Source organism: Acanthochromis polyacanthus, chromosome 13, assembly GCF_021347895.1.
Source record: "Acanthochromis polyacanthus isolate Apoly-LR-REF ecotype Palm Island chromosome 13, KAUST_Apoly_ChrSc, whole genome shotgun sequence".
In the NCBI taxonomy this organism is placed as follows: domain Eukaryota; kingdom Metazoa; phylum Chordata; class Actinopteri; family Pomacentridae; genus Acanthochromis; species Acanthochromis polyacanthus.
Genome location: NC_067125.1, coordinates 16,104,271 through 16,248,449, shown reverse-complemented (window position 1 = coordinate 16,248,449; position 144,179 = coordinate 16,104,271). Strand labels below are relative to the sequence as shown.

At 40.0% G+C, this 144,179-nt stretch overlaps 2 long non-coding RNA genes across 2 annotated transcripts; one reads left to right on the top strand and one right to left on the bottom strand.

The window, feature by feature from the left end:
• Positions 1-46,829: 46,829 nt before the first annotated feature.
• Positions 46,830-121,946, bottom strand: LOC110955996 (uncharacterized). The gene is made up of 3 exons (XR_007945834.1): positions 121,848-121,946; positions 82,192-82,333; positions 46,830-48,161 (listed from the first exon to the last, which is right to left on the bottom strand). It is a non-coding gene; the product is annotated as an uncharacterized LOC110955996 (long non-coding RNA).
• On the top strand, positions 110,418-122,258 carry LOC127536715 (uncharacterized). Its single transcript, XR_007945833.1, has 2 exons — positions 110,418-110,633; positions 121,959-122,258. It is a non-coding gene; the product is annotated as an uncharacterized LOC127536715 (long non-coding RNA).
• Positions 122,259-144,179: the final 21,921 nt, after the last annotated feature.

Below are 144,179 nucleotides of genomic sequence, written 5' to 3'. Positions count from 1 at the left end.
CTCCTTCCAAAGATGTTCTAATGGGCTATGAGATCACAGCAGCCACTACCAAATTTCCTATGCTGATTTCAGTTGTGTATTTTGGGTCCTATTGGAGGAGCCATAGTCTCACATAGCTGTGCACCTAATTGTCAACAAAAAACATTTGAGCTCATTTGTATTTCTTTAAATAATCATAACTGCAGTTGGTGGTGCTAAGCCAAGAATGAAGTGATGCTGTCCCCTTTTTTGTTCAGAAAACTGGCATACAGTGAGTTCAGCATTAAAGTGGCTCTTTTCCCAAAAGAACTAAGCAGATTTGTCTAAATGCTCTACAAAACTTTAAATTTTCAGTGTGGTAGGTTGCTGCCTAGAGGCTATTTTTGTCGTTTCCCACAGTGCAGGGGATTTTGAAAATGGCAATACATAGATTGTGGAAGAGGATGAGGAAGCCATATAAAAGGTGCATCCAGTGGTTATACCCACAGTCTACATCCAGTGAGTCAGACGAGAGAAGCCATGACCTGTGAGACGGAGAAAGAGGATCTGAGACTGAGCTGATACTGGGCAGGATGTTTTGCTCCAGAATGCCTTGAAAATTTTCTGCTTCTGAGTCAGACATTTCTGTTTTCTTTGTCTAAAAGTGGGGCCATCCTGGGTTTTCTTTCATAGTGCCCATTTTCAGTCATATACTGTTGCACATTGATCTTTAAAGTCAGCTTGTTTTGTTTTGAAGTTACCCTTGGTTCTTTTTTAAACCATTTGAACTATCCTTCTGTTCAGTCTCGAGTCAGCTTTCCTCCTGTGGTCACATTTAGGGAAGTTCACAATGGTTCCGTGGATCTTAAACCTCCTATTAATATTAAAAAATGTGGTCACAGGAATATCAAGCTGCTTTGAATCGGTCTTTACGCCTCTACCTTGACCATGCTTAACAATTATTTTCTTCCTTATCTCCACAGACAACTCTTATATTTTCTTCTTCTGGCCTGCCTGTCTGGTAAATGTGAAGCACAGTGATAACAAATGACACAATGAGGATTTTTCTCCATTAGGCTAAACTGCTGATTGTGAGCTTGTAGACAAATGTAATACTAATAAACGGTAAAACTCTACAATTACACTCCACTTCACTTATTTATTATCACTTCTAAGAGGTACCAATTGTTTTGTCTGGGCCATTTTAGTAGCAAGAATCCAGCTTTCTTTGTTTCATCTAATGACAAACCAGCAATGTAAAAGTGTGCATGACTAGAGAGTCTTTAATTCCACTTTTCAGGAACAGCAGAATATTGTCTCAAAGAGATATAAGGGTACCAACACTTGGCCACATTTGCATTTATGTTTGATATTTTGGTAATGCTGTTTAATCCTATCGGCAATTCTATAAAACCCTGGATTAGTTCCAGTGACAGAATTCCTAACATCCATTCTCTCTACAATATCTGCAATATGCCAAGTCCAGAATGGTTACAGTTAGGGGAAGATTATGGTAAACAAAGGGTATAGATTATTGTAAGTCTGTGATCAGTTGCAAACTGGTATCTGATCCCTTGGATAAAAGTTGCATGTTACACCCCCGTCTCCGACCACAACCTCTGCAATGACATTCTGCTTTGCTACAAAAGGGGAAAGACCATTTTTGCAGGCTCTGAACATTGAAAGCACCTCTGATAGCTTCAGATTTTATAACTTAAACTTTCTGTTTTCAGTCTTGCCTTATGTTTATGCTGAATGTTTTCAAATGCACATATTGCACCAGCAGACATATCACAATATACTAACATCTACTAAATGCCTATTTATTATTACCTATCTAATCTCTACATGATTAAATTTACCTACAGAAACTTGTACCTTCTACACTGTGCAAAGTTGACTCAGGCTCATATTAAATGAAGCAGATTTACCACACACCAACAAACAAACACACACAGTGACATAACCTTTTCACAGTCCAGAATAGACTGTTCGCGAATAAGTGTGCAGCAGCTGGCCAACTCACCTGGGAAAAGCAGGATACAAAGACATGGTGGAACTACATACCTGTCCTCACAGAAAGTCTTTTAAACAGCCAACACAGTGCACATCTTCAGGAAAAGCTGTAAAAGTAAAACGTGAGTACCACACCTGAGTTAAACAGTCTGTGACAGAGTGTCGATGGTAAAGGCATTGTTACAAGAAATACTTTTTCTCAGTACTGCATTTATTTGGAAAGGGATGAGGGAAAAAAAGCATAATGTCAAAAAAAAAAAGATAGGGAGACATCAAGAAAGGGAGCTGCGGGGACACAGACAGATTGATACTTTCTGTGGTTTTGCCATCATTTCCCCTAGGTCTGTTGTTCCGTTTGGCTCCACAGCTCCGCCCGTCCGCTTACCCCTTATTTCCTGGTGTCTTTATTAGAAACCAACAGTGGACTGTTGTTGAATCAATTTGCATGAATAGCAAAAAAAAAAAACGAAAAAGTGGGTTGGAAAGCTTGAGACAAACAAGCTTAATCCAGAAAAAATCCAAATGCTTGAAAAAGTTACGCATCTGTGTAACGGCAGACAACAGAGAGAAGGTGCAGAGCAGCAGAGTGGATTCTGGAGGACATCGCTTGCTGAATCCAGTACAAACATTACGTTTTACAGCATATGCAGTAGGCAAAAGAGAACAGAAAACCAGTTTGATCTGAACAGGATAACGTTGTCCAACTTACTGGTTTCATTAGAAATTTAAATACACTAATTAAAGCACTCAAGGTCTGTGTGATTAGCTCAGACCTATTTCGCTCTGCTTGATTGAAATGTGGTCTGCTGCTGTATTTACTGCTAGAACGCCCAGGCTGAATTCTAATCTCACACTCTCTGTAGCCTACTAACTTGAAAAGTGGATGGAAAGTGAAAAAAAAAAGCCTATTACGAACTGTGAGGTGAACATGTACGCCCTATCTGGAACACTTTCAGGGCCATTTTATGCTGCTCTTCTACCTAGGATTTGGTGTGAGCACTGCTGATAGAAACAGAAGCTTTTAAGTGTGCCTACTGGTGGTCAAACCACATGTTGATTTGATGCAGGTGTTTTTGTCTGTTTGCTGCACTTTATATGAAGTTACCTGAGAAATAACAATTCATGACTTTATTCTTGATAACATTCTCACTTCTCGCAGTTCTTAAAGCCTTAAAGTTTTGCACAGTCAGACTCAGTGAATATATTTTAATCTCTGTCTGACTTAAGCATATTGGTATGCATGCATTTCCGTCTGCTTAAATCGTTTAGTATTCTAGCTCAAGTATGTCTGTGTGGCCTTCTTCCTTCCCTTTCTTTTCTCCCCTCCGCTGCCGTATTTTTCTTATCTGATGATGTTATCCGATGAGCAGCCAAATCTCCAGTAGTGCAAATCTACCCCAAGGGAATCCTGACACCTTGTTATCATAGCACATGCAGAGCAGATATAGCGTCCTCTCTACATGACATCTTCTACCTAGGAGGAGACAGAAGAATACAGAGCTCGGAGACAGAGGATAGAAAGAGAAAGAGGGGAGCGGTGTTGAGTTGTGCCAATGAGAGAGAGAGGGGGAGAGTTGTTTCACACTCCCATTTACGAGGACACATTTAGCCTTCACACAGCAGCCTGGAGGGATTTCAATGCCTGGCTTTCGTCTCCCTTCCCTGTGTGTTTACGTGTCTACAGGCTTTGTTCTTTCTCTCTTCCAAATAACCTCTTCATTTCTTATTGCTCTTTACCTTTGGTGAGATCGTTTCCTTATTTTCTGGTGTCTTTGGACATTTAACCTGGCTGAGGGTCTTTATTTTCCTTCTCTTTTTTCCTCTGTTTCTTTATTTCTCATCTAAATATGGCAGATTGTCTCATTCCAAACCAGCCCACACACTTGGGTTTAAAACTGATTAAATTCTGTGAAAATGGACAGCTAACTAGCCTTTGCAAGCACATCCATCTTTTCTCCCGTTTTCTTTTTCCAAATTTGCCTCTTTCTCGTTTTAATGCATGTGGTGATTCCTGTATGCTCCAATTTGGAGACCATCTGTCTTGTTTTAAGTGGATAATTTTGGCTCTACACACTGATGACGACTGAGAGATACCAGATCAGTTTCCAGTTATCATGTAGAAGTCATAGTAACCAAGAACAGCTCTGGAAAAGAAAAGAACCTTCTGCCACTGCTGGCTAATACCCTCTCTAATTTCACCAACACATCGGTTTACATATGACTGTGTAGCTACACACACCTCATCTGTTTCTGCTTTTAATCAGTCATTCTTGTTTGATTTAACTTCACTCATCTTCAGCACGTTCTTAGAGAACTGTATGCATGCTCCTTTATTACACTAATGACTAATTCCACTACAACATATGTCTTTTAGCACAGTGATCATGGAGGGTATTTTTGCACTAAGCTTACATTCAACCCTCCTACGTTGCCCATCAACCAAACAACCTCCTTACTAGTGTTTTAAGGCCAATTAAACACTCTTAATATGAAAGAAGCGCCGTTGGTGGACCCAACTTTGAAAACAAAGCCCTGATTAAAGTCATACAACAGGGAAAGCTTTCAGCAAACGAAGAGAAGAAAAAAAAGGGGAAAGACAAAGGGGAAAAAGACAAGAGAAAAACAAGAATAAAATGGGAGGATTACTGCGGCACCCCCGTCAGCGAAATGTTTGATTTAGTTTGGTTCTGGCCACTTAAGCCCCGTGTAAGGCCTATTGTTTCCCTAAACCATTGCTGTAATCCCCCCCGACTGCAGCGGAGAGAGAGGTGAAAAACAAGAGAGGCAAATCAGAGAAGAAGAGAGGCATAGACAGTAGTATGGTGACAGTCCAAAAAAAAAAAAAAAGAGGCGGGAGAAGTACAAGAGGAAAAGGGAGGGAGAGGGACAGTTAGGAGGATATGAGAGAGAGAGAATAGAGAGAAAGGGCATCCCCAATTAGTGAAGAAGCCAAATGCTACAGATACAAACTTAAGTACTGCTTCCATCCTCTGACTGTCAGCTTTTTTTCCCCTCTCAAACTCTTTTCACAGTCACTGTCATTCTGTCTTTGTTTCACCATCCTTTCATGTTTGTTCTCTTCATTTCATTTATGCCGGATGGTAGAAGTTAGCGCCTCTCCCCGTCTCCCAACTACAAAAGCTGCTAGAAACTATCTCCTCTTTCTTTTCTACACTCTTGTGCCTTCTCTGGTTTTCTGTCTCACTTTTAATGGGGTTAATCAGTAAAACTCAAAGTAATATCCCAGCTAGAAGTAATTAAGTTGTCAAAACAGAGTTCTTTAAACTTCTTTCCATGTCTGATGGTGGAACACTCGTTCTATACCTCCTGCTGGTTAATTTGCATATTTTTTATTATCCATCATTAACTCAGTGTTGACACATTGTTCGCATAAATTTATGCGTGTCCTCAGGCTTACGTGTGCCTTTGACCCATGTCATTTCCCGAATCTGCAAAGAGATACATTCAGAATCCCATAAACAGGTACAGATGCCCGAGCAACACTTGAGCGTACACTTTGTAAATGGAGAGAGGCCAAAGATGAGAGAAGAGAAGAAGGAAATGAAGAGACAGAGGGAAGAGAAAAGGAGGAGTATAGCTGGATAGCACAGGAAAATTGAGCTGTATTAAACCATAATCCGGTTAGCGACGGCTGGGTGTAATCTCACTCATTAATAACATACTCCCGGTCTAATCTACCAACCATCAAAAGAGAGAAAATTTTCCATAGAGGAGTTCAGTTGCTTTTAGCAAATTTATGAGGATTCTTGACGCCTAATTTTCACAGACGTCAAACGTCAGATGGGTTGACAGTCTGGCAGGCAGGAAAGAAAATAACATGCGCATTGGAATTACAAATAACCCTGAATCCTGATTCCCAGTAATTAGTGGGGATAAACAAACTCTAGCATGATAAATACTTGCAAATAAATCAGTGAAAAGGGACAGAGTTATGCTTGTGAAGGACCGAGAGAAAACATACACGCTATCTCACCTTCTCTTTATTGTTTATTTACTATTTTCATAGGGAACATGTATTACTAATTTAACTGTCTTCACTAATTGTAACATAACTAATTGTGATGCATTGTTGTTATCTTAAATTATTTTATCTTGTTTGAATGATATACAATTTACCTAGAATATATCTCTTATATCATCAATTTTTCTTCACTTTCTTTCCCCCTCTTTGCATTTCCCTCAAACCCTCCTCTTAATGCATGCATGCCTTTGCCTTTTTCCTTCTCGCTGTCTCCCTGCCTGTCTGACCTATATGCATAAAGTAATCCCATATATTACACCAGAGAAAGTCCCCATATGCCATCTCCTTCCTCTGACACAAATTGAACTTGTCCATGTAATACAACAGCAGGCAGTAACACTCTGGCACGGACATGCAACTGCACAGGGGCAGTCACATTCCCTCCCTCCCCTACACAGGCAGGTGTACGGGACACATATAAACACAAATTGGGCTTGTCTGTAACAAAAGCGGCCGAGATGCGAGTAGCACAATCCACTTCGTTGGCTGTAGGCATTAGGAAATCCAATATGGATGTGTTAAATGAACGCCAGCAGAGAACGGAGAGAGAAGGCGAGTGGCGGCGTGGAAGGAGAGGCGGAGGAGGGGAGGGACACAGACAGGAAGGCAGGCAGCTTGTTGATTACTCTGGTGTTTAACATTAGGAAATGCCAGAATGAAAATGGTGCTCATATCACCCTGTCAATTGCCTTGTTAGCTACAGCCAGAGAGAGTGAGAACAGGCGACTGGGCAGAAAAATCAGCTTTCTGAAGTGGTTGGTTTAAATTTCCATTTGTCTCAGCAGGGTTTTGGAGGCAGGGGGTTTGAAAGTGGTTATAATATGAAAAAAACCTTTTGGAAAGCCTTCAGTGCACACAAACTCTCTCTCTCTTTCTCCCTTACACACACACACACACACACACACACACACACACACACACACACACACACACACACACACACACACACACACACACACACACACACACACACACACACACACACACACACACACACACACACACACACACACACACACACCGCTACATACACATATGCCCACATGTACAGACCCCTATCACAGCACACTCTTGTACCCCCAACTGGGCAACACTTACACACAATGTTTCCACGTTTCCACACCCACAGTCCCTCCGTCGCTGTCTTACCGATCTCTGGACTCAGTTCCCTGCAGCTTGTTCTGATGTGACACCTGTTGGTGAGGAGAGGTGAATTGAGCATCAGAACATTCCACAATGAGAAGAGAGAAAAGAGATAACCGCCGATTGCGAGCGGAGAGGGAAACGTCTGAGCGTCTGCGGTCAGGATGAGGTCACTGAATACCTGCCAAAGCAAATCTAGCAGACTCAATGTACCACAGGTAGCAGAGCACTCCAGGTTTAATGGATGTGTAAAAATGGATTCAAGGTAACTCTGTGGTATCTCGCACTGGCAAATGTGCTGTGAATGAAAGTGCTCGAAAATGGCAAAGTGAGTTGGGGATTTCTGTGATGGAAATATTGTATGTAGGTGTGACCGTGAACACACCAAATTTACCAGTCTGAGGAGTAATTTAACTTCAGTACTCAATTAAAAAAAAAAAGTCGTAATAAATAAAATAAGGAATGTGGACAGCAGCATCACACTTGCCCACAGCACAGTGACTTCCAACCTCTCCTCAAAGGGATCTGCATGATGGTGAGTATGCTGAAAATTTAGATATATATAATAGGCTTCTACCCAATTTAAAATGTGTCAAGGAGACTTTTCAACTTTTCAGGGTGAAAAGAGGTAAAAACTGCAATAACTTAATGATTACATACAGTATTTTACATAATCATCCTCTCTCAGCTCTCTCGGAATCTTTTCTATTACCTTGCTACATTATGACCTTTCCGTACGTCAGGTATTTCATCAAAGGCCAGATATTCATAAACACCACAAGGACAATGGTCTATAATAATGATAACACGGGAGATACAATCTGCCCCAAGGACCATCTTTCTTTGACAAACCTTAGTTCCTAATTGCCCTCTAGAGATAAATTCAGAGTCTGGAGCAGCAGTAATAAATAAGTCCCTGGCATCGCTGGCTATGACTGCGAAGGGACACTAATAGCCCCTTAAGTAATAATCATGGCATCAGGATGGGACCTCCAAACCTCAAGAGGGCAGTAATCATGCTGACTCCAGGGTAATTATGATATTGTCATTACTTCTCTCTGCTAACCACAAGTGATCTTAATCATGAAGGGAATTTTTTATTCCTTACCTATATTTTTCTTTGGTGTCACATTCTATCAATTATCTTCTCACTTTCACTTCCACCTCTCCCAGCTGAATTTAAAATTTGTTCTCAGCATCAAAAATTACAAAGTGTGTGCGTTTTCCCCACCACATCTCAGTTTTTCCCGTGCTCTAAAATTAAGTGACTGATAAAGTGCAGTACTGTAAATATTTAGGACTGCAGAATGTCCTATCATGTCCCTTTGGACATCTTGCTCAGTAACTGAACTTCACAATGGATGCTTATACCACAATAGAGCTTGCTTCTTTTTTGAAAACAGAAATGTGCTATAAAATCCAGCCACACTATGTTATGGAGTCATGATGAATGCTCCTGTTGGTACAGCTTTTTTGTTCTTCTAACCTTGATTTTCTGCTAAATTCCCCCCCCCGCCTCCCTTTTCTCTATTGTTGATCTTGTTCATCTTCTTTGGGTCTGTGTCTCCAGCCGGACATGACCTGACTTGCCTTATATTCAACTACCAACCAGCCACTGCAGTATTCAAACTTCAATTTGTCAATCCTCTATATGCTAGATTCTTCTATCCAACAACATGTTAATATTGTTTGGCCAATCTCTTCTCTTGGTGACTGCTTCTGGGTGTTTTCATTGCCAGCATAAATTTGAAATTCTTTGTGACTCAGGCAGGTTTGAAGGGAACCTAATTTTGTTTCTCAAACAAACCAAATTTCTCATCAGAAGACCAGGCTTTGCCTCCCGTGAGGACAAGAGACCATCAGTCTCAGAATTAAGTTTTGTTTTCTGTTGTTTTTACTTTCAGTTTTCATTGCTTTCTGGTTAAGTTTAGGCAAATGACTATGTGGTTAGGTTTACGGAAAAAAAACCCCACTTTGTTACATTCTTAAATTAGGCTAGACATCAAAAGTACTTTGATAGGGTTAAGTGAAAACACATGGTTAGGGTATAAATATTATATACCATTTTCTGTTCTGGTCAGAACAGAAAATGTTACATGTTTTCTGTGTTACAAGAGCAAAAAGTCGCACCCTATCTAATCTATGATCGGTTGGCTGATAGGAGATGACCGGGAAGTGGTAAAACCAATGGCAAAGATATGTTGATTAGAAATAGAAATGCATAGTATGTATAACCTATTTCGCATGTACACAACAGTCTTCCAAGACTCCCACAGACTAGCAAAGCAGTGTAAACAGCAACAACGATGCATCTGTGCTTGTCTGCAGCTTTTTATATACATGTCCACAGCGTATAGTCAAGGTTTCAGATTCACAGTATCTTCCTGTTGTCAACTTGCCATGCATCTCCAACTACCTGGAGTCAGTCAGCAACTCATCTCATCAGACACCACACTCAGCTCCCTGAGTCTCCAAACAGTCAATCAGTCACCTACTATCCTACACAACACACTCTGCTCCTCTACTCTTCTGCGGTTCATTGGACAACCAATCACCTCTTCAAGATTCCCAGCTCTCCTGACTACTCCTCACAACCAGCTACTTACTGATGATGGCCTTTCTCCTTTGGATTCCCTCTCAAGGGTCCTTTCAACTGAAGACTTGTTCCAATAAAGCGTTTTAACTATTGTTAATGTCTCAGTGTTCTGCATTTGGATCTAGAAATTGCATAACCCATAACAGACTCTACCCTTAAACCACTGGACGCTGTTTGTGACAATGCCATACAGATGATTATATGAAGTGACAGCTGGAGCTCTCACCACCGGGAGTTACATCAGAAGGCTGAATAGTCATGGCATCCAGAAGGCATTAGCATGTCTTCGTTTGTAAAGCTTTACTGTCTAAGTTAGAGATATTTAACATTTTAATTGTGTCGAAAAAGTTCCTCATGCTAACTCTGGAGTGGGGAACGCTGATTTCTTGTAATATAGATCTAACTTCTGGAATGAGAAGCAACATAGCTTGACATTTGCCACTCAATCCTCAGATAGATTTGTGACTATTTTAATCAGTCTATGTGTGTTTTTCTGTGTGCAGTGGCTGTTTTGGATGAATAAATGTAGTTGATGCCATCTCGTTTATATGTCATTTGCTGTCTTGATCTCGGTGGGATTTCATAAAAAAGAATAAAATAAAGCTTAACTACATTTCACCTGCTCACTGTTTCCTTTCACAGAAACTGACACATACAGACACACATGCATGCAAAAACTGAAACAGACTTGGAGTCAGACACATGACACCCACTGCCAATGAAGTAAACACAGTCCAATAATTACGGATGTGGTTTGCTGTGGATGTGACACCTGTGTCCCGCCTCCTGTGTCTCTTTGGATTGGACAGCTGTGCTAACAGTGAGTACTGTGCCAGAGTTCTCTCACACACACACACACACACACACACACCTACACACATGCACGAGGGCACACACACACACACACACACACACGTTTGTACGTCTATCTTAGTGAGGACATCCATAAGCGTAATGCATTTCCTAGAGCCTTACCCTAACCTTAACTAGCACAACTGATTGCCTAAACTTAGTCCTTACCCTAACCCTAACCAAACCTCGATTCATACCTGTTCTCTAAAAACAAGTCTTCACCCGCAAACATGACTGTTTTAAAGTGTTGTAAAAATGTCCTCACTTTGATAGTTAAATGCAGAAAATGGTCCTCACAATGTAGCAAGTACAAGAACACACACACACACACACACACACACACACACACACACACACACACACACACACACACACACACACACACACACAAGCGCATACACACATATGCGTAGAAAAGCAAAAACCTGGAAAAAGCATGCACACATGGAGCAAATAAAAATTAAAACTGAACTGAAAATTCTCATTTCTCTGCAGCCATTATTTCTATATCAGAGAATTTGTCTGCCTGTATGGAGGGTACATGGAACAAACACAACCTGAATGAACGGAGGAGCAATTCCTTTCAGCTGAATGGTAATTTAGCCAAGCAGGGACACAAACTCACAAACATACCTACACAGTTAGTGTAGGCTGCTTCTGTAAGTTCATCAAAGATGGTTTGTTCCTGAGGTGTAGCTGCCTCTGTGTGCTTTTGCACTATTTGTATCCATGACAATGCACTATTTCATTAAAACTTTCCAAAGACTATCATTGTACTTCTGTTTGCAGGCCAGTTTCATTAGTCTTTAATGCGTCCCAGCGTGCTGACATGCATTAAACAGAAAACCGTCAACATCTGCTGCTGATTTAGATAATTCATTTGTAAGATTTGCACAAACCTCTCAACCGAACTCTTGATTAAATGTGCAGCTGCATCACCTGTCATTGAACTTGGAACTGACTATTCTTAAGTGTTTGATTATATTTGCATAATGCTGTGTATCCTTTAACTGCTGCACTTTATTTGCTATACTTACACGTCTACGTTTTTGTTATTCATTTGCTTTCACAGAATATGACAGATGTGAAAATAAAATGTCAAATAAAATGTAGCACAGAGTATATTGTTCCTTAAAATTGAAATGTTTGACATATGGTTTCCCATTGTTAGATCCCCACAAGCACAAGCCTACCAGAAAAGAATTGCTTTTTGAATTGAGTTTGTAAGTGTGTTTCACATGCCCAGTTAGGCTATAATTTATTATACCAGATGCCTTACCATTCAACAATGCAGTGTTCTCATCACATAGGAATGTTGGATCACAGTAAAAATGTCACTGGCTTTGTTGTAATTTCTATTTCTATGACTGCAGGTGTGCAGTTATGCAGAGTTATCTATATTCAGGGTCACTTAAGCAGGAGGAATGGAGGAGATATGAAACAAAAGGAAAGCTATGCACTCATTGAATCCTTACATGCTCCAGTGGTGCTATGTTCTGCAGCTAAACCTGACCTTTGATGGGGGATATTCATTATTTTTCTATAACAATGGGGAAATGAAAGCAGCTAATGCTGTATTCTATATCTGCTACTTCATACTCACTATCTTTACTTTTTGTCAGGGTCAAATAAAGGCTTAAAAACATTTCTAATTCTTCTTTTTTTTTTTTTTTAGAATTTAATTAAAAGTCTTCAAGTTGATGTACAGGGCAGTGTGAGGCTGTCCATGAAGCTGTTGTGAGACATTTAGCATCTTATTTTGAATGTTTGCATGCTTGCATTTGCTAATAAAATTTCAACACAATTGCACAGTCCAGTTAAGTTAATGGGAATGTCGACAACTGTAGTTTGAGTCATAATTAAATAAAAAGTTTTGGACTAATTGAAACAGTGGCCTATATGTGGTGCTAAATGAAAAAAAAAAAGACAGGAAGGTCTGAATATGTGTGTACAGAATTGAACAACAATTCATCCAGTATTTGTCCAGGCATTTCTCTCAAAACCACAAGTGTTGACCTCTAGTGACACCCGAGGAAAAGTCTGTACCACATTTTTTGTAACAGTCCACTTAGTAGATGTGTTTGACCAGCTGGTAGTGCTAGAGGAAAAGTTAGAAGATTACCAAAGCCAAGGCACATTGTGTGGACATCATGGACATCTCTACTGAATGCAATGACAGTCCATCAAATAATCATTCAGCCATTATAATGTGGAGAAAATAGGTGGACCAAGAGACTGGTCCACAGAACAGCTGGTTCAGAGTGAAACCCCCATCCTTAGAACCATGTCACTAGCATGGTTAGTAACTGCAGTGTATCGACTGTTTCAGTGAGAAACAGAATAGACCCAAAACAGCATGATTCAGCATTTTAACTGAAAACTACATTGCAACAAATGATTTATAGTACACTCACTAAAGTTACATGTGGTGCTTATCTGAACCCATGTACAGCTCCCATAGAGCTATTCCCTTTACAGTATTTCCAATGTGAACTGTGCAAAGTCAGTCTTCAGAGTTGAAGGGAATGAAAGATGACCATGAAAGATGAATCACATCTAAATCTTGAAAGCCCAAGTACAATTCTCTATCTGAGGGCTGTGCTTTTGATAACCAGAACTTTATTCACTATTTAGCATGAATTCTCCTTCAAAATAAGGTCAAAGTGGATTTGAAGACTACTGAGGAAATCCAGACCTAAAGAAAAATACGTTTCCCTTTGAAAAATAAACCCAAAGAAGGTGAGAAAACAAAGAAGCAGTCTCCAGAGTCAAAACACAGCAAAGGCTAGGACGTATTTATTAGAGATGGAAAACAAGCCATTTGATTATTAGAGGGATTGAAGAGAAATGGGAAGTCTTGAAGTACATAACTTTAGAATTCAGCATATACTTTAAATGTCAGGTCAAACTGAAGTTTTAATATAGTGCCTTTGGGAAAGGAGACAGAAAGGCATTTCAGACAAACATGAAATCTCTTTTCAGATTGCTTGGCAACATAAACATCACTGGTCAGACGTGCACCTGCACCTGAAGACACATTTAATCTCTCAAAAATCATAAATCCACAGCAAAAGTCAGGTAGCTTTCCCCAAAGTTTTAAAACAGCTACCATGATGAATGATTTACGAGACAAAACTTCTCTTTTAGGACTACAATAAAACCCAAGTGTCATTTCCATCAAGCAGCCTGGCTGGAGACTGACAGTCTCCCAACTCCATTTAGCTTCATAAAGTACATCACTTTAATGCAGACTTTTTCCTGACACAATCCTTCAGTCTATATCTTTATCTTTGTCTCCCCCCCAGGCCTCCTATAGCCTTTCTGTCTGCATCTGTCTCTGCTCACTTGTCATTTAAAAGGTTCTACCTTCAGGTAATAAGGTAATAAACCAATTAGCACTTTGTATAAGTTTTGCAAGTCAGCGGTCTAGAGATTGTGAAGTTTTGATGTTGACACAGCAATAATGTTTTACCTTCTGCATGAATTAACAACATACTGTGCTCTGAGCATGAAAAGCTACTACAGCAAGACAAGACGCAGAAGGAGATGATTTGAATGAATGTGGCTCTGAAAATGTTATTATGTCTTATCAGAGGTAATTATCGAGTGCACCTCGACAGTTCGATAGGGTCAGGCAAAAAGCAAGTCCTCTTCATTACGAAAGTGAATGGAAGACCTTGTCATAGTCTATGTTTACAACTCAGCAGAGCTCTGGGATAAAATTGGTCTATTTGTTTCTGCTGAAGACAGATGTGAAAGAAGACATTACCTCTTTATTTTTCCATCGAGCTGCCTTATCAGACTCTTCGATATGACATGTTCAGGGTATACAGAGAGATTTAGTGGTCACAAGTTATCAGCAGCTGAATTTCTAAGTCAAACTTTGCAGCTACATGGCAAAGGGCAATTACAAGAGGACAACCATAGAGTATCTTTCGAAAATGTATCTTAATACAGTTACTGTATGTGAAAAGTAAAGCTATTTATGCCTCAGCTTTGAGGGGCGCATGAAGCATGAAGCATGATGTTTTTCAAATGTAATGGTTAAACCTCCAAGAATCATTTGGGAACCCCACCTGGTTGGTGAGCGGAGCGGGTGAATACGTCGTTACGCTGAGTTATAGGGCGGCTTTGTTTACATTTACTGGCTGTACGCCACCTTGGATTGTGCTACGTTCACCAATTTTTTGACCTTCATTATGACTCCCAAGCATGATCAAGTAGATGAAGTTGTAAAAACAGTGCAACATATTTTGTTATCTTCTTGTAAAATGACTCATACAAGCATTAAAGTCATTGGTATTCATAATTTTTCCAAGTAACTGGTTGACATTGTGATGCACATAATGGTTTTGCTTACAATTTCGCTGGAATTCCGACTTTTGGCAAAAATCAACTTATGTTGGGCTGTAGGAATGGAACTTCGACATAAGTCAAGAACCCCCTGTATTATTATTCCTGACAAAAAGTTTTACTTGACTCTGACCCCAGTTTATAATTCCCAGCATGTTCATGAACAAGAAAATATATGATTACATCGGTCGAACAACGATATCTTCAATTTCGTCTTTTCCTGGCAGGCACCTTTAGCTGCCGTCTCATTTTGTCTCAGCGTGAAAACAAAGTTCCCTCATCCCACCCAAACACAGGAGATTTCACAGGAAAAGCAGGACATCTTCTACTGAGCTCATCAGGATTTAGTAGGGTAGCTCAAATGAATCAGATGTAGATCAAAAACAAATGAGCAGTACAGACATACACTCAACAAAATATAAATGCAACGCTTTTGTTTTTGCTCCCATTTTTTATGAGATGAACTCAAAGATCTAAAACTTTTCCACATACACAATATCACCATTTCTCTCAAATATTGTTCACAAATCTGTCTAAATCTGTGATAGCGAGCACTTCTCCTTTGCTGAGATAATCCATCCCACCTCACAGGTGTGCCATATCAAGATGCTGATTAGACACCATGATTAGTGCACAGGTGTGGCTTAGACTGTCCACAATAAAAGGCCACTCTGAAAGGTGCAGTTTTATCACACAGCACAATGCCACAGATGTGGCAAGATTTGAGGGAGCGTGTAATTGGCATGTTGCGTTTATATTTTTGTTGAGTGTATATGAATGGACCAGGTATCAGGAGGCTATGCTACACCAGTCGCGTATTTCGTATGTATTTTAACTTTCAGGTCAAAATATTGCACAGATTGTTCATCTGTCTATGCCTATGTCTGGCTGTTTCAGTGTCTGTAGAAAAAATCTGACTGAGCTGCTGCTGACTACACCTCTTTGTGGAAGACGGCTGCAGGAAGACCTCCTCTGCATCTACTCATTTGAGTGAGTGGCAGAGACAAGCTCAGAAAAGGAGGATGAGCCAGTCAGGGGTGGTGCTTATCCTTATCCTTGTTCCATTACAACATCCTGCAACCTGAATGACTCTTTCAAAGACACATTTTCTGGTCTTTGGAGAAAAGAAATATTGCCAATTTTGTACATTTTTAGCAGTTGCACTAGGAACATGTAATTATGATCAAAACCTATGAAAAACTGGAATTTGCATGATTTGGCACCTTTAAGGAAAATATCAGTGATCACTTTTTTACGAGACAAACACATTAAAGTTGTTAGTCTGTGCAAGTTCAACTGTAGGAGAGCAAATATACTGTGCTCCTAAAGCTGTAGCGTTATTGCTAGTGACTTGAATGCAACACTTTTAATAAACACTGTGAGGAAGAAAGAAGAAAAATCCCAAAATGCACAATTGCTCTAATGATATTACCCACTTACAGTCACTCTAAATCTCTTAGAACACACTCCATTTTGGTTTGTGGCTGGATTCCAGATTCTTTCCCTGACAGTGACAGCAGGGACAATGAGAGCAGTATGTGGTTTTGTCTCATTTTGGGCCATCCTCCAAAGATGGAGAGCTATTAATTAAAGTGGATCACACTCCCAGTCTGCCCTGCTTTTACGCATGAGCGTACAAATGGCCAGATGCTCTATTTGCAGTTGTTAACAGACCGGACCAGTTATTAAGCACATTTGCACTGTAAACAATTAAGGCTGTGGTACACTGGATGATTTTGTTCTTTATTTTGGCAACCAAGAAGCTGCTTCAGTATAAACACTTTTTATACAGCAGAGAAAATCTTGACAGTATTAGTACATTTTTTGATCTAATGTTGTACTTTGCTCAACAGTGCTGTGCAGGATTCTCGTCTGTCTCAACGAAAAAGAAGGAAAGAGGGCTGAAAGGAAAAGCGCTGATGAAACATGATGTGAAAAACATCTCTTACATACTGATTTGACTTTTTATGCACGATCTATATCCTGTATCTCAATCTGTTTCACCATCTCATTCCCTTTTGCTCCCCTTCTTGACTGAAGTGGGTATGATACTGTAGATGCAATCAATAAATCTACAGACACACTCCAATTTACACCAGATTTGCTCATCCTGACAGCTGGAGGAGAAATCTTGATCAAAGCCAAGGACACGACTGATTGTCAGCACAGATTATCTGGTAATGTGGGCATTTTACAAATTCCACTACTACAATCTATTTGCAACCAATATAAGCCACCTTGATAACATCACACATGTCAAGTCAAGTCAATTGCAAGTACATAGCACAATATTGCATGTCACATAATTGCCGTAAGTGGCATTGTAATCAGTACAGCATAAAGACGTTTGTAATTTAAGAATTTAAGGTTTCAAGGTTCTTTGCTGTCGAACCAGCACACAGATCCGCATGACATGGCACAAAATTGTGCACTCAGGTCCCAGTTATAAGGTTATAAGCCAAAGAGAAAATAAAAAATAATTAAAAAAAAAATTAAAAAACAAGGGGGGTGAACAAGCACTTAAATTGAATGACAAACACATTATTATGACACAGTGTGATACCTACAGATGTTTGGTCATTTGTGATGACTTATAGCAAGATTGCAAGAGTGGATTAGAAGAATGATCATTCTGCTCCAGGTTGCAGGATGATTGCTAGTCTTTTTTTTTTTTTTTTTTTAAAGTCCGCTCATGACAAGTAGTTCCCAGAACAGGTTAACAGGTTGGGAATTTGAGTGTGAAAGTTGCTTCCATACCCTAATGTAAACAAAATGTTTACTCTCCTATCATCTGGACAATACCTAGATGTTTGTGTCCATTCTCATTTCAATCCAAGCATCCATTCAGCCATCTATTTTTTTCTGCTTATCTAAGGTCAAGCGGGGGTGGTAGCAAGTCAAGCAGAGCAGTCCAGATGACCCTCTCCCAGCAATGTTTACCGACTTCCCCTGAGGGCCTCCCGAGGCATTCCTAGGCCACATGAGATATGTAAAGTCTCTAGAGAGTTCTGGGTCTACTTGTGCATCTCTTTCCAGTTGTCCTGGAAAACCTCCATCAGCAGGTGGCCAGAAAGCATTCTAATCAGACGACTGAACGACTTCAACTGGTTCGCTTGGACATGAAGGAATGCTCAGAGCTGCCTCTGGTTGTCCAAGTTCCTCAACAAATCTCCGAGGCTGAGCTCAGCCACCCGACAGAAGAAACAAATTTTGGTCACTAATATCCATAATCTCATTCTTTTGCTCACTAACTAGCTAAAGATGAAACTTATGTGAGAGTTGAAGACTGGCTGAAAAATAGAGTCTTGCCTTCCAGCTTGCCTTCATCTTTACCATGACGGTCCAGTACAGCACTTGCATTACTGCTGACACTGCTCTTATTTATCTATCTCCTGCAACTCGGAAACAAGATCCTGAGCTACTGAAATGCCTCCGCTAATGGCAACAACTCACCCCAAACCCATAGGGAACAATCGACCAGATTCTGACAGAGAGCCATAGCCTTAGACTTGGAGGTGTAGAATCTCCTCCTGGACGTTCCACATCCAGCTGTAAACCTCCTTAGTGCACCCTAGTTTATATCCTGTTTATGCCAAAAGATCCATGTCATCTGCAAAAACCATGACGCAATTGTGAAGTTTCCAAAATGGACACCCTCCTCATCGTGGATGTGTCTTGAGATCCTTTCAGGGAATATCACAAACAGAATCAGAGACAAAGGGAAACCTAATAATAATTTCGTAAAAAATTCCTGATGACTCATTATATTCTCACACAAGAACCTTTTTGACTAAACAACTAATATTACTATCCATTACTATGTGAATACTGGACACTACTATATCATGCAATTATAGAATCTGTAGAAAAAATATTTATCAAAAACCCAGATTGGAGGTTAAAGACCCCCTGTCCTTCTCTTCTATATAACCATTCTCTGTCAGAATCAGATTCTGGTTCGAACATGCAATTGCTACAATGTTACAACAAGCCCAGCAGAGTTGTAGCTGAGCTGACGCATTCTAGTTTCAGTGAGCAGGAGAGGGTGAATGAAGAAGGAAGAAAATGGAATCAGTGGCCACTATGACCCGTGTTATCTTTGAGATTCTTGGATCCTGACATCTGTGATACTTCAAAGAATTGTGAAGTAACCATACTCTTCATGTGTAATGTTTGACGGGGAGTTAGAAGTGAGAGACAGATTTTATTGACATATTCAGTAGATAGATTGCAAACATAAGTCTGCTAATTTGTACTCAAGATTACACCTGTGTTTACATGGTTCATCTGCATCAGAGAAAGAACAGATGCTGTAAATATTTGCTCACACCTTTTGTATTTCTCCACAAACACAGGCAATGTAAACTGTTTGGCAGATGGCTACATCAAAATTCAAAGCATCGACATTTTTTGTCGTTTTTCAATGACATTTCACTGCAATCAGCTTGATGCATCAAAGTAGGGTACCACAAATTTTATGATAAATTCTGTTTCAAAATGATTGAAAATGTAAAAGTGACTTTGGATTTAATGTGTACTGATTTGCTAATTGCATTGTGTTCATGATCAAATTAAAGACAGTAATAAAACTGAATTCTACTTTGCTTTAAGATTTTATTTCTTCACATCGCAGTTGGCAAAGTTTCCTTGCATACACGAGGAATATGATAAAAAAGGCAAATTGCCATTCCTCAGACTTGGAATAGATGGTTGGATATTTCTGATGCATGTCTTTACTTGTAAACCAATTTCCACAAAAGCCAAAGTGCTACCAGAGAGAACAGAAACTATTCCCCACCAAGTGGTGTTCCGTGGATTGACGAGAGGCCTGGAGCAATTTATAGCGCTGCATGACAAATGGAGAGTTGGGTATGTATAAGCACCCAGCTTTGCAGTTTTGATGGAGTCGAATGTAAAGAGTTTGGATTGTGCATATTCATTCGAGGGACGCACTGAGAGCAATGTATTTATCTGTCTGGCAGACCACTGGGTGGATATCAACTCCCCTTGTTTTATCATCTGTGGTGCATCTCGTCTCGAGGCACTCTCTCCCTCCCTCTCCCTCTCTCTTTAAAGTTCTGTCGTCGTTCCGATCCGGAATTGTCTGTGGCCGATGGAAGTGCCTCTATCTGACCCAGATCATCGGAATGAGTTTTCTCACTGCGAGCATTCTGGAGACAATTCCCTGGTCGCAGAATGGAAATAAACCATTGGCTGAAACATCAGATAAGGGAAGAACAATCAGTCATTGTATGTGTGTACACATGCATTTCAGAGTGGGTGTGTGCGCGTGTGTGCATTTGCTTGAGCGCGCTTGCTCATGCAGGCCTACATGCAAGTGCCAATATGCGTTTACTTGTCGGTGTGTGATGGAGGACCACCGATCCTATCAGGCTAATACCTCTGTTGGGCCTGTGGCTAGGCTGAGTGCATCTCCATAGTAATTCTGCCCTCAGTATGTTTGTCCTCCCAACAACTGAGAGACAGAAAAATAACAGGAAGGGAAAAGGGGATAAGAGAAAGGCAGGCAGACACACACACACACACACACACACACACACACACACACACACACACACACACACACACACACACACACACACACACACACACACTTGGGGGGAAATGAATACTGAGTGCATGTTAATGTTATCGGATGTTGTGGAGTGCAGGTGATCAAGCCCAAGAGGTTTGTGTTGCATGTGTCTTACCAGTACTGTAATGGGTCAAGCATGAGGATTACACAATCATTACATTTGTCTTCCGCTACTAAATACATACTTAGAGGAATCTGCCATCAGGCACAGGAGAACACACAGAAGCATATATTAAAGTGCAGCTACTCATTGTACTGCTGTGGAAGGAAAATACTCATATGTTTGGTAGCCATAAATCTAAGTGTAAATATCTCACACTGCCTTTCCTAACCTGCCACTCAGAGAGAGTCTTTTAGTTCCACAAATATAAAGTATAAATGTCACATAATCATGATTCCTGGATGGAAATATAATAACTGTTTTCTCTTGTTGCCTCTTGGCAAGTGAAGTTTTAAAAAGCAGTTCTACCATATCTGTCTTTATACACTCAACAAAAATATAAATGCAACACTTGTTTTTGCTCCCATTTTTTATGAGATGAACTCAAAGATGTAAAACTTTTTCCACATACACAATATCACCATTTCTCTCAAATATTGTTCACAAATCTGTCTAAATCTGTGATAGTGAGCACTTCTCCTTTGCTGAGATGATCTATCCCACCTCACAGGTGTGCCATATCAAGATGCTGATTAGATACCATGATTAGTGCACAGGTGTGCCTTAGACTGCCCACAATAAAAGGCCACTCTGAAAGGTGCAGTTTTGTTTTTTTGGGGTGGGGGTGGGGGGCACTCCTCTTCAATGGCTGTGCAAAGTTGCTGGATATTGGCGGGAACTGGTACACGCTGTGGTATACGCTGATCCAGAGCATCCCAAACATGCTCAATGGGTGACATGTCCGGTGAGTATGCTGGCCATGCAAGAACTGGGACGTTTTCAGCTCCAAGAATTTTGTACAGATCCTTGCAACATGGGGCCGTGCATTATCCTGCTGCAACATAAGGTGATGTTCTTGGATGTATGGCACAACAATGGGCCTCAGGATCTCGTCACGGTATCTCTGTGCATTCAAAATGTCATCAATAAAATGCACCTGTGTTCTTCGTCCATAACAGACGCCTGCCCATACCATAACCCCACCGCCACCATGGGCCACTCCATCCACAACATTGACATCAGAAAACCGCTCACCCACACGCCGCCACACACGCTGTCTGCCATCTGCACTGAACAGTGTAAACCGGGATTCATCTGTGAAGAGAACACCTCTCCAACGTGCCAGACGCCATCGAATGTGAGCATTTGCCCTCTGAAGTCGGTTACAATGACGAACTGGAGTCAGGTCGAGACCCCAATGAGGATGACGAGCATGCAGATGAGCTTCCCTGAGACGGTTTCTGACAGTTTGTGAAGAAATTCTTTGGTTATGCAAAACGATTCTTTCAGCAGCTGTGGCTGGTCTCAGACCATCTTGAAGGTGAACATGCTGGATGTGGAGGTCCTGGCCTGGTGTGGTTACACGTGATCTGCGGTTGTGAGGCTGTTTGGATGTACTGCCAAATTCTCTGAAACGCCTTTGGAGACGGCTTATGGTAGAGAAATGAACATTCAATACACGAGTAACAGCTCTGGTTGACATTCCTGCTGTCAGCATGCCAATTGAATGCTCCCTCAAATCTTGCCACATCTGTGGCATTGTGCTGTGTAATAAAACTGAACCTTTCAGAGTGTCCTTTTATTGTGGGCAGTCTAAGGCACACCTGTGCACTAATCATGGTGTCTAATCAGCATCTTGATATGGCACACCTTTGAGGTGGGATGGATTATCTCAGCAAAGGAGAAGTGCTCACTATCACAGATTTAGACAGATTTGTGAACAATATTTGAGAGAAATGGTGATATTGTGTATATGGAAAAAGTTTTAGATCTTTGAGTTCATCTCATAAAAATGGGAGCAAAAACACTTAGTTTTATTTTTCGACTTAAGGATTTATCTTAGTGTTTGGCTAAGTTTAGGCACTAATATTACTTGATTAGGTTTAAAAAAAAAGAGGATTTAGACGACACCAGCAGAGAGAACTTAGCTTCAGTCTTATGCTATCTATGTATGATGTTCACACAGTTTTATAGGTATATTGAACAATCTTGTACATGTAAAAATGAAGCTAAAGGGTTAAAAGGGACTAAAGAGGTGCATTCTAATGCTATGTCCAAGGATCCTGCCAAAGTGGCAGCATGTGACAAGCTGAAGCCAGGCTTTATGCAATTTACACATTACTGATAATGTTGTAAAACTGAAAAAAAGTAAATTTTGTAAATACAGTTGTTAAGGCGGGGCTGTTGATAATAAGATAAAGCTGGAAATACATGAAATGGTAAGTCCATATTCTGCATTTGCTATTTTCCATGTTGCAGTCCAGATACGTTTCATTTAATTGGCCAAGGTTTTGAGATATCCATTTTACATTGTGCAGCAGAAGGCATCGCCATTGTGTGCATATAATTCAAAGCACTCAGTAATTGGATCTAAACACCTCAGTGTTTTCCCAGAAACTTTAGAAGCAGTTCTAATAACTTCAAATGAAAAAGGAATGGATATAAAATAGGGGCACAGAAAACTGAAAGTATCTACAAAATGTATTTTGTATGTGCTACTGTGTGTTGTTGATGCACTAACCTTTTATTACTCTGCCAGGAACGCGGTGGAGATATGTGATGATTGGCGTACGTTTGTCTGTTTGTGCACAACATTACTTAAAAACGGACAAACGGATTGGAATGAAAATTTCAGGGAATGTCAGAAATGACACAAGGACCACCTGTTTAGATTTTGGCAGTGATGCGGCTTAACAGTCTTGTTAAGGATTTTCCTATCATTGCGAGATAGCAGCACACTCTCACCATAACGACCACAACAGGTGAACAGTACGCCAGTTGCCTGCTGACGATTGCATGATTGCGATCCTGCTACAAATCAACCGTCGCGGACTTTTCTGGAATTATCCATCAGAAAACATAAAAGGAATTGATTAAATTGTGGAGGTTTTTCTGAGTCCCATCAATTCCGCTACACATTTAGGTCATACGATTCGGTATCTGTACATAACGTATGCATGTATAACACACGCCTGTGCTCAACACAAGGTAATTTTTTATTAAAGACTTCATCCGTTGGAAATGATACGACGGGTGAGCAGCCTTGGTGGAGTACTGCACTCTCTACGTGCTTTTTTTGGTTGTTGCTAGAGGTACGGACCCGTACCCGTAGCCTGTGGACTACGGATACGGCACTTGCCATTTGCCAATCAGATACGCGAGATCTGGTCACGTGACTCCCGGTAGACGCTAGCGGTACGGACCCGTAGCATCGGTACTACAGGTACGGACCCTAAACCTGACCCTAACACTAACCCTAACCTTAACCTTTGCTTACCTTTCAACAGTTTGCAGTGGTTAGCAGCTTCTAGACAAAGGGAGACTCGTGTACGGGTCCGTATCTGTCTGGCAAATGGAAAGTGCTGTATCCATAGCCCACTGGCTACGGGTCCGTATCTGTAGACACTACCTTTTTTTTGTCACTGTGAGAAATGATCAGTTCAAGTTGTAAAATGTCAGTGATCTGTGCACTAGTGTGTTCCATTCCAGATTGTCAGCACATGGACGTACGTAGTTGTGCCTTTATCAAAAGGTAAAGCAGTGGGCGTCCTTCTTGGCGAGAATCATGTCACTGCGACAACCACTGTTTCAGTCCAACTGGAGGCTTTTATTGCATATCATTGCCTTCTGTTTCCATTTACCCTGTTACTCGTCCATCTATCCTCTCAACTGCTTATTCTGTTCAGGGTTATTTTTGCTAATGTACCTGATTTTTGTATCTGTAGAATTACCACAAGAGGCTTTTGGATGTGCTGTTTCTTCTCCCCGCCAGATCGTTCTAAGCTGAATGGATAATGTGTGAATGGCATTGCAAATGATGAATTTTGAATTGAAACAGTCATTGGAGCCAAGCCCTTATCATGCAGATACAAGAGCAGAGCTACTCCCGAAAAGTGACTCTTAAACAGAAGAGCTCTCAATCTACCCAAAAGCACATGCAGATATAATATAGGCACAATTTAGAGAAGCATATCACTGATGTCATTTACAAATCTTGTATCTCCCATTTACCCATTTTCGAAGTGACAGCAGATCAAGCCTGCAAAAAAAGTCACTGAAAATATCAGCCTAAGTGCTATATTTCAATTACAAATGTCGACTTCCACACATCTATTTTGTATTATATAATACAAGTTGGATTATAACTAAGAATCTTGATGTGATACAAAACATTGCAATCATTTGATCAAAGACATCTGACAGAAAAGATGCACCTCCTTTATAATCAATCCAGTTTTCAACACAAGTGACCTAGCAGTATGGGGTATTTCAGTATTTCTGTTCTTCAAGTGTGTTGTTCTGCACTGTTTGTGCATTTTAGTGTATTTCTGTACAGGACTGGGAACTATAGAGTCAACAAGGAAAGTAACATTGTGTCCTAAAAATTACTATACAAGTGAAACCACAAATACACCCCATGTCAAAAGTTTCAGGACAGGTTCTAATTTATTTGAATGAGAAAGTGTCCTAAAACTTTTGACATGGCGTGTATGTTTTGAAGGTATTTTCTACCAATATAATAATGAAATATTAGTAAATATGTAGCTGCCAAGTCCCAGTTTTAGTACATTGATATTTATCATACAATTGATAGTGCACTGACAATGTATTTTTAGCTCCATATTATAATAGCATGGTGATTTTTTTTAGTTAGCAGCAAACACAAGCACAGCTGAAGGTGAAGGGCATGCTACTGTGTCTGATTATCAATCAAAATCTTGAAAGCATCAAAATTGGAGTTGAAGATGACACTAGCTAAATAAAGGTAAGAGATGATCAAATAGAGTACAATTCTTCCTAAGGTTAACATGCAAGTCTGTGATAAACTCAGTGTGATCCCCACAAGAACTACAGATGCCACCCTTGAAGGTGCACTAGAAGAAAAGTCAGAGGATTGTGGGTATCATAGATATCGATATCAATCCATCCAGTCGTTCTTGACATTTTTCAGAAACATGCCTCTACCATCTGCTACACTATTAGTTGCATTATTAAAAGCTTTTCTTTGCAATATTGTGGAGGGGAAAAAAAGCTAAATTCCAAGTCAAATATAAGAATTTTACTTAACTCACTTCTTTCTATGCAGCCAACTGTGGCCAGCTTCTCACACAGATGTTAAGATTAACTGCAGGTTCACCAATACAGATGTGCGTGCAATACAATTCAAACATCAAACTGACAACTTGGCAGTTTGAGGTGCTCAACCAACTGTGCTGCTGTCACAGGTTCAGGCCTGGCTGCTTCGATGCACAACACGCGACTGACGGGGAAAAAGGAAAAAAGAGAAAGAAAACTGAGCGGCTACATGTGAAAACATCTGATCTGTCTCCAGATGTGTCACCCAGAAGTGCAGGTTCAATTATTGGAACGTAAGCAAGTGTGAAAGACACCTCAAGATGTTCCATGTCAAGGATTTAATTGCTTGTATGTTACACCCATTGATCTGTATGGGAGAGTGCTTGCATATGTACATTCACCAATATGACAATTCAATATGCAGAAGATGTGTCAGATTTTAATTGTTCACAATGCGACGCTCTCATCTCCAAGCTGATTTGACTCCACTTCAGCAGTGAAAGTTCTTCATTGGGAATTCTGTATGACAGTCTCATTTATTTGCTGTAATGATCCAATTTGAAGAGTTGGAATCACAACGCTTTCCTTTTTTCCCCCCCGTCTGTTTAAGAGTGTAATTGTTTTTCTGCTAAATTCAAAATGAATCATGTGTCTTGCGGGTTACAAATAAATTGTTTAAGCCAATAAACTACATGGATCCAAATGTGCATGAAAAAGGTTGTCAGAAATGTAGGAAAATACACTCTGAGTCTGTAGGTTGTTTGTATATTTCACATAGCTTATTGAAAGATGCTGTCATCTGAAGAGGCAAACTGAATTGGATGGATGGTCTTTTCGCAACCATCTTGTCCAAAGGTTGTTCCTGCCATGACAATGAATTTAAAATGACACTTAGCGGCTGATTTTCATAACAGTCACATCTATAGTTTTGTTGAATGGTTAGACTCTTGTTCTCTTCCGCATAAAACATTCATATTTAGAATTACAACGTGAGACGGCGATGAGGGTTGTGCTCCTGTGTAGGAAAAGCTCATTTTAACCTAATGCTGACTGCCACTGTGACTTCATTTAAAGCGGGGTAGGTAACATTTATTTAATGATTTATTTATTTTTGCATCATTGGGAGAGAAAAAAAAACTCCACACAAGCCTTTCAGCATATTGCTATCCAAGTGAATCTATCTGAAAGAACACTACAGTTCTGCAGCTTTGCTTTCAAGCTTTACAAAATCTAGCCCGTGACGTGAGATGTTCACAAATCATTGGGCTTTTCACTGATCAGATGAGACAGTATAAATATCAACAAAGCCTGTGGTGAGAGTAGAATGTGGTGGTGCAATGAGCTCGAGGGATGGCCCTCACTCAGGAGACTAGGGCTTGAATCCTGGTTGAAGGCACAAATGAGTGCTGACTTATAGCGAGAAGCACTCAGGAAGGACCGTTCTGGCGATTTGTTTTGCTCTTTGTTTCTGTATTGGGTTTTTTTCTGTCTACTGTAGCTTTAACATGTACTAACAGGGACGGATTGAACGTTATTTCATTCGGTCGTTTGACCGAAGGGCCGGTCCACACCTGGGCCAGTGCGCTGGTATTTATTAAATAATTTTGTTTATTTATCCATATGCGGCCGAATGGGATGAGCGTCCAACCATCCATCAGCCCTGTACAGGCACGCAGGCACGCAGGCCCACATGCGTCACACCACACGCATGCTCAGCCCCGCCCTCAGGTGACAGCTCTGGGCTTAGTAGAGTTTAGACTTGATATCGCGGTGTGTGCAGTAAGGCCCAGCCAGGCAGTTGGAGATGGAGAAGAACGTCAAAAAAAAAGTGAAAGGAGGGCCTGAAAAGCTCAGAGAAAAGAAAAGAAAAGAAAAGCTCTCGAAGCGTCGGCCGGACAGAGTAAAACAATAACAGAAATGTTTGCTGTAGCCGCTGCCAGTCCATCACAGGCACAGGGGCCACCTGTTGATGAAGAGGCTGAGCCAACAAGCGAGGATGAGGATGCAGATCGATGTGAAGAAAGCGAGGCTGGAGTGGTGAGCATGAAAGAATCCTGCATTTCACTAGATCTTCGAGGATGTCTGAATATGCTGCCTTTAGTAGAGAAATATCAAGCTGTTAGCATCGGTGGTGTAAACTCTTAGCCCAAGCCCAAGGTCTATCCACGGTAGCCTTAGAAGCTAATTGGCTAGTTAGCCAAATGTAGCTGTCTCCTGCAATACAAACGCAGCTCGTATTGGGCTCAGCAACGAAAACAAATTCATTAGGCCATGGTGTAGAATTGCATGAACTTGAAAGAAGTCACACACTCAAGCGCACCCTGGCCAGTAAGTATTGCCCTGACGACAGGACCTGAACGACACTCAAGACTTTGACTTTTCTTGTCCTCATGTGTTTTCGAGTCGTTTCCATGGACGCATCCGCTGACAAAATGTAGCTGTTCAAACTAAGTTGCCACAATATTCAAATGTGATTTATATTCTTCCATCTGCATATTAAATTTTTTTTCCCGATGGTCTTAATGTGTGTTTCACAGGTAAAATGTTTGCAAAAGGATTTTTTATGGTCTGAATTGTAATCAACTCTGTGAGCTGGTGTCTAAAGCGTGTGTGTGTGAATGGGTAAAGAAGACTACAGTGTAGTGCACAACGCGTTTCATTTGTAAAGTAGCCTACCTTACATTTCTTTGAGAAATGTCAGTGCTGTGAGATAACAGAGGGCAAGAGGGAGAGAAAGAAGACAGATGTCACAAATTAATTGAATTGATAAGACAGGTGTCTTCATGTTTTCAAGATGCATTTCAAATGTCAACACATAGTCCACCACATAGTGGGTGGAAAGAAGCATATATGTGTAATATATAAGGTGTATAGATGTGGGGGTGTGGGGGGGTGGGGGGTGTGGGGGGGTGGGTCAATTGCACAGGTGGGCTGGTCTGGTCCAAAAAGTCCCGGGTCGAATTTGACTCGAATTTGCCAAATTTGAACATACAAGGTGACATGTTGGTGACCAGTGAGTAAAACAAAGCAAATGTGATGTACTATTTACATTAATTTAAACTTTCAAATATAACTTGCATACTCACATTTCGGTTGACTTCATGTGTTTCTGTCAATACGTTATTCAAACCCAGGGGGACTTCCGGGTGTCGGTCCACAAGTACCCTTCTGTGGATGTTCGCATGCAGCCCAGAATTTATGATTGCCTGGACAATGTGCACTGCAAGGACAGCGACTCCACAGCTGCCAAGAAAACAAATGCTGCATAAAACAAATACTTGCTGTGAAGAAAGACGAGAACATTTTCTGCATCAACTGCATTATAACTTAGCAATTAAAAAAAGCTGTGATTAAAGTAGTTTCTGCCGGACTTTGGGAGAGCTTTGATTGGTGCATTTGCAAGTCTCCATAAAGTCTGTGCCATGCCTGACCAGCTGACACACTGGAAAGCCGCTTCATCCTCAATCTGTACCTAGCTCCTGTAACTTATAAAAAGTCAAAGTGGCAGCTGGAAACATCCACAGGATCCCCACATATTTTACTGTGTTTGACGAAGGGCAGCAAGACTGTTTGCAGAGCAGACTGATGTGTGCCTATTGTAGAATGAACAGAAACGTGTCCATGCCCCCTATTCACTTCCAAAGTCCTCCATAGTCTGTACTAACAGACAAAAAAGAAAGTATGAAGTGGTTTTAACAGCTATGTGTAGCACTAATCAATCTGCACTACCCACCATAAACATCACAAACAGCATAAAAGACACATTTTTATGCTTTTGTTGAGTTAGGCCCATGACCTCGAAACATCGACAGGAGCTAATGTTTTTTGCTTCCAGCTGTTTGTAGGAGTCTTTCCTTAGAGTTTATTAAATATTGCAGGATCAGCAGCAGGAAAAATATGAGCACCTCCCAAGCCAGAGAGATGCAGACCACTGCTTTAACCCCCAACCTAATCTCTATTTAGCTTTAACGAACAGAATGCAAACCTTTAATTCATGGTTCAGGAGAGAAACGCTCCAACAAATATGTACATTAATAAACACATGAAAAACATTTTTAAAAATCTGCATACAACTACATTTCAGATACAGTGGCACTACTATTTTACCACAGTTTTATTTATGCTATGCTTATTTTTTCTGAAACTACTCCCGTGTGCTCTGGCCTCTCTCAAGTCTTTTTATGCTTTTAAATGCCAGAAATCTATCACTGACAAAAAGCCTCAAACACCACAAAAAAGATTTATGGCATTCAGAAATTAATAATTGAGGTCAAAGTAGCAGTCCTTCACACCAAGCCTCTAGGTTAAATACCAGTGCAAATAAATGTTAGGTTTTATAAGTTGCTTAAAAGTCTGAAACTAGTGTAAATTCAATGCCAACCAGGTGAAGCTGGAAAGTTTCTCTCTGTGTGTCTGTTACATAATTCTACTCATCTCTCTTGGTCTTCTGTCATTTCTCTACCCAACACTTTTGAACACAAAAACACACACATGCACACATTTCTACCTTGAGGGTGTGTGATGCATGCAGTCAGACCTGATAAATGGAAGTGTCTAGGAAGAGGAATGAGTTGGTGCCTTGACCTCCCTCCTGGCATGGGCATCCTTCTCCAGACTGCCTTATCACCAGACAAATGGTCACAATGGTACACACATCACTCCGAAAAAATGTACACTTCTAAAGTAGACCACCAAGTATTCAAGTCATAAACCTAAAAAAAATGTCCCAGATCATATACGAAGGGCATGCTACTTTTCTCATCTTAAAGAGTTCTGCTGAAAAACAACCTCAGATGAAACTCTCAGTCCCAGCAATTTTCTTTTATGAGTCAGTTCAAACTGTAAGAACATCTATTTTCAATTATTTAATTCAAGTATTTGAAGTTTTTTTTCAGTTATTGAAATTTTAAGAACCTAACTCTGTTGGATTGGTTGGCTTGAGAGAGAGTTCACTCTAAGCATGTAGAGCATTTCCTACAATGTTCACAATCACTGTGAAAAAATGCAAAATATTACATCAAATAAAAAATCTCTTAAAATGTTTTTCTTTCTTTGAAAATCACAGCATTTAACTCAAAAAAGAGGAAAAGGTCCATCAAATGGATGAACTCCTTCCATTCATGATACTACAAACTGTAGATTTTTGCTACACAGTATCTGCAGAATTTGTTACATTCTTATCATCCTCTAATTTTATCATTGCACACTGTGAAACTGGAACAGAAAATGAAAACAGTCTCAATCACATTAATCACTGCTAAAACATATGATAATCACATATCCACAAGCATAGAGCCATGTGCAATGTCTGTTCTCAAACACTTCCCCGTAACTCTCCTAACTGACATAAAACTGTTGGGAACAAAACTGTGATCCTCAAAACAGAACAAGAAAAATAGAAATGAGGGGAAAAAAATGAGTACTTTATCCTTAAATGTCCTTTATGTGCAATGGAAATTAGGTGAATAACAGTCAGTGTGCGTGAGAGAGAAAAGGATGGTATGCCTGGCAGTTGGTTCACCTTTCACATTTAATAATTCATCTCTCAAATGGATCAATAAAAGGATAGTTCAGTGAAATGCAGTTGTCCTTTCAGCACTTAAACTATGAGAAGAGGGCATTTGTGAGGAAGTGTATTTCTAGTACATTGGTGTTTGCTGCATGTTATAATTAGGCTCTAATTGTAAACATTAAAGTAGTAAACTGTGGGACCCGTACATTTATATCTATATATACTATATATATGTCTGTGTGTGAGTGTCCTGAATGTGTACAGACTGTGACCTGCCGTTTGAGGACTCCTCCATCTCCAGCAGAAAGCTCACTGTGGCACATTAAAACTGTTTCCCCTGGCCAAAATTCACATTTGGAAAGGTTCCATTGCTCTTCTCTGGCCTCATCTGTAAATTGAAGGGAGCCATATGAGCCATTATTGTGTAAACATCTCTGTGTGTGTCTGCGCATGTCTACTAGACATTGAGACAAAGGAGAACATTATTTATCTCTATCAATCTATGTATCAGTCTACAAAGACAGATAAAACAAGAAACTAAGGAAGCTTGTCAAATGTCACACAATATAAAAACAGCCTCGTCTGACCTATATTCTCTTGTTATTTCCTACCACTGAGTATCTCTTTGAATATACATCTTCTCAGGTGAGTCAGCTGTTGCAGATTCATCATTTTTGATTGTATTTTTTGCATAAGACAGAGAAGGAAAAGGACAGACATCAAAGGGCAGCAACAGGCCAGTTCACTGTCAGTATCAGAGTATCACTGGAATAAAAGCCACTGTGTAATCATTGGGAATAGGAATCACACAAACCGTTTTAAACACACAAGTTATTTCCTTATGGTGTCATTCAACATGACAAGCAGTAAAAGGGATAAAAAAGACAGAGAACGGGGGCACATGATGCGCATCATGAGTCATATTTGCAGTAACATGAACTGACAAGAAATAGGCATTGTTTCATCTTCTCATCTCTACATTATGTGACAGGAGGATAGAGGACAGCCAGGGAAAACAGGAAAAGAGGACACAGACAAGTTATGACATACGTATATTGCCAGGACTAAAATAATGTTATGACTAGAGTGCATGCAGCCCTGAACATGTATTTAAATTTTCTTATCTGTCTTTTCTACCATCTAGGGAGTTTACCCTGACTGGCTGTCTGTTTCTGGCAGTTTTTTTTTTTTTAAATAGCCGGAGGTGTCTTTTTTTCAACACAGTAATATTCTGCAGAAATGAAATCTGTGTTTGTCTTTAAACCAGGGATAGAAACAATCTTACCATTGGAATAACTTTGAACAACAATTTAATTATAACTATAGTAATATGAGCAACAATCCCACTGCATGTGGGGGAAGAGGAGTGAGAGAAGGAAAGGCAACAGGAGAGAGAAAGAAACACTCAAAGTTCTGAATGATATATACAGTGAAATGCATTATATATACAATTATTCGCGCTCCTCAATGCTAATAATCTGACACTGGATTTAAACTTTCTTTCTTCAGTCACTCAGTTACAATCTGTAAATCAAAAACAGTTTAATGTTGGAGACAGTTTAAGACAAGAGAAGCATCAAAACCCTCCCCGACCGATGAACACAAAGACACAATAGTCAGCGAAGCACCAGATAATGTGTGAAGCAGTCATGAGTTTTACTATTCCCAGTAAAGTATGCTCCATAAACTAATGTTGTTAGCCATGTCCCCATAAAGCTCAGTTTTTCTCCTGCTACAGGGCTGTACATACATACATACTGTGAGACCAACACGCAAACACACACGTCGATCAATTTACTGTTATGTCACTGTGTTGGCTATCTATGTCATTCTTTTGTACGGTCATATACAGGCCCTTGTAAACAGTAAATTTCTGGCAGAAGTGCAAAAGTGTGTACACACACACACACACACACACACACACACACACACACACACACACACACACACACACACACACACACACACACACACACACACACACACACACACACACACACACCAGCCTTCATGTGACACTGTGGACTAAATAACCAATAAGTCATTTCAAGTATGAGCAGTAAATTCTTGTGGAGTTATGTAATACAATGAAAAATCTTTGCTTTTACGTGAGGTCAAAGTTCACAATAGCTCCTCTCTGAGGTGGCTGTTTATCTCTCTTTACAGGAGATCTTTAGTTTGGTGTTTGGTTTTCTGATCATTTGTTCCACCTTTAAAATAATAATAATAGTAATAATAATAATAACAACGCACATACCAAAGCAATGCTTTTAAAAACTCTACTTTGTTGTACTAACAATTGAAAACACTGATATTTAATCTATAGTGATATAAAACAGAGAAAATGGAATCAAAAATCCAGATAATGATCTCCTTGAATAACACATTTTAGTCAAATGGTCACTAATTAATTTTCTGGAAATTAAATGATCTATTAATTGATGAGTGGTTTCAGCTTTAGCGGCATACTAGCGCCTCAATCAATCTAAACCTTCCATAAATATTCATTTTTCAGACCAAAAGCTGAAACTAACTACTCAGAGGTGATTCAAACTACACATTACCTGGAATAATTTCCTAACTCAAAAAGGGTCATTTTACTTTGGCACCGTGCAGGAAATTTTGCATTAATGTCACAGTGACTCTCAGTGTCCCAGGCTGCAAATTTTTGTCAAGGCAAATGAATAAGACTACTACAGGACAACTCAGCATTAACACTTACAATATTTGAAAAAAAAATATGTTGATTTGAATCCCAGGATTTTACGTGGGTTTTGGCTGAGCAAGGAAATGAATTGTGAAAAATATTTATGGCTTATTTTGAGTATTGCATGAGTTAATTGAGCTTTGACTTAGAGTGGGTTCAAACCTTTCAGACACAAATCTGTCTGTGCATAATGCTTTAATGAAGGCATGTGCCAATTTCGTGGCACCTGGATTGAAAGTGTGGTTTCACCGTTCTCATCCATTTTTATTAACAATCAGATCTACGTGCACGGTATCCCATTTTCACTGGGAGTACTTCAGCATTAATGTCTACTGCAGAGGTTTACATAAATCATTCCGTGTGTACTTTGTGAGAATAGCAAATATCTTCTCTTTAATTCATAATATGCGAAGTTTAAGACCTATTGACTACAGTGGATGAAAGTATTTGCCCACCTCCGGGTTCCCTGACACAGAATGAATGAAAAGCAGAGGGAGGAGAGCAGGAAGAAAGGAGGAGGGAAGAAGAAATGTTTGGCTTTGGTGAATGATGTAATTCAACCTCAGCCATGCAATACCGTTATCAGTGCAGAATCTGCCACATGGCACACAGCACACATGCATGCACAGACAAAGCCTTAAGGAAGATTTGTTAAAACAACAACAACAATAATAATAATAAACAGCGAAAACCCCAAAGAGATGCAAACATGCACACGTTCCAGGAAAAAGTCGAAATAAATCCAATTTTAAAAAAATCCCCAACCTATTACTCTGACTGGAAGCTGAGAGGCCACATGGGCATTAGTGTGCACACAAGCACAGTAGTACAGATACAACACTACACACACACACACACACACACACACACACACACACACACACACACACACACACACACACACACACACACACACACACACACACACACACACACACATACATATGAATACAAACACACACAGGAGATGGCAGAGTGGCCTGGAGCCGTCATGGGAGAGTGGGCTGTCATTTGGAGAGGTGAGCTCAGGGACCAGGAGAGAGTGATGGAGCAGAAAGAAAGGAAAAGGCAAGTGGCAGTAGGGGAGGGAGCAAAAGTAAAAAATATAATAGTTGAAAAAAAAAGGTTTACTTGAACAATGGGACAAACAGAAGAAGTACTTTGGAGAAAGAGTCATGACTGGAGTTGAGGGAGATGACAAGAAGGACAGAGTTGAGAAGAGTTTGAAGAGATCAAGTTGGAAAAGAAACCACAATTGACAGTTAAAAAAAGAGATGCCTCAGCAAGACGCTTCTCCACTGATGCACTGAGAGTATTGGATATTCAGCTTGATGTATTACTGCTGTGCCACAAAAGTTATGTACTGACAGCTTGTAATGGAATCGAAAACTAATTGCAGATACAATTCCCAACTGGAAAACAATTTCAACCTGTTTTCAGGAATTTGTTCTGAAAATCAATGTCGGCAATAGCAACCTGATCCTACACCTTGATACTTGAACAACAAAGTGTTTAAAATTATACTTCCTGAACTCCTCAACCTACTCTTAAATGTATTGGTGTCAGAGAGGAGTAAAAGACGATTTCTATGTTAAAATGGAACAGCCATCTCTAAACAGAGGGGAGGGAATACCACACCAGTTGTCAAGCTTTGAGATCTCTTCCCATTAGATCTCCTTACCATTAATATATTGTCAGTTAGAACTGAAGAAGCCTCTTCGATGAGAGTTGAACATCTTCAAACAAAACACCAAAGTTGCCTTCTATTAAAGCTCTTGCTGGCATACAGCAGAATATAAGCCCTTATGTTTGCACATCCGATACAGTTTCAGCTCACTGCACATTACATTTGTTTCCAGTGAGTATCAGCTTTAGGGAAATCAATATTCCATATTTAGATAGCCTGTTATTCCCAAGTGAACCAAGCAGACTGATCACAGTGGGTGCAGTCTGTAGCACTGCAACATATGCATATATACCATAAGGTGTTGGGTGCATAGCTATGTTGTACTTATGCCGTACATTTACAGCAATAACAATCAGTAACTTGAAAGTACTTATTTGGGGTCATTGTGTATTGGTAAAGTAGCTTGCAGGTTAAATAAGTAATAAGGAAACCGAGCTTTCTTGTATCTGACTCAGACCGAAGCGCTCCTGCTTCTGTGATTCCAGGCTTTCGCAGCACCTTTCACAAGCTTGAAGAGTGCAACAGCATGGAACGTGCATCTCTTGAACTTGAAAGCGGGATACAGTTACACTTTGACAATTTTCACTGTCTTCTGTGGTAGTGAAAGCAACAGCTATCCGAGATCTAATGGGTGCCTTACCTCTAAGAAGTTGCATTTTTATCAGAGTGACAGAGCTGACACTCTGCCATGAAAGTGGACGCCAATTTTAAAGATTAGAAAGGGAAACTTCAAACTGGCAAGCACGTCTCTCTGATCTGATGCCAAGTGCGTGAATCTGTTTGTGCTGTATGTACCGGCTTGGCTGCGTGTCTGTATACAGCATTTTTTTTTCATATTTGTGCATGGGCTGGATGGAGTGTAAACCATTTAATCTATTCTACGCTTAGATCTGAAATCTAGACTGACCTTTCCATTCAGAAAGTGGGGGCCATTGTGGATTTTTGACTTCGAATGATGGTTTAGACACAAAGCCTTGAGAAACTTCCTGTCACCGTGTCCCCAGTTCACTCCATTTACCCACTGTAACTGTGTGTAAATAGCTTTTATTCTCACCCTCCTTATATGCGGGTATGGATGTGTGTGTAAGGCCCTTTAGAGACTGAACCGACAAATCTTGCTTTTCTATGCAAATTCTGTGCAAAGACCTACAACAAACACAGAAATACAAATACGTACAAATCTACCCTGGCGAAGATAAAACAACACTAAGTGTTAGATTAAAGTGAAGGAGAAAGAGGGACATCAAAAAGAGGGGATGAAAGAGAATCTGTCTGAGCGTAACTGATCCCTTTGTTTTCAATGCGGAAAATGACTGCTTACAGGTCAAATACAATATCTTCTTTTCTGACTTGTTTGCTCACACATGAAGTAATGTGCAAAACCAGGTGTATCCACCTTTGTCTGGATATAAATGAGTCAAGCATCTTCCCGTCCTCTGTTTAACACTCATGTATATATATTAGAGGAGTGTAAAAATGTCGCTATCTATATTTATAACTCCATATGTATGTGTTCAGCCGACCAAACGTATCTGTATGTGGAACATAATGCTCCCTCGAAAAGCAATCCAATCGACTTGAAAGCACTATACAGTCTGTTACCAAATGTATTACCAATTACAGTGCTGTCTCGCACATTGGGAGTAATGAGTTTCATCACTGCATGCTGATATTCTGAATGGCCCAAAAAGGTTTTATCGGGACAGAAGCAATAAAAATATTTTTGCTATTTCGCACCTTGTCATTGGGGGCCAAGCATAAAAGCTGCTAGGCACCCATTGTGCTTCTACCTTCTCCTCTGCTTCTTCTTCTTCTTCTTTCTTCTTTCTTTTTCTGCCATTGTACAAAGCTTTGAAAATTCGCAGACTGGGGACAGTTTGTTGATTCTTTTCAGTAAGTTTCACGTCTGATCAGCGTTTTTTTTTACCGACAAATTAGTAAGGGTAAGTTTTTATCTTGCTGACATGTTTCGACTGCTGTCTGCAGTCGTCTTCAGAAGCGTCATGTGACTTGTTGATGATGTGTATATATATATATATATATATATATATATATATATATATATATATATATATATCAGCCTTCTCTGGCCACCGCACTCGCGCTCCCCAGGAGAAGAGCGCCGGCACGAGCCTTCCCCACCCCCGACTGCTCCAATTGATTCAGCCGGCCCGCTCTCTGAGGAGGCCGCGGCGTCCACCTGACTGCAGATGCAGCGCTCGACCAGGTGCAGTATTGTATAATAACTGTAAAAAATAAAACTGACTACTTCATGGATTTCGCCTATCGCGGGTTCTTTCTGGAACGTAAACCCCGCGATAAATGAGGGTTCACCGTATATACACACGTGGACAAAATTGTTGGTACCCCTCAGTTAAAGAAGGAAAAACCCACAATTCTCACTGAAATCACTTGAAACTCACAAAAGTAACAATAAATAAAAATTTATTGAAAATTAAATAATCAAAATCAGCCATCACTTTTGAATTGTTGATTAACATAATTATTTAAAAAAACAAACTAATGAAATAGGGCTGGACAAAAATGATGGTACCCATAACTTAATATTTTGTTGCACAACCTTTTGAGGCAATCACTGCAATTAAACGATTTCTGTATTTGTCAATGAGCGTTCTGCAGCTGTCAACAGGTATTTTGGCCCACTCCTCATGAGCAAACAGCTCCAGTTGTCTCAGGTTTGATGGGTGTCTTCTCCAAATGGCATGTTTCAGCTCCTTCCACATATGTTCAATGGGATTCAGATCTGGGCTCATAGAAGGCCACTTTAGAATAGTCCAACGCTTTTCTCTCAGCCATTCTTGGGTGTTTTTGGCTGTGTGTTTTGGATCGTTGTCCTGTTGGAAGACCCATGACCTGCGACTGAGACCAAGCTTTCTGACACTAGGCAGCACATTTCTCTCCAGAATGCCTTGATAGTCTTCAGATTTCATCGTACCTTGCACACTTTCAAGACACCCTGTGCCAGATGCAGCAAAGCAGCCCCAAAACATTACTGAGCCTCCTCCATGTTTCACCGTAGGGACAGTGTTCTTTTCTTCGTATGCTTGGTTTTTGAGTCTATGAACATAGAGTTGATGTGCCTTACCAAAAAGCTCCAGTTTGGTCTCATCTGTCCAAAGGACATTCTCCCAGAAGCTTTGTGGCTTGTCAACATGCATTTTTGCAAATTCCAGTCTTGCTTTTTCATGAGTTTTTTTCAGCAGTGGTGTCCTCCTTGGTCGTCTCCCATGAAGTCCACTTTGGCTCAAACAACGACGAATGGTGCGATCTGACACTGATGTACCTTGGCCTTGGAGTTCACCTTTAATTTCTTTGGAGGTTGCTCTGGGCTCTTTGGATACAATTCGAACCATCCGTCTCTTCAATTTGTCATCAATTTTCCTCTTGCGGCCACGTCCAGGGAGGTTGGCTACTGTCCCGTGGGTCTTGAACTTCTGAATAATATGAGCCACTGTTGTCACAGGAACTTCAAGCTGTTTAGAGATGGTCTTATAGCCTTTACCTTTAAGATGTTTGTCTATAATTTTTTTTCGGATGTCCTGGGACAATTCTCTCCTTCGCTTTCTGTTGTCCATGTTCAGTGTGGTACACACCTTTTCACCAAACAGCAGGGTGACTACTTGTCTCCCTTTAAATAGGCAGACTGACTGATTATGAGTTTGGAAACACCTGTGATGTCAATTAAATGACACACCTGAGTTAATCATGTCACTCTGGTCAAATAGTTTTCAATCTTTTATAGAGGTACCATCATTTTTGTCCAGGCCTGTTTCATTAGTTTGTTTTTTTAAATAATTATGTTAATCAACAATTCAAAAGTAATGGCTGTTTTTGATTATTTAATTTTCAATAAATTTTTATTTATTGTTACTTTTGTGAGTTTCAAGTGATTTCAGTGAGAATTGTGGGTTTTTCCTTCTTTAACTGAGGGGTACCAACAATTTTGTCCACGTGTGTATATATAATCAGGGTTCTGACATAACAGCACTATGTAAAATCACTGCAAGGTTTTTAAAAGTAATACTAGAAATAGTAATCCAAGTTTTTTGATAAGTTGATTATTTGTAGACAACAGCAATGAAATTCAACTGCCAGTTTAAGAATCACTTGGGCAAATGAAGACTTATTTGTTTTGCTTACCTTCTTGAGGCAGCTCAAGCAGCAGCTGTATTGATGCTGTCTCACAGCAGAAATGATGCTGAGAAGAAATATAAGGAAAGGGAGGAATGAGAAGAAACTAAAATAAGGGACAGAGAGCAGAGAGAGCAAAGGATTTAAGAACTGTAACTGACTGCCTAGGAGAAAGAAAGCTTGTCTGAGTAATGTGGGGAGTGAGAGGAGGGAGGAAGGGCAGAGACAGAAGATGGACATAAGAGGTCAAAATGGGACAAAAAGCATAAAGGAGTAAGGGAAAAAGTAGAAATAGATGCCTGACAAGCAGACAGGAGTGTATCTAAATGAGTGTTCCTTCTGGCTAGTAGTTTGTAGAAATCATCGTTACCTCCTTACCCCTGGCTGTCTTTTTGTCACATTTCATCTCCTTCTATCATCCCCCCTTCCTCTCCTCTCTTGTCAGCCCTTCTTGTTTCCTTTTGCTTGATTTCTCCTCATCTGGCTGTCCTCTCATCTGCTCTGCTCTTGAAGGTTTCAAGATGACATTGGTGCTGCTTATTCATTGGTGCTATCTTTCAGTGCACTGCATATATGACCTGACAGCCACACACACACACACATGTTTGTTTATCTATACCGGTGGGGACATACCATTGACTCCCATTCATATCTAACCCCTAACCCTTACCCTAACCCTAACCTTAACTCAGACCAAAACAATGCCTAACCCTAAAGAAACGTTTTTGCACTTTTACTTTTTTCAGTAACAACGTGGCCAAGAAAACACTGTTTAAACTTGTGGGGACCCAAATGAGGTCCCCACAAGTGACATTGTTTTCGGTTTTCCTACAGTTGTGGGGACATTTGGTCCCCACAAGTATAGCCAGCACCTGAGCACACACACACACACACACACACACACGTGATTCAGATCCACATTAGCATACAAGGCCAGACAGACTCAGACATCCACACACATGTATATACACACACAGTGACAGAGGGAACAAATAACATGAATGACAAGTGACATACATTGTTAGAAGAAGAGCTCTTGTGAATATCAAAAGACCTTGTGGAGAGGGCAGAGTAACCTTCTACATCCACATTGTTTCCGTCAACAATCCGGCCAACATCTCGTCATTGATATCCAGACTCTCACAACTCATGTGTGACTCATGATCATATTGTTCTCATGTGCTTCTAATTGTGTTTATGTGCATATATAAGCGCGTCTTGCCCTGATGGTAATCAGACGAGTAAATGGCGACGCAGATGAGATGTACTTGAACCATCTCAGAGGACAGTCAAAATCATTTCTCACAGAACAACACACGCGCACACACACATTCTGACACACAGACAAACACAGTGACTTCAGTCTTCATTATTCATCAACAGTAAATCACGGGACTGATTTCATTTTGTTTTTATTTATTTATTTGTCTCAGTGCAAGGACAAATCCATCTGAAATCTAAGGTCACGATTATCCGCTCTGCTATCCACAGATTTGTTTTTAAGCAGATTTAGCATTAATAAATAATTTTTTAAATCTTTTACTAGTTTTTGGATGTCACACACGGCCTGTATAACATACATTGATTTCTTCTGGGAATCACTGGAAGTCAGTAAATCACATAGAAGGAAAACATAATATAAATGGTCTAAATGGACTGTGGCTCATCTACAGTAAATTGCAGCCAACCGTTTAACTGCTATAACAAAACTTAAATCAGATGTAGCTCCAGCGTCAATCATTCAAATATTTTCCAGTCATTTGTGGACGTTTAATGCACTAGAAGCAATTAGCAAAAAGCATTTTGATTGGCAGAGTGATTGAGCTGGCTTTACTCTTAAATACATGTAAAAATAGAACAACATGCAGCAAGAACAGACAGGAGTTGTTGCTGGAGGGAGATTACATGTTGTTTTTTGGTATCATATGTGTCAAGTCAGTATCTTAATAATAACAGATATATAGATTTATTTCAGGTTTTAAAGTCTTTGAGCTGTCTGGTTCCTGTGGCTATGCTCTCTACTTTAATCTTTTCAACCTTTTACGCCAACAGCATGGTAATGGTTTTGGTAGCATTGAAAGAAAGCAGCACTCAGCCAGACATTTAAAATCATACATCAAAACTTAACAGCGAAAGTATAATCTGTACATGAGGCCCTGACATGACTTGAAATACTGACAGCATAATTGTGAACTTGGAGAGAATAAAGTGTCCGTCTCTTATGGTATAAGTTGAAAAATATTGTAGTATTTCAGACTGTATTGTATTTTTTTAAGCCTTCCACCCATTAAATAATTTTGCCTGCTGGACATGCACATTAAATGACCAAAAGGATAAACTGACTGTATACTATCCAGGTCCATCAATCAGTTTTAGGTACAAAATGTCCGACAGTCTTCAGACAGTAACTCATAAACATGAATGCATTTTGGCATTGTGACTCTATCCCCCAGTGCAATGTATTAATAATGCACACACACAAACACACACCAACACAAGCTGGCATTCTGACTCCATCCCTGGGCACAGCACATAAATCTTTCCTAATAACAGTGGTGGCATTTCAGCAACAATAGGGATTACACACAACCTCTGTCGAATGGTCTACCAGCCAGAACACACACGGACACACGTACTCTCGCTTTCACACACACACACACACACACACACACACACACACACACACACACACACACACACACACACACACACACACACACAATATGTTGCAAGTTCCATGAGTTCCATTGGAGAAAAAGAGATAAGAAAAGAAGAGCCACAGAGGAAAAAAAAAACCTCCCTGAATTTATCTGGTCTCCACGACACAGTGCAGACTCCTATTAGATAAAGACAATATAACCTGTTGAGGTTTCATTGTATACATATACATATATATATATATATATATATATATATTTAAAAAGGACATATGTATTATTGCTAATAAGGCTTTCCTTTGCAATAAAAATGCACAAATAAATCACACCTGAACCTAGATCGAAACAGCTAAAGTCACCACTGCAGAGTCTGTGTGATAATTACACGTTTTTATCTTTAAAATTTGACAAAACTGTTGGCTTCCTTGAAATTTGTCCAATTGTTTCAACATATAATCTATTTCTAACAATGTTGCTGCTCATGAGTATGATGTCATCATGACTAATAAAATTGATGACTTTATTCTCTTAAACAACTCACAGTTTCTAGCAATTTTCCTTTTCCTAACTGCAGTCAAGAATTAGCTTCTTACTGTATGATGTAGTTATGAGCACTTCAAGATATTCCAATAAAGGGACTATGCTTCCTAAACTGGTAAAACACGTTTAATGTAAAAAAAAAATAAATAAATAAACAAACAAAAAAACTCTTACAAAATATCAGAAAATATACCAAACATCAGAAATTCAAAACGAATGCTTGTTTCAAACAGGCATCTGTTTTCAGCTACGGTAAATAAAAGGTATGAACAATTTGCAATATGTGCTACAAGCATCTAAATTAGTTTAGTAGGATAACGTGTGCTGTGAGGAGTAGCATTAGGTAAGCAGAACCTAAAGCAACCACAAAGAAAACCTGTATGTGCTTTTGAGTGTTCCTTCAGGTCCTCAAACAGCTGGGTGCTCTTGAATTAACAACCCGCGGGAACCTTTCACACACAAACAGTTCTGCTGGTGGGTAACAGCACTCCAGCGAACACAGCGCAGCAGACGGAAGTTCATCTTCAATATGAGCTGCCGGTAATTCAGCTGAAGTAGTGCTTTAACATCAATTAATATCAATAGATTGAGTGAGACGCCAGTTTCAAGTCAATTTAGAAAAGGGCAGCTCTGCTCGCACTGACAAAAATGTTACCTTCACTTTTCTCTAACACACCACACATCAATCACAGGAGCTGGACACAATTGCATGAACCGAAAGCTGCTCAGCACACATTTTATTTGAGTCCTAAAATGTCAGCCACACAGCCAGATCTCAGTTAATCTCCATGGAGTTAGTGGAGATGCCCTCCTTAAACCAACCCATCCACCTGGCAAGTTTGAACTAACTTGTTGGGGGAGAAAATAAAAGCCAAAATATCAACTTAGAAATGTGTTTTACCATGATATGCCTTTGCTGGTTCTGCCATGACGACCCACGCCAATATGCACTAACGAGGAGGGGTGAGTGAGAGTTTCTGGAGCATCACCACAAATAATGGAAATGTGTCAGACAGTTTGTAAGTCACTCTATTCGTCACTCTAATGCAATCTTAACCTCCATCTGGTGGAGTTCTGATATAAATAAAAACTGCTTAATTAGCCATTGTATAGATTTTTATGTTGCTGATGACACAGATCAGGTAATAAAGACAAAGAAGCATGATTCAGTGATGAGAAACAACTCAAATCATCACTGACATTAATGTTTTTGTGTGATTTCATACATTATTTCAAACATTTTAACAATCAACTACAGCTACTATTGGGTTTAAGCACTTTATCCAATATATTTGTAAAAAGAAGAAAACGAAAAAGTCCTATGGGCCAAATCTGTGTACTGTCAGTAAATCCAGTAGCTTGAGAGGACAGAACCACTACTCTTTTCTGAGCCCTACAGTTTAGGTCAACATTCAGATCCAACAGCAATTAGATTGCAACATGTTTATTATTTTATTATGTACAGTTTCGATTTTGCAGTAATGCTGCACACTACTGATGCTCTAGTGGATACCAGCTTCAACATACTGATGATCATAGTTTATGCTATTTTGAATGTCAGTAATTCATAGAAAATAAATAAAATCAAGTCTCTAAATCAAAACCCCACAACCTACTGCCAATAGTCTTTAAACAGTTGTTTCTACATGATATATCACTATAGGGTTTACAGTTACATGCCTCAACAACCAAACCTGTAATAGCGAGTTGTTGTACAGTGTGTGAGACTTTGTAAGAGGTGATGGACATTCACAAATGTGCCGCTGCAATCCAGAGGACTGATTTCCACAAACTACAAGTCCCTCCTGCAATTAAATCTATTGACAAGAAGCAGCAAGCACTTGCTGATAAATATTGGTATCTCTGATAGGTAATAACTGTTGGACAGACAATGCCAGAACTGCAGATTGGAAATTGTGGAACTCTCAGAAACTCTAAAAAAAAACAAAAAAAAAAAAGGGGGGGGGGGGGTGTTTATATGCTGGTTTGTTGCTAATGAAGTTTACGCTGAATTTCACTGTATGGGTGTTTGACTATAGAATGCTAGTCCACTCATACACAATGTATAACAGTAAGTCTAGATTAAATGCGATCAAGTGAACTATTTCTTTAATGTACATATTACTTTACTGGGCATTAAAAATGTATCAAATGACATTCACGAGTCTTGAAAGCACATATTAGACTTCACTGATATGAACAAATCAAGGAAAACAGCTTCAAATACAAGAAACAAATACAAACAAGACCACAGAGAAGATGGCAAAGAAATTTTTCCTGCTCAACTGGGAAACCAGTGCTAAAATGCACATTAGTTTTCAACGGAACAATATTGTGATTATTTTATTTCAGAAACAATAAATACATGGGATTACAACCTAAATCTACATGTAGCAAATACTACTTAGTTCATTAATATTAATCTCGGAATATTGCAATATTTGGGGATGTTATCAGCTTGTTTGCTGTCCTTCTAAAAGACAGATCAAAGGATTTATACATGTTTATACATGTTTCATGTATAAACATGAAACATGTTTATATGTCAAATGTGTGCTGTAGTCACCTGTAATTGATTCCAATTCTCATGCAGTGTGTCCAACATGCGCCTTAAATGAGTATCGAGAGAAGCAGCTACAGAACTACTGTTTGGTTGTACGTAGTTATTATTTCTGCTTCCTTTTATGGAAAGGATTGAGAAGAAGACAGGAGACAAAGACGTGCCAGTGACAATAGACAAAATGCAGTTATCCAGCTCATCTCAGAGGAGCACAGAAATGTGCAAGAAGGAAAATAGATTTGTTTGTTTTCAAATGGCCACCGTCAAAGCAGGCATGCGGGAGGTACAAAGCTCAGCTCTGCTGGGACAAAGAAACAGATTATTGTTTACCACAAGGATACTACTGTTGTATTTGTTTTCCTTTAATTCACTTGTTCTTACTTAGAAAATACCATTTGCTCTGAAGTGTCTGCTAAAATTACCATGGGAAAACATGTTTTTTATGCCTTTTCTACAGAAGAAGCCTTGGTGGAGATGCAGTAAGATAGGGCATACCTTTATGCAATCTAATTTGCTACTCTGCCTCTTTCTCTCTTTTTACTGTGCTACCTGTCTGTCTGTCTGTTTCTTTTCCTCTCTCTCCCTTTGCCATCTTTTAAACCTTGTCCTAAAAATACCCTTGTGTCAAAAACAGATATGCAGGCCGTGATGTGTGTAATCAAAGGGTAAAAAGAGTTTGTCTCTCTGTGTAGGGGTGTGACAGAGAGTGCAAGCGAGGAAGGGACAAAAAAAAAACATCTGGAAATTCCACAGAGTTTATTCTCCCAAGAAATCTTTTACTTATTTGCTTTATTTTCCCTGCTCACACCTATTTTTTGTTGTTGCGTGCCTTTTTCTTGCACCTTTGAGTGTCTGCTCTGCTTCCTGCTTCGATCACTGTTAGAGCTGTGAGCAAATAAATGGGGGGTTTCATTTTTTAAAATTTGCAATTAACAGAGTTTATTCCTCAAAAGTCATTGTCAAAAGCACTTGGCTTAATTTAAGACCCACAGTGTTGCATCACTGAAGTTGTCTCATATGTTTGCATGTATGGTCATGAGTGTGACTCGTGTTGCACATAAAGGTCAGAGCACACGTGTCTAGAAGGAAGACTGTCAGAGAGAAGCTCCGCTGAGAGCTCATAAGAAGATATTCACCAAATCAGAAAAACACGGAGACTGTAATTTTACTTGCAAGGGTAACACAGCACAGTGTAACAAGACACATTAGTGCGAACTACAAAGACTGCTCCCATACGAAGTTTATTTTATACACAAGCAGGAATGAAAACATAGCATAAGATAAGAAATAGCTCGAGTCACACAAAGGGGGTGTGCTAAGCTGAAAGAGTGGAAATATACTGGGATGTGGAGACTAGGGAGAGAGAGAGAGGGAGAGATGTGTGCAGATAGACGTGAGTGAGTGGTATTCTATAAAAATAGTCATGTAAAATACTATGCACATACAGTTAATGCTCTAAGGCTCGATTATGATAAATGTATTTACAAATTCAACTCTAACATTCCCTCCTGTTTATCATGATCAAAAAATGTGAAGATCAGTTAACAACATCTTGTAAAACATTTTCTGCTGTCACGTCATTAAACTACACTTCAACATCATCATTCTCATCATTAGTCATATTGTGGTTCTTCCATTTTGAGTGCAGCATACGCAACAACAGAAGTGGTTATCATTTTAGAAATTATGGATCTCAAACATGGTAAAATGCAGGTAGCAAAAATGCAAAATAGTAACAAAATACATACACTTATAATTACAAATCTTTTAATAGTCTGAAAAATACCACCAGATGTAAACCAAGAGGTAAAATCCCAGCCTGAAAGAAGACCTTTGTCTTGGTTGCTTAAAATGTCTATTTTAATCTCATCCAATTTCTGTCTGATTAGGGTGTAATTGCCTTTGTGATCAGGGATGTATGTATAACAATAGTCATTAACAACTTCACAAACTCCTCCTTGTGCTGCTAAAAGAAGGTCTAAAGCTATTCTGTTCTGGAGTGTCATTTGCTTGATAGCCTCAAGTTCAGGATCGTTTTCCAGCTGATCAGTTATGTCAATTAGTGCGTTAGTAACTTTATTCTGGCGTGCTGTAAAATTCATAGCTTTATACCAGAGGTTCTGTTCCCAAGTCGCTGCCATGGAGTGTTCATGGGTTCTTTTAGTCTTGTGAGTTCCTGTAGGGGGAAGGAAGAAGAAGGAAAGCCACAGAAGTGACAAAGTCACCCCTGCGACTAGCAGGAGTCGCCAGAGAGCCATTCTAGAGTTGGGCGCGGATCAGTTGGGTTCTTCACCGGATTGAGACGTCAGCACCCTATTGTGCTACTGACCCCTTTGTATCGGACTTCCACCGCTACCCCGTCGGTTGATCTGGCTCTGCTTCCAGTTGCATCAGCTTACAGTGCGATTGGTGGATCCACGAGGGCCGTTCAGCAATTTTTACTGCCGTGGGTGTCGTCAGCAGTATTTGATACGGCCCTTCCCACCGAGGCGACCTCCAATTCTTCCCCCTCAGGACTCTGATCAGGACCCAGTCTCCAGGCTGGAGCTTCTGTCTGGACAAAGGAGAAGAACACTCGGGCAGATTATTTGAACTCTGAACTTCTCTCATTTTCAGTGTATGTGCCATCTAATCTGCTCACGAAGATTCAGTGGACTGTTGTTTTATGGAAGTGGGAAAGGTCTCCCATGCATTATCTCAAATGGTGTTATTGCTTTGTCTCCTGTGGGCGTAATTCTCATCCACAGTTTAACCAAGGATAAACAATCTGGCCAAGGCCTTTTAGTTTCTTCCATAGTTTTGGCTAGTCTGTTTTTTATTGTGCCATTCGTTCCGTTCGTACAAGGCCAGCTCTATTAGCTAGTCCGGTTTTCCACTAGGGGTCCGATATCAGGACTAAAGGTCGTTTTAGAGTTTTCACAAAATCCTCCTAAATCTTAATGACTGTTCACACTCAGTGATTTACTTCAACTGACAACAGCCGTACGTTCACACCGATAGGTTTCAGGCTGTCCGCTGCTTCAGTCACTGACCAGTCCTTTCACACTCATAGTTTTACACATGCGCACGTTTTGTAAGTTTTGGCTTCTCTTAGCTCAGGACTTCACTTTCCTAAAGCGCTTTGTTCGGATGCCGTCAACCTGGAACCCCGCAGAACCCGGACAGGGTTTTAACCGGCCGACGTGGAATTCAACCACGGAGGGCTTTTGTCCCCAAACCTAGTTTCAGGGGGCTGTGCACAGACTTCGGTCTCCCTCGAACAGCTCCTTAGGGTCCCAGGTCTATTTCTGCGCTTCTTTTTTTTTCTTCACTCTTTATCTGAAGGATTTCAGTTTTTAGTTTAGTTTGGAGTTCTAAGATGTCTCTCTCAAATTATTTCTTTCTCCATCTTTTTTGACTTATTTTTTTCCTGATTCTTCCACATATCCTTCCATAAACTTCTCATCACCTTCTAATAAACTCTGTTTTTGTCCCATAGCTGCTTGTTGTTGAGTTCTCTGGCATGAGACAACGGGAGGACACTAACACATCCTTCTTCTGCAGATAAGCTGCAGCGGTGTCAGTTTTTATGAGTCCAGCTCGCCCTTAATCCCCTTGTCACCAGTACGTCGTCAACAACAAGGAAAATAATAAACTAGAAATTCAGCAAGGTACTCTAGACCTTCTAATGTGCTTGAATTTCCCAATCACACTTCACATTCACCCCTGTGTACACTTGTGCCCGGTTTCATTACGGCTAAACCTTAAACCTTGGTCTCTTACGGCGGACCTGCCAGTGGCACTATTTTACTCTATTTCACGGCCTTTTTTATCGTTTCATTACGGCGAAACCTAACCAAAGAATTCTTTCTCTTTCTCACCATGGTTCTGATCGGTGTCACTTCCTGGATCGGATCCTTGGATTCACACCCAGCGCCGAGGGACCGCTTTTCTTTTCACCGACCTGGCCACGAATTCACGTCCCAGGATTTTCAGATCTCGCTTGGCGACGATCGCTGTCGACAGACTTCGGTGTCGGCTCTCCTCGACGTCGGGAAGGAATCTTCGGATCCGGCTCGAAGGACCAAGTTATATGTCAGAGAGAAGCTCCGCTGAGAGCTCTCACATAACATAAGAAGATATTCACCAAATCAGAAAAACACGGAGACTGTAATTTTACTTGCAAGGGTAACACGCCACAGTGTAACAAGACACATTAGTGCGAACTACAAAGACTGCTCCCATACGAAGTTTATTTTATACACAAGCAGGAATGAAAACATAGCATAAGATAAGAAATAGCTCGAGTCACACAAAGGGGGTGTGCTAAGCTGAAAGAGTGGAAATATACTGGGATGTGGAGACTAGGGAGAGAGAGAGAGGGAGAGATATGTGCAGATAGACGTGAGTGAGTGGTATTCTATAAAAATAGTCATGTAAAATACTATGCACACACAGTTAATGCTCTAAGGCTCGATTATGATAAATGTATTTACAAATTCAACTCTAACAAAGACTGTCATTTTAAGTAAAACTTATATTATCTCTCTCTTGAAATGAGGATACTGATTGAAAGATTGAAGAGCACAGTGACAAAAAAAAAGATTATTGACAGCATGAACATGTGAAAAATCTACATAAATGCACACAAAATATTGTCTGCAACAGGAAAGAAAGATGCATAAATATAGAAGCTTGGAAATGATTTGCACTTGCACACCCCAATACTGCTACAGTCACATTTACAGACTTTCCAGTGCAACAGAACTCTTTTAAAAGCTGAGTGTATTTAAAACGCTACAGAGAAATATTGAACTCATGAACTCCTGAGTGTATATCACTAAAAAACTAAACACAAGACAAGTTTATTACACATTTCATCAAGTGAGGAAAAGACTGTATGAAAAAAAACTCCATGTCTTTCAAAAAAAAAAATTAATTTGTTAAATCTTAATATAAATGTTAAAATGTGTTTCAGCATTCACAATTGTGGAACTTAGGAATCTATGCCCAAAAGGTATGAAAATCATATTTAGAAAAGTGAATAAATTAGAATAAAAGTAGCAGCGGGAAGGACAAAATTAGGTTTAATTAGCCTCCTTGGTTTGGCAAGTCAGTAGCTGCAAATCAAGTTTCTCAGTATCAAATCTGTCTAAGTGATTTTGACTAAAGCCTTTTTCAGAACCTTTTTTTGGTATGTAAAACGCGTTGTTTTTTAATTCAGTGCCTGCTTGAGCTTCATATGAAAAAGCTGTGTGCACTTAAATTGCACACAGCTTAAAATTGCATTTGCTGTTTGAACACCGAAATATTTCCTATAGACTGCATCAGACAAGATTCACATGTGTGAGTTCAGATTTAATGTTGCATCAGTTGGTACTTTGGCCCTCTGTGGGAGTTGGAGCCATTCCTTCTCATTCCTGCCAACAGATGCAGTATTCACAAGCATGACTCATGGCTCAGGCAGGTGATGCCCAAAAGGTTTTTACTTGGCAAAGGTTTGGTGTACAAAAAAGCAGTGCAAAGCTCAAGCTGAGGTATCAAAATCACAGAGGTAAAGCAGAGTCACACCACACAACAGCTTGGTCAGTTACTACAAGGAATGCATGAGGAGAAAAGGCTGGAAGACGAGACACAAAGGTACTGAGACGACTGGCACAGAGGAGGGCTGAAAGAAGTCAGGCTCACACTACATAGATTATGGGTTGATTTACCAGTTTCACCCCTCAAAGGAGAAATCTGGTCTGAGATCTTGGTCTGAACCCATGTTCCTAGATTATTTGCTAATGTAAGGGGTTTATAGATTACTGCTTGCAGATTTATCAGAGATACCCTGATCAATACCCAGCATGTAGAGTGGACTGATAGTTGATCTGGTAGAGCATTAGCCCCATGAATCAAGGGAACAGGCTTTACTGCAGCGGCCAGTTTGAGACACCTATGTCTGTGCTTTATTTCCTGTCTCTCTGTTACTGTAATAAATGAATAAAATGGCCCAAAAGATAATCTCTAATATCAGACAGGATTGAAATATACAAATGAAAGTCTGGATAATTTGGTTGCCAAGCAATGCAAAACATCTAGCCCTTGAGGCTAACATAAGCTGCAGAATTTAAAACCGATGGTTAAAATCTCACCTCCGGTTTTCATTTAAGAATCCACAAGCTGTGTTGACCAAGTCTTCCTAACCGTATATCACACAAGAAACGCAAGGCAAGATGTAATAAACACAGTCCGCTTAAAACATCCCCCGCCTTATATATAGTGCCTCTAAGTGCAAGAAATAATAATATATACTGGACGATACACCTACAAAATGATACATCTTCACTACAATAAAAACAATCAGGTCAAGGTCATACACCAAAAAAGGCAGATCTACATTATGCACAGGTGGCGGTGGTGCAATATGCATGAAATCCTTCAGGTAGTTTCTGACATATGCTCCAGAAACAGAATCAAAAAATATTTGAAGTGCCTCACAATGACCTTGAAAATAAGGTCAAGCACCCGAAAAACCACATCTACATTACCAACAGGCTTAGTGTGCGCAATATGAGTGAAATCCCTCAACTAGTTTCTGAGATATGCTCAGGAAACCAAAAAATATTGGAAGTGCCTCACTATGACCTTGAAAATCAGGTCAAGGTCATGCACCCCAAAAGGCACATCTATACTATATAGAGATGGCCTGGGTTCAATATGAATGAAACCCCTCAAGTAGTTTCTGAGATATGCTCCGGAAACGAAATGTGGACGTACGTACGGACGGACGGACGGACATACGGATGGACGTGCCCACGTCAATATCCCCCTCCGTGCCTACGGCCGGCGGGGGATAATGATATAGGCAATGAGACAAAAGGTATTTCAAAGCAAAAATGGAAATAATGACAAATGGCTAGACAGTAAAATCATGACCTTAAACAGCACACCAGGATGTGCCAGCTTGCTGAGCATTTAACAAAAACAACTTGAGGGCTTCCGACATGTTTCCATGCAACATGCTTGTCATTTTTTTCATAACCAGCAGACAAACAAACAAATGTCATCAAAAGCACAATGGTACTGCAAAAAGTTCTCGGCCTCACCATAAAAACATCAGAGAAAAAATATCATACTTGCAATTTTTTAAATCTCCTTAAAATTCAATGCACTTAGTCTACTGATATGAAAGCTTCGCTTTCCCTTTGTGGAAGAAAGTCACAGTAGTTTGTGAGCTCAGGTGTTGTAGTTTGTTTTGTTTTTTTTCAGAAAGGGGGATGCTGACAATGCCAACAAGCAGAGGGGAGAAAGAGAGGAGAATGCAACATGAAATCTGCAGCTATTGGCTGGGGTAAACTTGTAGTGTGTCGGAATGTTTAAGAGCTATGTCTGTGTGGATACAATCAGAAACTGTACCTGCACTGTACTGTGCCTAATATTGGTTTTTGGTTGCCCAGTCACAAGAGGCTTTATCATTCTCTATTTTGTTTTCTTATATAATGCAATAATGCAAGACACAGCTGAACGCAATGCTACCTGCAAATATCGCCAACAAAAGAATTAAATGTATGTTGATCGTGTTTAGGCAGTTTAACTTACAAATGCACACATATATCCAATTTCAGCATGAATTCAATAACAAGGTCAAGGTATCAAGAACAGGAAACAATTCCTTTCTCTAAAAGCAGTCGGTAACCTCTGTTTAGAAAGCAACCAACCAAAAGACTATTACTCAGCCATGCATTCAATGCTTCTTTACCATCCATCCTTTAACAAGCATTGACTTCCAAATGGGACACGCATTGACTTCAGAGAGGACTGTCTCTGAGAAGTGTGGCCTCGGAGGAGGACAAGAATCGACTTCAAAGGACACATGCTTTGAAACACATTAGATTCAAATGGGGTACATTCAAAACAGCATTAGCTTCAAATGATTCATCCTTCATAGTTTATTGACTTCAAACAGAGAGGAGGTGAACAGCAATAGACCCAGTTAGTTATATGTGATACTAGTTCCCATGAAAAATTGTGGGACGCCCACCACTGCTGCAAGAATGAACAAAACCCTCCTTTTAAAGCTTTTTGATTTAAATAGTAGGAGGATGGATTCAGGTGGAAAACTACCATTGAGACCAGTTTCACAAAAGATTGCTTTATTTTCAAGGCCTATGGTCATACAAGAATGTTTTGTGTATGAGGTTAATGTTCAGCAAATATTTAGATTGGATTTTGCCAATGGTGCAAATCACTGCTAAAGAAAAAAAAACTAATTAAACAAAGGTTGGTTTCCAGAGGCACATTCTAAAGCTCAAGGTGGTTAACAGCTTGTTGAAAGAATAGAATTATATGGATGTTTAATCCTAAAATTTTGTTAGCCAGTGGGTGATTTGCTTTATTAATTTAATAAAAATGGTATTTGGCAAATGACTTGTAATTTTGGTGATTTGATAATTATGAGAGTGAATTACTTGCTTACGCTTTTTACATTCCTCGCAGGCTGAGTACAACAGCATTCACTTAGGAAGAAGAAAACAAATATTCAAACATTCTCTCAAGACAAAATTGAGAAAAAAAAAAACAATACACACTGACCCTTCCAGTCTATTTCTTCATGTGCTTATTAATAGTCTGTGTTTGTGTTGCTTTAGGACCATTATTAAAAACCAGAAACATCTGCAAAGGTCCGTAAACTGTCCAGAACCCAATGTGTTGTTCTCATTTAAGCTGCCAATCAAACTGAAACACACAAGCGCACATACACAAGAGAAGAAACGTGTTATGCTCTACAGAAATGCACACACAAACACACTAAACACATACACTACATGCAGTCTGATATGAACTCATGCTGAGATACACATTTACACATGAGAAATAGAATATACAGAACACTCACATGCCTCACAGCTCTCTGTACACTGTGATGAGATCAATGACCATGTTGACAGACAACACAGTGCGGTGATAAGAGGCCTTATTCCCATTACTGCAGTTGTGTGTAATGTGAGATCATCTTTAAACCCTGATACACACAGAACCATGTGAATCAAATATTTTCCATGATAAAAATGATGCAGTATTGGGAGATAAAAGGAGGTCAAAGCCCTGTTACAACGCTCTCCTCTGGCTTTAAGCTAACACCAGCTCTCCAGCTCCACTGTCTCTTTCCTCTCTCATCTTTCCCCCTCTTCCTCCTCACTCTTGCCCTCACCCCCTGCCTGTAGTAAATCTCTCTCCTGTCTCCTGGCTGTGAGGTTCAGTGGAGAAGCAGATAGTCAGTGACACTCCCAGTGAAGCGGTTTCATACTGGCTCTAGCTGTCCCTCGGGTACAGAAACTAACTAGAAAACAGAAGCCTGTACACACATGTAGTTTCCTTGAGAGAATAGACTGCATTTATTCACCAAAATTACTGTTTGTACAACCCTTTACAGTAAAGTATTCAAGTCACCTAAACCTTCACTCCAATCAAAACCAAAAGACATACGGTACTACAAAAGTTCTTTCTGTGGCACTAGAGAAAAAGAAGAAACAGCAACAAGTCTTTAGGATTTATCCTGTGGACATCATGAGTGTCCAAAGGCAACCCAGTCTCCACAACATTACATTTCCATACAACTGAATTGCATTCTTAATTACAATTTGGGGGAAACACATTTCCTGAGGTATCACAGGTACATTTCAAATCTGTATATCTTTACTATCTGTTTTATTGCTTTGCTGTTGCTACTTTTCAGCCAGACATTCATAACTGGGGTGGATTTGTCATCCTGGTAACCCTGAAAATAGAGAAGCTTCACATATACAGTGACAGGGTTGTATTTTAACTCAAACTGTGATATTTTCATGAACCTAACCAAATACTTTTAGTGCCTAAACTTAATCCAGCTTCTAACATGGAGTTGTCATTGTGAAAGGGTCAACCAAAACGTGATATTTTCCCTAAATCTAACCAAGTAGTTGTGGTGCCTAAATCTAACCAAAGAGAAAGTGAAAACTAAAAGTAAACAAACTGAATGGCTGAAACTCTGGTCTCTTGAGTGAAGGTCAAGTGCTAATTTATGCCTCTGTGCTGCTATACATAGACTTTATGAGTTTTTCAAACTGGAAGCCTGTCCTATAGCATCATAGATTAGGAAATATGTTTGCTTCAAAACAAAATTATCTTTCATTCATAGTTGTATAGGAATGCAATTTATGGATTTCAGTGCAATCCTTTCAGTTTGTTGAGACATTTCACTATGAAGCAAAAAATAAATAAATCAAACTTGCAAGGCCAGGAGATGAAAAGGTATGTAACTAGATCATCAAAAGTCATAGGTATCAACTAAGTATGTGAGTGTGTGTGGAAAATTTCTCAAAATCCTTCCAACAACTTCATAAGTGGGCTGACCGACCTACCAAGCCACACCACAATCCCTGAAGCCATGGCAGTCACTAAAAATATGCACAAATAATGAAGCATGTATGAGCACACGTACTCAAATATATATTGACACCCTCCCGCACAAAAACACACATAAGCCGGAAGGGTGTGGCCATTGGTCAGTTCTGGTCCGTCCACAGACCTTGTGTGCTCTGAGCTGTCTTTCTACCTAGCTGCTTTAAATGTAATCTGACAGATGAGGGTCACTGCCTTCATTTGCAACACAGGCAACAAAAAGACGAACAAATATCATGCTGCAATTACTGCCACTTTATGGCTGACCTTAGCTGTGCGCTAAGCCCAGGCTGGCCTCAGGTAGCCCTCGACGCAATGATGATTCACTGACTTTGAGGCTGTGCAGGGAAAAGGAAAGAGGTTGATCATGTGTGTGTGGTTTTCTTATTCAGTGTGTAGCCCAGTGCCATGCCAGAGGGTCAAAAACATTTCTAGTGGAAATTTAGACACACTTGAAAAAATCAGCTACCTGAAAATAGGCAGACTGTTTTGTCTGTCTGTGACTACATTTTATATGATTTATGTGTGTAAACCTTCACGTGTGTTTGTATTCATCAATGACCCAAATAAATAAAAAGTAAGAAGTGAGAGGCTGTTTTCAGGCGATGAGTCTTACCCCCAGTATTAGATCTTTATTTCCCTTGGTAGCTGAACATATTAGACCATTGTCTTGGCCTTAAGCTGTACACACACACACACACACACACACACACACCCACACAGTCGTACCCACAAACACCCAGACAGACACAAAGGCGTGTTCGAAAACATTCAGGTGGCAGGTCCTAGAAGAAGAAAAAAAATCAGTCAGACAGATAAATAAAAGTCAGATACATTCTAAATAGGATTCTTAAGGTTATCAGCTAGCTGGGTAACTCATCTGCAAAAAGTTGTAAGCCCTTGAATTCTAATGCCCTTCACTCCAACACGGATATCCGGCATTTTAATCCCAGATCAGCTAAGTCCAGTCGTCTGGAACAAATAGAATGTGAAGGCTGACAAGAAGACGGGGAAAATGTCAAGAAATCCATAGGAATTCTATATGCTCGGAGTAAGACTTGATTGGAACTGTCGATTACCGCAACGGACATAAAATAAAGTGGATGTCGTAGCGGCATGAGTGGCGCTTGGATTAAAGCAAATATACACTGTAAAGGAGTTATTCTTATTTAAAGTCGTTCAACTTGGACTCGAAAGATGGTGGGTGTTGAGCGGGTTGGTGAAGTCCCACATGCATAATTCGCTTCCTTGAGCCTCACCTGTTCTCCGAGGCTGAAATTTATCTAGCAGCTACTGCAACGGCGGTGGGGGGGTGGGGAGGATAATATTAGGAACGCTTGAGCCGAGGGTTTTATCTTAAGGTCAGGTTTTACATATCATATCCACACACACAAGAATTATGCAAACACAGTTGTTGAGAGTTAAACACACAAGCGCTGCGTGTGTGAAAGTTGGGCGAAAAATTTTAAAGTTGCATTCACGTTGGCACACATATGTATCTCCTCTGATGCACACAAACTCACATACGCTGTTAGTGACAGCACCTATCTGCCACCCACAGTAAGTGACCTGGGTTAAATGTGTAATGACTGCTTGTCCCACACTGAGGATTAATGGGCTGTGGAGAGAGGAGATAAAGGCACATCATTATCGCACACACACACACACACACACACACACACACACACACACACACACACACACACACACACACACACACACACACACACACACACACACACACACACACACACACACACAAGTAACATCATTAAGAGTGGTGGAATCTCACAAAGTATGTTTGAGATTCCCTGAAACACCCATTAAGATATTTTACATTTCTGAGGGGTTTTGTTTTTAGCTCATTATTGTGCTGTTTCTGGTAGTTTGGCAACAAAGTTAAACAGCATGTAAAATATGGGAGTATCCAAGTATTTCCAAGAAATGTGCAATGTTCCAAAAAAAAAAAAAAAGATAGAAAAATGAACTGAGAGGTAATTCAGACAGAGGGAAGGAGAGCATTAAACATGAAAATCAATGAATGTCTGTCATTAATGCTGAAGGCGTGAAACTGCTTCATCCCAAGAACATGAGCTGACATAATACCTGGATGAATGCAATGACTCATGTGTAACTCGTTCTTTTTTCACGGCAAAATTCTGTTATTGTAAATTACATGTCTTCTTACATCATTCAAAATAAATCTTGTCATGCATGCACAATTATAAGAATGAAATGCAAATTACCTTCATTTTCCTATCCACCTACGTCTCCTCTTTTCCATCCAGGTTGCTGCTCTCCTCACCTATCCCCTTTCCTCATACATCTTGTATCACCATCCCACCTTCTACTAACTATACAACATACGTGACTGGGATGCTTGAATAAAGTTAAAAAAAAGAAATTAAGTGGTAGCTAAACAAAAGTCTTGATCAGAGAGGTAGAAATGAAAAAACGCCGCCATCGAGGCATGTGACAGTATTAGCTTTTGAAGGATTATTTTTAACCACAGAAATGTATAACTCTGTGTTGTTTTGTTTTAGTTTAAAAAAATATAATGAAAAAATCCAACCTTGACATAATCAACCATCCAATTAAGTACTGGGAGGGTTGATTTTCATGTCTAGAGCACAGATGTCTGCTACAGTCTTGCAACACCAGTGAGAAAAACAAGATGTCCAAACGAATACTATTATAATCACATGTGCTGTATCTGTGGTCAGCCTGGCAGGGGTTAAATTAGAATTTGTAGGTGGTGGGGCTCTGTGGTTTCAGGGTTGCCATGAATGCTCGTTTGTGTGCACGTAAGCAGCAGTGAGAGGCAAAATCTTTCTACATAAGATGGCCTGCTTTGGAATCAAGAACAATTAATAGATGTGAAAACGTAGATCTCTACTTGATATTATTTGTGAGAGTGTACATGAACTATACTGAGGATTTAGCTGCGTTAACATCCCAACAGGAATGGTGATTTTAGGCCGTCATTAAAGGAGATCTTTTTTAATAACTACATTAAAGGGAAATAATTGACATTCTACATGAAAACATAAGCAGACATTATTGATGTTATACGTGGGGAAAAAAATCTAATCAGCTCGCATTTGGTCAAATTCCAAGAAACATCTATAAAACCTAATGATATGGGTGAAAATATATTGTGGGCCTTGTACAGACCAATTACACTAAAAACCCCGATGTTTAAATAAAAACAAAAACTACTCTGTCCACAAAAATGTCAAACACTCTAACAAGCATGCCGGGCTGGTCTACATAAATGATACATCAAATACCAGAGCAGACGGTCATTTCATCATATCTGCAGACTTTAGACTGAGATGCTGTGGAGAACCAGTAAAGTGGTGCAGCAATGTCAAATTAAGTTTTAATTTTGCAACTGCTCGTGCTAACCAAATGCAAATAAACTGGTATATACTGGAAATTGTTGTTGTTGATGAGTTATATTCACATCCTGCTGAAAGATCTTTTGAGTGGATAGTTTAAAGTTAAGCTGCACCTTAAAGAATAAACTGCATTCAGTTACCTTTTAAATACTGATTTTGACCATTTGTTGTGAGCATAGTAATTACACAAAAAGCACCAATGGAGCTGATGAGGTGCAACGTCATTGTTTCTCAAACTCTCCCTTTTATATGTCCACATAAAAACACAAAGTGGAGTTAAAAATCTTTAGAAGATGTCTGAAAAAAACTGAGTTTCAATAACCTGAGGAAGATGTTCATTTTGCAAAATATGTATATTAATGTCAGCAGGACCTTAGTCATTGATTAAAGACTGGGAATTCTACACACGTGGACAAAATTGTTGGTACCCCTCAGTTAAAGAAGGAAAAACCCACAATTGTCACTGAAATCACTTGAAACTCACAAAAGTAACAATAAATAAAAATTTATTGAAAATTAAATAATCAAAATCAGCCATCACTTTTGAATTGTTGATTAACATAATTATTTAAAAAAACAAACTAATGAAATAGGGCTGGACAAAAATGATGGTACCCATAACTTAATATTTTGTTGCACAACCTTTTGAGGCAATCACTGCAATTAAACGATTTCTGTATTTGTCAATGAGCGTTCTGCAGCTGTCAACAGGTACTTTGGCCCACTCCTCATGAGCAAACAGCTCCAGTTGTCTCAGGTTTGATGGGTGTCTTCTCCAAATGGCATGTTTCAGCTCCTTCCACATATGTTCAATGGGATTCAGATCTGGGCTCATAGAAGGCCACTTTAGAATAGTCCAACGCTTTTCTCTCAGCCATTCTTGGGTGTTTTTGGCTGTGTGTTTTGGATCGTTGTCCTGTTGGAAGACCCATGACCTGCGACTGAGACCAAGCTTTCTGACACTAGGCAGCACATTTCTCTCCAGAATGCCTTGATAGTCTTCAGATTTCATCGTACCTTGCACACTTTCAAGACACCCTGTGCCAGATGCAGCAAAGCAGCCCCAAAACATTACTGAGCCTCCTCCATGTTTCACCGTAGGGACAGTGTTCTTTTCTTCGTATGCTTGGTTTTTGAGTCTATGAACATAGAGTTGATGTGCCTTACCAAAAAGCTCCAGTTTGGTCTCATCTGTCCAAAGGACATTCTCCCAGAAGCTTTGTGGCTTGTCAACATGCATTTTTGCAAATTCCAGTCTGGCTTTTTTATGAGTTTTTTTCAGCAGTGGTGTCCTCCTTGGTCGTCTCCCATGAAGTCCACTTTGGCTCAAACAACGACGAATGGTGCGATCTGACACCGATGTACCTTGGCCTTGGAGTTCACCTTTAATTTCTTTGGAGGTTGCTCTGGGCTCTTTGGATACAATTCCAACGATCCGTCTCTTCAATTTGTCATCAATTTTCCTCTTGCGGCCACGTCCAGGGAGGTTGGCTACTGTCCCGTGGGTCTTGAACTTCTGAATAATATGAGCCACTGTTGTCACAGGAACTTCAAGCTGTTTAGAGATGGTCTTATAGCCTTTACCTTTAAGATGTTTGTCTATAATTTTTTTTCCGATGTCCTGGGACAATTCTCTCCTTCGCTTTCTGTTGTCCATGTTCAGTGTGGTACACACCTTTTCACCAAACAGCAGGGTGACTAGTTGTCTCCCTTTAAATAGGCAGACTGACTGATTATGAGTTTGGAAACACCTGTGATGTCAATTAAATGACACACCTGAGTTAATCATGTCACTCTGGTCAAATAGTTTTCAATCTTTTATAGAGGTACCATCATTTTTGTCCAGGCCTGTTTCATGAGTTTGTTTTTTTAAATAATTATGTTAATCAACAATTCAAAAGTAATGGCTGTTTTTGATTATTTAATTTTCAATAAATTTTTATTTATTGTTACTTTTGTGAGTTTCAAGTGATTTCAGTGAGAATTGTGGGTTTTTCCTTCTTTAACTGAGGGGTACCAACAATTTTGTCCACGTGTGTATATACATACATATATATACATTGCACTATTGATGGATGCAGTGAGGTTGAGCATTCCTTGATCACACTGAAGTACTGAATGTGCAGACAGCTCCAGCAGGCAGATACATATATTTAGTAATCAAGCATACGTATGCCTTTCCCATATCATATTGGCAGCAGCTTTTTAGTTTTTTGTCTGCGTCTCATCAAATGCTCTAAAAGGCTTTCACTTCTTTTATTTTGTAGTCGCACATTTCATACTGCAAGGAAAAATGCACAGTCAATTTGAGCTGCTCCTCTCATCTAAAATCTTTGATCTTCAACACTACCTCCTCACATTACTGTGCACATACAAATATACATACAGAGTCTGAATGCTATGCAAGCAAACACACATACACACACACTTTTATTCTGTGCTGATTCATTTCTCCCTGTAGATGCGGTGTGTGCATAATCTATTTTAATAATACATAACCAAAATAACGTTACTTCTTCCATTATTATCACTTTGGTGCAAGGGGACATCCATGCTTTATTGTACATCATAAAGCTGATATACTGCACGGTCACACACCGACACGCAACTGCAGACTCTGATGGAAATTTCATGCCCCGACATTGTTGCATACTGATAAATGCATATATATTCACAAACAGTGATATGATTGCTGATATGTACAAAGAACACAGTCGTGACTGAGGGTGACTGGGAGGCATTTGATTGCAGATGAGTGTCTGTAATTAATTCAGGGGGTGATGATGCTGGCTGTCTCCTCGCACAACACCTTGTGATCATTAAGAGCATGAAAGACACCGGGTGGAGGTGATTGTCTTGTTAGCAAATGGAAGGAGGTGGCAGAAGCTCTAACGCTCTTCAGAGGAGGACCTGTGTTTGTGGCCTTTTCAGTAAATACATTGATTGTACATCACTGCTTGTATAAGTGGCCCAATTAACGGGCTTTCACAAATACTATTTTTTCTTCCTTAAAATTTTAAAACTTTTTGAAGATAAATTATGAAATTGCACTACTAATCACTAATGACATCTGCATGCTGTCCACAGTGCTAAGCGCAAACAGCAGAGTACATGCTGCTCATAATAGAATGATTTCTCTTATCTTTGATGCTACATGACATAGCAAACAAGTAGCTGAGATCAAAAAGTCTTGCAAATTTATTGCCTGGTGGAAAAAAAAACTGCTGCAGTGAGCCAAAAAGAAAAAGTAAAAATGAGAAACAAACGCAACCTTTTGCCTCAGACTTTCATCACTGCAAAGAGACTCGTGGTTTCAGTACATTTAAATAAAGGCCTGCATCTAAATAAAGGTTTGGATCTCAGATAGTCTCCTTCTGCAATAGTTAGAACAAATATCTGTTTGAAATATAAATACAATGAGGCTGTTAAAATGTTGATTTTATCATGTGAAGTGGAAGTTCATGTATCAGTGCTTTGAATGCATGTCAGATTTACTCATTTGAAATTTTCTGCTGTCAGCTGCAGATTTAGCATTATAAAGTGTTCCTTTCTAGCAAGACATTTTCTCGAGAGTGGAAAACTGTCAATAGACCTTTCACACATATTGATAATTTTTTAGCATTCTGTGTCTAGGCCTGGGCCATGAGAAAAGTAGAGCAGTTTATAGGTCAGTGATGTAGCAGACGTGCAGCAAGACTGTAGCATTTAACCTTGCTAACTGTGTTGTAGTTTGTAGCTAAATTAGTAAAATGATTAAATGACAACCTCGTACACACTGCAAAATCTGTTCATGACGATGACCTCTTCTACGGTGGAATTATTTAGTGAAATGGTAAATTCAAAGATAGTAATTTAAACAACAAGCATTGTTTTGATGTTTATAAAGGACTGGAAATGTTTTGGTTTTTTTTGGTGTCGTTTTTCCCTGCTACCCAGAGGGACAACACACAGGGTTGCACACTTCCTGCCACAGCCACCAAGGCTCATGGGAAATCTCCATGGTAACACTGACAATGTAAATCTTGTGTTTTTCTATCATTTGTGTGCGAGTGTGTGTAACATGCAACTTATCCGCTGGTGTTTATCACAGCTCATTACCGCGACAACGAAAAAGTCAAATCCTCTTATGCCAATGAGCTGCATTTAGATTTACCCAAGTGCTCTTGGGAGAAGAACCTCATTCATTCACACACACACACACACACACACACACACACACACACACACACACACACACACACACACACACACACACACACACACACACACACACACACACACACACACACACACACACAGAGAGAGAGAGAAATACATGCTGATAGATTACACTGAGTGTTTAGATTCATCCCAATACTCCAGAGAGATTCAAACTCATTATGCTGTGGATATGTTGGCTGGTGAGATGCTTAAACTGAGGCCAGTGCTGTGAGGCCACCAGAGAATTTTAGTCTTGGCTCCTTCATTGCTTCTTATTTACCCAACTCAGGCAGGGACTGACTACATCTGATAGCAGTCTGGCCACCTAGTCATTTTGGAGCCGCAAAATCAAACACATCAACATGTTTTATGCATAAACACATAAACGGAGTCACACGGGCGGACGGAAAGTACACGTACAGCCGGCAGCAGCGCCCACACAAACGCAGTCATTTGAATGATGAAAACGCAGACTCAGGAGAGTAGAGGTGGAGGAGATGAGATGAGTCGGCAGTGTCATTGCCCATGGGCCTGTCTTATGGCTAGACACGCACAGATATTGAAAGGTAGTTGCACATACACACAGTTTTGGCTCTGATAAGCAACAAGATGGCACCTCTCATTGAATTGATATCAATATTTGGCCAGAGAGATATTTACACTCCCCTTTAATCAGGGGGAACAGATGGCCCCAAGGTCTGTGAACTGTGTCCATCCCTTTAACCAAGCACCAAGTCCTGGCAGTGTTTACATGCGGTGAGAGAAGAGAAGGCAGCATACGGGGGAATGGAGGATGAGAAAAGGAAAGGAAAAACAATAGCGATGCCCCATTGTTTCAAGACAGACATGCTGACAGTCCTAACAAGCTAATTAAGGAAAGAAAGTGTATTTTTTCCCCACTAAATTGTAATTAAAAAAGCACATTAAACTCATTAAAGTCCATCATGTTGAAATTTTTTAGTGACATTTTTACTCACTGAAAACAAGTACATTATTTTTTTTATGAAGGCTGTTAAAAAGACCAGTGGCAGTAAAGCAGTGGCAAAATCTCAGTCATGGTTTGTAGTTGAATCCCTCGGGTAACCCCTATACTATGCCCAGAGGACATGTGGGGTATTTAAATCAACATAGTGTAGTTTTACGTCCTCAGTTTGTTGTCGCACCACTGCAGAAGTTACATCACAGACAGAAGTCACCCTCTTTGTCCTATAATCAACATGTTATCCCGAGGTCTTTGTTCCGTTTCCTTTCTCCGTGCATTCTCTAGTGTTTCTTTTGTCCTACATGTCTTCTGTAATGCCCCTCTAAAATACATCACATTCTCTACGCTGTGCCATTTCTCTTTTATGTCTTGTTCACTGGAAATGACATGAAATTAGAAATGTATTCACACATCCAGGTATTAATCTGTTGGTGACTTCACATTCTGCCTCTCTCTCTGTTTATATGTGTGTGTGCCCCTGTGCCATCTGCCCTCAGGAGCTCCACTCAAAGGAGGAATTTCATGTTTCCATCCTTTTTTAAAGCATCCTCTCACACTTACGGGTGACAGTTGCTTTGAGGCATTTGCCGCCTCACAAACCAGACCAGACCGATTTCCAGACCTCACACACATGAACATACAAATACACAAATGCTCACAAATAGATACCAACACACACTAATCCTGGCCCAGGTGTTGAAATTGCAGTAAGCATTTCTATAGAACTGCACTAGGTGGCAAAATTGCATAAATGCAACTTGGGAGAAAACCTTTTCACCGTTCCGGGGATTAAATCTTCCTTCTAAGCCCAGATCAAATATCTGATTGTTCAGCCTGCTGCTGCTTCAAGGTGAAGCAAATACACACACACACGCACACGTTTTGATGATATAGATTAATCCATTAGATTTTTTGCCTAGTATCCGATATTCTCAACTTTCATCGCAATGTATATTTCATCTGTTCACAAAATCCATGATCATTTCCCTCACTGCAACAAGAAAGCTTTAATTGCACCATCTTCAATTAAACATAAGCCAATATCCCTGAACAAAATCCTCTTTAGTTGCTATAATACAGGTATCTTAATGCCTGTATAGAGGAGGAGGAGATGGAGAAGAGGAGGATTTTATGAGGCAGAGATGATTAGGGTTAGTTCTCATAAAAAACTCATGGATTTAACAACTGTCTCTTTATCTGCCTCTCTCAAAGTCATCGTTTTATCCCTGCTTTTTTGTCAGTTTTCATATTTCTGCTGCCTTTACTTGTTTATTTTCTCTCTCTCTCTCCATCTTATTGTCTGTTTCTTGCCTACATTGTCTTTCTATTTTTACAATCCCTATATTTGTCACAGAATAACGAACACGATCCCAGCCTATGTTTGACCTGTTCATACCAGAAGCCTTGGATTTATACCAGATTTTGAGTAGATATAGAAGATGTTGTTACTCATTTCATTTGAAACTACAGTCACTGCTATGCCTGGAGGAGAGACAAGACATACAGTGTTCCTGTTCTATATTTGGTCGCCTCGTGAAAAGTTAATGCTTTAACATGCATGTGCACTCCACAATCATGTTCAGTGCGTCTCTGAGATTGAGAAAAGCATTATTTCAGGTTGAGAAGGCAAAGCAGCAATCTTGATTCCGCAGTCTTCACAAAAACAAGTTCACAGTTTAATACCAGTGTCGTGCAAAATTATATGACAGAATTAAACCCAGATCAGTGCATGAGGTCATGAGGCCAGGTCGGTTCTGTTTGCACTCATAACCAACAGCAAATTACATCATTGATTTTATATTGTTGGCTTCCGCACAGATGATCATGCTCGTAACAAAAGAATAAACTACTGTGTTTAAAGATTTTCTGTGATCCTCAAAGATGTAAGGGCAATAAATATGCAAGTAAATGGCTACTATTTCCATGGCTGTCCTTTCTATGTTGGCCAATGGTGGATCTTATGAACTTGGATAAAATTCTAATTTGCTGTACACTAGAAAAGTGATGAGATATATAACAGTATAAAAGCAAAGACCTAGGTCATTTTCAGGGTATTTTCATTCATCTTTACTTTGAAGCTCCTCTGTTGATTATTGTAAGGGCTAACCACAAGGCTATGCAGTTTTTGTTTTATGTTCTTTTGTTGTTGTTGTTTTCAGATCTTTTCTCATTTTAAATAAGAACAATTACATACTAGGCCACACATTACCAACAAAGAAGTAAAAAAATAACAGTGTGCTTTGCCCCTAAAGGAAAGTCACTGTTTTATTCTTTTATTCAGTGAAGAGTTCATATACTGTAGTGTACTTGGAAACAGGTGCCCTGCACTTAATTTTTTTTTCTCATTGTATTGAAAATCGACCACATTGTTTAGCATTTTTTATGCTAAGTGGTATGCAATGTAATGTTAGCCTTGCATATGTTTGACACAATGCAGAAATTTACCTTAGAAACACATTGCATGGCTGAAAAACAATTAGTATCACAGAAAGGTTACGTTCTACCGTTCATTTCATTATCTGATAGGTCTGTGCTGTGAAATGATAGGAACTGATTTAACCAAAAAGCAGATAGGTGAAAATGGTTGGAGAAATTAGTGTAGATATTAATTTGCAGAAGATTGATATAGCTTCAAAATGTTTTTATTTTAATGGGTACTAATAGGTGACAAGCTTCATTACAAAGTTCCAGCTACACTCTTTCCTGCGATATTTGTTCCAAATCTCTGCAATGATGAATTCATGTGTAATGACAACCTCAAGCCGGCTCCAGCCTCTCGTTTGATCAACACACTCTCACACAGGGCTAAACACCAAAGAAGATTCCAGACCTTCATTAGTGCCGTTATCACGGCAAGACACCAGACAAACCCAAATCCTTTTTGGAATGTAAAACATAGACCAAAGTCTGAGATTTGTGTCCTCTGGAGGGGATCTTGAAAACTCCAAAGAGCATCACAGTTGACCCTGTAAAGAAATGTACTGAGATGTGTAATAGGTCAATCAGACCCTCTGTCCATTAACACTGGACATCTGCAAAATCAGAGCCATGTTGAAATGTCCCCTTTAACAAAACTCCATTTTTAGACGTTGAATCTGGAGTTAAACCCAGCCTTAAGAATTTAAAGGGCAGAAAAACAATTTTTCCAGTCCACGAAACTCAGATTCAAACTAGGCCCAACGTCATATACAGTTGACAGGCATATAGAGTGGGGTCTTCTCCCCAACTTCTCTTGCAGAAATTCAGCCATAAAACTGTAAATAACCTCCATCATTCTACCCTGTTGCCCACAAACCACTCATCCTTGTAGCACACTCCAGTCCTTTGGAAAGCAAACTGCCTTCTGATAGAGCTAAATATTCCAAATTTTGACTTATCAACCCAGAGCACCTGCTGCCATTTTCTGCACTACAGTTCTTCTGTGTTTGTGCATAAGTGACTTGTTTGGCTTTGTTTCCATGTCAGAGGGATGACTTTCTGGCTGAGAGCCTTCAGTAAAGTCCACTACTGGGTGGACTTCTCTTGATTGTAGATGGGTGTATTAGATTCCTAGTGGTTTCTGCCAAACCTGTTGGAAATCTAATGATCTGAAAAGGAAGTCAAGTTGATGTGAGTTTCATCTGCTGTATTCTTTGGTGTAGTCCTAAATCTGCGTGTTTCCAGAGAGGAGCTTGGACAATATATCTAGAAACACCTGTCCAACCCAAAACATCTCATTGTGAGAGATCGTGCTGATGTGTCTTGCTGCGATACTCCCACTTGCAATGATGTAGAATTTTTTAGATAAATTGTCAGCATCCTCACTTTTTGGCATGGTTGCCCCTTGCCAAGCTGCATTCCATCTACACTGCTGTTTCTGTTGATTCTTTGGCTAAACCAAAGACAATATTTCTCCTCATTAGCAGTATTTGGGAAGTGGCCTGTTATATTGCTACTTCTCTAACAGCATATATCTCACTAGAGTATTTCACAATTTGTAAAATTAGTGTGGAAATATAAAATATAATTTGGCCTACTGATGCGCTAACGTAAAAATGCAGAAAATAACCTTGTAAAATGAATGTTTTTATAAAACATTTGAAAGACCAGTGTATAAGCCAGCATGTAAACAAACACAACTACACACCCATGATGCACAGTACATATGTGGGTGTAACAACATGACGTGTGGCAGGAAACTAAGTTCCCTACTGAGAGAAATAATGAACAGGTGTCCTGAGTACATGCTTCAGTTATTGCGAGTGTGCATTTGTGCTGGCATGTCTGCTTGTGCTTAATTGTCTGTTTATTTGCATGCATGCCTTTGTGTGCCTCGCTATTTTCTTACAAACTCCCCTCTTAAGTCTGAGCAAGTGCGGGCCTGTCGTGTTGTTGTTGACAATGCAAAGGGGTGACCTAAACTTTCCATTCATATTCTGAACATCATTAGTATGCAGCCAAAACAAAGGCAAATAGACTATAAAGGCTGTCACAGAGTCAGAATTAACTACCAGTAGGACGGAGCAGTCACCTAGCAGAGGCAAGATTGACAGTCTTTGATTGCATTATTATGCATCAATCACATATTTATCTCTGTGCACGAGTTATGCCAGTGTGAAAAGAGATGCACATTCACACAAGCACAGACAAACACAAAGTACACAATCTGGCAGGCATTCATATAATAAAAGGTGCCGTAAGCTAAAATACATTCACCACATACAACTACAAACACAAATGACTTATGCAGGCTGAGTCACTTTCACACCTCTGTGTCTGTGCCTCCTCCACCTCTTATTATTACCTCTATTCTGTTGATCAGCTAAGTCCCGATGCCAACGTACCAATAGTGGACTGGCAAAGTTCCCCGGTGCAGCAGGCTAAAATCTAGCCAGCAACTGACACTTGACAAATTGTTGTTGGCGCCGATACCTCCAGACTAAGAGAGAAAAAGCACAGTGTGTGTAAATTAGCTTTTTTGTGGTTTGTCTGGTTGGGCACAGGCACACAACTCTTTTAGTTAAATCTTTTCTAATATATGCACTCTGAGACTATTTGCAGTGGTGAATGGGTAAAGTGCATGGGGGTGCAGTGTATTTATGTAACTAATATAAGGTTATAGGTGTCATTATCATTGGCTCAGTTTGTATCTCTATAGTAATTAATTTTTAACACCAATCCAGCCCATACCAGAGATGAGATCTGTAAGTCGAAAAAAGGACTTGGTGTGTGGCTGTAAATTATAAATCAGGGATGTCCAGAGTGTAGGCACAGAGGCACAGGTTTGTGAGTCATCACATTACATTTTGTAATTACGTCTTCAATTATTTATATCATCCACAATCTAACACTGTGCACACACATTTGAAGGACAGTGAACTTGAGGGATGTTTTGAAGCACTTAGCAAAAGGACAAATTGGGGTGATGGTACTTTTTTTTTTTAAATGGACACATTGAGAAAACACACATACATCCACACACGGGTCAAAATGAGATGTTGAACTATCTTGACAGTGACAGTAAATTGAAGCAGACTCAGAAATTATTTCGGCAAAAAAGTTTGTGCCAGGTCTTCATTTAATTGCTTTCCCTTTCGATAATCTTGATAACCCATAGCAAAATTAAATTACTTTTTCCACTTGACTTTGCCATTTTGGATTTGGGGACTGGGGTCCAGGAGTGAAACTCCATGTTAAATAGAGAGTACATTCAATGCCAACTTCAGTAACTTCCTTGGTCTGAATGAACGTCTGCGGTTTGCAGGTCTTCTTTCAGTGAAAATTAGTTAATCTCAGACTCTTTGCCACTGTGGGAACACCTGCTGTGGAAGTTCCCTCTTTTGCCAATATTAAAACTGAAGAAAGACTTTCCTGAGTTCCAATATGAAGACCATTATGATCCAAGTCACCATGTACTGTACACCATTTCCCCAGTAAACCCACAGGTTCTATAAAACATCAAGAACACACATTTTTTGCACATTTCACCGGTTTACTTCTGCCATTATGTTTTATTACAATCATTTGAGTTAATGAGATGTAGGTCATAAATTTGGTTTTACTACTGCAACAGGATTCGAAAGGAGTGTGTCGTTAGACCTTCCATCACATGACAAAGTGATGGGCAATGTCAAACTATCTGCATTATGTCGGTGTGTTGGAACAGATTTGGGTTGAACTTTCACGAACTTTTGATTAAAAGCTTGAAAGTTCAGGTCACTGTATTCCCTCTCCAGGCCCACAGAGTATATCAGAAATCCGGATATTCCTGATACATATGAGTCCATGAATAGATAAAGACACTGGGGTGTTAAAGAGGTGGATGTACCGTAGTTAGGAAGGGTGAAAGGTTTAATAAGTAAAGCGCTTAAGCAATGATAAAACAAACCCTCTCTCATCTTAATACAACTCAGAATGGAGGCCATCAAAAGGATCAAAATATTAAATTCACCTTATGAAGTTTCACTAATTTTGTTCACCATTTTTGTACCATGTTGTGCTTTCACTTTCTGTTGCATTATCATTTGCCATCCTTAATTGAATCAGTGTTTGTGGAAATAAAACTTGCTGATTTAAAGGAGAGCATCAACATTTTTACACATCAAATTCACTAAACCGGCACTGACGCATATGTAAAAAAGCTGCATAAAGCATTTTGTATCCCCAGAGGAAGCTGGGGAATTTTGATAAACTGTCTCTAGGGAATCAGTAACAGTTGGGAGATTAAAAGTTTAAAAAAGGATGGGAAAAAAATGGTGTGTGGAGTAAAAAAGAGGTGAGCAAACAGGACTATTGTAGCCTGCTTCTCATCTCTGCTTGTGGCCAGCCGCTCCAGGCAATATTAGCCTCTACAAGCAAAACATGCCCAAATCTCCAACTCAACAGTCAGGAGTCAAATTGTATTGTGGGAAATGTAGATGGCAAGGTTTTGACAAGAAAGAAAAATATGTGGTATGAAACAGACAATATCACTGGTTTTGCTGCATGCATTTTGATCCTTTGTGGGTCCGACAATGTTGCTGAATCTGTGAAGTACTCTTTTAACGTTCTAACACACTTACCATTGATTGAAATTTGTACATAAACACAGTGTGATGAAAAATAAATCTTATTTTAGTTTGGTCACCAATGCACCCAACCCACTACCCATTGATTAGAACAGTATCAGTGCCAGTAAACATATCTTTACTCGTAATTCAAAAATTTCTATTATTTAAACATATAGGAAGGAAAATGAGTGGACAAATGAAACAAACAAGCGAGGAACAGAAACCGTAGGCCTCGCTGATGCAAGTAAAGTCAAATCTGACCAATCAGAAGATGGAAGAACTCCAGAAACCAGTTTATTCTTAGATCATCACTGTTGATATTTGTGTGTAGGTGTGTGGATATGCACAGTACACATACAGTACATGCCTCTTACCATTGCAGATATAGGTGCTCTAATAAAAGAATGGGTTGGAATCAGTGTAGGGATTTAATAAAGTGTAAAGGCAAAAAGCCACAGAAAGTAGAAAGTAATGTATCTGCGGTCACTGAAAAGCACCAAGAGTTATGAAAATATGTGCTGAACAATTCCTGTGTTCTTACAGTATGTTCTCATTACGATCTCACAATCTGTAGCCTCGAGACATTCCTCTGATAACCACACATAGTACATACTGTATATGTACCCTGTTGCTAAAAGCACTACGTGGGGCAAAAAAAGATGCTCATTTTCAATTCATCTTATTTTTCAGCCCGTCACTCCACATGTACATTCCGTCAAAACATAGGGTTTTCTGGGCCCATAATTTGCGGCAGATAACAGCTAGTGGCATAGGCAGGTGGCTATTAGTCCTGATAAATTATGAATCAGCTTTATCATGCTGACTGTCTCCGGCTCAAAATAATTTATTCTTGGGTGACAGTACATTTGGACCGCACACATTTTTGTACATAATGAGGATTTTCAAATGAGCGAAGGCCTGATTGCATACGTTTGCTGGTCTGTTTGAATTTCTTTGAATGTGAGAATACGTTTGAAAAGCTGCCGTTGTGCATGGTGTGGGTACCTGTGTCATAAAGCTAAACTCCAGGTTGCGGTTCACACATAAATGTGTATGTGTGCTTTTGTGAGGCTGTGAAACTAGATGGTAATGGCTGTCTCCTTGTGGGGCCCTTCTGATTGTGTATGATAAAGACAAATGAGCTGACAGCGAAGAGCTTTGCTCAAACCACCAGACAACATGCTTCCATCTATTCCCTCATACACACACACACACACACATTAATGACACATTTGACTTCTGCTAACCAGAGTCCCTGGGAAAAGACCAAGGTGGGCTCATATGAAAGTCCAATTAGAAGAGACAGTTAAAAGCATTAAAGAATAATTACAGCAACGCTGAATGTTCAGCCTGTTTCCCATTGAGGCCTTTGCTCCTTTTTCCCTCTCCCTCAACACGCCATTCACTTTCATTTTCAATCAAAATTGGAACAATACTTCTGGCATTCCAAGTGCATCGATTTAATCTGTACAGATGCTTGTGTCTCCAGCATTTATTGTCAGACCTTGCTAATTAAAGGATAAAATGCATCGTTTTGCGAATGAACGCTAGTCCCTGTCGAAGGCAATTTAAATTATTTGATAAGTGTTGTTCATATGCATAAAACCATGATTAAACAAACAGGACAAGAATTACTAAATTAGGCAAAAATCGGCTCCGTGTGTGCACATGCAGTGGCACTGATGTATTTACTGTAACAAAGTCTAAAGGATTAACCAAATTCAAAATGCTTCATGTAGGTTAGGGAAACACGTTCTCAACTACAGTAGCTGAAGGAGGATGGATACAAAGATGAATGGGGAAAAGGGTTATGAGGGAGAAAGAGTGGTAACCTCAGGCAAGATGGACTGTCTGAGTTAATAAGTCTCTTTTCTACAATTTACTACAGTTAATGGCAGCAGTAAAACAAGGCAGCCAAGAGAAAACTGCATCCACAGCTTCCCTTCAAATTTTTCCCAGTAATTATTAAACTCAGGGTCTATCCATCTATCTATCTATCCATCTATCAGTCCATCTGTCATTCTGTCTATTTGCTGTTACAGGGTGAGGAAAATGTATTGGTATGGAATGGCATCAAATGATAATTCTGCAGTTCAATAGCAAGTGTCCTTCAGCTAAATTGATATCATCACTAGGGGGAAATTGCAAAGGGAAGGTAGATACGGCCGCACACAAATCGGTCTACAGAAACACACAGACAAACACACACACACGGACTGAAGTGATTGCTCACTCTGCTCAACCCTGACCTCTGCTGTAATATCTGGTCCTCCCGCCACCCACTTTCTCACCACTGAGATGCCAATCATGGGGCTGTGTGGTGAGAAGGTTAGCAATTGTCTGTCAGTTCCAAAGTTTTGACTGCCTACAGGTTCTATGCATGCACATTCACACAACATCACACACACCCACACACACACCAACTAACCTGCTTTGCAATCCCGGTGTGATGTAAAGGGATTTCTGTCAGAAATCATCAAGCTCGTAAAGTCCCCTGCCCTGCCCTTCATAAAGAAATCAATACACACATACTATTAAACCTATTTATGTACGGCACTGTGCAAACTTTATAGATGCCAGAAGCTTCTTTTTTCTTGAGGAAAATAAACCAAATAAAACAAAAAACAAAGTGAGATTAGCAGAAAAAAAAAATCACTATTTGGAGTGATTAGCCGGAAAAACAAAATCACTATTTGGAGTGATTAGCAGAAAAAAAATCACTATTTGGAGTGATTACAGATTGCAGAAAAAAAATCAGTATTTGGGGTGACTACGTGTTGCCTTAAACACAGCACAAATTCTGCTGGTATTCATGTACACACATTTTCAAAGTTTTTAGCAGGTGGGCTCTAAATATCTTTCAGAATTTACAGCAAGCTTTTTGTGATTTAGTTCTTACTAGCCTATGTCTTTTCATGTATTTCCAGACTGTCTCCATGATGTTGAGATTGGGCATTTGTGGATGCCACGCCATGTTTTTTTTGCAAGACCACCCACTCTGTCCATACAACTGCACACACATTTGCAATCAGGCAATTCATCATTAAAACTGTACCTAAGCATCTTTTCATACCATTAGCATTTGCTTTGGCCTCACTAATATTTGCATGGAGGCTAACTAGTTACCCTGCCTCACCCCATTCTCTTCATGTACCATGAGGATAATGGTGTTGTTATTACTGCATCTCCACATCCTCTCATTTACTACTAACAATCTTCTCTAGTTTGCACAGGAAAGTACTAAAATGGAAAAGAGCTTGCCAGGGGCGCTGTGGCTCATGCAATTAACCTCTAGAACTGCAAAGTAAGGGAAATTAGACTTGACTTCAGCTTTAATTACAAAACAGCAGGGAACTGCTGCACACACGTGCCGATAGTACACACCAAACAATACACACACAGAGCCAGAAACACACCCAGATACATGTATGCTCTGTTCATGTATGAATGCACAAATACAGGACTACAAACATGCTACAATTGCAACAGTTGCACGAAGCAAAAGCAGCTAGCATGCCCACAGAATAGATATGCATTCCACCGTATCATAATCACCATAATGTTCAATTTAAAGACGCTTAGGATATTTTTTAATCCTGCTCAACAAACTGCTCAAGAATGGTCCCTCACAATGGTGTCATTTGTCAAGTTATAAGTTTTGAACAAATTTGCACAGAAACATAATATATTCAATCTCAAATATTTCAACTGCAAATGAGACACTGCAGAGTTTTTACAAATATCTGTATGCATATTTCATGTTTTGATTAAGGTCTTGGCCAGCAGGATCTCAGCATCTTTCAAGGTTCTGAAATGCATAAATATTAATAAATGTAAGCCCACTGTCTTCTCTTTGCTCTTTCTGCATTATGAATGACATCACATAACATTAGGTTGCTGGGTAATGATAAGAGAACAGTGGTGCTGGTTTGATGAGTAATGCATGAAAGGACTTCTTTCAACCCTCCCCAGTTTCAGTCTCGGCAAAGCTCGTTTGCTTAAAGCTATTTTGATGTGCGCCTTTGTGAGACCTTTGTGTGGGCCTTTTTGACTTTCCAAACTTCAATTTCACAAATTTGGATTCTATTACTCAGAGCAGTTTTTTTTGTTGTTGTTGTGCCAAGTCGCTCCTGCCTGAGGATGTCACTCGCTTAGTCACATAGTATAGTGATTTGTTTTGTTTGCTTGTTTTCCATTCATATGGTAATGTTTGAAATGAGGAGCAAGAGGAAGAGGACAATGTAGGTGTTCATATTAAAGCATGCGGACCACTGACATATGCATTGTCCCCTGATAGATTTATTCTTCGGCAGGTAACAAAGAACAGTCTTGAGAAAGAGATGAGATTATCATATACAACTACAACTTTTCTGACATGCAAACAAATTAAACTATATATTGTTAGATTCACAATTCTGAAAAGTAGGTGAACAACACCAGGTCGTCTTCACACATACAATAGCACTGCATTGAAAAGCCCTCAAGTTCATTTCGATAAAATCACTAAATTGACGCAGTGAGGATGCCAAAGCAGAGGACTCTAGCAAATACATGCAGGGTTGTTCAGTAAAAATGCTGAATGTGGCTCAACTGTGCTGTGATGTAATGCAAACTTATAAAGAATAATGCTGTGTTGGTTAATCGAATCTGTCTACAAATTTGTAGAACATTTGTAATGTGAATCTCATATTTCTTTTTTTTCTTGTGGATCTTGCAATCATTACAACAGAGGATAAAATAATTGCATTCCAGGCTTGTAAAATGTGTTGTCAAAGTTTTGTAGCTGCTGTGCTGTGGTTTGGCATCTGGTAAACTGCTATTAATCAAAAGGCCTTTCCTGGATCATAGTTCATAGTCTAACCACTACTTCAGAAACAGCACACCTATGCTAATGAAGGCCTAACACAAGTCTGTTTTTTTTTAATAACTCCTCAGCCAGTGTATCGGATTTGCGCTTCCCCTGAGTCTAGCTACAGTCTTTAACAGTTTTTTAGTAAGGCTACAGTAGAACTAAATCCTCAGGTGACTGCCTGAAGAAACATGGCCATTATGGGTCAAATCGGTCATTTTGGAAGGCAATGACAACTTATTTTGTCATTTAGGATGGAGGACTGAGGTTGTCCAAGGTGATAAACTGACCTCAACTACTGCTGCAAACAGATGATTGAATTTTTTTTAAATAATGTGTTGATTATCAGCATCATGAAGTGGCAATAAAAAGTATGTGAATATTTTGGAATTTCATGGCTTTATGCAGTAATTTGTTACAAAATGTGATTAGATGTTCATCTAAATCAAGGATATCAATAGATATAATGTGATCAACACAAAAAAATCTGATCTTTTGTGTCTTTACTGAACAAATTTATTCAACATTCAAAATAGCAGTGACTCCTTGGAATTAACAACTGGTTAACCCCTTCTTAGCAGCAATAACCTCAAATAGGTCCTGCCTGTAGCTGTGGATCAGACCTGCACATCATTCAGAAGGAACTATAGTCCATTCTACCCGGCAGAACTTAACCTCTTTCATATTCTTTGGGCGTCTCGTGTATGATTCTCTTTAAGTCAATCCATAGCATCTCTATTGAGTTGAGGTCTGAACTCTTATTGGCCCTCTCCTAAAGGTTGATTGTGTTTTTCTGCAGCCATTTTGTTGTAGGTTATTGCCCTGTTGCATCACCCAACTTCTGCAGAGTTTCAGCTGACATACAGATACTCTCACATTATCCTGAAGAATTTGATACACTTGGGAATTCATCTTCCCCTCAATGATTGCAAGCTGGCCATGCCCTGACACAGCAAAGCAGGCCCAAATCATGATGTTTCCTCCACCACACTTTACAGTTAGCATGATATTTTCATGATGACATGCAGTGAGCTTTTTACACCAGAGTGTAGTGCTGTGTGTTCTTTCCAAATAGTTCAGTCGTTGTTTTAATGGTCCACAAAACATTTTGCCAATACCACCGTGGAGTGTCAATGTGCTCTTCCGCAAACTTCAGGTATGCAACAATCTTCTTTTTAGTTAGCAGTGGCTTTCATCATGGTGTTCTGCCATAGACACCCTGCTTGTTCAGTGTTTTATGTACTGTAGACTCATGAACACAGATGTTAGCCAGTTCCAATGACGCCTTCAAATCTTTGGCTGTCACTTGGAGTGGTTTCTTTACCTCATGGATGAGTTTTTGTAGTACTCTTGGGGTAATTTTGACTGGGCACCAACCCAAAGTGTGTCCATTTGTAGACTGTTTACCTAACTGTAGACTGGTGAATGTCTGAAGTCTGTGAAATCCTTTTTAAACCCTTTACAGCTTTATGTAAATCAACAATTCTTGATCGTAGATCCTCTGCAAGCTCTTTATGGGAGCCATGTACTCAGGCCCGGACTGGCAATCGGGAGAGGCGGGACTTTTCCTGGTGGCCTGCCTCCTTATTGGCCTGCCTGGACAGGCCAGCCACGGACTGGCAGGCCAATGAAAAAAAGATGATCGGCTTTTTGGAAGACAGGCCAGAGACAGCAGCGGTAGAAGCCTTACAGAGTACACGCCCACCCTCCTGTCACTCACACAAAGCAAGTGCTCTGAGCTCTAAATCAGAAGGATAGGGATTGGTCAAAGTGACATTTTTTTAGAAGAAACGTGCCATGATTGGTTAGTGGCTTTATGGCCCGCCCCTTCATCGTGAGAACGGGGAAGCATGCACTGCAGAGCGGTGATATGAGAGTGAGGCGAGAGAGTGGAAGGAGCGAAGATTATGGAGCACTCTACTGTATGGAGCTGTCGTTATGGTTGTGTTTAATAGACTTACTGTCTGTTTAGTAGTGTTGTAATTGCTATAACATAACTGTAAAAGGTATATTTTTGGAAGGAAAACAAACAAAATTTTGGTGCATTATCCCACGTGACACAACCCTTGCGGTGGTGGAAGTGGCCGGACTGATTGGAAATCTCCCGGCCTGAATTTCTTTCCCAGTCCGGCCCTGCATGTACTCTACGTATGCTAACACCAGACTACACTTACCTTTGATGAGGTTGACAAACTAAAGGGTTCACGTGCTTCTTCTGCTAGCACTATGAGTTTTTCTTGGTTGTTCTCAATGAAAACATGAACGATCATAATTTTGTTGTGTTATTATTTTAGGCACATTGTATTTGTCAATACCCTTGACTTAGATGAAGATCAGATCACATTTTATGACAAACTAATGCAGAAAACTATGAAATTTCCAAAGGTTCACATATTTTTTCTTGCCACTGTATTTCACACACATGATAATTAATTAGCGGCAGCTGAATTTGTACGTTTTCACAAAGCTCATTTGCCCCTCTTGCTGTCTGGTCCTGCATTTATGCGCCAAGGATTTCTATATTTCACGATTTCTCCGGCATATTTCCACAGAACAAAATAAATTTTAAAAAGTCCCTGGCCAGTGTATGGCACTAGATTCACCAGGTTTAACAGCCCTTTCATCCACATTCATGCAGTGGCCATTTTGTGCCTGAATACTTGCCCTCAGATCAGTTGACCTCCATTTAATAGCAGCCATTTTGTGTCTGATAGTAACAAAGTTTCTGTCTTTGTGGGTCAAGGAACAATTGGTGCTACACGGTTATCATAACAGCGAAATATTATGCTGAGACAATAACTGCTTTTCTCACCACAGTCTGTTGTAATGCGGTGTCTGTGTGTGTATGCGTGCCTGTGCTTTATGACTTGTTCACTTGTTCCACTGTAACTACCATACAGGACAGACTACTCAGCTATTATAATCCCAAATGACAGCCAAGGACAGAATCAGAAAAACACACACACAATCATTCACACATACAGATGCACACACTCATACAAACACAGACACACTATTTAGATGTTCAGATTCTTATCCATTATGAAACACAATAAAAATACATGCACATAGTAGAACCCAACACATATAGAGAAGAAATGTCACAACTGTTTTCCGGCCTTTACATCTAAAGAGTAAAATGGTTTCATGTGTGCTCATATAAAATGTCACAAATATGAAACATGGTGGCAAACCCTGCAGAAATTTTCGTTGGCTGTCATTTTTCTGTATACTTAATGACACATCATGAATATTATGTTTCACACGCAGAGGTGTTGCTGTATGTGCTGTGTGAGACCTCACGCCCTGCACAGGCTCTAATTATATTCACAGCAGCAGGATATCCTTCACTCAGCACACACATGATCACACACAAAAACAGCAGGGATTGCAATACTAATTGGTTTCATAGATTACACCACACTTACATCTCCTCTGTTACATTTAGATTGACATGCATGGAGCTTACTGCATGAAATGCTTGGTAATAAACAATTTGCATCACAAATGTGGCATCGCAAATGATCTTCCAAAGCCAGTGCAGAGCTTAACTATACATCAAGTGGATGTGTTTTCATCCAGCGTGGGATAAAGGACTGTTCAGTAGACTGTTAAGTAGGTAGAACTAAGTTATGAGAGGTGCCACGTTTGCAAACAAAGTGTTCCTTGATGGTCCTGTAATAATTAAGGGCACTGCTCAATCTGCCGTCAGCAACCCCTCAGTGCAATATCCTGCAAAACACTGAAGGTCGTGACAAAGGCAGAGTGTAGGCATTTTTTTCTTCTTTTTGTTTTTTACCCAACTCCTTACCTATTTTTCTAACTGAGCTAAAGTTCTCTCTGAAATAAGCTTTTGTTATTTTGTTAATTTTATTTTTCTCTAACTGATAGTATACCATTTGCAAGACATCACGTTTATACTGTATTACAAGTAGTGTTACCTCTACATGCTGTTTGAGGGACAATTTGCAATTACAAACAGGATACGTTGCATGTCTCAAATGCGAGGTTATTAAAAAGTGGAGAAATTAAATGATTTGAGCTCTGAGTAGGACACAAACTCTGTGTGGGGTATGTAATAAACACATAGCGAGAGAGTGGGAGAGGAGACATGTTGGATCAGGAGGGGGTGGCATCTGTTAAAACAGCAGGGGGTCAGGACCACACACACTCTTAAGCACACAGGTGAATGCTCAAGCTGGCACTCGATCGTTGATCTCATATATGTAGTCATGCTGTATAGGTACAAACAGAAATGAGGCAATGTCACGTGTATGCAAACCCAAACATGCATGCATGTGACTCTATGTTCCAACCTGCCCACAACACGCTGGCATCTGTGGAACTGCAACTTCCACTGGGGTGACTCTACCCTTCCTGAGTCAAGTTGGCAATAAATAAAAGGTAGATGGCACGAACACAGAGAGAGATTTTCACTGTCAGCAACAAACTGAGAGTTGGTTGGTGGATAGAAACTGCAGACTAACGGTTTACATCACTGCTGAGCTGGTTCCCTTTGATTAAAGCACAAATATCTGGGCATATGTTCTTTCACTGAATTGGGCACTCACAACTGGTATGCATGTACCTGCATAGGCAATAAGTAATAGAAGTTTTGCTGCCACATTAAATATTCTGAATACAGAAACATGTTCTCCGATTGTATCGGATTATTTTCCTCCAAAAAAAGGTATTTGTACCCTTTTTGAGTGTTTACACACTGCTTTCCATCTTCTCATCACTGATGTGATCCTTGTCTACTGAAATGTAGACAATCAGTGCTCGTATTTGACTGATGCAATGTTTTCTGTTCTCATCTGGCCCAGCTCTTGCGTTGGTAAGCAAAGGACGCGACATGAATATGTGGATTTAGTCAAATATACCTCTTTACTTTATAATTGTACTTTTTTTTTTAACAGGCAAGCGTCGGTGCAGTTGCACTGAAAATCTAGAGATTTTTTGAGATTGGTAGACAAGCTTGAAAAAAAAATCAGAGCGATCAAAAAATTCTGTAGAGGAAGAGTTCTCTTTGCTGTTTGTTCTAATCAGGTTTAAATTCCTGGTATATTCACTTGTCACAAGGAAAACTGCTTTAAAGCAAGTTCTGCCTTGTCGACATTTCGCTACCTTCTCCTGTGCAGTAATAATCCTGACAGACAGAAGTTGTAAAATAAGCTTTTTTGTCTCTATACAGTGAGAGAAAAGGTAAGAAAATTTGTCTTTTTGTGTGTCTACAATGAAATAAACTTTTTTACTTAGTATTTTATTAAAAAACAAAAAAAATCCAATAAAACATGGTGATGCAGAGAAAGAAACGTACCTTGGGTCTGTCTCTAATAATAGACTGCTGTCTCTTATTACTGAGGTAAGTCAACACCTTGAACTTATTAGACAAAGTCAAATATACAACAATAATCTGATGGAGATCAGAATCTATCACCAACATTGGAGGAAATGAATGATTACAGTCCCGATAAAGTAACTAGTATCTGTGATGGTGCACATTTCCAAAATAACCTACTCGCTCCCGTGTTTGGGAAAACATGTTTGTGTACTTGTAGCCGACTACATTTGCATGTTAATGCCTGGGGAAAAAAACTGATTTGTCCATCCGTGGGTGTGTGAGAGTGTGTGTGTGTGTCCACGGATGAGAGTGTTTGCGAACATGTCATACCCTCTCCCACTCATTAGAGTAGGACATATCCACGTGTGGCATTTACCTCTGACCTCTGCTCCGCGGCCAGCACAATTACCGAAAGGCCAGACTCTTCAGCCAATGTCCATCACGTCCGCCGTCTCTCCTCTCCTCCCTCGTTTCTTACCACTTCTTCACTCCACATTAGACTCACTGGTGGTGCTAATCTGAAGTCAGAAAGAGGAGGAAAAAAATTGGAAATTTGACAAGATGGATGTATCTTTTCATGACTTCACACTTCTCATCTTTTCAGGATTCTTTTTAATGAACCACAGCTGTTTTCATGTAATTTCATTTCTGGTTCTCATCTCTAATGCATTTTATTTTAACCTAAGATTAAGTAAAGTTTCTGAGTTCAGTGAACAAGATATAAAAAAAAATGCAGAAAAAGAATAAGAGATGGAAAAATAGCCTAAAGACAGAGTGGAAGGGAAGCCTGATTAGGGGCAGTCACAGGCTACCCTTTCTGTCCTTCTCCCTGCTTTCCTCTCTCGGTCCTTTCCTCCCTCCATCCTCAGGTAACAGAGCTCTTTTTCGGGGAGGAGGGGATGAAGAGATTAAGAGAAAATTACACAGTCCTTCTTTTTGACAAGACAAGGGAAGTGAGAGTCGAAACTTCAAACAACTTTTGAAAAGACGGGGTCAAGGGTCAGAGAGAAAGGCTGGACGAGAGGGGAATAGAGAGACACACAGAGGGAGAAGAGGCAGAAAAAAGCCATCTGGGATTTGAGGTCGTAGTAGATGAAGGAAGGGAGATTGAGAGAGGAGTGAATTAGAGAAGGCACTGAATCTCTACGTTGACCCCTGACAAAGAGGAGGTCACAGTGGTGACAGAAAAGTATTGTCACTTAGGTGAAGGTCACTGAGATTTCTTAGACACAAAGAAATGCTCCGGCCTTTTTTTTTTTTGTTAGCAAATTAGCTTAATTTACTTAAAGAAAAACTTAAGAGGATCTTTCAAACTTTGGAAATACAGATAATATGTTTGCTTCAGAATACCTAAATTGATTAAGCAACTCATCCAAATGTTTGCAAACATTTGGAAAGGCAAAAATTAACTCAAGAGATGCTATTAGATAACATTTATTTTGGACGTTCTTTCAATCAGTCAGAATGTAGAGGGGAATCTCTTCGTTTTCCGTTTTCTGTTTGTAATTTTTGGATATCTTGCACTGACAGCCTGTTCATATGCAGTCTTACAACTTTTCATTTAGTCTTATCACTTTGAAATATTACTGTATGTGATTCAGCGCTAGAAGAATATTGTCCCTTGTGTCCTATTTTGGAATAGAAAATAATATACACACAGTGACAAACTGTGAGGTGCATCACAATATAATCAAATACCTGTTTATGCTGTGAAACAAAGCAGTTGTAAGAGTTTTATGTATTTTTGTGTTGTGTAGTCATTATTTTTCTCACTCTGCAGGGCACTGTTGCTGTAATCCTTTCCTTTGCCCGAAATTGACAATATAACTAATTAAAAAAACATTTAAATGGAAATGCAAATTCTAATTCTATTTGTTTGCCAAATAGTCAGATGAATAAACTGGTAACAGAAATGCAAAAAGACTTATTGGCTTTGAAAGGCTGGTGAAGGCCTGTCAACACCAGTCAGAGATATACATCAATCAGCTACAACATTAACACTACTGACAGGTCAAGCACATTCTTGGAACAGTGCAACACTCTGGAAACTCTCATGTTCTGGCAATCAACTAGACGTAACATCTGACACCAGAAAAGAACTAGGAAAGCACTCAGAGATCACAGTACTCCGCCAAGGCTGTTCATTCCCCATATGGCATTGTCAGAAATGCAGCATTTGTTTACTAGTTATTGATGATCAGAAATCATAGCAACATAGAATGTAGCCATTTAATGCAGATGTACTCACAAACTAAATGACCTTGTGCTGAATACAGGCTTGTGTTATGCATGTGTACGCTATGTACGGATACCGAATCACGTGACCTAAATATGTAGTGAGCAACGGGAAATGATGGGACTCAGAAACACCTCCACAATTTAATCAGTTGTTCCTTATATCATTTCCAACAGATAAGTCCCGATATGTCCGCAGTGGTCAGTTTGTAGTAGGATCGTAATCATGTGATCATCAGCTGGTAGCTGATGTAGTGTTCACTTGTTGTCATAGTTACAGTGATGCTGTGCTGCTATCGCTCAACGATACAGAAATCTTTAACAAATTCGTGGATTTAGACTATAAGCCGCATCACTGCCAAAATCTAATCACTTGGTCCTTGGTCTGACCTTCCCTGAAAATTTCTTCCAAATCTGTAAGTCTGTAAGAGTAATGTTGCTAACGGAAACACAAACAGACGGACAGACAGACCAACCAACACCGCTCGTCACATAACTCCACCACATTCCTTGGCAGAGTCATAAAATAGAATAGATCTTCATCCTCCACCAGGGTGGTAACTCTTCTTCTGCTCACCAAAGGCAGGTAGCAACAGCAAAAGCAATTGGTAAGGTATACACACAATCAATGCCAGTGTTACCTTGTGCATACTTGTTAATTAAATATTAGTAAAGTCTACATTTTAAACTAAATTCATCCAATTTTTATGACTTGGTGATGATGTGTTCAAATTTTATTTAATTTTTTTGTGAATTTGACTTGTATGTGAAAATATAGAACATCTGAACCAGAACCTAACACTCTCTCACACATACACGCTCTGTATCCCGTGTACTTCTACCCCCCATTACTTTCACTGGAACAAAAAAAAGAGAAAAGGAAACACTTCGCTGCCTTTCTATCAAATCAACTTTTAATGAAACTGGAAAGTTCAAAAGAAACAAGGGATTTTTAAAGAGCAACTACATATCCATATCGTCTCAGAGCTGACTTAAACTCTATGCACGACTGCTCTTCTAAAATCTCAGTGGAGATATGGGTGAACGGGAACAAGTCTGGCTGACAGAATGGCTCAGTGTATAGGAAAAGTGAAGTGTATGTGTGTGACAGGGTAATGTAATTTGCTTTTGTTTAACCCTGAGCTGTAGGGTCTCTTGTTTTAATAGAGTAGTAGATTAGTTTTGCAAACCCACATAATTGGGTAAGTGATAAAGCATACTGTGGTATTCCTATTGTCCCATTACAGTGCTCTCTCTCTCTCTCTCGCTCTCTCTCTCTCTCTCTCTCTCTCTCTCTCTCTCTCTCTCTCTCTCTCTCTCTCTCTAATGAAATACAAAAAACCTGCACGCAACTACTTCAGGATTAGTGAGCAAAAACAGACTAAACCACTGCTAGTTCAGTACATATAATCTATTAAATATGTTCTCTATTATCAGCAGATTATGGATAAAAAGTGTTGTGCTGCCATTTGAGACAACAGATCATCCTTTATCCCCTTCATTATTCCTGAGATAAAAGCAGACTGTAGTTTCTTCCTCATTAGTTTTCTTCGTCTACCTTTCTGCTCCATTCTTCCTTTAGAAAACAGGCCACAAAAATATGTTGCCAGCAATGTCTACTGTTATTAGGCAGACATGTTTACATCTGCTTTTTAATGCAAATTTTGAGTAAATATCATTCCATCTGAGCTTTCTTTTATAGCAAATCATGGGGTGGTTTACATTAAAATGGTTGAAAATAAGTAAGATTTGGGAAATAACTACATACATTCTCAAGGTGCAAATTTAACAGATCAGCTTAAATCTGGTTTGAATAGACACAAACATGCTACATGATGGTGTATTTTATGCTTTACGTTGTGATTATCACTGTATTTCAAAACACACTGTGTGTATCATGCCAGGTGTCTGTAAAATCTGAAGCAAAATGTTGCTTGGGTTGTTGCAGGTAGTGCCCACAACCACCATCTGCTAGAACACAGGGTCACAGCACACCTCCGCTTAGGTAAGCTCCCAAGGTGAGTGTGAGTTGTGCATGTGACTGTGTCTTTTCCATGTATGGACAGTATGTGTTTGTCTGATCTTTAAATGGTGTTCATATTACATATGATTATGGATTACAATGACACCGACATTTACAGTAATTTCTTTAAAAATATTTTTTAGAGCCATAGCACTTAACAATACTACACATTTACACTAAATTTTTACTCTAAGTTACCAATTAACCTACACTTTCTTTTTGACAGCACACCAATGTGCAATGTAACTTTTATTACAAGCTTTTTGAAACAGATTGTTAAACTTCGTATATTAATTATGGTTAATTAAGGATGTCCACATTGAGGTTATTTTTTCTTCTTTTATTTTTTGTCGCTCCAGATCCAATTCAGGTCATTTATTATTTAGTATCCGCTGATACAACCAGCCCGATCTCACGGGGATTCGTGAAACTGTCACGTAAGTTTTAGTTTCGGTTTCGTGCGCACCAACACGATTTCGTCATGTTTTTCGTGCCGCTCACCACGAAATGCGCACCAATGTATTTTAAACGGCGGACTTTTCGTGCCACCAAAGAATGTGTATATTATATTTTTAATGTAAAACCGTGGCGAATCCAACGCTATATTTTGCATGACATCGTCCCTAACCATAACCCTAACCATAACCTAACCATAACCTAACCATAAGCCGGTGGTACACTTACCAATTTGCATAGGAATTTCAAGAATGTCCGGCGGCCGGCGGCCGCAAACGCAATCACACAAGCAGTATACGCCGATGGACAGCTTAGATCGTCATGAATCCGCCGGTATAAACCACTTTCAGATGTGATTACCACAGCGAAAAACATTTCGTGGTGAGCGGCACGAAAAACATGATGAAATCGTGTTGGTGCGCACGAAACCGAAACTAAAACTTACGTGACAGTTTCACGAATCCCCGTGAGACCGGGTTGATACAACACACCATTTCCCCCAGATAACACAGATTTCAAGTATCGGTTGCGCCACCAGGTGGAGAGTCTTACAGTTCAATACTATCACGGCTTAAGAATGCAGAAACTTCTGTGTTTTCAAGAAAGCAAAGTAGGAGTTTAATTAGTAACGGGGCACAATGAAATAGCCTACTCTGAGGCTTAATGACCACCAGCCAGCTCTTAAGATAAACCAAGTCAAACTTCTTGTATCCCATTTGCATAAGAGCTACTTCATTGGCTTGTTTTCAATACACGTAAGAAGACAGATGTAAACAAAGAATCTAGCCCAGCTTCCTGTCCATACCAATCAATTATGAGTTGCTGTAATTGGCCCTGATCTTAACATTGAGCTCAGGGCATTTCTACTTTTAACTGATTATTTCAATATATATTACAATGATAGAAGACTTTTCACTCTCTATCCAGATGACTTTCAGGGAATGTAAGGGTTTTATATGGCATACAAATTGTTAGATAAGGTGACAAAGCCAAAAAAATACTAAAATAATTGAACAGAAGAGGCAACTCTCCATAACTCTAAGTTATTTGACGGTTGCTCCTCCTTCCTAATCTATGCTTTAAAGCAGTTACCATGGCAATGTCATGTACAGGTTAGCACAGTGACCTCTAAAGTCCCACATCGTGTGTGTGTGGATATGTAGGTGTGTGTCTGCATCCACAGTACATGTACTGTACAAGGTGCACGATGCATCAAAAGTATAGAGTAGGCTGGAGAGTTTGAGAAGCCCACGCAGAGGAGGCACACAGTGAAAGCCCCAACACACCTCAACTGACTTCCTGTGCAAAAGAAGTTGTCAAGTTGTGAGTTGTGAATCTATAAATGACCTCTTCTTTTAGCCGTTTCTGGCTGCATGGAGATAGAAGAGGAGAGAGGGGAGATAAAAGGCAAAAGAGAAGAAAGGAGCATGCATGATGAAAAAGAGAGACGAGATAAAAAAGAAAGAGCAGGAGAGATTGTGAGAATACAAGAGCAACTCAGCTGTCACTCAGATAAAAAAAAAAACTGCAAGCTGGAAAGTGACCAGCTTCTGATGCATTCACAGTTCATACAGTACACGGCATCCTTTCCAAGTTGAGTATAAACACAGCTGCAGAGGTGTGTGCGTGTGTGTGTGCACATGTCCACATTTGTGTGTCTGCATATCGGTTTGATGTCACGAGTCAAAATGGAACATGAGAGAAGCTGTCAACAAGCTCAACGGGGGGCTTTTTTCCCGAGGTGACTCGAGACCTGCCTGCTCAACTAAAATCTATGTTTTATAGGCTTCAAGTACATAAAGTTCTTTGATGGTGGAGCCACAGCTGCATGAAAACATATGCACGCCCATGCATGCCAGCATACAGATGCACACATTTACACAAACACATGCACTTAGAGCTCATCTGTTGAAGTTTGTGCAGCTGCACTCCAGACTGCAGTTTGTTGGCGAGTAATTTTCTGAGAAAAGTTTAGCTTATGTAAGTTGTTTATGCTAATACACATGGATGCAAGCCCTTGACTTGCACTTGAAACACATGACATGTACTTTTGAAATGCTGACAGAGTTAACAAAACAATCAAGTATGAATTTGGTACAATACAAGAAGAGGATTTTGTCTTTGGAAAGCTGCTGATTTCCTAATCCACCCTTTGTTGGCATTCTTTTCCAGTCGCATTTTAGAGAAGATATGCACTAGTGTCATGCCAACAGCGAGAAACCGAGATTTTGGGGAAAAAAAACAACAGAAAACAGCCAATCCCATTTCTCACCTCATTTCTCACCAAAATGGGCCCTGAAAATAACCTCGCAAAAGTAATTGATGCCGATGTGAATAACAATACCAATTACCAAGACAATTCCTCTTAATTGCATCAGTGGCCTTCTGGGTTGCGTTGTGTAAAGTTAACTTTATAGACATCTTTTAATTTACGACAATTTAGTTATTTTAAGCAAGAGTATTACTGAGCTTCACCGAAGTAGGACAGTGTTTTCAAATCTCTGTCTCTCCTCTTCAGCCGTCTCTCACTGGCTCTCTTTCCTCTCCTCAGAAAGCTCTTATGCTGTTTCTGTATATGCTTTCAATTTTGTTCTCATTTCACTCAAGTTTCCTAAAGCAGAGTTTTAAGTTTCTTAGAGAGGAAAAATGTTGAGCATAACATTAAAAATAGTAAATCGGAACTCATCCGACTATACCCTAGCTCATCTGTCGTCATTCAGGTTCTTTTCACATGTCCACATCATTTTATTTCTATTTCTCCCTGCTACACAGCCCTGCGGTTGTCACTTTTAATTCTGTCTTTGATTCTACTTTTGTCTTTTTCTATTCTTTTATTGGCTAAGTTGAACAGGAAACGTGTCTGTCCATGTTCCCAGAATTCCTTTCACAGTATTACCAGAGCGACGTACCCTGACTTCAGTGTTAAATCCAGCTGAAAAGGAACGTAATCATATCAGTGCTGAGCAGCAAAGTGGGTTATTTGACAGCAGAAAGAGAGACTGAAAGGGACAAGAGCCAGCCTCATTGCTGCTACAGGGAAAAGCTAATTCGACTCTTTCAAAGGGCATGAAAAGAACGGCACAGGAGAAGAGAAGAGAGTCGGTGAACAGATCTGTTCAATTCCATCTTACAGCCTACACCGGACATGTGCAAGAGGGATTAACAAGGATAATAAAAGGTTTTAATGGTGGAAATTTAAGAGAGCTAAAGTGTGCGGCTGAGTGTGTGACAGAGAAGGACAAACAGACAGAGAGGACAGAGAAGAACAGACAGACAGACAGTGAAGAGTTAGACTATCCAGCGCCATCTTCTCTGGTCCCCTCATTAAAAAACTTTAAGAAATATGTTGAAGAGTAGGGTTCATTCTTCGGTTTGCTGCGGTCTCAAATGAATGGCCTTTGGTGTGTAATTGTGCCTCTAAGCCCTGATCCTGTAGTGAAAAGACTGAATTTACAACAGCAGACATAATTAATACCCAGTTGAACTGACGAGAAAATTGATTCATGGAAAAAAAAGAATTAAATTTTTTTTAAAAACTAAATAAAGGTAAGCAGAACAAAGCTAAAGATAGGAGGTCTTCAGTATGTTCTGCTGTGCAGGTCAGTTGACCTGAGGACAAGCACTAACTGGCTCCAAATCATCTTTCATTTCCGCCTTGAAAGCAGATATCATCATTATGCAAAACAGCTTTGAAACTGGCTCTGCATTGCCATTTGGGCAGTAAGGGGTGAAAATACTAATGATTATGTAGCACATTTATCGCAAACCATATATCAGATCGTAAAAGACATTTGTCATTCTTATCATAGATTCCTACAAATGTACTACAACTTAATAAGTGAACTATTATGTCGTAATGTAGATAAACATTGCAATAAATGAATGAATAATGAAGGAGGAGGATGGAGATGTTTAAAAGAAGAAAGTGTATAGTACCACATTGAACTCAGACACAAATATTACAAATGAAGCCTGGTCTGACCTAACATTGTACCGCTGCAAAGTAGTTTCTGCATGTTTTAAATGAAAATATACTGGCAAGTATAATTTCATACAAGTGAGAATCATCTTCCTCTGCACATGAAAATTTGGATGGACTTTTCTATAGTATACTCCAGAAGTGCAGATAAAATTCCCACTGCCATTTTCTGTGTCACGCTGTCCTGAAGATGGAGAGATTGCACTCCCTCAACACCTGCACACAAGCCTAAAGCTGCGATGTCATTTTTAAGACTTAATAAATTTGAAAAGGTTAAATGACACCGTCATGTTGACTTGGCAGCCATTAATATCCTGTGTGGACTGAGGAAGCTTCTGAGGCTTTTAACATGAGTGCAGTATATTAGGTAATGGAGTATTTTTATACATAGATTAAAAATCAGCAGCGATTTGGTTCTCTTGTTGTCATTATAGAAAATGTAGACAAATATTACTACAGCTGTAAACAGTATCAACATACACCAATCAGTCACAACATTACACTGAAACCGCTGACAGGTGAAATGAATAACTTTGATTATCTTGTTGCAGGGAGATGTTTTTCTGGGTTTTAGGTCCTGATATCGACATGGACATTACTTTGACATGTACTACCCACCTAAACACCAATGCAATGGTTTTCCATCTTACCAGTGAGTGGATTAATTTTCCTGCAGAAACACAAAATGGTTGTTATATAAGTCTCTTATATATTGAAAAAATATAAGTCATTGAATAATGCAGCACAGCACGAAATGGAAACAAATGTTTCTACTAAAACCATGCAGTTTAACCATGTCAAACTGCATGGTTAAGCTGGAAACTCAAACATGCTTAAAACAAATAGAGATTATTATGTCAGTCAGTACTGCAACTGCAATAGATATCCAAGTTTCTATTACACCCAATAATAAGGTTAAAGAAGTTCTGTGTGTGTGGTAAATAAAAAGCAACATAGACACAAACCAGTGAAAGCAATTGTTTTCCTTTCTATTGTGCAATTGCTCTCTGATTTTGGTAGGAGCTTCAAATTCTATAAAAAAAAAGATAGTGCTGAATTCACAGCACAGCTCTCATCTTTACCTCTGTGTATGGTGATTTTGTCAGACAACAGTGCAGCTATAAAATCATGGTTTTAGCAGTGCAGAGCAGCTGTTTCATCATTTCACACTTGTTTCATTGTCTGACAAGAGACACAAAAGAAAATGTAAATAAGAACAGCTTTACAGGCGATTCAGCTGTATTAAAATACAGTATATGCGAGCACAGAGAGCAGGAAAAAAGAAAACCGATGTACTGTCATTCTGAATGGAGACTATTGTGTGTTTCTCTTCAGGTGTTCATGCATTGCATTAATGCTGTTGTGGGTTATTGTCCAAACCCAAACAACATTTTTGCATTATGATAATTTGAAGTATACCCATACTCGCAAAGTCGTGGGTCTTTGGAAATGTTTGCGCTGAACCGAGTAAGACTTTGCTTCAGCTGACATTGTCTAAAATTGTAGTTCTGACTGCAGCTGACCAATGACTGGAGCTATAAACAACTGACACAATGACGGATTTTCAGTGCTAATGTCATCAATTATGCTAAATAATCGTGTTCAGTCACCAAGCACACACCACACACTGGTCACGGCTCTCCCAGAGGGTCAGGGTCTCCCTTAGCAAGACAATGTGCTGCCTAACTCCACAAAAATGCTAAGGAACAGCTCAAGGAACACAAGACTCAGGCTCCAAAAACCCCACATGCCAATCTGACTGAGAATCATGGGATGAGCAGGAGCAAACCTGATTCACAAAGACCCCAACATGCAACGTACTCCTCCCAACGTATCCACTGCCAGTGTCTCGGTTGCAGACACCACAGGATGTCCTAAGAGGTCCCGTGTTTGTGCTCCGACTCATCAGCACAAATGGGATGTATGTAAATACAAAGACGATTTTAATGTTGTATCCTTTCCATTGGAAAATTGTCATCAGCGCTGCTTTACATGCACATGCAACTTGTGCATTAGTGAGGTAAAATCTCTCGCCTAATAGCATCCCAAAAGCTGGCATGGGATTGATGGGAAAGGCTGGAAATGCTTCATTGTTTGTTATACTAAACACCCCACAAATTACCATTAGGGCTGCAAGATTTCGCTTGAACACATGTTTTATTTACAAACACAGTGGATGTAAATGAGCACATCTGCCAATGAATTAATTTGAATGCAGACTGCCAATTAAGGCCTGATGCAGGACTATGTAAGACATGTCTTGCACATGCCCAGAAAGCAAAAGAGGCTCAAATGTAGAAAAATAATATTATTGTGATGTTTATATTCATGTTTGGGTCTGTGATGCTATAGCACAACAGCTATTAGTCAAATTTTGATATCTAATACCTCTCTCGCTGCCTCCGCCTCCCCCTTCCCACAATGAAAACATCCTGGACTGCTGTCAGATGGTGCTGGCAACCCTGACTCTACCATGCTAACAATGTCTGCTATGAATAGAAATAATTACCATACCTACAACAGTGGCACAAATTTTACACCTGCTTCTTCCCCACCCTGAATGCAGCATCTGCAATAACCTGCGCTACCGTGGTCAGTCAGCGATGATATATCAGTTATAGCAGTCATCCACCCCACTGTAATTTTTCCTACACAGGCACACCTAAAAATGCACGTTCATTCTCTTCAGTCTTGCTGCTTTTGTCATTTTGTCTGCAAGGTGCTGCTGCATTATTCCTGTTACTCCATTGCTCTTTTTATTCAGAATATTGAATAATTGACCCTGAATCGCAGTCAACAGGGGATTACTACGCGATTTTGTCCAAGCCAAATGTGCAATTGACTCGCTACTACAGTGTATCATTAACTTTTCAAAAAATGACTATGTAAAAACCTTGATTGCGAGTTCAAACTCATTACCGTTTAAAAGCGAGACAATAAATTGTAAAAGACACAGAGAACATGAGGTTTTCAACAATATTAGGAGTGTGAAATAATAGCTGGCTTCCAGAATAAATCAGAAACTAAAGGGGGAACTAATACGTTTTCTCAAAGGAGTCAACAGTGGGATGGATATTTCAGTAGTAATTATTTTACACATCTCTGCAGCTGATTCAGGCACACAGAGCAGAACCCATTACTGCACAAAATCTTTCAGAAGCCTGGGATGGAAGTTAATGACTTTCTGCTGCAAAAAGGAGAGGGTTTGGTCTATGCTCGAGAAAAAGACAGAGAGTGAGGGATGGGGATGATTAGGAAGGACAGATTGAGCAATACAAACAGAAATGGCAACAAGAAATTGAAACAGCGAGACTGAGAAAGGAGAGGAAGAGTGATAAACAGATGAATTGTGGGAAAGAGACAAGATGAGACTGGGAGTCGAACAGAGTGGTTATATATAGTAGTAGTGAAGGGGAAAACACAAAGGTTGGCAGAGGAAGAGACAAGAAAAGAAGACAGAGAGAAAGAGTGGTATGCCTTGTGCATGACAGGAACAACCAGGTGGTGCAGAGAGAAGATGAACAGCAAGCATCAAAAAGCTGGGTATGCAGGTTAAGGTCTCTGCTAATCATTAGCGCTCGGACTCTCTCTCACACACAAGGCCCGAACCTATCCAACAGATACAAATCATTACCGTATGCAAAATGGAAGAGAATGGCTGTGTGCAGCACTGAAACAATACAAACCTGCAGATGAGGTCAGGATAGTTTCATTACTCTCTGGTGTTGAGACTGAGCATGAAAAATGACATTCAGGGCAAGAATAAAAGCGTGATGTTTCTGTTTTGTTGACAAAATAAAAATAGTTTCGCAGCACTCCCAATATGTCACAATAAACCAAAATCAGCATTTCTTTCTTCACTTTCTTCTTTTTTTGTATCTTTTTGACTGTTTTGCTCATTTTATACACTGCTCAAAGCCAGTGCAGTTTCAGGATTTGAAGATGTCTATCACTGAAATACAAGGTGCAATCAAAACATTCTGACCCTGTTCTTGTTGCACAAACAGAGCATGACATGGTCGCGGACATGCAAGTGCTGTGAGCAGCAACTCTCCCGTGTAGATCCACAATAAGGTCCTGTGTTTTTGGAGGTGCAAACGTTGCAATGTCACTAGGGACATGCAGAAGCAGCACAAAGTTTGTGGAGATCTCAGTCAGCAGACCTCAAATAACCCAATCTTCACATCAAGTACGTTTACTGGTGACAAGAGTTGGATCTATGGCTGCAGCCCGGACACCAAACAGCAGACCCTGCAGTCTCCGAGTCAAAGCAAGGCACGTCAGGTCAGAAGTGCATTGAGAGGTCGCCTGTTGTATTCTTCAACATCCATAAGGGTATGCACCATGAACTCGTCCCTAAGAGTCAAGCTGTCAATACAGAGTTCTTCTATGACCTCCTGGGGTGTCTCAGGGAGAATATTCAGCATTCAGCACAAACGGCCTGAACTGTGGCGCGATGGCGACTCAGTGCTCCATCATGACAACGCTGATGCTTTTTTGGCTGCACCAACACTATCATCGCTCCCCACCTGCCCTACTCGCCAGATTTGGCTCCGCGCTACTTTTACATCTTCCCCAAAATGAAATTCAAGTTGAAGGGTTTGCTGTTTTGACACAGTGGAAGAGATCCAGTGCACATCGCAGGAGCGTGGCAGGAACACTGGGAGTGATGTATCACTGCAGAAGGAGACTTCCAAGGAGTAAATTTAAATCAGGTTTAGCTGCTGCTTTCCATAGGCGCAGGCTCTAAACTTTTAGATCACACCTTGTACTCTGAAAATAACACAGGCCTATGGAATAAATTATTCCATCTTCCCTGTAGGCTTGTTAGAATTGAATTACTGTAAGTAAAAAGAAGTGGGGCACAACTTTACTGAAATTTTTATGAGTTGATGCAGCATGTTTCACATAATCATTAATGAGCATTGTTCATTTTTGTACTGGAGAAACAATGTATTTATTTATATCACCTCTTTACAAAGCAATGTGATGATTATGAATATGCTGCACACAACAATAGCCTTATTAGCCGCAACATAAATCAATAAAGAGTTTTTCTAGGCAGTATTTGCTGGAAAAAAAAAGTAATTTCTTACTTTTTAATGGCACAAACGCAGTAGAGTAAATTCATCTATTCAGTTTATGCAACTGCCAGTCAAACTCTGTGTTTTTGGTTTACTATAACATTTAAGAATACTTTTCTGCTTTGTTAGATTATCAGAATTCTTGTCTTTTGGCCGAGGCACAAAGCTGGAGAACTCACACAAATGAAAGGGCACTTTAAACCGCACTGTGTCTGGGTCTTCATCAGCAGGTCACAGGGGAAATTTGTCTGTATTTTCAAGCCAAGTTTTTTCCCCTCCCAGTAAAGCTGACCTGTTAAAATGAATTACTTTAGCGGTCATAACACACCAACGGTCCGAAGACAACTCCCTTTCTCATCGTAACATCGAACGCTACAGGGACAACCCAAAAACTGTGAATGAGCATGGACATGTTAAATTTGACGACAGAAGTGAATTTAATCAGCATAGTTTGGAAAGGATTTCATAAGACGCCAAAGCTATTAAAATTCAGCAACATGAACATACAGGGAATTAATATGAAAATACATAAATCAACAAAATTGGACTTAAAAGGTTCTCAAACATCATCACCAACACTTATCAAGGTTAGCAACCATTTCCACAGCTGCACAAACATACACAAACCACTCCAGCACAAAGATGCACACAAATTTTGAAAGTGTGGGTTAGCATCAGCGTTTCTGTGTGGATGATAAATCAACACATTGTTGCTGCCTTCTGTTTGTCTTTAAGACCCCTGGATCAAGGCACTGCAGTTAGTCAAATCCAGAATGGGGTAGTACAAGGTATTGTTATTGATGTGCGGATGAACTTCTGAACCGCTCTAATGAGCGGTGAAATGCGAGACAAAACTTAACACTGAGATAGATGAAATACAAGAATCTGGAGCTGAGAGTACAATTACAGAAGAGAACAAAATACCAGAAACAATTAGCTCAAACTGAGTGTTTATATCAGTGCGTCACCTTGGCCTTGCCGCCTTGCCTAAACTCATGCTCAAATTCCCACTTAAAATTAACCTGCATCAATGCACCAATGCCCATGATTGTCAGAGCTCCCTCCTCACCCCCGCCCTCCCCATCTGGCATCCCAAATACCCCTATCCTTTCTGTCTCCCCCCTGTTTCTCCCTTCTGTCACTCCTCTCTCCCTCTCTTGCTCCACGCTCCCTCTCTCTCCTGTCAATTCTCTCCTCAGCGCTGCACTAAGTGGAGAGCAGTCTCACGGCTGCTTCCACTCAGCTGATTAGCTCCTTCCCTGGCGTCCGGACAGCTGTGGCTCATACTACTGATTACCACCTCTGCAATAAAGACCGGCTCATCCTTCCACTCGCTGCCAGATTGTCAAACCTGACTACCCTGTCAGTTTGTCTCTCGCCACGCTGTCTTTCTCTGCGGAGGAGAGGCAAAAACCTAACATTGTTTCTCTGCTCTTTTCCTCGCTAGAGAACCCCGCTGTCTGGACTCCCTCCCACCTTGGACCCCTTCTGCACCGTGTCCCTCTCTGGTTCCCCGACGTGGCTCCTTCCTGCTTCGTTTTTCCCCTCCGGCTTCCCCTGACCGGCCCTTCCTGACCGGACCACCGGCCCTTCCTAGCCAGACCTCCGGACCTCCCTGACTGGCCCTTCCTGACCGGACCTCCGGAACTCCCTGGCCGAGCCTTCCTGACCGGACCTCCGGACCTTCCTGACCGGACCTTCCGGACCTTCCTGACCGGATCTCCCTGACCGGACCCCTCCCCCCGGACCTTCCTCCCTGGACCCCCAGATCTCCCTACCGGAACCCCCTCTGTTCACCCATCCCCAGCTCCGTCACCCCTTCCCCGGACTCCGCCTCACCTCACCCTCCAAGACCCTCTCCTGACCTCCCACGTACTCCCCCACCCTTTCCCTCTAATAAAACCTTTCACATCCTACCTCTGCCTCTGCTGTATGGTCTCTACTTGGGTTCGCCACTGCATTCGTGACAATGATAGTACGTACTGAAAAGACAAACGGTAATAATAACTGTATTTGCAAAAACATATGCTAAACATTCCTTGCTTACTTGTTTTTGTCAATAATTGCTGTAACACTAATAAAATAAATACACAAAATAGAGTCAAGTGTGTTGGTAAAGCAACAGTTCTGCAGGTTTCTGGTTCCAAATATGACATTTCTGTGGCAGTGTATCTACACTCATTCAAAACGTATTCAATAATATACACTGAGAGACAGAAAAGTCCATTACAACACTGAATGCCATGTCTACTTCCCAAAAAAAAGGGAAAAAAAACAAGTAAGCTATTGTGCCTTCTTCTTTTGGCTCACATGATAGACTTTAGATTTGTTCTTCTTTTTTGGGACAATCATTGTTGATTACAAACTTTTAACAGCACAATTAAAACTCAAGATGTTCTACTTTTCTACTCTCTGTAATAGTGTTTTTGATGTAAGTGAGCCTACCTACAGTGGTCTCCAAAAAACTCATTTACTCCAACACCTGCCACAAGCTCATTAAAATGAAATGAAATCTTCTGTAGTTTCTGCATAATAATCATGATAGGAATTAAGTTTCATGTTCTAGGATTGTTGAGTTCACATTAAATAAATCCTAAACTAGCAAACAGGCATAACGCTTTTGCATAGTTTTAAGATTTAAAAAATGTGTTTTATGCAAATACTTGTGCATTTTAGAAAGAGTGTCATTAAAAACTCACTAATGCTACTGCCTACATTCTACTATATGAGAAAATAATAACAAAACCATGCCCATAGATGTAAAAGGCCTAAATATATAAAGTTGTTTAGGGTGCAGCAGACACAGTTTAAAGACATAGTGTAGCATTACGTAAGGGAAGGCTGCATATTCAGCTTTTGCTCCCATTATTTCCCAATCTTGTGTGTGGCTGATGACTTTAATGTGGTCTGCAAAATATTTGATAACTGTGATAGAAAACCCTCATCTCTATACAGTGTGTCTGCATTACTCCCTGTAAATAATTACTTGTTAACTGGCAATAATGTATACATTTATCAGTTCAGTAGGCAACGCACTGCACAGATCTAAATTAACCGTACGTCAGACCCAGAACAGCATGCTAACAACACACTTTAATCAATACTCAGTTCCCTCAGTTGCCCCTGTTCACACTGGAACCATTACTCCTCATTAATAAAGGTCTTTAGTTATGACCAGTGAAAATCAGCACTCAAAGTTTCTCTGCGACCTCAGTCGTGGTCAAAATTTTACACTTTTTCTGTTAACCCATAATAAAGTCATAAAGGAACCAAACTTCATGAATGTTTTTTGTGACAAAGTATTTGTTCCAATCACTCTATCAGAGAAAAATCAGAGTTGTAGAAACAACTGGGAACTCAAGAGAGCCATGACATTATGTTCTTTACAAGTGTATGTAAACTTTTGACCACGACTGTACCAGTATATATATATTAGCACTGAATTGCTGTCCTTCTCTCACTCTCTCTTCTATATTTAAAATGTGTGATTATCAGTCTGAACAAATGTACAGTATGAGTGTGTCTGTGAGGGTGTGTGAAGATTCACACGTGTGCCGTTTTAGAACTTTATTTTATGAGCTTCATCAGACAGTGAGAGGTCACCGAAAAGGTTACTGAGGTTCAAGCTTATAGCCTCGTTAAATGTTTTATGAGAAAGGCAGAGCAGTCATGCATATCACCTTCACAATGCCTTCAATAAGACAGGCCGGGGTAATCTATCCAACTAAAGACAGTTAGAGCTCCAGTCCTCTGGATACTTCTTCATTACCCAGTGGCATCCAACAGACACTGTTATTTGGTTTTCTTTTGAACCTCCCTTTTTTATGCTTTGTAACATAACTAGTGTGTCATGATTGACCAACATTAACATTACTCATTCAAATGATGAAAGGACAAATCACAAAATACTAAAACTAGGGCACAGTCTTTTTTTTTGTTTGCTTGTTTTGTTTTGTTTTTTTCATACACTGACCTCTGCTTTACTGTTTCATTGCTTGTTTTGTGAAAACAATCAGCTTTTGTATTTGTATTTGTATTTATTCTGAACTCCATTAGCTGCAACATGTGCAGCTACTCTTCCTAGAGTCAGTCCAACAGCGTTACAAAGAAAACATTTTACACCTGTTTTTCACCACATAATACCAAAATAAAAGTGACCCCCCACCCCCCAACCATTCACACACATTCACACCCACACACACCTACTTAAATATCTTAAAAAAGACAAACACAAACAAATACCTTTGGACCAAAAAATTAATATAACAAAAGATGCCTTTTTAAAAGAAATTTAAACTGCCGTTTACTGTTTGCATGAGTGACGTCACTTGGCAAAGAGTTCCAATTTATCATAGCCCTGTACATTACACTACTTGTTCCCATATTTCCTTTTACTGAAGGTAATTTAAATTTGCCCTCTGTGGCATGTCTTGTTTCATAACAATGAACATCGGAACTGAAATCTAATCTCTGATAGAGTATATTTGGTAATTTGGATTCAATAATATTTCTTGTCAAATTTAGCAGCGATGCTTTAAATCTCTCATTTATCTTTAGCCAAGACAACACATTATGCATCCAGTTTACATTCGTTCTAAAAGGACATCTGAGAGCACATCTAGCTGCTCTGTTTTGAATTATTTGTAAAACGTTTAAATCTGATGCAGCAGCACATGACCAAATTTCAGAACAGTAATCTAATTGTGACAGCACAAGTGTTTTTATAACATCTGTGGTCATGTTCAGAGGTAACATGTGAGAACATCTTCTAACTGTTGAGAGACCTCTGCCCATCTTACGGGCCACAGTTCTAATATGTTTAGACCAGGATAGCTTATTATCAATCCCAACACCAAGAAGTTTTATCTCCATGACCTGCTCAACAGTTGTATCTTTGACAACCAATTTCAGTTTGGGTTCATTCAACAACATATTTCTGGTTCCAAACACAATGCTCTTTGTCTTACCAATGTTTAAAGCAAGCTTGTTATTTGTAACCCACTCGTCTATAGATCTTAAATCAGTCATTAAAACATTTTGAAGTTCTTCTATTTTAATTTCTGATGAATAGATTGTTGAATCGTCAGCATACATTGCTATTTTTGCTTTTTTTAATACTAATGGCAAGTCATTTGTGTATATAGAGAACAGGAGTGGTCCTAGGCAGCTTCCCTGCGGTATACCACAGGAAACATTATTTCCATTTGAGAAGCTTCCATTAAAGAATACTTTTTGGCTCCTATTTCCTAAATAACTCTGAAGCCAATGTGATGCTGTTGAACTGAACCCATAACAATGCATTTTACGTAATAAAAGATCGTGATCTATAAGATCAAATGCTGAACTAAAATCTAAAAGCACAAGCACAGCTTTTTCAATGTGTCACCTTATACTGACTGTGTTGTTTCTAGTGTGATCTGGATCACCATCCCAGTCCAGAACTCAATAGAATGTCTGCCAGTTTTCCTGTTACACCAAGTGCCTGTTAGTTTTCTTTTACCTCAAAAAGCATGCTACGCTCCCGAATATTATAATTCAACTGCACCGACTACATAAAAATATATATCCCCATTCTCCAGCTTATGGGATTGATGTCAAGGTGAAATTAGCAAGCATGACAAATTGTAACTAGACGAGCCCTCAGTAGAGAGCAGAACCACGCCCTCTACTGACGAAAACCCTGTCCTCCCTATACAAATGATGCAATATGTATCAATTTTGATCATCGTACGTATCTCCCTTCCTACTTGATCTGCTGACCTGTAACTCCACAACTGAGCAGGGGACCTTAGACTGATCTTTAGTGCCAAGTTTGATCATCCTGACTTCAGCACTTGCAGAGATATCGGAACGGACATAGCCACATACATACATACTTACCCAGCCAGATACCGCACTGAATGTAGTAACCCCGCTGACGTTCGGTAGGCGTGGTTAAATAGCATTCAACACGATTTGTATGTAAAGTGTGTAAGTGTGACAAAAATAATTGTCTTCAGTGTTGAAATTCCTCATGTTTCACCAAATTAGCTGCATTTTCCTTTTCAATTTACATTTTATTTAAAACATCCATCGTATTTGTTGATTATAACCCCACAACCCATAGTGGCTAAAACTTTCCTCCATTTCCCATCATATCTTCATCTTTCAAATAATAAAATACCACCATACCATGTGCACACTGCACTTTACATCACTGACTCAGAGGCTGCGCTCATGACTCTGCTTACTCTTAAAGCATAGTGACTGATTTAGTATGCATAATGCAGACTATAGCCATTCCACAGTCCTTCAAACCTTTGAACCAGCGAATGGGTAAAAAGCACAAAAGCATTGGCTTAGTGAACAGTGAAATAGCGTCGTATTATCACAGGACTTTGCATTCTCTTTGCAAGCGGTCAAAACACATGTGGTGCACAGCAACGGAGCTCTGCAGTGCTGATCTCAGTGCTCTTTTCTGACTCTGAAGAGGTCTGGTGGTTTGCCGATGTGGACAGTATTTTCTCAGCATGGCCTCAGTCTGCTGAACCCCACAAAAGGCAAGTTAAATGTTAGCAAATACAAAGAAACGGTATGTGAATTCCTGATAAGTTTAAGCGCAGAAGTCGACTCAGATGGCTACACCCACAAACCTGTAACTAGTCTGATCAAAGAGCAAAGTCACAATGCAAGAACGAAAATTTGAAAAAAAGACGAACAAAATGACCAGAAGCCTTCCTCTGTGGTAAGTGTGACAGAGGAGAAAGTGAGACAACTAGAGGTAGATGTCATTTTTTTTTCAGTGCAAGACCCAAATGAGAAATTTCTTCTCTTGCCCTGGGTCCCAGGCTCATTAAAACATATCACTACTCTCGTCATGTGGGCACCCAGCAGGAGCACGTCTGTGACCCATTCTGGTTAGCGACCATTAAAAAATATTAAGCTAGAAGAAACGGGGGGATAAAGATAAGAGGAGAACAGAGAGGACAGAAGAGGTAGAGGGGATGCTGAGGCAGACATGCAATCGAGAGAGAAAGGAGTCTGTATTTTACTGCCTCGCTTTGTCTCTTTGCGCCTCTCAGCCTCCCCTTTTCTTCTCCTCGTTTGCTGCCATAGGGGGTAATGTAGCATGAAATATCTACTTAAAGCCAAGCTCAGGTGCTGCTGTAAAAAGAATAAGAGACTGTCTGGGTCTTTCTGTGTGCGTCTGTGTTTACACACAGTACTGTATGCGTGCATGTGGATGTGTAAGCACTGTGGCATGTACTTGATTGTCTCATATGTGTTGCATAAACCCTGTGTGATAATAAATGTACTACTGTGTGAATTCAGACAGCTTTTTGTGTCTGTGTTTGCATGTTTGAATGTGTGTGAGACAGAGTCATAGCTCCCCCCCTTCTCACATTCACACACTGCAGGACACAGATTACTACACTGTGTTAGGTAGAGGTGTGAACACATTAATATAAAGTGAAACACACACACACATTCAGGTGTGAAGCTACCTGGTTTTAAAAGCAATTCAGTTGGCAAGTTAAAGAGGTAAAGAGGCTGGCACAAATTTGGATTTGTAAGGTAGTTCATGTTACCTTCTCTGCTTAGGTTAAATGAACATTTTTCACTGCGATCACACACACAAATCTTGTATTTCTATCTACATGAATACCCTACATCCTATCCCAAAGCATAATTACCTCTATGTGTCGAGCCTGAAACACTACTATAACTAAAGTTCGTCATTTGAACCAAGACTGTAGCATCTTACTAACTTTTAAGAAATACTGCAACATTGTGGGAAATATGAGTTACAAGAGGAGATTATATTAAGTATGAAGAAAGTGCAGTGGTTCCTCGTCTATCGCGGGGATTACATTCCAGACCCCCTGCGATAGGCAAAAATTTGTGAAGTAGCGACCAAATTTATTTATTACTGATATATTTCAAGGCTTTATAAACCCTCCCCACACTCTTACAAACCTTTAATACACTGTTATTAACCTTTCCCACGCTCTTATAAACACTTCTTATGCTCTTAAGTGGGCATCAGTCAGTCTGCTCCACTCCCTTATAGTCTGAGCCAATCAGCGCTGTACACTATGCATTTTATTTAAATTTAATATTCTTTTAATATGTTTTTATCATTGTTTTTTATATTTTTTATGTTGTTTATAATTTTTTTAGGCCAGAACATGTTTATTTTACCGCAAAATAAAAATACATATATACCGCAAAATCCCACAAAATAGTGAAAAATCTGCAATACCAGATTTTTTACAATCAAAAAATCCGCGATACATTGAGACCACAAAAAGTGAACCGCACCATAGCGAGGGACCATTGTACTTTAATTAAACCGTTTTGCTTAGATTAGCTTAACCTGAACACCGGAAGTAGGGGAATACTGTTACTATAGCGTTACTTTTTTAACTGACAGCTAAATAAGGAAAAGATGGTTTTCACCTTGCTGACATGTTTCAACTGCATCCTCATACCGTCATCTGACATGTGATGTGTCGTTTTTATCAGGTGACCAATCTCAATTCAGAAACGACAAAACAAACAATCTACCACGAGGAATTACTTTATTTCCTTTCCTTATCCAAAGCTAAATGATACCTGTTAGTATCCAAAATGTGTAAATTACAGTGTTATATTTCTGTCTGCAAACAGATCAAAGATTAAAAACATAAGGATGGAGTTGAGGACTTACTGTAACAATTTCTTTGTAACCTGCAGTCACGAAAACTAACATTCAAGTGTCTCTGCTGTTTGCTTTGCACCCTCATTCTGATCACAAGATTTCTTAGCATCTCCGCTGGTTGCTTGGCAACTTCACAGAAGCAACAGACTCCAGGAAGTCAGTGCACATGGAGAGAAGAAATTGCACCATATAATTCCAAATAAAATCACAACATGCAACTTTTAAAGGTTTTAGAGTTGCTGGCAGGCATAGTTTTGAACTCTGCAGTAAGCCAGACAAGTTGTTCATAACTGCTTCAGGTCTAAAGGCAAACTATACGATCGCCTGCTAGCTCCACAGACATACAAGTGGTAGGTCTACTCATCTTCTAATCATAACTCTAGGCAAGAGAAACAAGTGTATTTCTCACAATGGCAGACTTTTTTTTAGCCTAGTCATTGTAGTTCTCTCAGCTTAATCTGAACAAAACCATAGGGGTGGCAGATCATCAAATAAAACATACATTAACAATTAAAAACAACTGTTAAAACAACTAAATGCACCAAAATTACATTCAGTGAAGCTGCCTCTTACTAACTCAACGTGACCCTTAAGTAATGGTCAAAATGTTAGAATGTTTCTCTCAAACTGATACAAAACTCGAATTATCACCTCATAGTTCTCAGACGACACAAAACTTTAAGTTGCAGTTTAAATTCATGTTTGTCCAGGGTGACACAATACAAGTGTTGATTTTTGTGACAACTGGTGTATGCACATTTGTAAATTTGATATGGGTCATGAACTGGAGACGAAGAGAAGAAAACATCAAATTCTGTGTCAGTCCATCGTTATGCCGAAGATCGTTACTGGTGATATATGATGGGACTGTGGCTACCATCCAGAGAAGAAACAGCAGTGTTCACAGTGGAAGAGACTGCAGTTGCAGATGACTCATTCAGGAGCGCATTAGAAGCATGCTCATTGTTTTCTTCAACATTCACATGTTTGTGGACCGGAAGTTAATCCCTCAGGGTCACACTGTCAAGACAGAGTACTAATGTAACGTCCTTGGTGTCTCTGAGGGAAAACAACAATTACACACTGTTTTTTTCTCTCTCTTTCTCCACTTACCCTGTTCACCAGATTTGGCTCCCTGTACCTTCACAAAAATATAATTCAAGAAGAAGAAGAGTGGGGGAAAGACATACAGACTCGAACCCATGACCACTGTGCTAAGACTATAGCCCTTGTTCATGAGTCGCACACTCAGCCTGCTGAGCTCCAGGGGAATCCAAGGGCATCACAGTTTTGACACATTACAAATAATGCAGAAGCAGTGGTAGCACTGTTCACTGCACAAGGATTATATTTTGACAGACAATAAATTTAAAAGGGGTTATAGGTTTTTCATTTTTTTAGTTACAGTTGAAGAACATTTTGATCAATCTTCGTAGATGCAGTAAAAACATTGAAATTCCTTATTTGCGTTCATGTTTGACCAATTATGCCGACTGATAAAACACAAAGCTGTACCCATGGCAGTAACTAATGCTTTAAATTTGAATGTTACTTTAAAAAAAAAAAAAAAAAAAACGAAAACATGGATGCTTCACACACATCTTCAACCCAGCAGCACAGAAGATCTGTAAAATCACCACAGTTTCAAGGTGAGCACCCAAGATTAGTGTCACCATTTCAGTGTTGGGCCAAATGTGATTTATGGTCCTAATCTCTGCTTCTGTTCCTGAGTTATGGCGTTGAATAATGGCCAGGAGAGTGTTTTTGTAGAACATTAGAATGTCACAGGTAAGGTGACCTTTAACCTCTTGGAAATAAAATGTCATGACTGCATCGTTTTATCCTATTAGACATTTGTGAGAAATTCCAATACAATTATAGGATAAATAATTGAGGTACAGCTAAAAATATGTTTTGTGAGGTCACAGTAATCTCGACCTTTCACCACCAAATTGTAATCAGTTCATCCTGGGGTCCAAGGGGACATTTGTGCTAAATCTGAAGGAATTCCCCTCAAGGCTGTTCCTGAGATGTCACGTTTACAAGAGTGGGATAGACAGACAACCTGAAATCATAATGCCTCCAGCTTCAGCTGTCGCCAGTGAGAAAGTATAAAAATAGCTTGTCTAAGACTCTTTGCTTACAGGTGCACCTTTGTATCGCTCTGCCTCTTCCTCTCCCAGTAATCACCCACTCAATCCCACCCACCCTCTCTGTCGTATCCCCACATGCAGTTCCGGGAACTTCCTCCTATTAACCAACCGCTGTCATTTATCTTTCCGGCTATCCATCCATCCACTAATTTATTCAGTCCTCTTCTCCCTCCCTGCCTCTTCTCCGATTTCCAGATAGCCTACCTCTTAGTTCGCTCGGCCTCGGCTTATTCCAGCTACAAAGAGAAAACTCCAAATCACTATTGATTCGGCTCTCATGAAAAATACATTTTGCGCATTAAGATTCAGACTCAGCCCTCGTTCTGTATCCCCACTCTGGTCATCTCCTAATCTCCTCCCTACATTCCTCCATACCTCCTTCTCTCTCCTCACAGCAGGTGAGAGGTATATTTTCCTTCCATACATCTGCCCAGACTTCTGTCTTCTGATCGATTTGCGCTCCAACTCTCCTGGTCCATTAGGACGAGTGTTTATGCTGGAAATATCAATACTTCTGCTCCTTTGTTTCTGTCTGTGCCCCTATCTTTTTTTATACTGCCCTCGGACTCTCCTTCCTTTAAGCTGCTTATACCCTCCTTGGTTCTACCCCTCACCATCATGATTTAGTTTTCCCACTTTGACACTCAGAAGTTTATTTCTCGAAAATAGCTCTGCCTGCATTTCCCTATTTCTTCTCAATATTACTTTTGTTGTTTTCTCTCCTCTCACTTGCCTTAAATTGCCTAAAACTGTAAGTACTGAAATTGCTTTTCCCCACATGGGGCTGAAAGAAAATATATTGTAGCTTTGTCACAAACTTTTTTTTGGTACTTACAAACTCACTCTGTTTCTATCTGTCTTATTCCTGTCCAAACACTTGCACAAACACAAGCGTGAGAGTGTACAAGCCATATACATATATCAGTGTACGTGGATTGCTAAGCTTGGTCATAAAACCTCATATATTGCCTGTCTGCAATGGTGGCTTAAGAGATATAATGAAGATTGTATCCCAACAGCTGTTTACAATCTATTCAAGCTGCCATTTCCATTGGATAAGCTTGTTTTGGCTTGGCTGGCATTGTATTTTCCCTGCTAACCAATTTGACGTAGCTTTTGGTGGCCATATCCTGTCTCTATTAATATCCTCATGACACTTCAATTTGCTATGTTTACTGCTCCTGCATACCTCCTACCCAACTGGTGTCATACTGGCTGTTACCTCAATCTGTGCCACTTGCTAGCCTAGCTGCAATTTGGAAGACAATTACATTCCAAAAGGAGCACCTGCTCATGTAACAAGAACAAAAAATACACATGAAAGTAAACATGTTGATGTACAGATTCCTGGAAATGCATGCACACAATTGTTGTCCACCGTTTCTTCAAGCTTAGCTGTTCCTTAAAAGTCTTTCAGGGTACAAAATTGTGAAGTAGCTACTGTATATGTATATGGAGTTATTATCCTATCTTCCTATCTTTAATTAAGATCGTAGTATAATTTCTTCATTTAATGTTCACATCAGCGTCCATTTTGGTACTTGTTGCTTTGTAACAGAACAAGATAGCCAAGCTTGTCGTCACAGATGTACAAAAATGCCTTTATAAATTAAATCTGAAGAGCGTTATAGCACCATTAAAGTAAAACACAGACTTGACGTCCTTGATTTGGGTATTCAATGCTGGCGAGTGATCTGCTGAACCCGATAAAACGGTAACCTCCCATAGGGACGCTGTAAAAATTCTAATTGACCTAATTTTCTCCTGTAGTGATGGAAGCCAATATGCTATATTTAATGTAGCTCCAAAAGCAGGGCTCTGGACCAGATTAAATGGTCACGTATCAGAATATGTGATGTCAGAATTTCACATGGTCATTAGGTAATTTTGGAGTCCCTTCAGCCAAAACAGGTAGATACTTGGCAAAGCCTTACAAAATCTCAGCAAAATGAAGAAATAATGCTCTCAAACTGAAAGACCACATCCTTGACTGAAGATAGGAAAGTACAGATGTAGCCACGAAAACTGCATCGCATCGGTTTCCTCATACCTTGATGGTGTTTATATGAAAGTACACATGAAAGTCAGATCCTACTGAACCTCTTGAAAATGTTTAAATTTTTAATGTCATGCAACAACTGCAGTTTTCTCACCGAGAGAAAAAGTTGTTGTTTTTTCTTCTCTCTCTCTCCATTTGCATTGATTTACTGGAGTACAACAGAATGTTTTTTTAGAAAGTGATACACCAGTCCTGGAAACAAAACAGAACTGAGCTAAACTGAAACAAAATTGCGAATATTACATTTTTACGAGTACAATCTGGTACAGTCCTCATATACAATAGTCATCTTTGTTCCAAATGTCTTGTGAACGTATAGGTTTTCATGGCATCAGTCCATGATAGACTTGGAATAAAGTAAAATGAAAAAGTAATATGAACATTTAATTTTTCAGTTTTAGCAGTTAGTACAAACACAAGCAGAATAAAAAGTGAACTTAAGAGTTTATATTGAGACATTGCATTTAACCTTGTATCTACCACAGATGGTTTGGACATGCACGTATTCCCCAAACATACAGGGACAACGACAGCAACACTTATCTCCATCAGTGTTGTTAAATTGCAGTATTTATCATCCAATCACGCCAGAGTGTCAGGAAGCGGCAGGCCTCAATGCACAACTACAAAGTCCTGTTTGTTCAGTTATGGCTTATTTAAAAAAATGCTTTTGAAAGAGGTCGCTTTCACACAGAGGGGATTTTTTTCAGAGCACATGTGCAACGAATACTGCATTCATTAAACACAATCTTAATGATCTGGTCTCAAAATCAGATTGAAATGATCAATGTAGCCATAGGCCCCAGCTCAATGTAGATCGGGTGACTTGCTGGAACAACTTGCTGGAACACATAATCCAGCCTTTCCATGTTCTAGCTGTCTGTCTCACTGTGTGTTCCTGGGACTTATCAAGACTTTATCAGACTCCCCCATCCATCTATCACGGCTGGTATCTACACACCATTTTACCATAGTGAGATAGGATCAAGTCCTGTCTTCGTGTGTGTTCATGTGTGCATGTTCATGTTTTATTGCATCCAACACATCACGACCCCCCCAGTGTCAAACTCATTCTATGAGGCCCTTATCACTGGGTGGAAATACCAACTCTACAACCCCTACAGCCCTGGGATTAATAGACAGAGAGAGAGAGAGAGACAAAGGAAAAAGAGATGGGGTAGAAGGAGAAAGTGAGTGGAGAGGAGAAACATGACAAAAAGCGATACAGAGGAGCAGAAATGGATTCGAAAAAAGAAGTTATGGAATATGGAGCTAAGAGATATGAAGAAATTTTCTCATTTAGTTGCCAGATTAAACTTCCTTTCTGAATTTTTGGCAATCGCTACATTCTATTCTTCATTATCTTTTGGCAGCCAGAACATCTCCGTGGATGTTGAAGGCTCATGTACGTCCTTGGACATGGATGAAGACATAATGCAACCCTGACTCATAAACATATGTGCTGCGGTAAATTAGTTATATATGTTCTACCAGACAGGAAGAAACTGAAGAAAACGATGAGGAGTTTTACTGCTCGTCTGCGTGAGTGAAAGACTCCAGACAGACAGAGAAATAGAGAGAAAGTAGACAGAGGAGAGTAGTAGCGTGGCAAGGACATATGCTCCCAGCTGGATTCATTCTTTTTCCCTCATCACATTTTTACTTCAATTTATGATGATATTCAATTTCTGTCAATTTATCTGAAACAGTCTTTCTCTCTCTCCTCCTCATCTTCTCAGACCTCATCCCACTTCTCTTTATCTTTTCCTTTTCTCCTCCCCCCCCGTGTTCTTTATCTATATTCATCACTCTCTCCTTATGCCTTCCCTCCTTTCTTCTCTACCTCCATATCTCCCAGCAGATCTTCTTCTTCCTCCCTACAATCTGTCCTGCTGCTCTGTATCCACATCCTCCCCCTCCCCTTCTGTTTTCCTGGTCCATAAGGCATAACCATCCTCTTGTGTCAGGGTCGGCTTGGCTTTGGTGTTCTGCTACTTGTTTCTCCTCTTCCTTCTCCCACTGCCTGGGTTTTGTTCCCTCAGCCTCTAATCGGCTTTTCCGGGTTTGGGTTCGTCTCTTCCTAACTTTACCCTCTCTCGTCGCCACAGGATTATCCCTGTCAAAGTGGCTGGACTTCCTGGCTTGACGAGTGAGTCTATCTGCGTGTGAGGGATTTTTCTCGGCATGTGTACGTTCACACGCATCTTTGTTTTTGTTGTCGTCTTTTTTTTCTTCGTTTTTGCAACCCTGATCCTCTGTAATCACTGTTAGACAATCCCATAATACCCCACAGGTTCAAAGGCTCATCTGCATGTCGGTGAGAAAGAGAGAGTGACTGACAGAGAGGTGTTTACCCTTTTCACTCAACTGCATCTTACTAAAAAAAGAAATGTGTGACATGTGCTCATTTGGTTTCACTCTGATGCACAAGAATCCATCAAACATACATTCGTTTAAAAAAAAAACATGCCTGTGGATCTGTGCGAGCTTAATTCTAATGTCAGCACGCTTAACACTCACCATGCTAGTTTGCAGTGTTAGCATGGCAACATTTGTTACTTAGCAGTAAACACAAGCTGGAGCTGATGGGAAGGTCCATAGCTTTGCAGGTAATTGGGCATAAATCAAAGCAGTGGACAAATTAAAACTTTGATTTAACGATGGCTGTAGATGAAAAGTTTAAGGCTCTCCAAAGGTAAAATTATTCATGCAAGGAACCAGGCAGCCATGACGTCCCTGCACTGATGACACCACAATCAAAAAGTAATGCTTAAAGTAAACAGACAAAAGGCTAGTCAAATTAATCGTAGTAGTTTGATCTATGTTGCTGATTAACCACATGGTGCTACAACTCTGAGCAGGAAGGAAACAGAAGGCTTGGCAGCCATTTGGGGACTGGCATTTAGTCTCCAAGTCTCCCTCCTTCTTTTGTTCCTCTCTTTTAGCTCATTTCCATCCCTCCATCCCCTCTTTATTTAACTGGCTCTCTGTAAAGGTCCTGCTGTCAGCCTCCACCTGTCCCTGTCACCGTAAACAAAGACAACCAGGAGACACAGCACTCTCCCTGTTCTTTCCTGTGTCTGCTCTCTTTTCTCCCCTGTTGTCTTCTCTTACTTTCTTTTATTTCGTCTCCTCTTGATTCTCTTGATCCAGCTCTCTTCCCCTTTTTTCCACTGACACTTCTCTCTTACTTTTTATCACCCCCCACTTTTTCTCTCTCACTCAGACAATTTTTACCTTTTTTCCCCTCTCCCATTCTGTCATTTTCATTGTCCTAACACTTCTTTTCTTCTGTTTGAAGTTCTTGGTCTTGTGACAAACTTATATCACCAAAATTGCTGTTGCTGTGTATCTCCATTTCTCCTTTCCTATGTGCAGTTATTGAGTCATATGAATAATTCTACAACTTCTTTTCAACCTCATAATTTATAACATTGACTAAAATTATATTCTTATTATATATATATATATACATATATATATATATATATATATATATATATATATATATATATATATATGTATATGGAATCTGAAAAGGAATGCATAAAGAGCTTCTGTGCACATAAGAGTAGACAATAGTACATCCATCTCAGTGGTGCCCTTTTCTACTGTTAAGTCCAGATTTTTATATTCTGGCCTGGTTTACCACGTACAGAGCCACAGCAGACTGCGAATGTCTGCATTATGCAAATCACTTCCTGCCCGCACAAACAAGCCGGGACCAATCAATGTCAATCCCCATTCCCTCGGCCAATCAATGTCATTCCCTCTCCTACAAAACCGGGTCTAATCGAAAGGCATTGTTCCTCTGGCCCTGCATGCCAAATCAGGAGAGCGTCAGGAGAGTGTCTAAAATTCTCACATCCCACACTGTACCACATAACTTCAAGAGCCATCAATGTACAACAAGAGGAGATGAAAGTGGACATGATGAATTAGACAAACACAAAACAAAACATTGCAATACGGGTTGGGAACTTTTGCATGCGACGACGATGAAAAGTCAACAAAGGACAATACTTGCGTGCAAAAGCTGTGTCGACAGGTGTCCTCCATCATCACGTTCAACCTATGCGGCTGTCAGTTTTTCCTTCAGTGTTAATTTCGTCAGTATAAACTACGATGAAAAATATCCGTTGACAACCTATTTTTCACAATAAAAGCAGAATTAAATGAAAAGCAATATGTCAACATGGAACCTATGACAGTACGTTTTACCCTTTTTGTCAAAGAATAAGAACTGAACAACAGCGTTCAAGATGGATGAACGGAGAAATGAACTGAGATGAAAGCAGTGAGCTGCAGCATCTGAGCAATCACACGCTGCTATTCTGTTCAGAGCTTCCTCCTCTGTCCAAAACACATTAGGTTCAGCAGAGTTATCATTTTGACCTGTTGTATTGTTGTTCGTTAAAAAGCTCCATAATGGTAACATAACAGGTCAAGCTGTAATGTTATATCTGAGTTCTGCCAGTAAATGGACTTATAAAGTAAACTCATCTTCAAATTATAACAAGGAGTGACAACAAAACAACGGAGAAAGTTCCGTTGATCCAAAACTCACAATGCAACACAAATGATATGGATGCATAATAAAGCTAGTTGGATACCATCGTGTTGTTTTGCTAGAGCTTTCAGTGTTGGCACCACTGCTCACCTTAACCTTCTTTCCCGATCCGTATATTACACTCAACTCTCTATTTTCAGAATAATTCACTTGCAGACTTGCAGTACACTGACTTAGCTGCTGTCTTTTCCCGCAACAATCCGGATATATTGTGTGACACCACTGTCATACACCTTTCATTTCCATCAACCCAGTCACCCTCATCTGCTACATGTTCTGCAGTATGCACAGATGAGTAATTTTTTTTTTGGCTAGAAACATACCGCCAAGCATGCATCCACCCTCAAAGCCCCAGCGTTCCCCCATCTATAACCCCATCCCACTTTCCATATTTTCTTTAATAGTCTTGGGCTCCTTTTATCTCGTAAAGTGGTGGAGCTCATGCTGTCTATGTGGTGTCATTAAAGTCAGTGAAGCTGGTTTTAATTGTTGGTGAATTGGTCTTTTATGGCTAATGAAGCTTCTAGTATGGGCTGCTTGTACTATTTAATCAGTCATCATGTACTCTGTACCACCTACACACTCTGCATTGAGATAATGGGAGTGAGAGAGAAAGTGAATGCTGAATGGAGGGGGAAAAATCAAGAGCGATACAGACAGAAAGATGGACAGACTGATGTGCTCTAGTACACACAGAACTGCAGATCAGTATCACTTTATTTAGAGAACAAACGCTTCGATCTTCTTCTCAGTCTACCTACCACCAGGTTGTGACCAGTGCTGTGATATATAGATGAAAAAATATATACTGTATATCCATTTTTGTGTATTCAGTCTGCATCATTTTGCCCTGTACTGTAAAGAGTGTTATTAACTTGGTAATGCTGATGGTCCTGGTGAACAAGTGTTCGAATGACCCTCATGTTTCTGTTCATTTCCCGAAGGCGCTGCTCTCTATTTCTCTATAGAAAGGCATCTGAAGTGGTTCTTGGCCCAAAGGTGCCTAAATCTCTCCGCTGAGACAAATAAAGATGATTTTTTTTTAACGTTGATGGTAAAAAACTGCAGGTAGAACACAAGCTACTTTCTTGTGAGGTAAACTCTGCCGCATAACAACTCGGAACAATTCACATCAAGCGTCACAGCCAGTGTTGCATTTTATACAGTTTTTATTTTCCATATTTTCCATCTCTGTCCCCTGCATAATAATCAGGAAAATGGAAATGTCATAAAAAAGATTTTACAGTTTCAACTGACAGAGCCAGTGGGGGAGGTGGTCAGTTATACTGCAGTTTAGCATTTTTCAGCTCACTTCAATGCACTTTATTGTCCCCGCAGAAAGGTTACACTTCAACAATAATAAAACTTCTGATTTTCTAATTACTCTCTCACATAAAAAAACAGATCTGATTTGTAGGAATTCTGTCTGTCAAGTGTTAAATAACACAGTAAAGCAGCGCACGAAAGCCAAGTGTAATCATTTATGTATTTATGATCTTTTTTATAATTATGTTCGTAATGCTGTCCTATGAGAGTAGCATCGTGAGGTATTGTATAATTCAGGGTTATAATGAAGCAAGATAAACACAACTTTTACTTTTTAGTATGCGGCTTTGAATACTTTGGAAAATTACATATTGCAGCATGTCACGTTGAGGCAATACCGTAGCTAATATGAAATCACAACCTATTGTTCCCACATTGGAGTTGAATTAATCTGCCTTTATGAGAAAAGTGTGTTCTTGGCAGAGATGTCATCCGTCAATAAAATAAATGTAGCTTCCCAATAAGCTCCTTTTTAAATAACCTGCTGCACACTGTGCACTAACAAGCACATCTACACTACCAGTCAAAAGCTTTAGGACACCGCAGTTTTCTCAGTTTCCTATTGGAAATAATGCATGTTAATGTCCCATTGTACTCTGAAATGAAAACATAGAACAAATAAACAAATGAAGAAAAAAAATCAATTTAGAAACCAAAATGTATTCTAAACTTTTGACTCATCAGAACAGCCCCTTTTGGCAGATTTAACAGCTGAACACTCTCCTGGCATTCTTTCCACAAAGGAAATCAAATATTCTTCATAAAGTTCTTCCCAACTCTGTTGCAGAAGTTCCCATAAAAGTGTGGCACTTGTAGGCTGCTTTGCTTTCAGTCTTCTGTCCAGTTCATTCCAAACCAGCTCCATGAGGTTTAAGTCTGGAGATTGTGCTGGCGACTCCATGTTTTCAAGCTCACCATCTTGTTCTTTTTTCCTATTGTAGTTCTGGCATAGCTTGGACTTATGTTTTGGGTCACTCTCCTCCAATATTGACAGCTGACACCACACACTGAGGAACAATCCTTTCGCCTACTTGACAACATACAACTGAACCAAAAATTTCAAATTTTGATTCGTCAGTCCATAATATCTTCTTCCAGTCTTCAGTAGTCCATTGGTAGTGTTTCATGGCCCAGGCAAGCCTCTTTTCCTTAATCTGACGTCTTAGCAATGGCTTTCATGCTGCTATTCGACCTGTCAAACCTGAAACTCCAAATCTTCTCCTCACAGTTGAAACTGAGACTTTTTTACTACGACCACTATTAAGTTATGCTTGAAGCTGATGTCCTGTGAGCCGCCTATCACCAGGCTGCTGATTTTCAGAAACAACTTCTTCTGATTCTGTTGTGGCTTTGGGTCTTCCAGACCTCTTCCTGTCAGAGTTTCCCCCAGTTTCTGAGTGCCTTTGAAAATGGACTCACTGATACCTTGACTTTCTTTGCAATTTCTCTGAAGGAAAGACTTACATTTTCAAGTGGTATGATGATCTGTCTCTCCTCTATTGGTAATTGCCTTTTCCTCACCATTTTTATAGCAACACACTACTTTCTGCAGTACAATACTGTTAAAATAATGCTCTTGAGGGAATCGTGCCATGGTGTGTTCCAACACTATTTTTATGCCTGTAGGATTTGGTAGCACCAACTTTCAAGGCATAATCAACCTCCATTGTTGCAGAGCAGCTTTAAGTTGTTAACCCATGTCTTGTTGATAGTAGTTACAAATGTTATGAGCAAAATCCAGCCCACATTGCAATCTACTGCTGTCTTAGCTTAAACAAGCTACTCTGTGAAAAAAGTAAACTGTAATGTACCAGAATTTTCCATTTTGACAGATTCTATGTCTGTAAGTTTTAAATATGGGAATATACTGAAGTTTAAAGAATGTAATCTAATGTGAAAAAAGGCATTAAAAACCTTAATGACTCAAAGGTGATGATAAAGATTCCATTTTCAAAAAAGAAAATGCAAAAAATTAATTTTCTAAAAAAAAAATACATCAAAATTCTAAATACATTTGCTACATTTAGAATAATTTTGAAATTGATCTTTTTAGTTCAATAGAATTTTGAATTGAATTCAGAAAATAATTATTAGTTTTGGAATTTTGCATATAGTTTTCATTATTAAATGACAGTGACCTCATAATTACAGAACAAAAAACATCAAAAAAACAGCGATAACTGGCCACCATGATAGATAATTTTGTAGCAATTAATGGCTTTTGGCCAGTGTATATGTATGGCTTCTGGCAATTTGCCAACAATAGTGGAAACATTTCAAGATACTAATATCTAGGTAACAAATGAAACTCTAACCTTGAATCAGATGTGTTTGCCTATCTTTGAGGACTGTGGAGGTGTTCCTGCATCTTGTTTTAAAAAACTATGTGACACCATCTGAATAAAGGCCTTTAACTGCCAACAGCTCAGACCAAATCCTCAGACATAAAGCCAAAATATGTGTGCATAAAAAATAAGACAATAACACTGAAGGTAATAGATCAGCTTTCTTTGACAGTGGGTTCTTGCATGTACATGTATGCACCATGCCTGCCTACCTGTGTTCATACTGCTTCAGAGTGCGCACTGATGGAGTCACCACTCCTCATGGAAAATCCATCAACTGTTGAGTGGAACCTAAAGAAATCGAGCTGCTTTGTTCGAGTTTCCCGTTACCTTCCTGTCCACAAATTATTTCTGTGTTACTGTACACCATGACAGGTATGCACAATAGAAAACAACATTTAATGGAAGCTGGTGAGAGAGCAGAGTGCAGTCAAAGGGGCAGCTGAGCAATAAGTGAAGCTACAGACCGGCGTAACTCCTGGTTGACACAGACATGGGTGTGACAAAGTACGTCCACGTTCATTTTGCCCACACAGTTGATCTCTCTTTTTCTCACACACACAAACACACAGCAGGCTCTCATACAGAAACCGTAAGACACTATCACAGGTCTCTCATCTTAGCAGGTAGCATTATCTCTTTTCTTTTTGTCTTGGTGTCCCGGCATGTCTCTATAATACTCTCTTTGCCTCCCTTTCTGTTTCTCAGCAGTCTCGGCTGTATCCTCTTTCACACCTCCATCCTCTCCCACTCACTCTGTCCCCCTTTTTTTGTCTTCTTCTCATTCCCTCTAAGCAGTCTTTCCTGAAACCCCTTTCATGCTTTCACCGTGCTCTCTCTGCACATTCACTCCTCACTCTCTACAGCCTGTCCTGAAACCCTTTTATGCCTTTATGCCATCATCTCTTTCTCTCCCTCCCTCTCTTTCTCCCTCTCTCTCTGTCATATTCTTTTCTCTGCACCTGGCCATGACTCTTCCCCCATCGCTGTGGTTTCCCCTCTCCACCTCTCTGACAGCTTCACATTAATCATTCCTACATCCCCAGGAAGACTGCCTTCCTCCATACTCTCTCTTTCTCTCCCTTTCATTCTACATGTATCTCTCTTTCTCTCTCTCTCTCTCTCTCTCCCTGTCACACTTTCACTTAAAACCTGCTTCTCTTATTCTCCCTTCGTCTTTCCTTTCCCCATCAAATCTCTATTTATGGACATCGAACAAAAATGGTATCACCCGTCTCCCAAATTGTGTCAAGTTATCACATGTGGAATATGTTGCAAGAAAGTTTTGCATTAGCTGCAACAACAGTGAAACAGCAGTGTGTGTGTGTGTGTGTCAGATTGTGATGTATATTATGGGAAACTCTTAGCAGGCAATCAGACCAAAAATAGCACTGTGTCGAAAAAACACACCTGACTGCTTTGGTGGGGGCCTGATGCCTCAAGAACAGATGAAATATGATCCTGCTAGAGCGGTTTGAGTGAAACATAGCTGAATTTTATAGCTCTTTCAGATGGCAGAACACTGTATGGCACTTTGTAACACTCTGAGGAAGGATTTCAGAACTCTGAAATTTTATTAGGTGATAATTTGTGGACATAACAAAAGGAACCGGACACTGCATTTTAAGATGGCATCTTATTCATTCCAGTAAAGGTGAATCACGTTGGTTTCTATGCTTTTGGACCTCTAGAGCTTGTACATGAGAGTTCCTCCCTCCTTCCTGCTGTGCCAGTTGAGAGTATGTTTTTGGCATATTTGTGACATTCAGATAAATTTACTTAGAATTCTAAAGCCATTTTGCATCTTCTCTTTTTCTAACCAGAGTGCATCACGTGACTTTGTTTAACTACGACACAAAAATCACTTGAAAGCTAGCAACAATGACATCCTTCACGTTGATTACAAGATAAAGACTAGACTCACAGCATTCTTACTGCCAAGTAATTCCTTTGTATTGTGCACTTGCTCATAGCTTATTGGGCAACTGAGAAGGTTGCTTGATGACAACTGTATGCGTTTGTTGCACTTTTTTTGAATCCTCTTCGTTAGTACCACTGCAGTGACAGTATTGTGCTCTCCTTTAAGATGAGGGGGTTACACTGATGTCTGTCTGAAAATTATAAAAATGTTTTCTGCATGAACAATGGACAAATGACTTGCTTCTTCTTCACTCCTTTACTGCACATTGAAATTTAAAGTAATTATGTCGTGGTTCTGGCTGCCAATGTGAAGGATGAGTGGCCAAAATGGCAGATGGAAATAAAACAAAAGAAAAAACAAACTGTGAATGGCTCAGAAATTCCAGGAAATCAAGAGCTGAAGCTACACATTCATGCCACTACCAAGACATGCCTCACACCAAACAACTGCCAGCCATTCATTTATTTTCCTTATAGGCATTTTCAACTGTCTCTTTCACACACTCATTTGTTTTATGGTTCTCTCTTATGCTCTTAAACACTGTCTAATCCCTGATTAGTGGAGGAAGAGGGCGTTTAATGCTCCTCTCCTCTTACTGCTGAACTGTGACAAACAAGACAGCTCATAACCACACACACACAGACTTACAGAAAAAGGAAATCCACGTACGCGTGCAAACAACTCAAACACACGCGCATAAACGTATTCTATTTCTCCTGCGTTGCCACTCACGGATGTCCTTCTCTTTCTCTGGTGAAACAGGTACTTGAAAAGGATTTAATAGCATCCACTGAGTGCAACCAAACACTCAGACGACAATGGATTTACCCAAGAGAGAGAAAACCCCATATTAAACAAGAAGACATTCGAGCACAATCATACTAATTCTTCCAGGACCGCTTTTGTCAAAGTTATAATACAACATAAACAAGCAGAGAAATTATGTTTAGTGGTATTACTGCACTGCGGGCACGCATAGGAGTAGATTGTAGGAAGCAAAGCTCTGAGCAAGGGTATTACCCAGAGCTTGAATTTGGCAGGCAGTCATACTTTAATTTTGCCCACCTGCATAGTCTTATTTGCTACCATAAACCATTACGTCCTAAAATATTGAACAAGAGTAGGTGTAATATTTAATTCAATGCTATTCATCCTTATTAACATAGGGGATTAAGTATTTACTGTTCAAGGCATCTCTACAACCCAACAGACATCATTAAACTACCACCTATACTCGAAAGAAGATGAAGAGTAGATCAAGAGTGGGGTCATAGTGCAGAAATCCCAAGTCAATGAGCAGCTATATATCTGCGATGCACAGAATTAATGCAGTTGTTGATGCTGGCTTGTGAGACATTGTCTGCGTTTACCTGAAGGGTTGATGTTGGACACGTAAACCCAGAGCTGTCGTAAACAATTAGTCAGACAACAAACGGTGGAGTTGTGGACATTGAAGTGCTTGACTACAGCTCTGACTGACATGCCAGCATCCAGCATACCAACAACCCATTCTTGTCTTTCTTTTGTCATCTGTGGCATCATGTCATTTGCATAAAGCTGCATTTTAAGGTGGCCTTTGAAAGTCACTGGCCACGCGATGTGTACTGGTCACGCTATCTGATCGTTGTCCTTTAAAGTCACGCCTGACTAGAATGTGGATTACACAACCATAGTAATAGAAATCAGATTTTTAACTTGTTTGCTAGCAAGAAAAATATCTATTTTCTACATGTCAACAGATAATTCCTTTCCATGATTAATTAAGTTCAGACAGAGGGCAGAAACTCAAAGCTGATCCAATGTTTTCTGAGAGGAGCAATATGTGGTTCATCTCTACTGCTGGGGAAGAGCTGGCTTTTACTCTCAGTACCAAAACACTCACTGGTAAATAGTCTACCGTCAGTGGAGACGGGACAGTGGAAAGCGTCGATCAGGCTCACTTTAGGGTTGTTTTCAACTGACAGGGCCAACCATTCAGAAAAAAAAAGTGGGAGATGATTATGAACTCACCAAAAATCTGTTTTTCCAGCTCTTGTCTCATCCTAAATCTGTATTGGTGTGTTACGGTTGAATTTCAAGTTTTGCCTTCTCTTCTTTTCTATTCTATTCCATTCTATTCTTAGTAATGATTGGTATCCATAGAATCATACAAAAGTTGAGAAAATATTAGAAATTAACACAAAAATATATTTTATGAATTAATTCTATGTCAGGTGAAGTGGTAGCATAGCCTAATAATATTCCATAGGGAATACAAAAATAGAATTGTTGCATGGCATTAATAATGATATAGAACACAGTGTGGAAGTGGAGATTGTGAAATAAGCAATGATGCAAAGGCGACTGGATGATTGATTCCAACATTTAAATAGAACATTTGATTTGACAGCGGTTATGCAGCTGGTAAGAGTCACATGACAGACTGGATCAACTGGAAGTTCAGAATAATCTGAACAGAATGGTAAGTAAAGGATGGCAAATGAGTAACAACTGCTTGTTCCCCTTGCATGACAGTACCAAATAACAGAGCACAATGTCTGAATAAAAAGACACCAGGAAAAACAGCTGCATTTAGAAAGTGTCTATGATCAAGTGAAGTCGATAGTTTATCAGGCACACCAACATTTTCAAAGCAACTACCTTAAAAGCAAAGCCAACCAGGGGTGTGCCCACTTAATGAGCTGCATATGAACTAATACGATTAGAATTAACAAGTGAGACGTCGCCGACACTTCCAAACCTTCAACCGACCTGCTTGAAGAAAACATCAAGTTACTGAGCAAAGGAAAACATTGCTTGAAATGTCACTTGATGAGCAGTGATATTTTTCATTTCCCATATTGAATAAAGTAATTACAGTGGGCTCCAATCAGCGGAAGTGGTGGAACACTGGAGAGCTGACAGATTGCTATCTGTTTGACAGAGGCAAGTCAACAACACCTCTATCTTGGCTCACATTTCCCCTGATGCCACAACACTTTATCTCTTCATTACTAACTGATAGGAGATGGGGGCATGACAGTTAATTGCATCACTGGGATGTGTGAGGGTGTGTGTGTGTGTGTGTGTTTGTTAATAGCTCAACATCCTTAATAGCTTTGCCATGTACCTGTGTGCTACAGTATGCGTGCTTATTTTTAGCCTCAGATGTGCAGGTGATGCATGTGATGACTGATACTAACACCGGTCGCCAGGCCTTACCTGTGAAGACAGACTGAAAGTGTCTCTGCTGTCTCCTCCCCTCCCTTTCCCTTTATCTGTCCTCTTCCTCCCCTCATTATATCTTTTCCACACCTCTCCCCTCCCCTCCAGTCCCTTTCGTCACCGCTATCGTCACCTGAGGGTGTCTATGTCCCACGATGCATTGCAATCTGTCCGCACCCCTGGCCGCCGGTGGAACTGCAGTGACATCTACTGAGAGAGGAGAGGAGAGGAGAGGAGGCGAGAGGAGAGGAGGAACATGAATCACTACAGTATTGAAGTTCCAACAAAGAATGACAGAGTGAAAAAGGAGCGAGAGCAAGAACCAAGTCACACCTTGAACCTTTAATATTACTCATTCTGCTCTGTCCTTTAATATCAGCACAAATAAACTTTCCTTTTTTTAAACAATTGAAATTTCCCACCTCTTTTTTTTTTTTTTGGCTCCTCAGCCTAGTATTGTGTGCAGATAATTGCTTGTCTTTAATAACAACAGCTCTAAAAATGATTTTTATTCTAGTCAGCAGGCTTTGATACTGTTTGTAATTATTGTCTTAGCCACTGGCTGTCAAACCCCATTACGTGAGGTCAGGCTAAAATGACTATCCTGAGCTGATGACAATAATTTGACGACAGACACACATGCATTAGTCAATCATGCACAGACATGTGTATGCAAGGATACACACAGCTACACACACGCGTGAACGAGCACTCATGCGCGCCATTAACACAAACAAACGCACAGATGGAAATTTACCTTCTGACAAGAACTTATACCATGAATAATTCAGGAGCTGCTTTACATAAAACATCCATTCAGTCATACATGAATTAGAATTGTAGTTGTATGTGCAGGAAGCAATCAGCATGTTATGATAATAAAGCTGGGACGCTATGCATATTCACATGTGAACTGTGAGCAACCCTCATGCCTTTGCTGCAAATTACATGCCATTTCATAGGTATTACGTGATTTTAGACACTTGCTTTTCCATGTTACTCCTCTTACAAAAGTAAAAGAAGCATGCATGGTAACAAAAGGAATAAAATAAAATAATACATCTGACTTGAGAAATTATTCATAAAAAAAGAAATCAAATTGACTGCATAATTTTGTTTTTCATTTGTGACTATACAACATAAAAACAGCATTATAAAAGCATGAATACTTGCGTATGACTTAATAGCATTAGCAAATAGCGTTAAAATGGTGAATCATATTAGACTGAATGCAACTTTCATCATAAATAGGTAGAATCAGACGCTTTCTGCACAAACGGCAGATAAAGTGGTCGAAGACAGTAAAAAGTATTCTCAGGATAGCTTTGGTTTGTTGTCGCTCAAGTCCCATTTTGTAGATATATTGTCTAAAAATTTTTATTATACATATGCAGAGTTTCAAATTAATAACCAATTTCACAAATGTTTTCTTGATTGACAAATTAATTAAGTGAATTCATTGGAGAAACATTTCCTTAACAAGATTTTTCTTTTTTGCTTTTGCTATTTGACCAACTTCCAAATCCAAAGATAATCAACAGACAGTTAAGTCAAACAAAGTTTTCCATTAATGCAGAGCTTAAAGCAGAAACTTTTCTTTGTTTTAACTTTAAAGTATTCAAAGGCCATTAGTCAATTATCAAATGATGTATATGGAAATGATTTGTTTTGTTAAATTGTCATCTCGCCCTCCAAGGTGAAGAAACATAAATGCAGAAGCACTGCATTTCTCTCAAATGGTGTTTACTGTTGCAAATTGGCAGCATTTATGTACTTTCATAATTTTCAAGTTCAAGTAGCTTTATTGTCACTGTATAAACTGCATAAATAAGACAAGTCAAGGTGAGCTCAAAGCTGCTACATCTGCGTGTGCTGCCATCACTGTAGGTGGTTGTAATAACACTCTACTCAAATTAGCAAAGCATTTGTTGAGACCTGGGAAACCAACAACTGTTATACTGTGAAGTCCAGCAGGCACAAAAAAGGCGACCGCTTCAGTCATCATTCTCCTCTTCCGATATCTGTCGTTACCGTTTTCACAACGAGAAACAACAACCACCTCCAAGCAGCCATCTACCACACTGAAAATTTCAAGTTTTGCAGAGGATTTGGATCATGAAGTACTGCAACACTGCTAGTTTTTGTTGTTGATGTTGTTTTGAAGGGGATTACTAATTTTAATCACAGTGCTCATCAAAATAGTCTGAAATTTTTTTGTGATAATGGGTCAAAAAAAATTACAGTTAAACAGGAAAATGTCCAATATCGGCCTCGATAATGTGCCAGGCCGATAATAGTTGGATACTAGGGGTGTAAGGGTACACTAAAATGGAATTTCGGTTCGGTTCAGTTTCCTAGAGTATTCGGTTCGGTTAATTTTCGGTACAAAAAAGGCAGAAGGGGGGTGCGCGGGTGCGGGGTGCGGGGTGCAGGGTGCGCGGTTTGTCCCAGGCATACCAGCGGCGGCAGCTGTTAGCCGACCAGCTTGCGGGGGAGACCGGGGGAGAGCAGCCGGCGGACCCGCAGAGTTAAAAATGACAGCTCCGGTGGCTTGATGCTTTCCGGTTTTTTTTTTGTTTTTGTTTTTTTTTGGGCGTGGACCAGTGAGGAGGCAATTTCGGCAAAATTGTAGTGAGGCAGTGGCCTATACCAGCAAGGCGGCCCGCCTCGTCGGTCATATAGGAGGGGAAACACTGCATTTAACACGCCTGCTGGCAGCTCCTCCACTTCTTCAAGAAGTGGAAGAAGTGGTGTCCCATAGACATATATACGTAGACGCCTCATTGACTGCGGCTGCCCACTCGAGCGATGTGCCTGCAGCGCCGCCATCTTGGACCGGGGCCAGCCGAGGCAGCGGTGCATAGAAATCTATGGAGGAGAGAGGTACTGCTGAATCTAAAAGTGGAATTATTCGCCGAATTTTGGACCGATTGCCAAACTGTTTGATTTTTAGAAACGTCACACGTGTAGCTACTATACAAGGTGCTCGGATATTTTTTTTTACAATGCAGGTTTTGCCATACTGCTATTATTACTACTGTTAATAATAATAATAATTATTATTACTACTCTTAATATTATATCAATTATTACTATTATTACTGCTATTATTACTATTATTTTTATCATTATTATTACTGTTATTATTACTATTATATCACGTGTATAAATCACGTTCTTTGGGAAAGCTTAAACGTGAGAAAAGTAGCTAGAGATAAAGAATTGTCTACAACAAAAATAGTTTCATCATAAATCAGGGCTATTAGATCAATCAGATGCTGTATTCTAACCCACCAATTACTGCAGTAAGTTGCTAGGAACGCTAGATTCATAACATCGAATTTTAAACAAAAAATTGTCTCAGATTAGTTATTTCACCGGGAAGCAGCTGTGTAATACACAGGATGATGCAGAGAGCTGGTTAGATCATGGGTAGAAGCCAGACACGGAGCTGAGGGGTTCTATCCGTCTTCTCGGCGTTTATTTCACTCTAGCTATGACAACCTGCTAACAATATATTATTCCTTACATACATCTTACATGTGAAAAGTAATCCCACGAGCTCTTGTCTCCTTACAGCGCTCATTAGAGCATCCATAGGCTGAACAGAAGTCCGGCATCTAAGTGTTGAGTGGCAAAACCAGCATTGTAAAAAAATATCCGAGCACCTTGTATAGTAGCTACACGTGTGACGTTTCTAAAAATCAAACAGTTTGGCAATCGGTTCAAAATTCGACGAATAATTCCACTTTTAGATTCAGCAGTACCTCTCTCCTCCATAGACTTCTATGCACCGCTGCCTCGGCTGGCCCCGGTCCAAGATGGCGGCGCTGTAAGCACGTCTCTCGACAGCCTATGATGCGTCTACCTATATATGTCTATGGTGGTGTCCGACCAAGAAGTGGTGTCCGACACTCTAAAGCGTCCGTGTGAAAACACGTTAAGGACTTTAGTTCCCGACGGAGCGCTTAGATCACTCCAGTCATAAATTTGAAGAGAAAATAATATGAAATCTGAACCGAAACGGTGCGCAAGTGGACCGAACCGAACATGCCGTACCAAAACGGTTGAATACAACCACGTTAACCGTAACACCCCTATTGGATACTAACTTTTCTGTGTCTTTATCTGTTCATTGATTTAACGCTGCAAATTGAAGTTACAAATTTGACTTTTGTATTTCATCAAAATAATACTTTCCTGCCTTAAAATCGCTTTCATGTAAATCTCTGCAGCTTGAGCACACCAGCATATCTAAGACTCTGCTCAAACCCCGTAAAACTCCTCAACACTACACAACAGCAAGCTGTAATGTCACCTGCATTATTAACGGAAACTGAAGGTCAAAAATGACATAGAAAGCCCCAATGGACAAGTTAGCAGGATTGATTTCTTAGATTTTCCACATATAAATCTGCAGAAGTCTGAATCTGTTGTTTTTTTTGTTTTTGTTTTTTAAATTCCCATCAGTACAAAGCAGTTTCATGGTGGAAAAAAATCAGTCATGATGTTTCTCACAGCATATAAAAACACCATATGGACATAACAAGGGGGAAAAAGAAAACTTGATTTTCATTTGAGTGAGTCTTTAAATGCTTTTGTTATAGCTCATCATTTTCCACATCTACTGCTATGTCAGAATGAAAACAAATCTGAAGTTTATTTCTGACGGCTCGTGTCTCTTGCCCCATTAGGCTCAGTGGGTGGTAGACACAGCAATTAATTTGGTAAGTATAATCCTGTAATAAACACATACAAACTCCCCAGACAGAAAAAAAACTAAATGTGACAGACACATCTAGTATAGCTTCTTCATTTTTTCTGTCAGTTTTAGCATACCTTAAACCTACAACATGTTATTTGCACATAACACCTCTATTTATTTTTACATTCACCTGCAGATTTAGAGAGATGGACAACTTTAAAGTATACACAGGGAGATTAAAGTTGTTTCCTCTGCCTGAGGCCATTTGAGAGTGTACCAGCTTCAGCATCTACAGTACTGCCTCTTCACACATGATGAGATTACGGCTTGGAATACCAGCATCTGTCTGATTTATATATTATTAACTATTTCCATCCTGAGGGGCCGGTTCATTTTACAAAGTGCCTGTAGAGGGTGTAGCCCTGTCTATCAGAGGCCAATGACACAGGGACACATGTCAAATAAAACCGTATTACCTTTGATAGATTGACGGGGTTATAAGACTCGGAGCAGAAATGGACAGCCATGTCAGAGGTGGAATACAGGGAAGGAAGGAGTGGGGGAGTTAGAGGCAAACATGTTTGTGTTGCAGGTCGCACAGAAAGAAAAAGAGATGGCAGAAGAGGGTTGAACGCAAACTTAATTTAAAATGAAATCTAAGACATTACGGTGGTGGGAAAAAGGCTGAGGGGGAAGGAGACGGGAGAAATGAGGAGAGAGATGCAAGAGATAAAACAACTTGGGCAGGGGAGAGCGTGAGGCGGAGTGAGAAAGATGAAGGTGTGGGTGAGGTTTGCCTGTTTCTGAGATAACAGAGGGAGACAGGTCACAGTGGGGACAGTAGCTATCGGACCAGAATAACCCATAGTGTCGCTGTCTTATTCAAATAAACCACACACAGACTGACACTGGAATGCCCTGAGACCTCACCAGCATCGCCCTGCACATAACAACCTGCGTCTCCTGGGAAAGGTTGAAGACAAGAGTGAGAGCCTGAGAAAGAAACAGTAAGAGCCGATAGAAAACACACACACACACTGATCTATAGAGTCTAATAGGGCTGCACCATATTGGAAAAAACTGACAATGTGATATCTTCTTTTTCTGCAGTCCATATTGTGATTATTTGAGTAATTATTTGGAAGAACTAATCATTTAACAGATGATTCCATTTATTCCATTCACTCAAAATAAAAATAAAAAAATTTTTAAAAGCTGAAAAATTACTGTTTACTGTGAACACTTTTTGAGGGTGAGGTCTTCGGAACTTTTCTCATATAGTGTAGCACTGTCAGCGAAATCTGAAATAGCTTTGCACTTACAATACAGACCTTTGTGTTGCTTATTTAAATAGTCAAACAAATTAGTCGTGTTGCCTCCTGTGATGGCAACAGTTGCAGGACACTGGTGACAGAGTGTCTGTCTTTGGTCAATATCGTTCTGAAATATTTCCACACACCTGACTAGGGCCACGCAATAGTGGCCAAAATGATCATCAGAATTATTTGGATCAATGCTGCGCTTACAAATAGCCTATTTATCACAATTATCCATTGATTTAGGAGATAAAATCTTTTTTTTACTGCACTTCACTTTCACATTTATACAAATAGAGCACTGCATTCATCTCTGTGCTGTGGTACCTTCCTGCAAATGTACAAATCTTTACATCAAAATATGACTTTAAATAAGGATTCTCCTCATCTGCATTCAGTGCATCTCCTAAAGGAAAAAACACAGTTTTAATAAACTGCACAAACACACCTCACTTGCTAATCATTGACTAAAACAGAGTCTACAATTTACCCATAATCCCTAAATGCCTCACATGCATGCTGCAGTAGAAGCTGACAAGGTGGCTGCAGCTCAGACAGGTGAATGACAACAAGCCACTTTGAAAAGAGTGGAACAAGTGCTTCAACTATCAGGTTTCTAACTAACTTTAAAACAAAGGGCATCTTTCTAAATGAGGCGATCACATATTACCTGTCAATATCATGGTCGTGTTCATTTAGATGAGGGAATTCAAAATGAGGATCATGATTACTATTCCATTGACTGTTCAGGTGTACAACAGATGCAGCATTCCTTTTTCACCAAATCTTTCTTTTCAGTGTTTCTCCCCTGTTTGGCACTCATTTTGCTGTGCACATACGGAACCAACATTTTAACAAAATCCATATCCTCTAAATAAAGTTACATAAACTCAGTGCATCCAATAACCCCGAAGTCGGAGACAGACTTCTCTTGCAATATACATGGAGAAGAAGAACCGTGCAAGTTTATTTTTGGTGTCAAGCAGCAAATAAAGAAGTAACATGATGCGCTCTACTTAATGTGTCTTATCTCACATTACATGTGACTACTGCACATGCACACATCGCAGTGCCATTTCTGAAATTAATTATTTTGAAGCCCTTTCATGCGTCACTCTTTAAAATGACACTGGTTTTGTGATCACTGGGAAAAAGTACCCACTTGACTACGGCCGCTGACACTGGTGTAGCAAAAGCTCAGAATTCACTGCAGACCTGCTTTTGGTGGTTTTTGGTTGACTCTTGATAATCCTGACCAATTGTCAGCAGCAGGTGAAAGTTTGTGTTTTCATCCTAATTATGGCAGCGACACAACTGTGCCATTCATTTCACATTCACAAACTACTGTTTGCATGATTTTGGGATCTGCACCTGCTTTGAAATAGCCTTCAGTGACTTTTCTGACTTGTTCCACTCAATTATTTGCTTTTACAGACCATTAGCAAGCTCCTCATACTATCCCATTGTCGTGTTTGTAGCTGCTACTGATGAGCCCATCAAACGGGCACTATTTAAACTGATTCAGAGAAGTCACCAGCTGTAGCTGTAATGACTCCCAAGAAGTTAAGAGGCCTTGCCACTAAGACATTTAAGAATAACACAACTTTCATGATTAAAATTGATAATTCAAGTTGCAGAATGCATATTGTTTCACCTAATAGATTTTTCACTTTTTCAGAAGACCTACAATAAATCAAACACATTTGTTTCTGTAGCTCTTGCAAGATCATTCTGTCATTTTAAAGTATGGTGCATACTAGGGATGCACAATATATCGTTTCAGAATGACTTGTTTCAATTGTCTTGATTTGAACTAAATCCAGACCTCCCAGCAGTCTAAAAGTATATGCATACTGTGCCATTTGCACTTCTACACATAAAATTATGTTTTGGTACAGTGTAGACAGAACCAGCATCCCATAAGTACATGGGAATGTGTCTGAAACATGTCTTAGTCAAGTTCCAGTATATTCATTTAACCCTATTTCCACGCATTTTTCAAGTGTCTTAGAAAAATCATTCACTTTGTTTTCAGTAATGTAAATCGTAGCCTGAAACATAACCTGCTGACAGACTCATTCATATCAAAGCCCTGCCAAGCTCATTCTTTGCTATTTTAACCCCACTTAGCCTACACATTGATTTTATCCCCCAAAGAAGAGAGTATCCCTGAATTTATTTGCCGTGCGTTAAAAAAAGCAAACAAGAACACCGTATTTTACCTGAACAGGTTGCATGTATAAAAACTAAGTATGCATTATCCCTATAGCATGTAAATGTTATTAATTCTCAAAGCCTTGCTGCCTTAGAGTGATTGAGGTGTTTACTCCACTGCATATATTTTATAACTCAGTAGTGAGGGAGGGTGCACCTGCTTAGTCTCCCATTCTTTCTTATTATGCTTGGCAGGGTGATAGAGCACATAGCAATAGATCAATATTCACCCTCCCTCACACACACACACACACACACACACACCAAGACACTCAACCTCACTAAGGCGGACAGCACACAAACACGGAGCTACACACAGGGAGAAAAATGCACACAAACATGAATATATATGCACACGTAAATGCACAAGCGCATTTGCATGAGGGGTTGTGCCTGTTAGCCCATTTTCCAGGTTATGAGATGATTAGCATCCCATTAACAACAGTTTTCCTGCCCTGCAAAGCCCCTCTTTATGCCATAGGTGCTGTGTGATGATGAAGTATTGTTATCAGGGGCCATGAATCATCCTCTTTCCCCAAATTAAACATGCAACGTCATAAACACATTATGGTAAACCTGCGGTTCAAGATAGATGTGTCGGAGGGAATATGTGTGAATGTGTGTGAGTGTGTGAGTGAGTGCCTAGTGTCCCAGTTAAGTGTAATAAAGCACAGGGCTAAAATAATGTGATGAGTTAAATGAGCAGACCATCCATGCATTCAACTCCCTCAATACCCCACCCTCCATCCTCCATTCCTCTCTGTCTCCGGCGCTCTCTCCCTCCCTCTCTATCCATCTCCCTGTGCACGTGTGTGTGCGGGGAGTTTGGAGTTGGGCTGGGAGGTAATGTGATTCGACTGAAACGATTAATCTTGCTCAGGTGAGAGTGCGTTGGGAGAAACAGGGAGGGCAACAGGGGGAAGAGAGATGGGCAGCAATGGTGGTTTAAATGTAAGTTGAGAAACAGAAGAGGAGAAGGGGGGAAGCAGATGACGTATGGTTGGTGATTTCTCTTCTCTCGCTCTCTCTCTCCCTCCCTCAGTCTCTATCTTTCTTCATAAGTTTAGTCTTCGTTTTTTCGCACTCTGATCCAATCATTTCATTTGTTGCATCACCTTTCTTTGTTTCTTACTGCTCATTTTTCTCACTCCCTCACACTCTCCCACCTTAACTACACACCTTTTTAATGTTTTCCCGCAGTCTCTCTTCTACCCCTCCCTCCACCCTTTTATTCCCTATTACTTTCTCTTTTATTCTTTTGTTCAAAGGCCTGCAGTAATCTGTGAACCGACCAAATGCCACAGCCAAAAATCCTTTCACCTGCAGGACCTGCATAAAGTGTCTAGGCCTGTGTGAAAACTGTAAATGCAAATTTAGCCACCCTTTGTGCCGTTGAGTTCTACACAGTTTATATCAAAGTTTATAATGATTTTAACAGTGTGAAAAATTAGAAACTTGTAATTAGACTCCAGCACTTGAATCCAAGACAAGTATTTATTGCTTATCTGATTATATTTTAATAACCGTTTTCAATTTTTATGCTTTGAACTCATTACTAGAAGCACTCAATGTGCCTTTAAAGTCTGTCTTCACAGCAGTAGCTCTGTGCTTCAGAGTCACAGAGGCATTGTTAGGATCTCGCCATCCAGCATCTACCCTGCATTACTGATGCAGGACTTCCCAAACAATTAGTCTTTGAGGTAGAGCAGAGAAACAGAAGCTAGAGAACAAAAGGTGAAGTACACAGGCGCACTCCCCGGTGGAGCAAGAATCTGCAGGTACAAATGCATTTTGCTGTATAATCAAAACCTAAGAATATACTTACAGTTGGCAAACTAAACTTAATCTATAAGCATCAGCATCAAACAGTATCCCTGAGCTTAGTTGATGGAATAAAGATGAAACCTAAACTAAGAGCTAATAGTATTACTGGCTGGGGTACAGTGCTGGATCTGTGCTAATTTCTTAATTTGATTTCCCTCCTCAAATAGAGCGAGTAATTTGTTTAGGGGACCAGAATTTGCCCAATTTAGCTGGTAAGCTCCTTGGCAGCAGTAATGGGGATAAACAGCTAGCAGAAACTGCATCCTAATCATAGTGCGTCTGTCGAACTCTCACACACACCCACATACACACATACATACGTGCACAATGTGATTTTTCGGCCCTGCCCCATCTCTACATTCCACCATAATTATCTGGTTTAAAATTACAGCTTCATCAGGCTAAGTAGCTTGCCAACTAACCTGTTAGCCAAGTCAATTTGTACAGACACACTCACACCAAGGATTTATTGGCTTTCTGGCTTACGCAACACATACCAGTTTGACATTAGTTTATTGTAATGAAATAATGATGTAGTGTGCAATCATGTAGATAGAGTTCGTACGGGAAGATTTCTTTCCCCGACGAAGACAGTGCAGGTTATCCAACAGCCATAAGTTTGGTGTCAACAGATAATCTCTGATAATATTGTAGCCAGGGCAAGCACAGACAGAGCAAAGCATCAAATATCCGAGCAAAGCCAGACAATTTGTGACAGAGAGAAAAGATATATATATATATATATATATATATATATATATATATATATATATGGGAATATAAAGAGAAAGAGAAAGGGAATGAAAACAAGATAAAGGTCTCTCAGCAAAGTCTGTAGTTGAGAAATCGGACACACACACACGTCAGTCATTTCTATGTGGCTTGTATATATTTTTAAGAGCATCTCAAACATGCAGTACATGCAGAGACAGATTTGTGCAAGAGGGCAATGTTTGCTGCATCCCAAAGTCAGTAACAAACACTTCCATGAAGGGTCCTTAATTGGGCGCTCTGGCCCCACAAAGTGCACACACACCCAGTATACTGCACAGCAGAGTGCTATTGGACACGTTTCCCAGGACAGAGATTTGTTGTAACAGACATACTGGTTAAACCAACACACACAGATACACACACTCTCCACCCCTGCCACACATGCGCACTCTTTAGAAAAAAATCCAACCACTCCCTGTGTTCAGGGAGAGGAAACGTGTGTTATAGATTTTCAGTATTGAGACAATGTGTGTTTAACAAGCTTGTTCCCCATTATAAAGTTGCTACATCTAGATGTGTGTGTTTCCCCATAGGAAGCCCGACCCTCTTTCTCTCTATTACTTTCTCTATGTGTTGCTGAATTACCATCTTCCTTCTTCGTGTTTCATCTCCTTGGTTTCTTCGCTTTCCTCACGCTCTCTTCTCAATCCTTCTTTCCGCCTTTCCCACACATTTCTAGGCTAAGTGTTCCTTTATTTTCTAAAGATACGCCCATGCAGAGATAACACTGAGAATTTACGCTACTCTATGACTCATTCACCTTCACCTATACAAGACACCCGCCAAGCAGGAAGTTTGCGTACAGATGTGGCGCGACTCATCTCATAGACAGGAAGCGTGGGTGGGATGACTGACACACAGATTTGATTGACATATAGCCTCAAGACAGAGCAAGCCGAAGCATCTTTTCATCACAGATAGACCACTCTCAGTGTTCCCAATTGTCATCTCCACGTTCACTCACTGCTGTCATCAAATAATGATGTCTTCCACTTTTTTCCCTTCAGTTTTTCTCTCAACTGTCTGTTATTCGCAGCTTTTTGTTATCCGACTGGATGTTCCCATTTACTCTAATTCGTACTCTCGCTCTATGCGCGCCTCACCTCCACACTTTTACCCTCACCACCCCCCACTCCCTCTTTGGTTTCCCTCCTACGCCAGGTTCACGACCACACTGTTCCTCTTAAGCGTTCCCTCTATCATCTATTCATCATTATCACAAATGATGGGTAAGCGGTTGAGCTGCAGAGCCAATTCAAGTAGCACAATTCAAAGCTGCAGCGCTGAGTGACAGCATGTTGGCACTATTTGTGACATTCAGTCACGCAAGCAGTTGATAACTAGTTGCCTACCCCTTTATTTAACTGGGCATGGCTGAATGGGAAGTGGGGTCTCATTTTCACAGCAGTGATACCAAGCAGAGAGGTGGAGGAGGGAGTGTGTACGCACGCACATGAATACATGCATGAACAAAAACTCACACATTCACTTAAACACACACACGTTTATTTCTGTGAAGCAACGCTGCCACTGTCTCCTACTGACTCGATCAGTGCAAACTACCACAGAGTAAAGCTGCTGAGAAGAATGTAACTAAACAGAGCTGGGATTTTTAACAGCACTGTTCTTTTCTGAACCCCCTGAAGAAACCTCTGGCTCTTTTTGACATGGATTTTGCTTGGAGCGAGAAGTCAAAATCTGTTTGAACTCTGGTTGAACTTAGTAACAGTGTTCCCTTAGCTCCAGCAACCCCAAATGGAGGGGAAATAGCTCTGTGTTGCTACATTGTCATAAATATTCAATGAGAATTTTCTTCATCTGCAGATCTCTGACTTTCATGTGGCTCTACCTGTGTGTGTTTCATGGGGTAGAGTATTCAAATCGGAACCAAAAATTTTGTGCTGAGGAAAATTTGTGTGTAGAGGCAGATCAGCACCATGGACAGCTCCACATTTGCAAATCACGATCGCTAATAACACTTTAGCGCTTAAGACTTTTATCAGAAACCTGACACATTTGCAAAAACCGCAAAATGCATTAAAATGGTTTTAAAAGTTTAATGACTTTTTATTGGGAAATATTCACATTGAGATTATCCATTTTTTTTAAGCACTTAAACATTTTCTTTCATCATATCGTTTTTTTGGTTTTTTTTCCCTTTTATTGCCTCTCCAGCCACGTTACCTTACCTTCCACCTTCATTTCAATCTTGCCCTTATGTTTCATCATTGATTGATTGAAGTTTTTAGGCAGGTATAAAGGAGAGCTTATGCAAACCTTTGTGCACGGGCACAAAGACGTGTGCGTGTTTGTGTGCAAATGTGGCATCAAGAAAGTTTTCCAAGGGCCATTTATTTCTGAAGTTCTTTCCCAACAAAGAACCGATGTCAAAAAAATGAAAGCAATAAAAAGTAACAAATAATAAAAAAGACCTCGACAACAGCGCTACAGTCAGTGGACATATTTTTCACACATGCATCTTGTAGACCGAGCGAGGTGAACAGGGATGACGTGAGTTGTGGGAGACAGATGTTAAACTACTTGATTATTTCATTCATTCTTAGTGACTCCTAATGGCACTAACGCAGAATTCAAGCATTTCTTTATGTTTTTCTTCCACAGTTAGACAATTACAAACACACCCTTGCATCCACCTTCCCACTCAGCACACACAGCGTGATTTTAAAAAGTAGCACCCGATCATTGTTGATTTGGGTCTACAAACAGATTGTTGCCACCTGATTCACTGAGCAGCTGATGAGTGTGTAGGTATGTGTGTGTGTGTGTGTGTGTGTGTGTGTGTGTGTGTGTGTGTGTGTGTGTGTGTGTGTGTGTGTGTGTGTGTGTGTGTGTGTGTGTGTGTTTGTGAGTGACTAAGCAGTTTCAGTATGATTTACGACAAAGCAGAGACCTGACTTTCCCCTGATTTGTTTACCTTCTAACGCGCCCAGTCTGCCAAGACTCACAGACGGACAGACACACATGCAAATGAACAGTGTCACTGGTAAATTCCTTTCAGAAATAAGATTGATGCTCAAGTAAACTCATACTGAGCTGCACACTAAATATTTTGTCTAAAGATCTCAGTCACTCTAGAAAGAAACTGAATTCTTCTTCTTCTTTTTCTTAGAAGTAGAAAGACACACACACACACACATACAGACAGACACACTTACGTTCTCTTTAATGGTGAGTTTGTTCGTGTCGTATATAACATGATATGACCTGCCATGCTATGACCCTCAAGCTGTAATCTTTTGATCTTTAACCCTTCAATTTTTGAACTCAGCCACAGATCGGATTACACTCAGGCCATGTCACTTTTATTAGCCCCTCCTCCCTACGTGTCAGCATGAGTCATGTTGAAGGTGACAGGCCTGCGGTGAAAACACACGAAGGCAAAGAGTGAAAAAAAGACCAGCGGAGGGAAAACATGCTTTACACATACACAGCACGACACCATGTTTAAAGCCATCTGTTTCAGCCAGCAGGACACGGAGGCCACTCCTGTGCTTGCCGTCAAAGAAGGTCTATCTTTGCACTGGATGTGTGTGAGTGCGTCATCATGCAGTGCATGTATGATGTTTTCAGGCTATTTTTGAACCAGGCAATGGCAGGTCATTCTTGACACCTGCCTCATAGCACTGTCTTCTTTCTTATCTGTCTGAGATTCTGACTGTGCTAGTAGGCATTTCCCCAATAACTCATATTACCACCTCAGAGTGGGGTAGAAGGCCTGAAGGATCAAAACATAGGAAAGCAAAACCTTTGCATGAGTTACAGAAAATATGAAGGATTAACGGAAGGAAGTAGAATAACATGTCAGTGATGTTTTCATGCAATTTTTTAAAGGTATTTCCTGCTTTATTAGTTTCAATAGATCAGATGCGAGTAAAAACCAGTGAGAAAAGATGGAATGCATAATAACCATGATCGACAAAACAATAATGAGAAATAAACATAAAATGTGGGTACTACATGCACTTTTCATCCTGAAAAAATAAAAACATTTACTTTTTTGCCATTATTTTTTTATACATCTGCGCTATTTTGCTGGTAAGCACTACATAATCCACAGGTTTTTAATTATTCAACTGCATCTATACTGTTTTGGTGTCCTCACACTCTTTCTATACCATCTGCTTGCTTGAATCCACACTGCTGCTCCTCTGTTCCACATTTTGTACACCATTCTGGATGTGACCACCTGCTAAAGTTCCCCCGTGTTATTGTTAAACAGGTTGTGAGAGACCATGCCAAGTTCTATTTTGGTGCATCTCACAGACTTAGGGGTGTACAGTCAATATGAAACTTTGGAAGGGTCCCTCTTACAATTTCTTTAAAAAAAAGCACATTTATGATAGATATATTAGGCAGTAAAACTGCAACGGTGAGAAGTAGTCTAAAAATACGTATATATTTTAATTATACTGTGTTTATCATTAGAGGGCAGTAAACAGAGAAAAGCCACAGTATAAAGGATGCACAGGATTTAATGTTGTAATCCTTTGTGCAACCATCCAAAGACTGCATCCACATACAGAATCCCTATTCAGATGTCCAAGGAATGATGTACTAACTCCCAGATGGTGACTATAGAGGACACTACGCCTAACAGCAATAAATCCACAGGCCCGTTGTAAAGGCAGCACCATTCACCAGATACCTTATCCCAATAATACAGCGATGAGCCTCAAAGTCACATTGAAGCTCCTGCACACTAGGGTGCAACACTCCTTTCACAAATGTTTAGTTAAATTAGACCAAAAACACCTTCAGAGGACCTGGAAGTCACTTCTAGCATCCCAAACTTAAACTCAAAAGACGAAGCTGGTTGGAGAACATTAGGAAGATAGATAAGAAATGATTTTTGCTTACTTCAAAACTTTGTCAGTCTTAAGTGAATAAATTAAAGTCTGAATCTATAGGGTTCCTGAATATATCTGACTCAAGTTGTTATGTCTTTGCTGTCATTGTTCTGCATACAGAACCACACATATAGTCAAATGTGCTAGAATATCAATAGCAAATCAACTGAAACTGATGGTAAAGCACTGCAAAAGATCTCTGCATTTTCTAAATTATGTTTGTAGTTGGCAGTTTGTAATTGCTTCAAAAGATTCAAGAAGAATATAATCCTGACTGCAGTGATGTGATCACACTTAACACCTTTTAAAATTACATGACCATTTCAAAATAAACCTCATATATGCATTTACCCGCTACCTTTGACCTTAAGGATACATCCATCAATCCTTTCCCCACCGCTCTATCCTCACTAAGGTCACGGCGGGGGGGGGGGGGGGGGCGGCTGGAGTCTATCCCAGCTGATTCAGGTGAAGGCAGGGGACACCCTGGACAGGTCGCCAGTCTTTCGCAGGGTTCTTAAGGATACAGTGCAGTTAATTCAAAGAACTGGATAATCGAAAGACCACATGACTGCCACTCTACCACAAAAGCCCAGGGAGTGGACAGTCTACAGAATCACAAAAGTTTCAAAACTCAAGGTCGTCATAGAGAGGAGTCGCATAAATTTCTTTGAGGACAAAAATATCTGAAATGGGGGACAAAGAGCCAAAAGGAGCAAGAGAGATCGTAGAACGATCATCGATTCAGCACAAGAAAAACCTTTGTTCCAAAAACTGTCGCTTTGCTTTTGAAACAGGAGTGCGCATCTGCCACCGCTGATGCAGTCAAGTCTTTAACTTTATGAATATCCTATCACAATATTAGTCAGGAGACATCATCTCACATGCGGACTGGCTCACTGGATCGCTCTGTAAGTCAGATCCAATTATGGAGCCCAGGGATGACAGTTCATGAGTCCTGGGATAAAATATCACACCGAAAAGGCAGCTGCAAGCCTGTCATGTGCCTGTGACAGAAGAAGATGAGGCCAAGGGCAAGATTTAAGGATAGAAAATAGGAAAACCTGATGGGCAGGTGGGTTTGAATATTTCAAAGCAGCAGGAGAAGACATATTGATGAGTAAAAGAAGAAAAAGCAGCAGGTCAATTGGGCCTAAGAGCCTCTTAAAGACAGGTGAGTATAAATTTTTAGTTCGTTAAAGAGGATAGATTTTTAGACACCCATATTTAATGATAACCAATAAATGATTCTCCTTATTTAATAACATCAATGCTGACAGAAACATTCAACATGTCATAATGTCACCTTTAATAATTCTCCATTTCTTTGTTTTAAAAAATTTGTAAAAACTGAGCTGATTTATTTATTTTTCAACAAGTCTTCAACTTCATACGACCGCATCGGTCGTATGTAATGTGCACCGGAATACGACCCATGAGAGTGTATTTACGTTAGCGCCCCTACGGGGAAAAGGAACGCATTACGGGATTTAATTCGAGAAATGGCTTTTCCCTCGTGAAATGGCTTTTTCCTCACTTTCCCAGCATGGGTTTAGGGTTATGATTAGGGTTAGGGTGAGGGAAAGGGATAGGGATAGTGTTACATAAAACTTTGTTCATGGTGATGTTTCACCTGCGACTCCAGAGTGTCGATATTTACTCAACAGCCAGAGGTCGCATAGTCAAAACATAACACTCGGTCGTAATACGGGCGTGTACAGACGACCTATGTGGTCATTTTTGGTTTGAGGACAGGCTGTTATTTTTCCCCACTAAATGCCTGTACCATGAATCAGGATTTGGAAGAATCTACAGAGGTCATTGCAGAGACAGCAAGAGTGGAAGTCAGGAGTTTTTGTAGCTGCAAGCGATTTCAAAGCCATTTCACTGTTCTTTATGCATTTGTACAGCGATATCATCCTAAACAGAAACTGATTAATACAATAAAGCCTTTTACACTACTTGTTGACATTAGATTTGCAGTAAGTCTAAGCTGAATGATGCTTTTTACATGTGCTCTTTCGTTTCTCACAAAAGCGCTAAAGTGCTGCAGCTGAAATAAAAAGGCTATTATATACTCTTTATAAAACGTTGCTTTTTCTGAGTGGAATAATGTTAAATAGAATTCAAAAAGCAAATTTAGGTCATTGCAATAACAGTCAAATATAATTGTGCCCTAGTGATCAACAAAGCCACCATTTTATTTTTTTGCTAGGGATTGACCAAAGATCAGACTTGCCAATAAAATGAACTAAATGTGCTACCCTGGCTTACATGCAGCTGCCTCTCTACATAACATTTAACGTATTTATGCCCATATTCAATTTTACCAATCCTTATTAATCAAGTACCCAAGTTATGAATGACAGGTCCCCTACTAACACGTCCTGGTAACATACAACATTTAACGAATATTGGGCTCTTTGAATATTAGTAACTGGTATCAGCCTGGGGGAAAAAACAAAACCAAACAGCCAATCTTTCTTTGTTGCTACCCTTCTTTTCAGATTTTGGCTGCAGAATCTCTGTTGCTTTCAGCCAGTATTATATTTTAAAATTACTCATATTAGCTTTAGATTATGGTTTGTTCTGAAATATGCAGCTCTAGATCTGTCCATGTCTGAAATGGTCATGAATGGTCATCTGATGCCAATATGACCGCACTTAATAGCCTGCTTCATAAACAGTAAGTTGATGATCAGCTTCGTATGACTGCTTAAAGCCACAGAATGAAATTATATTTCCTTGATATGCTGTACGTACGTCGTAGTACAGCCCAAGGAGATAGTTGCTCCAATGTCCTCAGATGGCCTGAGAGTATCAATATTATATTTGCCTCAACTGCAACTTTAAGGACAAGCTCTGCAGCTTGTTTCGACTCTCATTCCACCCAGACACAGTTACATTCACACCACAGTGTGATTGTGAAGACTCAAATTGTGACAAATGTTATATCCATATCCTCCAAACCAATTTCCCTCACTTTATTTGTTGGCCTATCTTTTTTTCAAGCTCTTTTCATCCACTACCCATCCCTGTATTCCTTCATTCTATCGTTATTTCTTTGCTTCCTCCCTTCCTTATTTCGTATTTCCTTCCTTCCTACCATCTGTCATCTCCTCCCTCCCTTCACACCTTCCTCTCTCCTTTACCGCCCTCACAATATGTCCACAGTCTAGCTGTTTACCGAGCGTCCACTCTGTCATCTGCACTGTGACTGATGCCGTTCCAGTGCAATCCCTCTCCACAGTGACACCACTCTGCCTTCAAAATTCAATCATTTAGTGAAACTGCAGTCATGAACCATCTCTCATCTCCACCATTCTGGCTCTTACTGAGAGGCAACATTGGCATGGCCTGCTGATGTCCTGCCTAGATATTAAACACTTTGGACACTTGAAGCAGTTTAACTCTGATGTGTTTCGATGGGTTTCACTGGTCTCTTGGGGAGGATAGCAGTCACAGTCCTATTTTGGGATGTGGTGGAGAGGGAAGGTTTCTGCTGAGCCAAACTCATGCTGAACTAGGCTGTGCTGCGACACCTGAGGCCACATATTTATTACTTCCTGAGCTGCTGAATGTATATTAGGATTAATAAATCAAAATCGGTAAGTGGATTTGGCCAGTGGCAGGTACACACAAGACTCAGATGTAAGCTTTAGAGCACACTGTCGCAGAAAACTATTAATGTCACGGAAATGACTTGCATCCAGTAAGTATTTACCAACTTTAACATCAGCAAAATGATAATTTGTGCATTCTGCCAATCCACATTCCCCTTATGAATCCAAGTTGTCAAGGAGTCGACTAAGGTAAAGCGCCTCTAAATGGACTAAAATAAACTTCATTTACCGTTAACAGATTTCAATTAAAATTTATCTTCCCAAGTGAAAATTCACACTCCAAATCCTGTCCACCTGTCTTTCTGGGGCTCTTCTGCCCATCTTACCGGCTGCTGCTTCTTCCTCTAGTGGTGATCAGTGAGTCTCCTCTCTCTCTTCTGGCTCTCTCCTCCTCCCTTCTCTCTTGACTCTCATAATTCTCTGAATTTTTCAAACCCACCTGCCAATTGGACTCTCTCATTTTCTTTTCCTCAATGTTCACCTTCTGTCTCATTTTTTCTCTTTCAGAGCCACCAGCCAGAGTCGTCGTTTTCAGTATGATTGCTTTTTTTTTTCCTACCTGGGCACATTTACTGTCAGATCCCTGGGCTCCGGTGAGCCAGCCCACATGTGAGATGATGTTTCCTGGCTAATTTTGTGATCAGATGTTCATGTGGGGAGAAATCTGGGCACAATGCGGACAAATCGGTTATTTAATTAGCAAAGCCACACCCCACCGTTTAATCTGCTTTCCTGCATCAACAGAGCCAGATGCAGGTTCATATTTCAATAATATCAAGAGACGCGTGTCAGAACAGAGGGTTTTTTTCTGCGCTGAAAAATCAGCTGTTCTGAGACCCCTCAGTCTCCCTTTGGTTTGTAGAGCCTCATTCCAGTCATTTTGGATAGAGCTGGGCAATATAACTGGAAAGTTTACCATAATTAAAAGATTATACTCAGCCTATATAGTAAATAATTATTGATAATTTTCAAATGACCTCAGCAGCACTAAAAGTCTAATTTGGACCTAAAAACACTACTTTGAATTGAACCACTTTAGAGGACACAGTGGCCATGGTTAAATGAAAACAAAAAGAATGATCTCACTTTCATACATACAGAGCAAAAAAACAAGCAAACAGACAAAAATAAGTAAAACTTGTAGGTGTATGGAGGACAGCCACAGCAAAGTCACAACGAGAAGTGAAAGTGCAGCGTGACTTGTCTGGGCCAGACATCACTAACAGGGTTGTTTAGTTGGACGTGGTATGGGACAGAGGGTCGTGAGAGTTTTTAGACCACAAAACCTCCAAGGGAGAAACACCAGTCTCTGCCTACTATAGCCTAAACTAGGGAGGGTCTGTGGGTGAGGAGAAATGTAATCAGCGACAGACTAGTGCACCTTGGGAGACCTGCACAGAGGACATGAGGAGAGTGGTGGAGGGCGAAGGAGCTCCATTATCGACTTTGCATTTTCTTTTTTGTTATATTTTTTGGCTTTTTTTGACAGGTTAAGTTGAGTGGCAGATAGGAAAGTAGGGGACCAAAGGGCCGTGAGCTGGAATCGAACCCAGGCTGCTGCTTCAGGGAATCTAGCCCCTGTTCATGGGTCACCCGCTCAACCAGTTGAGCTGTCTGGACACCCAAACTTACATTTGCATGTTATTTTTCATGGCAGGAGGGTCCAGGTGCTGGCGTCTTCGGCGGTCATGACCCGCGATTCCTCCCAGTGCGGACGGCCCCTAAGGAGGCATTTTCCATAATCGTCAGGGCCATGCCAGGTCTCCCTACAGTCTGTGGTGAGAGTGAGTGAGTGTGCGTGTGTGTGTGTGCAGCTGCCTGTATATATGTACAGTGGGTACGGAAAGTATTCAGACCCCTTGAAATTTTTCACTCTCTGTGTCATTACAGCCATTAGCCAAAATCAAAAAAGTTCATTTTATTTCTCATTAATGTACACTCAGCACCCCATCTTGACAAAAAAAACAGGAATGTAGAAATTTGTGTAAATTTATTAAAAAACAAAAACTGAAATATCACATGGTCATAAGTATTCAGACCATTTGCATCGACATTCATATTTAACTCACATGCTGTCCATTTCTTCTGATCCTCCTCGAGATGGTTCTGCTTCTTTATTGGAGTCCAGCTGTGTTTAATTAAACTGATTGGACTTGATTAGGAAAGGCACACACCTGTCTATATCAGACCTTACATCTCACAGTGCATGTCAGAGCAAATGAGAATCATGAGGTCGAAGGAACTGCCCAAGGAGCTCAGAGACAGTATTGTGGCAAGGCACAGATCTGGCCAAGGTTACAAAAGAATTTCTGCAGCACTCAAGGTTCCTAAGAGCACAGTGGCCTCCATAATCCTCAAATGGAAGAAGTTTGGGATGACCACAACTCTTCCTAGACCTGGCCGTCCAGCCAAACTGAGCAATCATGGGAGAAGAGCCTTGGTGAGAGAGGTAAAGAAGAACCCAAAGATCACTTTGGCTGAGCTCCAGAGATGCAGTCAGGAGATAGGAGAAAGTTCCACAAAGTCAACTATCACTGCAGCCCTCCACCAGTCGGGGCTTTATGGCATAGTGGCCCGACGGAAGCCTCTCCTCAGTGCAAGACACATGAAAGCCCGCATAGAGTTTGCTAAAAAACACATGAAGGACTCCCAGACTATGAGAAATAAGATTCTCTGGTCTGATGAGACCAAGATTGAACTTTTTGGTGTTAATTCTAAGCGGTATGTGTGGAGAAAACCAGGCACTGCTCATCACCTGCCCAATACAATCCCTACAGTGAAACATGGTGGTGGGAGCATCATGTTGTGGGGGTGTTTTTCAGCTGCAGGGACAGGACGACTGGTTGCAATTGAAGGAAGGATGAATGTGGCCAAGTACAGAGATATCCTGGAGGAAAACCTCTTCCAGAGTGCTCAGGACCTCAGACTGGGCCGAAGGTTCACCTTTCAACAGGACAATGACTCTAAGCACACAGCTAAAATAACAAAGGAGTGGCTTCAGAACA